Source organism: Bacillus rossius, chromosome 3, assembly GCF_032445375.1.
Source record: "Bacillus rossius redtenbacheri isolate Brsri chromosome 3, Brsri_v3, whole genome shotgun sequence".
Classification (NCBI taxonomy): Eukaryota; Metazoa; Arthropoda; class Insecta; order Phasmatodea; family Bacillidae; genus Bacillus; species Bacillus rossius.
The window spans coordinates 37590157-37734335 of record NC_086332.1 but is presented as its reverse complement, the minus strand read 5'-3'; the positions used below and the strand labels follow the sequence as shown (position 1 = coordinate 37734335).

Sequence of the window (144179 nt, the reverse complement as noted above, 5' to 3'; positions counted from 1 at the left end):
GCGTTGAAGGCCAGAATGACATGTCCCACGCAAGAGCAAAGAGAGGGGTGTTTTTATTCACTAGGCCATTCTCTTCAGAGAAGCGACCAATAAAACATATCAGAATACACCAATTTTGTGTGTATCAAGAAGATGTAGCCCCTATTATTTTGAATAAGGGAAGGAGGCACCATTAGAAATTGAACCAGGCTTAAGGCTGTTATCTACCTCAGTTTCCATAATATATGACCTCTCGAAATATTTCGGATTAAATTGCAAACAAACTGTAAAGTGAATTGTCTGTATTGTTCGACTGTGTAAATTATCCGATTAGACAGTGTTATCAAGCTAAGTATATCTACAATCCTGCAAGAATTAGGAACACAGTATGTTTAAAAAGAAGGAAAGAGAAAAAAAAGATTAATGCAAACAAATGTATCTTTCAGTAGTCCTTAGCCAACTACGGTTTAAGTTAAGTACCTAACTGTTTTGCACAAAATTAATAATAATAGTCTACCTAAGATTGCAACAATGTGCTGACCAAATTATAATATGTTTAAAACTACTTCCTATAGGTATCTCCCTGGGAAACAAGGAAAACCAAATGAAGTAAAAAGGGAAATCATTAAAGTAATTCAGAAAAAAAAAATGCCTAGAAAACAAACAATAAAAATTACAAGAAAGCGATTTTATTTTTATCTGCACTTCAATATTTACATATCCTTGTGCTGAAGTTGACAATGATGAGGTTTTATCTCAATAAATCTTCCACACGAGTTTTTACAATAGCTTTGAGAATATACAACTGTGCATAAATAAGACCGCCTTAAAATTTTATATCTTTTAGATAATTTTAATCAGCTTCTATACGGAGAAAAAAATTTCGAAACTAAAATAGGCTAGACTTAGTACCTAACGCCTACAAAATATATTATCTTTTACTACTTCAACTATTTACATAACAAAATGGACGAAATTCACGTACATTAAAGCGTAAAACCACACACGTGGTATCCTTATATGTTATTTTCATGAACAAAACAGAGTCTTGTCCGTGGTCATCTTCAAGTTAATCATGAATTATTAAGAATCAAGGTTGAAAACAATGCATTTATTGTTAACTAAACTAAATCGTTATTCTTGCCCTATGAAATAAAGCTACACATTTTAATCAATTTTTAAATTGATCATTTTGAATTTTCATCCATATTTTTTAGGTGGAGAAGGGGGGGGGGGGGGGAGGAAAAAGAGAAATGTGGTAGGTTGGGTTGACAGTGTGAGAACGAAAAACTAATTAAATGCTTCACACAGTTGATGCTATTCAGACTTTATATCGACTTTCAAAAGCAAAATGTCAATAAAAATTCAATTAGCCTGGTAATAAATATATGCACAGCAATTCATTATTTGTTTATGGCTTGCATGCGTTCGGTTAGCCCAGCAATTTAATTTTCATTGGGAATTGGAAAAAAACAAACAAAATTCTGTAAAAAGGCATTATTCGAAATGGGCACTGGTCATTTATAAATGTAATATTGTCAGGAGTGTTTACTTCCATTCTGAGGGCAAAAAATTTTAATTAACTATACAGAGAATTTATAAAACGTGAAAATATGTATATTAAAATTATCATTGAAATTTACTACCACCGTAAGTAGCCTTAGGGAATAGAGGCTCTGCTCAAAATTAAAAATATTAGCTGAAGTATGCATCGCAATGAGCCAATTTCGTTCGCGTGGAACATACGAAAGTGTATAACAACAAACAGATATTATTTGTTAAAATTTTAAATATATATTTGTTAATCTAGGAAAACTTATTGGGATAGGAGACGGAGGAGAAATATAAAAATTTGGAATTTAATATTTAGTTGCAGACTTTTAATTGGGTATCCGCAAAAGTTTGGTGATCCCCTTGAATTACTCCATAACTATCCCTAAAAATGTCATTATCCATGAAGAGATCGCAGAAAGCTTACGGTAGAGCAGAAACGGAACGTTCACAGGGCTATTGCGTCCATTCTGGGAAAGCCCATGTGAATGTCGACCGTACTAGATACGGGAAACTTATGGAATCCCTTTGAGAGGGTAAATTAACATTTCTGGGAAAGAAAAACAGCCATGTTTCAAAAGGCAAGAAGGAATGTTGTCAGCGGTGTTACCCTGCAATATCTAAATGCTATGAATTCAAGTTCTACGCCAAGTAAATGTTATAGTTATTTTTAAGGTAAATTTAGTTACGTTAGTGATATAAAAATTGATTTTATTGGAAAATTTAACTGTACATGAATTTTTACTTTTTTAGTATATATCCGTGGCTATTCCGCTCAGTGTAAATTCGGCTATTACACTCGGGTCAGTAAACTTTATTTATCTTCTTTTCTGATTGTGGGTCGTGTGCAGAAAATAAAAAAATATATAAAAAACATGAAGAAGTAGGAAGGTGTTTAGCAAAGCAGTGAGTCTTCGGTCTATTTTCCACGTTGAAGCATAGAATTAATGTGATAAAGAAATCAGAATCTTTAGTTAAAGAAATTAATTTTTCACATATTTTTTGCTTGGACATTACGTCATAAGAAGAAGAAAATCGGCCACCGAAAAAAAAAGCCCAAAAGGTGACATTCAAAAAAATCTTCCACATAACATTACACAGGAAATGAAAATGAAACTAATATTGAGCGTAATATAATTTTCTGCAGCAACCAAGTTACAATAATGGAAAAGGGTGAAAATACATCGGGTGTTTTCGGTGGACTTATGTAAGACCATTTTTTTTTTAGAAAAAACTACAACAAAATAATTTGAATTGGTAGGATTGCATGTCAAAAGTGACAAGTGTGGTTTCATTGAGTGTGCAGAGGAGCTACAGGGGAAAGTGTTTGTAAGTTTTGGAAGATTTTGTCAATGAACTGATAGCCACAATAAATGAGCGAAATCGCTCCGCAAGTGTGAATGTTTGTCAGTGTTTTCGTGTTTATTTTATTAGCTTGTTATCGAGCTGTCATTTATATTTAATGGTATTAATATTAATGAACGATTTTGTATTGCTAAAGTAACGCTATTCCCTATGTTTTAATAAACATTGTTCATCATAGTCATTTAATTTTGATAAGGTGTTGAAAAAGAAAGTGTTTGGAATAGCATCGCTATATGCTAGGGTAAGCAAATGGGAGTACTCCGAGAAAACTCCACGCCCACAGGAAAGACCCTGTTTCGGTGGGAGCTGCATGATGTGACCACTATACCACCTGGATCCGCCCCGATTTAAAAAAAAATCTTTAGAAATAAACTATAATATCATCATATTTCAGATCACAAACTCACTGGCACTCTCCCGATGTGGTGTGTTAGAAATATGCTTTGTTTGGTTGTAATTTGGTTTAGTTTTTTGAGATAGTTTGATATTTTGTGTGAGCTGTGGTAAGATAGGCCTATTTAGAATTTTTTGTGAGCCAAGTTTAGTGAAGCGAAATGCTTTATGATGTGGCCGAGTTTGGCTTAAACTAAACGTTAAAACTATATAGTTAACTTGTGGTTTATGTGTGTAAACTTGAAGGACATATTCTCCGCGGAAAACAGGTAGCACCGAATAAAAAAAAAGTAAATATCGTGAGAGGGCAAATAGGTTAGTGGTTAAATAATCTCTTTGAATGCCAAGTTTATCGTTTATCTACAGTAAAACGATCGTAATATATGAAACCATTTATCCTAAAGTGTTGTGAACTGGAACGGTCGTAGGCGTGGTTGCGTTTAAGTAAAATGTTTACTCGTTTCTGGCCAAGATCAGGATTCGAAACTTGATTTCAAATGCTCACATTCCCACGGATGATCTGTATTTGCAGTCTGAGCCGGCAAGGCGCCCATGCGTTCACAAGCGTGACCAACTTCGTACACAGAAACACTCTGTTGATTGGGATGAGACCCATGACGTCAAGTAAGTGCAATACACTCTAGAGCAGTAACAAATAACAATTATGAACAGTTCAGTCTTGAAAGCGTTTTTTTCATGTGACATTTCAAATAGTAAATTTACTAGGCTTTACAAGAAAAAAAAGGACTACTTAAAAAGTGATGCCAATTTTACCGGGTTTTACGACATTATTACTGATTAAGTCACCCATTACACGCAGATACGGAATGTTATCTATTTATTACGGAAATAGAGAAATTTAACGACACGTCTTAAATATCGTGTGTATCAGCGTTTCATGCAATAAATCTGGCTTATCTGAAATGAAAGACTTAAAATATGATAGACCAACATATAATTACTGTGAGGCAAATTGATTCACAAATAATATCACCAGCATTAGATATTGAAATTGGGTCACTAAAAGTAAAAATTACAAAGTGCTGCAGCACATATATACCAAACAATGTATAGAAAACCCCTGGTAGGCCAGGTTGATTAAAACCGTACATTTTATGATATGAAACGTTAGACGCATACTAGTAAATATAAAATTTTAGATTTACAATCAAGGCTAGAAGGCCCCAAAAAAGGTAAATACAAAAAAAACTTTAAAAGGCAAAGGAAACAAACGCAATGAAAGTCATTGAAGTCCATCTTACACGCGCAACTGTCCTTGCATATGTTAATTTAACCTACACACATTAGCAACAAGGCCTAAGATTACTAAAAATTAGAAATTTTTTAAATTACTTCTAAAGTAAGTCCATAATAATTCACTTTTTGCGTGCATCAAAACAAAACATTCATTTAGCAAGCCGATATGTCTATTTGGAACACGAGCGAACGCCTCCACACTCGTGTATTACTCCGTCGCAGAACACAACTATTGCGACCCAAAGTCGATATGATGTTCTTAAAATGTTCTCTGAGGCTAGGGATGAGCGAACGTAGCTATCTTAAGGCAAACTTTTTAGTCTGCTTTAACTGAAAATTTTTTAAAAGAGTCCAATCACAGCTAACGCCAAAACAAAACCTACTGATGTGCAAATAAATCCGCGTCCAACCATGGTATAGCCAAGTAAAATTTTTAGAAAATAAATTAAAAATGGCCGTCGAAACGAAAACCAGTTCAAAAGTAGCCCCAGTAACAGTCAAAAAGGCTCGATCCACAAAGTGAGGCACCACCTACATCATCAATTGCGCCGTAATTGCAGCAGCTTATAACGACAGGCTCAAATATCAGTTATCTGAAGCGGGCTGGCGAACATAAAGTTAACCACCACAGCCGATGCGTGTAGTAATTTCAAGTTATTTCCTACACACGCCAAACCCAGTCCGATGCCTGGCTGCAAGCGCATGATGACATTGCTTACTTGTTGTAATGCAGCGACTCTGCAGTCCTCCGAGTCGTGAGCGCGACCTCCGCTCGTGACGCTAACAGCTCAGCCACAGTCGAAGAACAACACAGCCGGAGGTCTCGCGTCCAAGTCCCGCGCGCGGCGAGCGCCGCAGCAACAGTTCAGGCTCCACGCGCCGGTGGCGCCGTGCAGTGGCACGGAAACGAAACACACACCAAGGCCGATGAGAAGCCCAAGATGTACATCAAGTTCTGTCCCTGCCCGAACACGCCCGAATATTCACCTTCGGCCAACCTCGGGATTGGTTTTATTTTTGCGCAGGAAAAATGAATTCAAATATTAAAAGTGGTCGGTTAGGTTAGCTACATTAAAACACTTTAAAACACTATGGACGGTTAGTTAGGTTAGTATAGCTACATTAAAATAAACAGATAAATATAAATATATATAAATAAACCCGAGGTTGGCCAAAGGTGAATATTCGGGCGTGTTTGGGCAGGGACAGAAATTGATGTAAGTACATCTTAGGCTTCCCAAGGCCGATAGTTTGGGTACGCTGACAGCTGAGTGACAAAATTTATCTGTAGACTCAGACACTACAAAAGTTCCGCTCCATACCAAAAATTTATTTAAATTTAAGAGTTTTAAATAACTAAATAATAAATATATAAAATGTGATAAATGAATTAATTAAATAGAACGTAGCGTGAGACACTGAGGCGTGGAGCATGCCTCAGTCTTTATCGCATTTGTCTGACTCGTGTTAATGGTTGTGCCAGTCAGCCGGCAGCACTGCTTAAAACAAAGAATGCAATCGCGACCCACGAACAGCAGGCAGAGGGCATGTCTCGTCCTCACGATGATCTACACACAAACCCCACCTGCCGCAACAAATCAATCGTTAACGCCGATAAGCAAGCATGTGATGACAAAACAAAGCGACTTACAATTAATGCGCCAGCATTGCATGGCAGCCCCATAAAAATTGCATACAGACGCTAACCAAGCTACGTAAAATATATCAAAACCAAAATTGAAAAAAAATTTCAAAGCAGTATTAAGGACTGCCGACAGAAGTGAAAACTTAAAACTATAAACAAACAGTTGTTATTTTTGGATAACTTATCCAAATTAATTATCACGCCAAAAATTTGTTTTATCTCGTTAGTAAAATAACTCCTAAATTACTATAAAATACGCATTGCATAGTAATTGTAGGTATTAACAAAATAAATAATGATGTTCTTAATTTTTAGGTTATATTGCTACAAAGACTCCGTTTTCTTCGTTATTCGAACTATATATCTATATGAGAATATTAATATATATTATACTCACTTTTTACTGCACAGTAATAGTATACTTAAGATTTAAAATTGATCAAAAACACAATTTGAACACTGTATGCACACATTCGATTCACATATGCACAGCACTGATGTACAGGGACTGAAGAGGCGTACTGGCTGCGCGCGCACCACTGAGTGTGTGTGTGTGTGTGTGTGTATATGTATATATTCACGTCACGTGACCCTGTCGATGACGACACATGAATTTACTCCCTATCCAAACCTCCCTATCCAAACCTTGAAGTTTTCACTTCAAAAATATGTTACCAAGTACTCAACTAACACGCGCCCCTCCGGCAAGCATGCAGCCAGGCTTATACAGGTTGAGTCACAATCAGACCGTTCAACTTCGGCTGCAGTTCACCAGTGTGTGAAGAGCTTCCCAATCTTTGAAGTTGTATTCGAAACACCGGTTTATTCCAAATAATAGAGACAGTACGTCAGGATAATGTTTAATTGAACAAAGTTTTACAACTACCAAAAAACGTATTGCTGCCATGAAACGATTTCTTGAAAAATTATTGGGGCAAAAACACATCAGGTAAGTGTATGGAAATTAATGGTGTTATCCCCAACTATACACATTTGATGACATCTTCAAGTTCTGAGTTGGAACCTTGTTTAATTAAACGACGTTCAGTGTTCCACCTTAAAAGATTTTCTATTATTTCCAATAAGCCAGTTGATAGTCTTCAACTTTAAAGACGTGTATCAGCCTTTAGACGCACTTAAGACCCGTCGTACACAGATAAGTCAAACCGAGAACAGACGATAGGCAAACTAATGACGGTTCTGAATAAAACAAAATGTAACTGAGTTTTTTCAGTGCTTGCCAGTGATATTTAAACATCTAACCTAGGTAACGAGCAAATTCATGTGTTCTCGTGTTGTTCATGTTGCAAATAAACTCATAGGACGAAACTGAGACACGAAATCAAACGTAAATATATATATATATATATATATATATGTATATTCTCCCTTTATAAAACCTTCATATAATTCTGTTTAACAAGTTGGTAATAACCTTACTGAACCCAACCTAACCCATGTTAGGTTAGGCTAATTTTTCTTTAGTTCCTACAATTTTTCTCAAAGTCGGTGCATTTTTTGCGCTTCGGGTAGTTTGGGAACAGTTACAATGCATTTAGTGCGCTGGTGTAGACAGGTCAATCCTTTATTAACATTGATCATTTCTTCTCTCGTGAAGTTTGTTGTAAACATAACCTAAAAATACTGTAAAAATGTGTATGCATAGTAGAATATTAATAATTTTTTTTTTTTTTAATGGGGGACCTCCCGCCAGGGGGTCCGCCCCGCCAAAAATTAGCTCTTTATTATAAAAAGGAGAATACAAATAGAAAAACATGGAAGAAAACATCTGATACACTTACATTAAGGTATTTACAATTAAAGATACATACATTTTTTGTCCCTTCCAACATTCAAGTCCTTGGGGGCAGGTGATTTGTGTGAGGTGAAGTGTCTATTTACATTTGGTGGTGAAGGTGGTGATGATGTGATGGTGTGGCCGGGTCCGTTGGCTCGGGCCCGGTCCTTGCGGCCGGCGTCGGGATCTGCGTTTTGGTGGGGTGGTCAGGTAGAGAGTGGTGCAGTACCGTGGTGTGATTGGTTCCGCAGTGCCTTCTCGTAGCTGTGCTGGTCCCCAGGGTTAGCCACCGGCCCCTCCCGCTGGGTCGATGTCGTCCTCGTCGGTGGAGTCCTCTGCCTGGAGATGATCCGTCGTGAAGAGCGGTCTTCTGGGGTGAGGTGAGTTGGGGGGAGGGTCAGCGATCTGTCTGATGAGGGGGTTGAGGTTGTGGGAGCATTTTTGGACGAATTTCTTGGTGGTTTTGGAGATGGTGTCGTGGATGTGGGGAAGACTGGTTTCATGTAAGAGTTCTTGCCGGGGGGTGGCACGGGGAAGCCCCAGGATCAGACGGGTGCCAAGGAAGTACGTCCTGGTGATAGGTCTTAGGTTGTAGAGGGATGAGTGAGACCAGGTGGGACAGGCGTACATGAGTTGGGAGATAATGTGGGTGCGATAGACAGTGATTCTGTTCTGGAGCGAAGTGCCGGAGGTGGGGCGGAGGTCTGGGGCTAGTTGTCCCATGACTGCTCTGGTTTTGGCACAGATACTGTTGAGATGTGGGAGGAATGTGAATGATGCGTCCAGTGTGACTCCCAGGTAGCGGATGGTTGGTGACCAAGGGATGGTGTGTTGGGTGATTCTGGGAGGATGGTCATGGCGAGGGTGGTATCTGGAGAACAGGATGGCGTTGGTTTTGGCGTGGTTGATCCCGATGCCGTGCGCTAGGAATTGGGTGTTCAGGGAAGTGAGTCCGCGACTGAGGCGATCCCTGAGCAACGGCTCAGAGACAGAGGAGGCGAGGAGGCATGTGTCATCAGCATATTGGACAAGGTAGGTGCCAGGTGGAGGGGTGAGGTCTGCAATGTGGAGGATGAACAGGATGGGGCTCAGGATGGCTCCTTGGGGGACACCAGCCTGGATGGGTCGGGGGTTAGAGAGGATGTTCTCCACTCTCACCTGGAAGGAGCGGTCCTCCAGGAAAGAGCAGAGAAGGCGGGTCAGGTGCGGGGGGATTGCGGTGGCGGATAGGCGGCGGATGAGTTGAGCATGTGGGACAGAGTCAAAGGCTCGTGCGAGGTCGAGGAGCACCATGCCCGTGTGTTGCCGCCTGGAGAAGCCCTGTACCACCAGCAGTTCCACCTGGGCGATGGCGTGGGATGTGGAGTGGTGGGGACGGAAGCCGAACTGGTGATTGGGGAGTAGGTTGTGGTCAGTGATGACAAGGAGGAGGCGTTGCAGGATGGTCCTCTCCGCGACCTTTGATAGGATTGGAAGGAGAGAGATTGGTCGGTAGGATGAGGGGAGGGTCGGTGGTTTGCCAGGTTTGGGGATGGGGCAGACGATGGCTGTCTTCCAAGAGGAGGGGAAGTGGCAGTGGATGAACATGGCATTGATGAGCTTGGTGAGGAAGACGATGGCTTTCCGGGGTAGGTGACGTAGGATTGGGGTGGGTATTGAGTCTGAGCCGGGGGCCGCAGAGAGGCGGAATTGAGAGATGATTTTTTGGAGTTCCCTGGGGGTGACCAGGGGGAAGTTGGGGGTGTCGGGGAGTAGGGGGAAGGTTACGTGGTGAGAGAGGGGGGAAGCCTCGTCATCGGAGGAGTCTGATGAAACGGAGGTGTTGGTGGCTGAGGCGAAGGTGGTTTGCAGGTAGGGCGGCCAATGCCTCGGATCTCTCCTTGGCAGTTTCTGCAACTCCTGTGGGAGTGGTGATGGGTGGGATGGTGGATGGGGTGGCTCTGAGTCGCCTGAGGTAGGACCAGAGGGAGCCGGTGGTTGTGGAGAGGGAGGCGAGACGCTTTGTTTCCTGCCGGGCCTTCCACTCCGTCGTCAGCCGGCGGCACAAGCCCCGCAGCAGGAGGAAGATCCTCCTGCTGAGCGGGGACCGGTTGGCCTGCCAGCGAGCACGACAGCGGTTCCGGAGGGACAGAGCGTCTCTGATGGTCTGCGGGAATGGGATGAGGCGGGAGCGGTGGGGGGCGAGAGGGACATGATCGTGAGCCGCATCCGATATTGCATGGGTGAGGGTGAGGGTGTTGGTGTCAATATCGGCCGGGGAGTTGAAGGGGATTGTGAGATCGAGGGAGTCGGAGAGGGAGTTCTGGAAAGCGAACCAGTTCGCCTTCGGGAAGTCGAAGCGGGGGAGGTGGGGGTTGGTATGGGGGAGGTAATGGAGTGAGCCGATGACGGGGATGTGGTCTGAGGTGCCGGTGGTGATGGTGCGGAGGTCTGTGATGAGGGGGAGAGCTGAGGAAAGGGCGAGGTCTATGATGCTAGGATGTCTGTTTTGTTGAGCTGGGTAGAATGTGGGTGTAGGGGGGGCATGGAGTGAGAGGTGGGAGGTGCGGAGGAGCTGACGAAGTGAACGGCCCCTTCTGTTGGCCGTCATGCAGCCCCAGAAAGGGTGTGTGGCATTGAGATCCCCCGCAAGCACGACGTGTGCATCCAGCCTACCGAGGGCCACAATTTCAGCTGTGGGGAAGAGGTGTTGTGGGGGGAGGTAGAGGGATACCAGGGTGAGGGCGTAGGGACCTCCGTGGAGTCGAACAGCGACCGCCTCAGTCGCGGGGGACGTTTGGGTGTTGCGGCGATGGTGGGAAATTCTGGAATGGAGGAGCAGTGCCACCCCCCCCCACCCCTCCCGTCGCGGTCGGAGCGGTGGGTGGCATAGCCGGGGATCAGGAGTTGGTCAGTGGGAGAGAGCCAGGTTTCTGAAAGGAATACGACATCGGGGGAGTGGCTCTGGATGAGGTGGAGGAGGTCTGGGAGCTTGGGGAGGAGGGAGAAGGTGTTCCAGATGAGGATCTTGAGGGGTGGCGTGGGATTCATTCGAAGAGTGAGAGCAGGGCTTGAAGGAGTACCTCAAACTTTTCGGTTTTGGTGGGGGCTTGGGAGAGGGCAGTCATGGTGTGGCGGATGATGGGCAGGTAGCTTTTTATCCAGGAGATGATGGTGTGAAAGGTTTCGGTGAGGGAGGTAGCTTCTGCGGAGGTGGTTGGGTTGTTCGTGGCCGGGGGAGTGGTGCTAGGTGGGGGGAGGGGTGGCGTGGCGATGGTTGGCGGTTTGGTCCAGGCGTTTCCCTTGAGGGGGGGAAATGTTCGGTGTGAGGTGGTGTTGGGTGGTGGTGGTGCAGAAGTGGGAGTGGGAGCATCTGTTGTGGGTCTGTGTGGGTGGCGTTTCGTGTAGGCGATGAGTGTGGGGCATTCCGGTGAAGTGGCGATGTGGGCACCATTGCAGAGGCAGCACTTCCTCTTCTCGGGGCCGGCGGTGCACTCCCGGGACCAGTGCTCCCCGGCGCACTTGAAGCACCGGAGGATGCGGTCGCACTTGTTGGAGCGGTGGCCAGGGGTCTGGCAGCGATAGCACTGCGGAACTCTGCCAGATCCACGGTACTTCTCCACCTTGACCACCCAGCCGCCAAGGTTCCTGATCTGGAGGAGTTGGGGGGCTTCCCCTGTCTGATTCGTGGACACCAAGAATGGCTTGGTGTCCGCGTCCGGGCCCATCCTCAGTGGGACCACCGTCGACACTGGGTAGCCATCTTGCTGGAGTTGTTCTCGGAGTTCGTCAGCAGTGGTTGCTAGGGGCAGTCGCTTTATGACCACCCTGTCGCATTTTTCATCGGGGCGTAGTCCAGTGAAGGGTTGGAACCCTTTCTGTCTCAGGGAGTCGTACAGTATGGTGTGGTCATGAGCATTTGATGTGTAGAAGGAGGTCTTGTCCTTTATGCTGGTGATGGTAAGGATGCCAGTCAGCTGTTTCTGGAGTCTTGCTGCTGTAAGAAATGGTTGGGTGTGAGCTGGGACGATACAAGAGATGGGTGGCATTTTGGGCTGTGATGAGGGGTTGTTCTGGGCTGGGGCAGAGGATGGGCCAGGGGCGGAGGAAGTGGAAGGCTGTTGGTGGTCTCTTCGTACAGTGCGTTTCTGTTGGTGCTGTCTTTGTGGTTTTGGTTTCGGTTGCGTCGTCGGGAGGGTGGGGGCGTCGTCGTTGTCGTCTGCATCCAGGTGCAGGTTGTCCGCGAAGCGGTTACTGGTGGTGATGGTGGAGGTGATAGATGAGACAGAGCCGATTGAGTCTGTCCTGGGGCGTTTGCATGTCTTTTTAGGCTTTACGAAGCCATCCTCCATGATAATGTCCTGGGGAGGCGGTGGTGCTTGGTGCACTGGTGGTGGTGGTCCAAGTGGTAGGTCAAGCAGGGCAGGAAGTTGTCGCTGTTGTTGCTGTAACTGGAGCTGTCGGAGTTGCTGGTTAATCTGTTCCTGCAGTTCTTGTTGATGCTGTTGGTGTTGTTGTTGGTGTTGTTGTTGGTGTTGTTGGTAGTCAGTGCTCGGAGCCGTACACATGTGGCTGAAGATTGGCGTGCTGCTTAATGTCGAGGTCGTGATCGTTGTTGTTGTCATGGTGCATGGGAGGCATGATGTGGGGATAGTCCATCAAGTCGGCGCTGTTCGGATACCTTTACACAAGCTGTTTGTGTTTTGTGTTTCTCGTTCGGAGTCACTGGGCGCGAGGATGGGTCGGTGTGGTCACTGTTTGACGGTGAAACAGTGCCATGAACGACACTAGTTTCGATGTTGTTATGGGCATTTATGTGCACTGGAGAGTTTCTTGGTGGTGTGGCAATCAAAATGGGAAGAGAGGGATACTCCTCGTCGTTCTGCATCTTAAAAAGTTGGTAAAGTCACTAATTTATCGCTAATCAGAGTGAAAACCAGAGTTGTTTTTGTTCTATGCGCACCAAGCAGCGCGCACTCTTTCTCCTTGGCGCGGTGCGCGCGCAGCGCTCCTGGGGGAACGCCTGCGAACTCGGTGTGTATATGTGCGGTAATTTGTTCACAACTAAAACCGAAAAACGACCAAACCGAGCACTGAACGATAATTAAAATTGAAAAACTGAACATGGGACTATTTTAAGATAATATAAGAGTACATTATACAAGTAAATGTCCGGAATAATGAAATAAATAAATAAACAATTTTTTCACAACTTCGATTATTATTAAAAAAAAGTATCTGGTCTCTAATAGTTCAAAAAACAATGATATAGGTAGAATAAGGAATAAAAATGAGTATTGTATTTATAAGAACAGTACCCTGTCAAAATCGCGCACAGTTTAAGCTGTGAAGTCAGTTTATTTAGGTTAGATAATTGCCTCAAGACTTCTTTATTGCGAGGATACCCGACGCAATTTCAGAACAAGGGCTTTTTTCCGTTATGGACTGTGTTATATGTGCTAATTCCCTTTTCTTCAGTTATTATAGAAAGAATCAGGTGGTAACATATTATCGTAAAAAAACACACTAAACATACAATAATATTAAATAATTATTATTATTTTTTGCTACAATTTATTATTTAATTCATACATTTCATTCCGCCATAAACATTTCAATTATTATAATATTTAATTATAAGCACTAACGTTATCTATGAAGTTAAAAAGAACTAGCTAGGTACAGTAGCGCTACCTGTCGTGTCGGTTTTAAACACTTCTTGGGTACATACAAGGCTGTTCTTGTTTCCGCCCGCCGCACAGTGTGATATTTTTATAATCTGGCTGGTCAAAAGTAATTTTTCATACATGCCTATTCAGACAAACCAGTTGCTTATTAAAAAAAAAAATACACAAACCATACTTCCACGTTGTATTATTTGTTTTCTAAGAAGTCGCGTCGAAATATAGAAAAAAATGTCTAAACGGCCGACTACCTGAGTTTCGCTGATCGGGTTTACCGAGCGACTCCGTCATTCGTCTGAGTTTGCTCGATGACTACGGTCGTATCTCTAGTTTGCTCGATGACTACGGTCGTATCTCTAGTTTGCTCGATGACTACGGTCGTATCTCTAGTTTGCTCGATGACTACGGTCGTATCTCTAGTTTGCTCGATGACTACGGTCGTATCTCTAGTTTGTTGGATAATTGTTTTTGAGAGTTTGGAGGTAAGTTTATAAACATTTTCTTATTTTCTACGTTATTAAATTCAACCGTGAGCAACATTAGACTAGATAGTGTTTAAATATGACTAAATAAATTTGTAAGTTAGCTTCTACTTGAGTTTAACCATATTACATCGCATTATACAGGCATTGTAATGTTTTATTTGGAAAGAGTTACTCATCAGCTATACAAAACACATCTGTTTGTTGCGAATTATTGCGATGTTCGTTTTTTTTCAGAATGACTTCGCATCTTTCGCGTCGAAAATTTTTCGACGTTTGGTTTGCTAACGTAAAAGAAACCACGACGGACGCTTTATTATTCCATAAATTGCAAGAGCTAGGAGACGGGTCTTTTTTGGAAGACATTTTAAAGACTTTGAAAGTTAGTATTCGAAGTGTTTGTCAAAAAATTGAACAAAAGTTGTCAAAGTCAGGAAGACATCGAGAACGTTTTTTGAACGCAAATTCATTGTGGTTGGAAGAAAATATATCACTTCCTGACGTTGTCACTAGCGCTATCGAAGATGTCGCACTTCCTTCAACGAATAATCGGACCGGAAGACTACGAAAAGACTTTGAAAGCTCCAGCAAAATAACAAAAAGAAAGCGAATCAAACATGTTCTTGAAACATCGAGTCAGGAAGAAATATCGATGGCAACCGAAGCCCAGCTTCAAAGAGAAAGAAAAAGAGATTCAGCAGCTATTGTTAAAGAGCTCTGTTTCTCATCATCTGAAAGAGGTAATTCCATAAAGAAAGCGCGTAAATGTTTTGAAAGCTCTAGAAATGTTGGCTTGTCAGGAGATCAAGCTCTATCATTAATGGTCGATGCATATTTGACGACACATCAATATATTGTAATACGCCAGCAAGCAAAAAATGTTGGCAGCAAGCGGTATTCGCCATATTACAAAGTTAAAGCGGCAAAACAGCTTTGCTACCCTAAGGACATTAATGTGACTGAAAGGCACGCCGAAATTAAGCTGCAGTCTTTAATGGACCACACTGTAAAAAGATTATGCAAAGCTCAAGAAGAGACCCTGAAAACAATTACTGATTTGGGAACATTAAATTGATTTATAAAATGGGATTATGATGGAGCGGAGCACAATCGGTACAAACAAAACTTTTCGGGAGAACAGTGCAGTGATGAAAATTTATTTAGCATATTAATGGTGCCTATTCAAATGGTTTCAGAAAATGACCAAAGCAATAAAAATGTTATGTGGCAGAACCCTTCGCCATCATCGACAAAATATTGTCGTCTATTCAAGTTCGTGTTTGCCAAGGAAACAGTGGATCCATATTAGAAGTGATGTTGATAAAATAGAACAAGTAGCTTCACTGACACCCACTAAAATAATAATAAATGACGTAGAAGTCTTAGTATAGGCAGCAGTGATTTTGTGTATGATCGATGGAAAAATTTGCAATGCCCTAGTTGCATGTGCGTCCACACATAAATGCTATTTATGTGGTGCCAAGCCCAGATAAATGAACAATGAAAGACTCATCTTAGGTAAAACTACAGATAGCAATTTTGTTTCTCTGGGCCTATCACCTCTGCATGCATGGATACGATTTTTTTGAATAGGTACATTTTGCATATTTCTTATCGTCTCAATATCAAATCAAGGCAGGTGCGAGGTGCTGAGAATAAAAAGAAACTAGCAGAAAATAAGAAACTAGAACAAGAAAAGATCAGAAGTGAGTTGGGTTTACTAGTAGATATGCCAAAACAACACACAGGAAACACTAATGACGGGAACACGGCCTGTACTATTTATTCGGAACCCTGAAAAGTCTGCAGAAATTACTGGTGTCAATCTTGAGCTTATTAAGCATGTCCGTGTGTGTATTAATAGCGGAATTCCCACCAACCTCGATAAATTCCAATAATACGCGAAGGCCACAAGATAATTGTACATTAAGGAGTATTCATGGTATTCGATGCCCGTAAGCGTTCATAAAATTCTTTTCCATGGGAAAGACATAATTACTTATTGTGTTATTCCAATTGGTCAGCATTCGGAAGAAGCACAAGAAGCTAGAAATAAGCACAATATAAAATTTAGAGAATTATTTACACGGAAGACGTCTAGGGTTGATACAAATGCAGATTTGATTAATAGACTGCTGATCACATCAGACACGTTCATTGCAAGCTTACGTGCTCCTCCGAAAACAAAACATAGCATAGCAAATTAAGTCATGAAGCTTCTAAAAGCTCCAGAAATTGAATATAGTGACATCCAATCTCTACAACCAGATATCGATTCCGAAGAATGTGACAGCAGCGATTTTAACTGAGTCGCTAAACTTTGTGTCGTGTTTAAATAGGTTAAAAAAACTTTTTATTTTGTTCATAGAATCTCAAAAATTTAATAATTGGTATGTAAGTGTATTTCATAATAGAATATATTATGTTTTATACAATGCCAGTTTAAATACAATAAATTATAAACATATTTCTGCACATTTCACTCAAATTGTTAATCTGCAATACTTTTGGCCAGCCAGATTATGAAAATATATTACACTGTGCGCCGGGGACAGCGGGGCGGCCCAAGAACGGACGTGAGTGGTCGCAGCCATAGAACAAGGAGGGGGTTATAGAAGTGCGACGCTTACAGCGGAAACTGAAACCATGTTTGGAGTGACACGTGTCGCTATATGTTCATTGGGTCCATAACTACTGGAAAAAACCACTCTGGCAGGAGGTTCTGATCCAAAGAATTTTTTTTTGGGCCGCCCGAAACGAGCAGCCCCGGGCCAAAAATTTATTTACAAGGGCCCATGACCACTTATTTACGTGGTACATACCTGGTCACTGAATGATGATGATGGCTGGCCTTCTCCGACGGAACTGGTCTTAGGTTTATGATGTTAAGTTAACTACTTGACGACTAATTGGCAATTGCAAAGTGAAATATGTTTAAACCGCGTAAAAATCACTTAATGTTATTTTATAATTAAAAATATCTATATAAATTAGTAGGTGATGAAAATTTCTGGTTTGTTACACCAAAACGTAGGTACATGGCAACTAAAATAAAGTGAATTAATTTTCACTGGTTTGTTTGCCTGATAATAGCTTATGCATTACCTCTCACACACAATCAATGTAGCTGTGTTACCCCCCCCCCCCCCCCACCGACACCCCCGGGCCAATGGTGTGCCAGAGGGAGCTCGCGGCGACAGTGTTGTCTGAAAAGCCCCAAGAGTCGTCGATGGAGGGGGGAACCTCGTTACGTCAGCACTGTGAGTTGCACCGAGCACGATGTGTGATTTCAGCCAGTTGTTCTGAAACGTTGCAGTGCATACATAATGGTAGCCTGTTTTGTTTTTGATACCAGTGGGAAGGAATACAATAACATATACAGAATCTCACATTAACGACATTAGGGTTGAAAACAGCATCCTATAAACAAAAAGCACCAGAGAGCGACATCTGCCATTTATAAAATAAAGCAGAAAAAAAAAACCTTTCATTATTTGAAGTGTTTTTAATTTCAAAGAAAAGCAGATATTTGAATGGCAGTACTCATAATATTTAATTTTAATAGCTCTCTTAGTTTATTTACACTGTTGTCACCAGTGAAAACATGTTTATTTCATAGGCTAATGATATTTTAGATGCTTCAGCGCATGGAACCAGTTGTAAAACACGATTTGCCAGAAGAACAATGAAAACAATAATACGTACGTTTGTTGACAAAAAAATGATATTTCACAAGATATTCGCTTTTGTTTACATTATTAAATGTTATGTTATAATTCAGTGGAATACGTGTTTTATTTTACGTTTCATGAAACACCTGGTCTTCAAAACTGACTCATTGAAATTACATTCTAGAGATTTGATAAACTCGAAAATGAGCGACCATATCATCCATTACACTCGTTTTTGGTATTCCTAGAATCAAATAAGCAAATCAATGTCCAAAAAAAAGGTTTTTTTTTTCCTGCGCATGCTTTGTCCCAGCCTGCAGCTTATCGTTAGTCTACAGTTCATTGTATCTGGATACAGAATAATGGTCAGGAAAGGGCCAAATTGAATTTTCTAATTAAATTTTAGTACAATTAAAACGGAAATATTTACTACATTTATATTTGTGGTTCAAAACATCCCTGTTATCTATATAACTGCAGTAAAATAATATTTAAGTTTGCTAAACTATGTTAAGGAATCAGGAGAAAATTAAAAAATTATTAAGGGTTTATGATTTGGGGGGAAGGGGGCATGCCGCTATGCCCCTCTCTGTATCCGCCAGTGATCTGAATTGTGTGATTTTTCTTTTTCTTCATGAAAGAGGATTAACTCGAACCCAGTCCTATTGTGTTGCAGTTTGTCAAACTAAAATCCTTGAAGAAAAAAATAAAGTAACTTGGTTGATGAAATAATTACAAGTTTTTTTACCACGTGATCTTTCGCAATCCGTCAAACTTTTCAGGATTTTGTGTGCATCTAATAGTGTGCTCAAGTCTAAGTTAGCTGAAAACAGGCAAGAGGAGCCGATGTTTTGTGATGGCGTTGTGAATTAGTAATGCAAGTGATTTATTTATTTTCCATAAAGAGGTTACTTTCAGATTACTGTTACATATTTATTTTATAACATATTTTTATTAATGACTGGCTAGAAAATTTAACTCTTAGAGTCTATATAAACAGCAACTTCATTGCAATAACATAATTCTGATGTTTTTTTTAAAATAAAAGTTGTATAGTTTATTTATTTTATTGACATTTGCTTTACCAATGTAGAGCTGAGGATATTCATCTGCGAGCAACTTTCCCGTTCGTGAATAAAGTCCCAAGCGAGATTTATTCCTTCAGCTCGATATTCCATCACCGTTGCACCCCCACACTATCCCACTGTCTAACATGTAATCTCCTCCCCCCAACCCCCCTCTCCGGCTGAGCCCTCTAAAACCCGGCGCTCTCGCAACATACTCCGTCAAATTAATAAGCCTGTCACTTCCTTGTAACAAGGCTAATCACGCCAAATAATAATAACGAAAAAAAGAAGCTCTCTCTCCTCCCCTCCCTGCCGAGTCCCGTCCCAGGAGACCGCCCACTTATAAAAAGGATTTAAAGCTTTCTTCGTCCCTCTTCCTCCGGACTCAATTAGTTTCCCCGTCGGAGAGAAGACGCGAGTTAAAGTGTTAGGCCAAGGGAAAAAGGGAGAGAGAGAGAGAGGAAGAAATAGTGGGGCACGTGAACTCGCCTGTTCAAGGATGTGTCTGCGTCGGTGAGGCGGGATGATAGGCGCGACGCTCGCTGGTGCTTCTAGCGCGGTGTCTCCTCTGGACTGGCGCGCAGTCTTCTCGTCGTGCACGGGGGCAACTAAAGAGCTGCGATCGGTGACCGTAACATCATACGGTGTTCCAAAACTCCCTCGAGGGCTTCCAAGAATCTGTACCGAAAGTATCATGTTAAAAAAATTATTCTGACAACGCGCGTTTTTAGCCCTTTTCAATCTCATAAAAAAAAATTAAAAACTAAATGCGGACACGTTAACTACTCATCCGCCATCATTCGTAAACAGGCGCCACTCTGAAATCTTGGGCAGTTCTCAAATCGCGCGGTTACTTCTGAAGCTCTCTGCACACTGTATGTGTTCCCCGGGTAGGCGGGGCCCTAAGGACAACCCTGGTGACGGAGAAAGAAGGTGTCATAATGGAGGGACGGGGTTAAAAGAAAAGAAGAGAGAGAGAGAATTCTGAGTGGTTGGGTGGACAAGGGTGGCGTGGTTAAGGAGAGAGCTGACAAACAAGCCCTGTCGGAGGACGCACTAGCGCCTCTCTCGCTCTCTTTCTCACACACACACTCACTCTCGTGGACGCAGTAACTTAATAACGGCGATGGAGTTTTTCGGGAAGTGGCAGGCGCGGTGCCAGTCCCGTACAGTCTGGTCCGGTGACTAACGAGGCGGTAGACCGGGTGCGCTAGATGTCCCGACACTGAATGTCTCACTGGCCACTGCACTCTAAATCTGAATAAATTTTATGTATAGGCTGAGTCAGAAGTCAACCGAAAAAAAAAAAAAAACAACTTCGGCTGCAGGTTCATCACAAAAAAAATTAGAAACTATTTATTTTTCCGACTTAAGTTCTTCAGTGCTTTCCAAAGTTGGTCTACACTTTTTGAAGTTGAGCTGTACAACTGGTTAATTTCAAATAATAGAGAAAATATTTACTGAGGAAAAATTGCCTGGGTAAATTTTATTTGAAATATTTCTTCAAACAACGCAAAACTTGTCACTGTCTTTAAATGATTTAATTGGTATAACATTTGCACAGAAAAACATTGTACTGTAACAGAAGATTCCTTTGGAAACATGTTACGAAAAAATTGTTTGTAATCTATTGTATCTTTGTACAACGCCTATGGTTATTTTTGTATAAACGAAACACGATTTTCGAGATAATACTAAGCATTCCTTAAGAAAATTGGCCCTTTAATTTTATATTTTAGTTAATGTTTCGTTCAAGCACTTTTTTTTAAAACAACGGAATAAATTGATAATAAATATTTAATAATTGGACTTCATGTTAATACTGCAGTTAATACTGGAAAGAGCTATTCAGGGAAGCGTTTACAAATAACTTTATAACTGTTGGAGGTGATGAGACAACACGAAGCATAGCGTGGATAAGAATCCGAAGCCAGTATTATTGCGAACACTATTTTGTAGCGATACAGTTCTTTTCATGTAAATGTAGAGATAGGTATATACAAATATCGGTAATTCTACATGAATATTTCTTTTCCATTTACAAAAAAAAAAAATTACAGTGAGGTAAAACCCCCAGTTACCTTACATTTATTTGATGTGCTGTTACTCCCAAGTCTTTGAATGAAATAATTTTACTGCAGCAACAAGTTTTGCCAAGTTTGTTGAACTATGTTTAGTTAAGCATCAGCCCGACACTCAAAGTTACGCCTTGAACACTTTCTCTATGTTGCAATAAGCCAGTTGGTCGGGTCAAACTCAAAGGCCTTGGAAAGCACTTTCGATCGTAAGTCGTACATATGTAGGCAAGGTTTCAAACTTATTTTTTCGTGATGAACCTACTACAGAAGTTTTTTGGTTGAATTCTGACTCAGTCTATACATGACAATTCAACTAAAGAGCTACTGCCTACTAGTAAACACGTAGGCCTCACTATTTATTTTGTTCGTAGTGGTATCTAATGGAAATACTTTTGAAAAACACATGTGGAGCCAATAACATTAGTCTCAGAAATAATCTCAAAGAATCAACTCATTCAATTGGAGTAATTTTAACACATTACTGTAGTCAAATTTAATTTAATTGGAGCAGTTTAAACTATTTAAAAATTAAAGACAGTAGAACTTTCGAAAAATATAGCCAGGACAAAAGCTGTTGTTACATGTTTGAGGTCATAAAGACACGCATCACTTTGTTTGTCCAAGTTTCACCGAGGAATTGTCTTTTAAGTTTGTAACTAATGTAATGCGTTTGATTATGTAATAGAGTTTGCAGTGCAAGAGCTTAATTTTATTAATCTTCTCTAGCTTTAGTGGTAAAATATTACGCCAACGTAGTTTCATTCAACACGCATGCAAAAAAATCTAAACCTGATTTTAAGGAGCTGCAGCTGGTATAGTTTAAGAAAATAGCGCGCACAATTTAATTTTTTTTTTGTTGAGATTAATGCTAGTTGAAAGAGATATCTATAACAACATTAGTTACAATCAAATTAAAATGTTAAAATTAATAAAAAATTAATATATATTTTCTCTGACCATGAAAATGTTTAGTATGTCGTATAACCTCAATATGCCAGATGAATATAGTACCGAAGGGAATATGAATTTCACATTTATTATTAAAACTATTAATTTAAGAAAGAAATTAATTAAGTGTTTTCTGTTGTAAACATTTTGTGTATGCTGCTAAACCTCAATATACTACGATTTAAAGATTCAATATCTAAGATGATTTTTTGAGTATTTATTTTAAGGAAGGAAAAAAATAATCAAAAGTAAAGAAATTGTATTTTCTGTAGGTGTAAATATGTTTGGTAACTCGTATAACTTTAATTTATGCTTTGAAGGGATTCAAAGGAAATTTAATCAATTGAAGTATGTATATTGTGGATTGAAGTAATTTGAAATAATTTTTTTAATGATTTTTAAATAATAAAGCTTTTTTATGAGTGGTTTTACCCTTAAAATAAAAATAAATACTTAATTTAAATATTGACTTACCTATAAGTATACCGGCAAATCTAAGTGACGTTGCACAAAATTGTTTCATTCACTGGTTTAGCAGTAGAAGGATGTAATGGACTGCATCAAGATATAAACTCCTGAGTCCTTGTTACCGCCATTGCTGTTCTGTTACGCTCGTAAGGAACTATGCTTTTCTCATCATAACAACTACTTACCAGACTTTATGTTATAAAAGGTCCTTTACTTCTTTGCTGTTAACTTGACGGGATATGCGTCAAGCGATGTTTACGTTTAAGTGTAATTTATGCATTATCAGACGGGGATATCTGTGACGACACATAACTATAAGTATAACATAATAATTGTCAATAAAAAATTCATTCAATGGATAAGTAGGGAAATGTTGTCTGAATTTAAGTAATCCATTTTTTATACGTGTAGGACGTTTTGAAAAGGACTACTAATAGAAATTTAAACTTTTCCAAATTTTACTGCAATCAAATTTGTTAAATATTTATTTCCAAAACCACGTAGAAATTTTAAAGAATTTCTAGATTATATTTAAAACATACAAGGAAACTAATACTGTTCTATTAAACCGAAGTTAGTTCTGAAACAAGGCTTTTTTTGTATTATGCATGGAAATCAACCACACTTAAGGGTTTTATATGTATTTTTGAGGCGGTTTGATAAGTGTGACGCTAGCTGCTAGCTGGTATTTCTAGTGCATTATCACCTGTAAGCACAAGGCACTGAATTGGCGCGAGGTGACAATAACATTATATGGCGAAGAAATGAAAATAAAGGTTTAATGCAAGTCCCTCTAATATAAGTAATGTAATCTAAGTAATGCAAGAATCTGTACCGGTTGTTATATACCTAAAAAAATACTCTGAAAAAAACTCCTTGACTCTTCTTAAAAATAAAGTTTAAAAACTTCATCCGGAAACCAAACTACTTATCGGCCCTCAGCGAACTCTTAAATGCTTTTTCGCGAGCAGACCCCAATCGGATATGTTGAGCAGTTTTGAAATCGCGTTGTTTCTTTTTTTCCTGAAGCTCATGCGCACCGCGTGCGTGTGTGCCCGGGTGGGCGGGGGGCCTTAAAAACCCCTCATGTGTTTGACGCGAGTGTTCTCAAACAGCCGTTATTGGTTAATTGCCGTTGCACGACTTCCCCGCCCAGTAGGTGCATTGTTCGCTCGGAAGACGTCCGGAGGCGCTCCGACGGCAACAAAACAAGGCGCTGAGAGCCTGCCGCAGCGCGGGACCGTGTATAAGCGCCCGCCCGGACTGTACCTGGGCAAGACAGCGGGCTAATTATGCCATTAGTGCAGATTAAATCCAACACAAAGCGTCAGCCCTGCTCCGCGGCGGTTGGGCGGTGGTGGTGAGGGGAGCAGGTTAGCGCCTGGGAGGACGGGCCGATGGTTGGGTGGAGTGAGCGAAGAAACTCGTGTCGGAACAGACGGCCGATCAAGATACCAGACCATCCGTCCCTCTGGAGAGAGGGAGAGAGCATTAAGGCTGTTACCGAACACATTAGAGACTTATACCCGGACAGCTCGAAGAATTTTACAAGAAAACTTGTTGTCACTTCAGTCCGATAGACGTGTGTTTAATACATGTGGTACCAACATTATGACAAAAAAATTCTTTTGTCTTTGGAAACTTTTTTATTAATCATTAAACAGGTCTATCAGAAATATAAACATCCATTTATTAAAGTTTTTAAAAATAAGTTAATACTGGATTACTTAAATTTTTTCAAGAACATTTCACCACTAATACATAGAATGAAATTTTTATTGACAATGATTCCGTTAAAATATAATGATGTATCTTCACAGATATCCCAGTGTGATAGTCCATAAATTACACTTAAACATAATCATCGCTTGACGCATATCCCATCAAGTTAACAGCAAAGCAGGAAAGGTCGTTTCGTAACATAAAAATCAGCTAAATTTGAGCGGTGACCGTAACATTACATGGTGGGAGAAATAAAGGTAAAGGAGTGCAATGCAAGTCCCTGAGGTGCTTTCAAGGATCTGTACCGGTTGTTTCAGGCCTAAAAAAATTAACTCAAGCCACACCTTTTAGCCATTTTTAACTCTTCTAAAAAAATACGGTTTAAAAACTTAATCTGAAATCAAAAGTACTTAATCGGCCCTCGGCGAAATCTTAAATGCTTTTCGTGAACGGATCTCGCTCGGATGTCTTGAGTAGTTTTGAAATCGTGTTTGTTTTTTCCTGGAGCTCTGCGCACCGTGTGTGTGTGAGTGTGCGTGTGTGTGTGAGTGTGCGTGTGTGTGTGAGTGTGCGTGTGAGTGTGTGAGTGTGCGTGTGAGCGTGTGAGCGTGCCCGGGTAGGCGGGGCGCTTAAGCTAACTCCAGGAGAGGATTTCCTCCGCCAGGGACCTTCTGCTTCGCCCGCGACACGCGGACACGTCAATTATCCCGGCATTACTCATGTCTGACGAAAAGCCTTAAGCCTCCATCTTCCCCCCTTTCCAACAACCTACATCGATCTCCTTCCCTGGACCAACATCTCCCTCCCGGCCCTTAATGCTATTAAAGATGGTCCCGCAAAAAAAAAAACTAAAAACGAAAGAATTTTTTTATCGTGTATGGCTTGATTCTATTAGCAGCGCCTCGCGTCCGCCCACCGTGTTTTTTTTACATCTAATTGCGACTCGGGTGTTGCGTGTGCTAACAAGCGGGCGGGGGTTACCTGCCGAGAGAGAGGCATCGGCAGCTGCTTGCAGCTGCTGCTGCAGCTGCGAGGGCGCCTCGGGTCGCGAACACGCCGAGAGCTTCTAGGGGACAGCTTTCTCCCGGGCACTGCCCGCGCTCGTCAGGGATTAAAATCAAATAACAGTGTCGTGTGACCCGATACACATTTCCATTCGTTCCATTTTAATATTAAATTTTGCTCATTAACCCACCAAGAAAAATTTTGAAATTTATAAAAAAATAATTAATCAAAAATTCAATAAAAACACTCCGCTATCTTGGATTATGAGTCACGGCCGCCATATTGAAAATCCGTATTTATTATCACATTTTAATGGGAAAAGATTTTAAAATTTATAAAAAATTATTCAATTTTTAATAAAATTTAAATTAAAAACGCACTTACATAATGGAGTACTCAGTTCAAACCGGGAGAGTATAAAAATAAAAATGACCACAGATCTCTCTCCACGGAAGCCACCAGCAGATTGACCTCCCACCACTAATGCCAAGGTATACCTATATCGCCAGCTAGTATGACACTATGACCGCCATCTTGTTTTCATCTGCTGGAGGCCGTCATATTGTTTTCGTCTCCTGCACGTCGCCATCTTGTTTTCTTCCGCTGGAGGCCGTCATCTTATTTTCGTCTGCTGGAGGCCGCTATCATGTTATCGTCCGCTGGAGGCCACCATCTTGTTTTCGTATGCTAGAGTGCACCGCCGCCATGTTAATTTAATTTTATCCACTACAGTGCAGTAATAATTATTACTGTGGCACCCGCCACCTTAAACTTTGATAAGAACAAATTTTTGATAAGACGAGAAAAACAGGGGCTGAGTAAAACATGGGTTGAAACAAAAAAATTAATAAAACTTTCGTACCATATACACTATTGAATCCGTTCATATTTATTTTAACTTCCTAAAATTGGTCTTAAACTTTTATTAAAGTTAATTTTTATTTTACCAACCAATATTGCAAAGGGATGGAAATAAAAAGGGGTAAAATACATGAAATATCATAAACCTTTTTATGTTGTATATTCTCTAATCCGTTAAAATTTATTGTAAAAATCACAAACGTTATCTTAAAATATTGGTTGTAACAATTGTTTATGCCAGTAACGGTGCCAATAACGCAGAGATGTGGAGACACTGTGATTATGCCGGGGGAGGGGGGGGGGGAGGGAAGTACCAAAATGGAAAATTACCATAACGACAGATTTACCCTTGGCCTCTTCGGAACAGGGGGAAAAATACCATAATGGAAAACGAGATTTTCCATAATTTTTTTTTTTTTACTTATCTTGGTCAAAATAACATATGTATTGCTGCTTCCTATAACAAAGTTTGGTAAACAATTTGTTTCTTAGAAGTGCTATGTGTAGTCTTTTAAATTAACCAAAGAAACTGCTGGAGTTGACCGACGTATTCTATACACTACTCTGAGAGTGATGTCGGCGTACTCATGCCGTGTAGTGTGTAAGAAACTGTGGCAGGATTCCCCCCTCGTCCTTGTAACCCATGGTGCCATGGCGCTCCAGTACGGCCGCGCGGAGCAGGCGACCCGCGGAGGGCAAGGGAGGGTATCGCTGCCGGAGGGTCGCCGATGACGCGGGGGGTGTCCGGGGGGCCGCAGGGCCGACGTGTGACGCAGGGTCGCACCCCTCGCGACCGGCGAACCGTGCATCCTGCCCTGCGAGGGCCAGGGCGCCACGGCGACTGTCTCCCCCTGCGTCTGCTTTCATTACCACATCTCCAGGTTTAAGCATGGGTTTAGATCCCAGGTGGAGCCACGAGCCCCCCTTCCCCTGTAATTAAGAAGCCCCTCACTGAGGCGACCTGCAAAACCGTGACTGTGAAACTTGGTTAGTAAATGTAAACGTCAAAACTATGATAGACTCCACAGTCCTTTAAATACTCGCGGAAATGACACCTGTTCATTGGCTACTGACGCGTGAGACGTCTCAACTAGGCTGTCCGTATTTCGGCACTTTCTTGGTTTAGTGTTTCCCATTGGCTCACAGTTCCCCGGATAAAATGTGGGCCAATCGCAGAAGCGGTACGAAGGTATAGTTGTTTTGATGCTAGCCTATCGCGAAATGAATCCGCGAACTTTGCATGTCTCTACGTCATACGAAATGCCGTACACTAAAAGATGAGAGGTCTACACGACAAAGTGGTTTGGTGATGACGGCTTGCAACGGGCGCAGATCTAGCCGTGGTTGGTGCGAGCGCTGTATTCTGTTCGCTGCGACACGGCGCCGTTTCGCGACGCCTATCGTCCCGACTAACAGTAGGACGGGGAGGGGGGGGGGGGAATAGCCGCGGCTAATTGTAACTAATCTAATAGCTCCCTCCCCCTGTCCCAGCCCCTCTCCACTAGCCCTGCCGCTTGCACGCGCGCGGATAATTACGGCCAATCAGGCGACCCGACGCGGGCATTATTATTATCATCACTACTACTACTACTGCGCTGCTGTTTACTCTCGTTAGCGCTGGAGCGCAACGACACCGGCAGAAACTACGTCGCGGCCACCGCAGTTTAATGGCGACCCTAATGGCGCCTTGGCTACTCGCGCAACAAGCCCGTAAGTAAGTGTGTGATTACATCGGGCGAGTTACTCGGTGAACTCATATTGTGACCCTACGAATAAATTATCTGAAGGAAAAACAAATGTTTCCATTATAATTTCCTTGCCTATCCACAAATAGAACAGCAGAAATTTTGCAAAAAAAAAAACTTCCTGTTCAATATAACTGTTACTCAGAACCAAATGAAACCATGACTTGATGTGAGCTTTTGGACATACTCCATTGCTAAGCAAAGATGTGAGCTTTTGGACATACTCCATTGCTAAGCAATGGCGTATGTCCAAAAGCTCACATCAAGTCATGCACTCCCATTGCACAAATCTTTCAAAGATAATAGGAAACAAATGAAACCATATCACAACAAGTGCAACTTAATATTAAAGAAAAAAAATGTTTATTTTAGCGATTCTGCGAATAGATTTTATATTAAATATTACCTATATATACATGTGGCCGGCGAAAAGTAACTTATGAAACTACGATTAAATTTTTTTGGGGGAATTTCCCAACAACATTGTAACTGCACTTACGTTAGTGTGGCTCAACTAAAGCTCTGGGCTTTGTATCTTAACAATGCTCGCTAAGTGCTATAGAATATATTTTTTTTGTGCGTTGCAACGATGTATAGTTCGATAGAAAACTAACTTTTAAAAAGTAATAATTAACGAAACGAAAATTAAAAAATTTGGACTTATACTTACTCTTTGGGCTATGAAGAGAATAATCACAAAGGTAATAATTTATCGCAACAAAAATGGATTTTAGTCCCTTGAACGATTAAAAAAAACGCACACCATACATTTATAATTTAGAGTATTTTACTACTAGCAGCATTAAAAATTTTTTTAAAAATTCGCACACTGGTTTCCTAAAGGTTTCCCTGTGCAACGAACAAGCATGTCGTGCGCAATCGAGCGCGTTGTTTGCTAGCTCAGCGAGTGTCGACTGCACGAGGAGAGTGAACTCGCTCACTCACTCGCACCGGTTAGCATGATGTTGCCTTTCCTGCATCGCACCATTCATTCCTACATTGTTTTCCTTAGAATTCTTGCAAAATCCACATCACTTTGAAGTGTCATAAGTAAGAACGGTCATAACTTAAAAACACCCAACTGAGAAACACACAGTTTATAATAGTCATAACTTAGAACAGGCATAGGTAACGTAGAATATTATACCTTGTGTGTTTCTTCGTTATGTGTTTCTAAGTTGTGCATTTTGACGTGACAACGTCTAATAAATCGATGAACGCCGGCTGCACGCACGAAAAAGTGTCCCGTTACGCACATTGTCCCGTACGCTGTGTCCCGTTACGCTCATTGTACGCTTGAACCGCATCTATCTCTCTTCCACTCGATTGGAACATCCATCGATTTGACTTTTTCGAGGCACATTAAACTTGAAACACTCCCATTCGTTTCCTACTTTTCCTATCATCGTCCTATCCTTAACAGAATAACACAGATTGGAAGAAGTTAAATAGCAAACATGTATAAAAGTTATAGTTAAAATAATCTCTTCGTTAAAGTAATAAACATATTTGAATCAATGAGTGCAAATAAAAGTAAATTTATCAATTAAATTGTATATTTCATTTCACTCCTTCTTTGTATCCATACAAAATAGTGATAATTCAATAAAAATGATTCAATTTTATTCATAAAAGTATGCAATCATTTCATCAATGTTTTGTTATGACATTGTCACGTTAAAATATCGTCCGTAAACCGAATTTACAGACAACCAAATTTTTAAGTTCTGTGTGTCGAAGTTGTGTGTTAATAAGTTATTAAGGCACCCCCTTTGGATTGATTTGATTTTAAATCATTTTTAATATAAATAAAATTGTTTTATTTTCCTTTGTTTTTGACCTTCAGCAGTTTCTTCTCGAGTCTTCAACGACCAATAAGTAGATGGTGATAAACTAGGAAGTAGCGAGAAAAGTATGTAGCTTAGTATTAAAAACTTAATTCGCTAGAGCTATGCGAGTGGCGAGTTAACTGGTAAGCGTGATTGAAACAAGCGCATTCCGTAGAAGAGATATAATTTAGAACTGAGTATCTATTAAAATCTTTTATTAAATTTTAAATACATTGATAAGGGTTTAGTGGCACACAGAAAAAATAAAGGTCCTGGCGTGTTTAGTAACAGTGAATATATTTTTAGTAATTTAAAAACATTATTAAGTGAACAAGCGAGAAGTTTTTAATTTTTACCACCCTTTGAAACGTATGTCTAAAGTGTCTAAGAAAGGCCAAATTTAATGTTTTTCTTTATTATTCCAGCACACCACCACATTAATAGGTGGAAAAAAGGGAATAAATTATTTGGTATAATTATAAGTTTTTTTTTCAAATAGTAGAAATGTTTACAGAAAACTATTCGGAACTTTCAACAAAGAGTTACAAATACTTAGATTATTGATTGACATGAATGTTAGGTACCACGAAATTGCAGCTGTAATGAAAATGAAAATATATATACATATATTTTTTCATTCTTCTTCTGGCTATGCGTTGAAAACGGAGGATTCAGGCGCGGCGCGGGACTAAAACGGAACGAATTTACAGGTCTCGTGTAATTTCCCCAACTCTCCAGCTGGGAATCTCGACAGGTTCTCGTCAGCCGATGCTTGTGCGAAAATAGAGAGTCTAACAGAGGCTGGGACGAGAGAACTGAGCGAACATCTACACCGAGTCGATTTGTTTGCGTTGATGGCTGGTAGCTTCCCCCCTCTCTAACCCCTGTACCACTTCAACACCCCCCCCCCCCCCCCCCCCAACCCGCAGTTTTGAAATAATTGACAGCTCCATTATTTGTTAATTGCGAGGGACAAGGAGCTAAGCGGCAGACGCGATCTGCAGATATGCTCGGGTCGACTATTTTAAGCGGGAGCTGAGTTTGGAAGGGGGAGAGAGAGGGGAACTCACTTACCGGACAATAACATCACCAGCGCGCCTGGGGGGGGGGGGGGGGAGGAAAGAAAAAAACTCGTGCGTCCCAGGACCGCTGCAGGTAGGCTACATTGCAAAACGGAATGAGGTTGCACCTGTCTGAGGTCCAGGAAAAAAAAACATAAAAGCCTCAAACACCTAAAAAAAAAAGTGACTAAAGCTGAATTTTTTGCACAGGTGTATAGTCGACTGCGCTTGATAACATATCTGCAGATCTTGTATATTTTTCTGTGTTAGAACCGATTGATGTAATTTAAAATATGAATTAGAAATGTTGTCCATGATGAAAAGTTTTTTTTTCCTAATATACATAACCACCGGATACACGTAGAAGACAACGCTAATTAGAGACACTATCATTTTATTCAGCGCGAGGACTTCTGAATCCATTATCTCTGGCAAGGTAGGAATGTGTCCGGCATTTCTAATTGCAAGATAAGAGTAAGTTTGTCCAGTGAGCCGCTTCCAAATTAGATTTCCGGCACGAAAAAAGGTGTACATTTAAATAATAGCATAATTTAAAACAAAAATCACGCAATATCTTACCAGTAAGCTATACTCAAAAACAAATAGGGCCTATAGTTTCTTTCAAAATTATTACTGGTTCATCGAAAGTTCAGCACGTCGCACATGACGTTCAGTCAATCAAATAGCAGCTGCTCTGAAACACACTTGGCCGTCTCCCATTAGTAGACATGATGGTTCAGTGTGGTCCAGCTTATCCAAACCCCACTAATCGAAAATTTTGCTGTTCCGAAAAAAAATTAGTGTGAATAGAACTCAAGGAATTATCAACATTTTTAGTGATGCCATGCTTTCAAAAGTGTTGTAGATTGTGTTACGTGATAACTTAATACTTAAAACGATGTATTTCACTACAATCTGTTGCATTACAACGATAATTTGGCTAATCCGAAAAATGTGGTAATACGAACAGGTCTCGGTCACGATTAGTTTGAATTAGCGGGACTCAACTGTATTTTATGTATTTGGTACGTTTTTGTAAAGTTTTATCTTTCAAGTAAATGATTGATTCTTTTCGTTTGTCGGACAAATTAACTATAGTATATCTTGTTTTATCGATCAAGTGAATAATGTAAGAGTGAAATTTCACTTCAAACGTGTGTGGCTGCCTTGCGTCCATTTTGTTTTACTGCGCAGCTTGCTTGCTGGGTCTACGTACAGCACTTCTACTCTATTAGCAACGGCCTCGGGTTATTTACCATTTTGTTAGGTAGTGTTATACATCTGGTTTAAATAAAAAGGAAAAAAAAGATAGTTATAACTATTTTATTATACTTCTTTGTCAGCACAGCGGTCGAAATTAGCTGACGTTAACAATGTGATTTGCGAGGCGACCTGTCTTTTGTTAGATGCATACAGCTCAGCCAATCAGAAGAGAAGAGACCACTGATTTGCCAGCACCCCCAGCCAATCACAGAAGCCCAGCTCCGATTGACTAACACCAACAGGCCAACTAGACGAAAAGGAAGGCTATGATTGGCCCACAGCTGTAGCCAAACGGGAAACACTCCTGTCAGGCGAGAGTATTAAAGGCAAAAGAACTTCTAATAACCTCAGTAGGTAACTCCACCCTGATGATGGCGACTGCAATGTCGACCGAAACGTCGGTGATACAAATATTAGCCTTGGACGCGGCTACAACCCAGAAGCCCAGCTACTTCGGACAATGGCCGCGAAAGCCTGCGATCTTTATTACGAGTCGAGGTTTGAATCGCCAAAGAAGTTCAGCTTATATCATGTGTACTGAGTTACACCTAATATTTTGTTTACGCCGCAGTTTGCGCGAGGGTTCCACATCCAGCATTACTCCATGGCAGTAGCTACGGTTCCGGATGGTTTCCTATTCGCCGCGCTCTACGCAGTTGTTCGTGTCCTCCCGGCGTCGACGCACCCCGACGCGACCGAGCCCAGCAGGCGCGTGTGAAACTCGCTCGCGTGCGCGCCTGCCAAACCCTTCCCCCTTTTTCTCCCAACCCTTCCCGGAAAACCCTTCCTGCTGCCCTTCGAAACTAGAACCACCCCCCTCCCCCCAGCCCAACATCTCCTCGTGCCCCGACAGGAACAAGACGAGCGCAAATTAATCGCTTCCTGAGCGTTAATTATTGATCGCCGTGCCTAATTACAGCGGGGGCCCCTTTCGAGTGAGCTGCGACCCCAGAAAGGATGGGGGGGGGGGACACGTCAAACACCTCCCCCCTGCCCCTTCCACCCTGCACCGGACACTCCCCTTTCCCCTCGCCAAGCACCGTCCATCGCGCTGGTCATCAGAAGCTGGACTCCACTACGATGCGCTGGGGCGGTTCCTCCCTTGGTCCATCTCTGATTGTATTATAAATGCGAAAGTGTGTTTGTCCGTTTGTCCTTCTTTCACGCAGCAACGGAACAACACATAGACGTGATTTTTTCCATATAGATGATTCATGGGCCGGAGAGTGACATAGACTACAAATAATTATGAAATTCCATCCCTAAGGGAGAGAAACGGGGGTAAATATATTTTTTAATAATAGGAAATCATAGGAGGTAGGTGAGTTTGAGTGATTTCTCTAAGTCCGCCACACGGTCATATAGTAAGGTCTGGCAACTTCCTATCCTTCTCCATAGTGGAACCCATCCGCGGAGTGAGCCTCGCGGCTGCAAGTTAACTGAAGGTGCTTATAACAGTTTAGTTTAGAACTTTGTCAATAGATGGCGTTGCCTTGAATCTTTAACACGCTATCGTTTGGTGCGTCCGTCACGTCTTGACTAGGGGTTACCTGCCTTCCCACAAAAATTAGCTGAAGATTGGCGTCCCGGTTTTGCTGATGCGTGGCCTTGATGCACCGAGCTTGTGCAATCAATGGGACTTTAAAATCAAAATTTTCCGTTTTTTAAATGTATGTTCCACAGACTCGAAACTCGGTAGTGATGTTCCTTATAATGTGATGTGTTTACTCCGGGTACTTTGGCTAGAAGCATATAATGCATCGATCACAGCAGCCTGGTTACCAGCCGCTGCTTTCTGCACCTTAGGCAGGTTTTCCGAGACACAAAAATAAGGGTTCAGGTGTTGAATATGCTACACCTGTACACTAACCGTATTCCTAGTGGACGATATGACACGGACAGTCCCTTTTTTTTAGGGAACGGATTTTGGTTTCCTATCCGTTTGCGGTTTGTGTCCCAAAGTCTGCGCATGAGCAGAGCTCACTTTTTCGCTGATTTCGAACAAATGGCGGACCCGCATCTGGCGCCATTAACTTGTATATAGTCATTTTTGTGATCATCGTGGGACGTACCAAGCGTGTTCGTGTGCCGAATGAAACTTTATGATAGAGAAACTATCCTTGGAAACATTCTGTATACTTTAATGGCCATAACAAGAAGTAATGGTTTCTTCAGAAGTACTTGAGAAAATTACTAAGGTAGTTATTTTCGTGCGATTGTGCTGCTATGGTTAGTATTTTTGCCATAAAAAATTGTATCAATGGTTTCGAAACGTCCGCTAGAATGCGTTGAAACCAAGTTTCTGGCTTTGCGCAGGGCACCATTTCTTAAAACGGTTGCTGGCACTGCAGCCCTGCAGGCAGTGTGTTGTTCAGGTTCCTTTTGCTAGCCGCCAGCTACATTGCTTCATTTCGCGATGACGGAGGCCAAGTTATAGTATTGAAGTGAAACTTTTTTGGGCACGATGGGAGTAAAATTTCAATTACAATCTCAAGGTTGAATTTTAATGTAAGAGATTTCGCGAAACATAGTTTTGAAATGCTACTGACGCCAAAGAGATAAAAAGAGAGCACTTACGTATCGACGTTTGAATTGCCACAGCAGTTTCTCTTCTGTCACTTTTACTGAGTTACACGCGTTTTGTTTTTTTACTAATACAGAATGTGTTAGAGCATAAGGGACATGTTGTCCAGTGAATATGTTAAAAGGAACGATAAGGACTCAGCTTTCGAGAAGATGATGGATGAATTGAACTCAGCAGATATAGCCAAATGTTTCTCTAGAAACTTTCTAAAAAAATTAATAAAAAAGTGTTCTTGACCCATTTGAAACTGTCTTTGCGGTCCTTAAGAAGGCACTCTTCACACCCCGCTTGGGACTGGTGCTGACTGCGATGTGAGCCCTTACCGCCCGCTGCGGGCTGCTGCTGCCTGAGACAATCTGACCGAGGCTTCGCTTCCCCAACAATCTCGATCGTGTCGTTGACTCGGAGTCAATTAGACGTTAAACTCAGTTGAATAAAATATAGCCCTCATTTTCAAACATACACACCAGTGTGGTACTTTCTGGGTCAATATTGTTGGCTGAAGAGTTTTGGATGGCTATTAACTTATGTAATTTTTTTTGTGCAATCATATAGTATTTTTGTGAACGAAAACAGATTATATATTTCAGAAATAATTATGAATTTTTTTTTTCATACATTGAACACATATGTATTTTTATGAGTCTTTTCAAAGACTTTTGCCGGAAATCCAAAAAAAAAAAAAAATTATTTACTTTTACTTTATGCATTATTATTTGCTGTGTTTTTTTTGTTCTTCCGAAAGTAAATTAATGCATTGGAAAAAAAATCCTATAGCCAATGCGGGTTGAATAAAGTGTGAAGATCATACAATAAATAAAAAAGGTAAGTAGCAACTAATCATAATTACCTGAGCGATTGTTAGCCATAGTAATTAAGACGTACAGGTATAGGGTAGAATTCCAAGTGAGAACGTAAGTGTTGATTAATTGTTGTACATGTCAGCCATCGTCATTAACATTTTGCTCCTAAGAACAGGAAGAAGCCAAAGTAATTAATTTATCTATGTAACATCTTCGTCTGCCTGCCTACGACTACCTGCAGAAAGGTCGTTTACTCATAGCTACCCTACATATTCTAAAATTTTATTCAATTTTTAATGCTAAAACGTTTTTAATTTCTTCTTGTAATTTTTAAGTCTACGTTTGAAATCTAAAGGGGGGAAATGCAAACATTTCTATATGCCAATTTTTTTAATATAGGCTACAGGTTTATGTACAACACCAAAATCTGAATGTGGATTTTAAAGTCATACTTTAATATAACTTAATTACCTTTATTATAATTGTTATGTTCCTTAAAATCCTAAATAACGATTGTCCAGGTGCCAAACTTTTATTTACCGGGAAGATAAGTGTTGTCTAGCACACCGAAATTACTACTGCACCGTATGTATAACGTTTACGATTAACTTTACAATTTTTAAAGGTTTGATATTTTTATAATTGAAATATAGAATAAAATTTTTTCATTTATAAATTCCGTATTCCTAGCTAAAGGTTTGGACAGTATTAAGAAAGTTAAATATAAACGGATTTGATAGTGAACATAGCACGGAAGTTTTATTTATTTATTTTACATTCCAAACCCTGTTTTTTTCCCAACCCCTTGCAGTAATGTTTAGTCTATCAAAAATTGTTTCGTACCAAAGTTTTAGATCAATTTTTGAAGATTTATAATTAATTGTTATATATTTTATATTTGCCTAATAACGGCGTTATGATTTTTTTTTTGGTCATTTAACCTATGTTTATTTCACACTTAAAAGGAATAGTCAGTTTCTCACCAAAGTTTTAGATAATATCTATACGGTTCACAAACAATTTGAACCGATTTAATATTGTACTTACTAAGGGAGTTAATATTATTTTTGTCTTTTAATCCCTGAATTTACCACCCCTTTCAGTAATGGTTGATCGTATAAAAATATTTTGGACGAAAGTTGTAGAAAATAATTTAAAGTTTTACAGTAAAATTAACAGATTAATAAGCATACATGCTAAGGAAATTATAAATTTATTTAAATTATATTCCAGTTTTTTCAACCTCTTGCAGCAATTGTTGATCGTACAAAAAATATTTCGGTAGAAAGTTGTAGTGGATATTTTACGGTTTTACAGTAACTAACAACGGATTTAATAGCGTACATGGTACGGATATTATGATATTTTTATTTATACTTGTGTTTTTCAACCCCTTGCAGGAATGGGTTGTCTTATGAAATATTATTTTCTACAGATTTTTGGATAAAAATTACAAGATTTACAAAGAACTTTAGCGGATCTTGTGGTGTGCTTACTGAGGGAGTAATGAATTTTCTTGTCCTACATGCCTATTTTTTTCCATGTCTTGTTGTTATGGTTAGTCGAATAAAAATTATTTAGAAAAAGGATTTTGGCATTACTCCTACGAGATATGATACGTTCAAATGGATGTAATATTTTTCATACTATTAGAGTATTAGGGATTTTTCTGTTTTTTTTTAAACCTTCCCCATTTCTAGAACTTTGGTGGGATAATGTACATTAACAAACTCAACTGAGATTTTACATTGCCATATTTTATGTATCCGATAGGAAGTGATCTGTGCAAAATTACTTCACATATCGTGTCCATAAAATGTTATATACTTATGTATATATACATATATACATATATACATATATACACACATACATACTGTGACATCTATAATATGTAGTATTTCTTCGCAATATACCTTATTTAAACGTTAAATCTTATTTACTTTCGAATTCGTTGGAATTTATTATAAAACATACTATAACAATTATCTTAAACCTTGGTACAAATCAAATTTTTATACGAACACTTATTAGTGTAAGGTGGGAAAAATAGTTTTTCGAAGGACCAAAACTCATAACTACCTAAGCAGGTATATTTGCAATTCGTTCTAAGCTATTTATGCTGGATGTATTAAGTTAAAAACTCAATACTTTTGCTGCATGGAATATGAAAAAAAAGGTTTAAAAGATAATTTTGGACAATTCGATAATATATAGGCTGTTGTGTACTTTAAGTTCTTAAAATGTTCCAGAAGTTTATAGAAGTTTTAAAACATTTCCATAAGAAATAGTAACTTTGAAATCTACCTACGCCTGTAGGCTGTGCCGAAAGGGATTTTTTTTTAATTTATGACAGCTCTTTTTAAAATGTATGGAGTTTACCTAAAATTATTTCACAAGTATTATAAAAGGAGTATTTATAGACCACGTTAATGAATAAATTGCGTAACTTGCAAAAGAAGGTGATTAAAATATATCTTCACGTTTAACTTTTCGTTCGAATCCTTTGAACTTCCTTTGTCCTCCAGCACTGTGTTAATTTTTTCTTTGCCGTGAAATCAGTTTTTTTTTACGGTTTATTTTCACCTCGTTATCACGTCACTTCGTACCCAGATTGCGTAAAATAATGTTGTTATAACCCAAAAAGCACATTTCAAGTAATCCATAAAATAATATGTTTTCATTCAGTAAAAAAAAAAAAAATAAAAAAAAATAATATTTGTAGTTGACAAGAATATTTATTCATCACAGCAAAATTAAAACGGACGTAAATTATTTTCCCAAAGAATTATCTAAAATTTTCAAAGAGATTTTCTGACTGTGCACTGGCGTAGCCAAACGAATCCCGTGCTTCGTTTCCAACCAAAAAGTTCATTCGTTGCATGAACAAACGTTATTAAATTATCTGGGGCAGAACGTGTTAGTGTGACGTCCTGCAGTGAATTCAGGAGAGGGATGTTATCAGGCTGGCTTGATTAATCGCCAGAGCTCACATTTTAAGGCGTCGCGTGCGCTCGCGCACGACGCCGGAGCGAGTAGGTAATCAGATATCTCCTGTGCCACCGCGGCGCCGCGGAACCATAGAGCGCACCTCCGTGTAGAGATGTGTTGCCTACACATCGCAGGGCACGAGTATAGTCCCGGTGTGAATTAGCCTTTTACTACCTCACGGAAAACTTTTTTCGTTATTGGTGATAAGCAAAACATTCGATGAATGTTGTTTTTCCTTCTTTGTAAACAACCCTACTGCCTCTTTCAAAGAATTATAAAACGGTTTTGTCAAAGCGAATTTAGCATATATTAAATAACTATTGTAAAATTTTTAAATTTATTTAAATAATTCGCTTGCTTCACCAAAAATCAAACATTTAGGTTTCAAAGTAACTCTAGTTTGGGTGTAACAGGTTATTAAAAAAAATTGTATGTTTTGGAGATAAAGATTATAAATTTTGAATTACAGGTATTCATTTAAAAGTTTGCAACACAATTTTATTTTTATGTGATAAACTATTGTACATGAAGTAAAATATTATACACTTTAGAAAATTTAAATATATATATCCCAATCATCAGACTTTTATAAACCATAAAAAAACACAATTTAAACTATTTCATTCAAATAGTTTATGTAGCCTACTTTATTTTCTAAAACTACTATTATTTTGAATATATATAATTATATAGTGTAACCCCGGCCTCCAGCAATCTCAAAAACCTTGATCGCTACCGGGGTCTACAAAAAACCTTCCACACACACCGCCACAGGGAAGCAAAGGAAAATAAAAAAAAAATCTTATATGTACCCTTCCCCTGTCTTGTGTGTATGGGATTCGAAAAAGATTCTATAAGCAACAAATTGAAGTGGGATCGATGGGACGTCACATATAAAGCAAACAGACGTACGGAGTATGAATTTAATGCAATACTGTAACTGCGAGTGATGACGCCGTACAATAATAATAATATACATTTAGCACTGACATGAAAAATTAATAAGTGATACAGGGAATATAATCGCAACAACACCATGCGCAAGGATTTACAAAAAAAAGGAATATTATTATGAACTATTATTATGAAAGTTCAAAAAAACGTTTGTATGGCCATTTTTACCGAACAGTATTTTCCACATTGTTTTTGAAGCAACATATCGAGCTATATCGAGCACGCTTCAGAAGTAGTTATAAGTTCTTGAGGGTATTAATCACATTAACGCCAGGCGTTAAACGCAGTCACGATCGTTTTCGTAGCATTAAGTCAAATTGCAATTTTCTTTTTCCACCTTCCGTGCAGGTGAACCATCACCAGAAAATAAATAAGGGTCTCTAGTCTTACTTTCAGAGTCGCAGCGAGTCCGCCGCTGCCGTGGCACTTGACCACCCCGGGGCACCAGCGATGTCCATCGCCTCGCGTCTCTCCACCGCGGCCCGGCCGTCGAAACCTCCACGCTCGTTCAGCGCAGGCACTCGTCCCTTGCGGTCCGTCCACACCGGCGTCACCTCGAGCAGTCCCACTTCTTCGCGGTCTTCACACGGAGCATTCCACTCGGAAATCTTCGGCTCGGCCCGAACATTACCGAAAGCGTGCAGTCTAGTGTACCAACTTAACTCTCGCTAGCTCGACAGTGCAAATTCATAAAAGTTGAAGTAATTAATTTTACCAATTAAATTACCAAAAAGTAAATAAAAGTAATTAAATATAACAAGAAATTGAATAAATATAAAACAATTAAATATAGTGACCAGCAAGTAATCACACACGGTCGAGGCAGTTACCAACATGGTAACAATAGGAATTATATTTTAATTTAGTTTTGTGCCCATTCAATATAAATAAAAATGTTGTTATAAAAATAATTAGTTTTATAAAATGGAACAGGTACAAAAATTGACTAAATAGTAACACATAAATATCTGTCATATCTGTATTTAATACAAACCACACCAGCAATAGCAACAGCACATTTTCGACAGCATTAAGCTGTTATTGTACATGAATCATTCATTAAACAAATTAAATTAAGTGATTTTTTCCATAGAACTAAGCTAGTCAACCAATTACTAGAATTTTTCTTAGAAATGAAAGAATATTCAATGGCAAAGTAGGACAGACAATACTATAGGAAAGGTTGAGGTTTTCCATAAATGACCATGATATCACAAGTTACTGCTTCTTCATAACAAGGGTGTTCTATTTTTAGCCATATTCTCTTGAAGTTGAACGAATACATTCTGAAGACTTAAAAAAATGTTTTTGAACCATCAAGAATAGTTCATACTACTAAGTTAGTTTTACTTCCATATGTCTCTAAGGTAAAAGTTATTGGTATTTAATTTGCAAGTGTCCAATAAGATACTTTGGGAAACACAATATATATTTTTTAACTTTGTATTTAATGAATTTAAAATAAGGTTAAATATTTATCAAAACATTCCTCATAATGTATGATTATGATATTATTTGTTACTTAAAATCTTTGAGAGAAAATAATAAAGTAAAAAAATGATATAGGCTAAATTAAAATTTTTAATAACAAACTATATTAAGCCCTCAACTGTGTAAATAAATGTTGCTACCACAAACAAACATTGCAGATTTAAACACAACAAATATTTTTCGAATTTTCTTTAGTAAAGCTGATAAGGTAATGCTACAAATTTGGTTAAAATAAAGGGGGAAAAATATATAGTTTTAGTTTGAAACGAAATCGAAACGAATCTTTTAGAAGTTAGTGAAACCTTGCGATTAATTTAAATGCCAAGGAAGTTTTTTTTTTTTTTTTTAATGTTTGCCTAGCGCGCAAGTTTCAAACAAGAAACAAACCTCAACACGATGAAATTTTTTTTCACATGCCACGGATTTGATGCTCACTTTTGGAAGATTGCCGGAAGAGGCAAGGCAAGCACTCAACATAAACGCTGGCCGCGTTCCGTTGCTTTTAGAAAGGAGAATGATTCGGACGCTATTATTGACCAACAGCTTTGCGTCATCATGTTCCATTTGCAGCGCTTGGCGTTCTGTGTCAGTAATGCATGAGTGTGTACGAGATGGTGATGAGCGGTCACAAGTTGAGTGCACATCGACGAAGCTACTTCGCTGCGAACATCGCAAACAGCGACTGGCGCGGGCGATTGTTCGAGAACCAACAGCCATTTGCACGACAGCTTAGAGAACGGGAGCGTGTTCATGTTCGAATTGCCGCAACTGGAAGAAAAATATAATAAACTAGATAATGCCCGGCATGCGTTGCAATGCCTCAATCAATTTTTTTTGTAATTTTTTAAACGTATACTAAGCATCTCTCTTCATATCTCTAATTCTCTATCTCTCTATGTATATCTCTATAACTCTCTCTATCTTTCTATTTATATCTCTATCTCTCTATATATCTTTCTAGCGGACCCGACAGACATTGTCCTGCCCAAATGTACTTTTTGTGAGATATGGATATGGCGGTAAGTATTTCTACGCTGGACATTTTGTATCTTCTTATTATACATACCCCTCCTCTTGGGCACGCCACTGCCGTTACCAAAAACCTTTCCCATGGTTACGCAGAAGGCAACAACAATGCAAAAGCCCATTGCCATGGAGGCTAATTATCAACAATGCTTAGTTTTTTTTTGCTTTTAAAGCGTGTATTTTTAGTTTTTCTTAACTCAGAATCGAGATAAAATATCCAATTGTGAATCTAAACCATCCTCGAATCCCCGTGAACCCACACACAAAATTTCATCAAAATCGCGTACAAACAGACAGACAGAAAAACTACTGTTTTATTATAGTAAGATAGATAAATTATTCTTACATGTTCGCATCCATGCAGTATATGAAAAATCAGCATGCATAGCCCCACACCTATAACTATACGTATCTGTTGCCCACGACTTTTTACGCATGGAATTTTGTATTATCTTGCACAATTTAGAAATTTAAACATTATAACATAACAGTTGATACAGTTGTAGTAGTTTTCTTATGTTCACAAATGATAATTTTTCTCACCTCTATTTCAGTCTTTGCAATAAAAATATGTTACTACCTAAATTTTGAGTAAATATGTTTCTACTTTCAAATGTAATGACGGGAAGACACTTCATAAAATGTCTTTGTAAACCACATTTACTGTTTTTTCCGTCTTGAGCTAGAATGTAAAGATTGTCTGCATTACTGACCCGCGAGCAAGCTACATACATTTCAGAGAGAGAGAGAGTGAGAGAAAGACACCTATTGAATGTCTATCTAACTAATTTTTTTATGAGAGCATATTTTCATTAAATAAATCATGAAATCATTCAACGATAAAAGCTGTTTATTTAATTAAGCGGATGGGTTCGCTCCAAGGAGAAAATTGACGCGGCGAGACCTCGTGGACATAGAGAAATGACACACACTCACTATTTGTGTGGCTATGAAACATGATTTTTTTCTGCAATTTAATTTGTAATATACAAAAAGGGTATTGAAAATTGAAACAAATATGGCGACACTATAAACTGTCAGGATCTTTATTTTTTTCTTACTCTCTACTTAGTTCCTTACAATAGCAAAACTTAATGGCTTCTAATAATGCGTTGCAATTTTTGCTTTTAAAGCGTGTTTTTTTAGTTTTCATTAACTCAGAATCGAGATAAAATATCCAATTGTGAATCTAAACCATCCTCACTATTTGTGTGGCTATGAAACATGATTTTTTTTCTGCAATTAAAATTGTAATATACAAAAAGGGTATTGAAAATTGAAACAAATATGGCGACGCTATAAACTGTCAGGAACTTTATTTTTTTCTTACTCTCTACTTAGTTCCTTACAATAGCAAAACTTAATGGCTTCTAATAATGCGTTGCAATTTTTGCTTTTAAAGCGTGTTTTTTTTAGTTTTTCTTAACTCAGAATCGAGATAAAATATCCAATTGTGAATCTAAACCATCCACGAATCCCCGTGAACTCACACACAAAATTTCATCAAAATCGGTCCAGCCGTCTAGGAGGAGTTCAGTGACATACACACGCACACAAGAAATATATATATAAAGATACACTGAACTTCATTTCCTTACGAAAGGAAAAAGATCCATCAACAACCCTTGCTGATTAAAATCTATAATTTAACCGATGACAAACACCTACCATATAAACGATAGAAAGTTACTGAAGCGTCTTTTTGAACGCTTCATTGTTTAACAGACTATTAAGACAGGTACCACTTTAGATAATAATGTTTTGGCTATACATTTCTAGTGAATTTATTTATTTTATTAATTATTAAAACTCTCATTTAATGGATAATTTTTAACTCAATTAATAATAAATGTTTTATTGTTATTTCTTAAACAAAACAATTTGAAATCCTCAAAACATTTTATAACAGTTCAGGTACAATTTTTTTAAGTTTTTCTAATTAATGGTGTTTATTATAGTTTTTGTTTATTTAGGCAAACTTCTATAGTGCAGAAAAAAACCCTTACAAGAATAAAGAAAATTGTAAATAATAAAAAGTTCGTAAATTAATAGCAGTGCATAGAAATATTTCTACTCGTCCTTATTTTGCTGATTAGAAAATTTGCTAACGAGGTATTACACGTCGTTAAGTGGCCATTCTTAAATATGCATTGTGGTTAGGAAGCAATTTCTTCCATAAGTCTAAGGGGAAAATATTATATTCAATTTTCTAATGGTATTAAACTTTTGGTGAAGTCTGTACAGTAAATAACACATCCCGCCCCCCTCCCTGGTTGTATTAAAGAAAGTAAGTATGAATAAATATTAGTATTCATTTACTAAGCACATCACACAGGCACAGAGGCGGATGGAAAATAGGTTATGAAGACCTTTCCCCTCCCCCTTCCAAAAACTTACACGGAATTGCGTTTTCGGGAATAACAATCTAGGAAGACCATTCCTACTTTACAGTCAACTGACAACTTTCTTTATACGAATTTATCCATCCGTTACTGCACACGCATATCATGCATGTAACTTGTCTCAAATTTGACAATTATTAAAAGACGAAAACGTGGTACCCTGTTACCAACTGTTACTGGCAAAACACCTGCTAATGTTTATTTACGAACATTGGAAACCACGTGGATGTTTTTACAAACACTGTTTACAGAGAAATAGTTGCAGAAAGATACTTAGACCTTTGGTACTACTTGTAAGATATGTGAGATTTGAGACGTGTTGTTTGGAACTAGCCTCGCTTTCTCCTGGACTAGCCGACAAAACCTTGCATTCGTGAAACGACGTGGTATTATGAAGCGTCGCAATGATTTCTCCCTAATGACCGGTTCCGTTGGTAGGAGTGTTGAGGGAGAGTGGCGTTTGTTTTCTCTTCCCTCCCCCCTCCTCACTCCCTTTCCCACACAACCCCGGCTGGGTTCCCCCTTAACCATCGACCAGGTATCGCTACCTTAAACCCAGGGCGGCCCGGTCACGTGATCGCATGCCGCCAGCAACCCGGCGATGAAGTGCTCCTACAGGCCGGGGCATTACGAGCCCCTGAGTTCGCCTTAAAATAAATACCCTCACCCTCGCACCTTACTTCCCACCCACCCTCGCCGGTGGCCAAATTGGTTAATGAATCAAATTAGCCCGACAAGGGGGGCTCGGGGGTAAAAATGCCCGTGGAATTAGGACCCGTGCGCCTTCCACCTTCATTTTCGCTGCCAGATATGGTAACGAGGTCCGGGCGCGGGCGAGGCACGCGATGTCGCTGTCCTCCCCTCGCCCCGTCTGCAAGCCCTGCTCCCGATCACTATCCTCGACATCCCACCCACTGGCCACCCACTGGCCACCCACTGGCCGGCTCCTGGCCACTTAATAACAGGATCGCGCAGGAGTCCGAGCGCAGGCGGGAGCAGCGACCCTCTCGCACGAACAGCAATGAGCGAGGCTCGCGCGGTGTCGCCGCTGGACTCTCGACGTGCATAGACCAGCCAAGAGCTTCAATCGGTGACCACAACTATGAGCTTCTATAGGTGACCAAAACTATGAGCTTCGATCGGTGACCATAAATATGAGCTTCGATAGATGACCAAAACTATGAGCTTCGATCGGTGACCACAACTATGATCTTTGACCTGTTGCCACCACTATGAGCTTCGATCGGTGACCACAACTGTGAGCTTCGATCGGTGACCACAACTAACAGCTCCGATAGGTGATCACAACAACTGTGTGCTTTGATCGGTGACCACAACTATGAGCTTTGATCGGTGACCACAACTATGAGCTTTGATCGGTGACCACAACTATGATCTTCGATTGGTGACCAAAACTATGATCTTTGATCTGTTGCCACAACTATGAGCTTCGATCGGGGACCACAACCATGAGCTTCGATCGGTGACCACAACTAACAGCTTCGATAGGTAATCACAACTATGTGCTTTGATCGGTGACCACAACTATGATCTTTGATCGGTGACCACAACTATGAGCTTTGATCGGTGACCACAACATTACACGGCGGATAAGTGAAGGTGAAGGTGTAATGCAAGTCATTTGAGTTCTCCAAATATTCTGTACCGGGTGTTTCATGTCTAAAAAAGCTATTCTTATAACACGGGTTTCAGCCATTTCCGCTCTTCTAAATGTACAGCTTGAAAACGAAATACGAAAACAGAACCACCCATCCACCCTCATCGCATTATTAAAATGCTTTTCGTAAACAGACCCGCACAAAATGTCTTGAGCAGTTTTCACAACGCGTGGTTTCTTGCACAGCTCTGCACGCCGTGTGTGCCCGGGTAGGCGAGGGTCTCTCGTGGCGAAGATGTTCGACTCGCAACTGCCGAGTTTGTTACACCGAAGGGGAAAACACTAATCAAAAATAAACCACGGCTTGTCCGCCGCCGTAAAATAATCAAACAAATAATTTTTGAGGTTACACTTTACAGTGACCAAAAAAAAAATTTCGTTTTGTTTTGTCTGGAAAGTACTTTCACACTGTCATGGTGACTCGTTCACACACGTGCACGGCGACCACTGGTGACGTAGCGGTGGTGGGAGCCGCCGTGCGCCTGTGGTCAAGGCAGGGTGATTGTGCAGTGGATTGTCATTTCCTTCCGCAGCCAGGGACCCGGGAAGGATATTTTACTCAAGTGGAAAATGGAAAGTCCCCGATGCAGCGAGGAAGAGAAGCTGGGACAGTTGGTTTAGTAACCATAGGATCTCCGACCACTGAGAAAACACTTCGAAGTTTCGAAGAACACTAGTTTTTTTACTCGCACGAGGGAAAATTCGTTACCACGTCTACAATAGTTTTCAAGCGATTCCAAAAAAAAAAGTTTATGTATTCATAAACCATTTTACACATCAAATATATTCCAGGGTAGTTTCACCATCATGAAGTTTCATTTGGCACACCAGTACGTTTTGTATGTCACCCAATGTTTACGAAAGTGACCGTATGAGGGGTTTTCTGTCACTACCACCATCTTTGTGTCACATTTCCGCTCATCGAATTCCGTTACATTTTCTCGAAGATACTCCTATAAGAAATGCCGCATACCGGGAGATAAGATGTTTACACGTAAAAAAAAAATGGGTTTTCTCACTCGCGGTCGGAATACAGAACACTCTTGTCGTGTCCACGCGACGAGTGAAGATACCGTTTCCGACATCCTCAGCCAGACACTTCCAACAACCTCTCTGTGAAGCAGGTGAGGAAATTAGATTAACACTTGGGCAGCTAAACTCGGGTGGAACTAAGACCGAGGAATATATATCTCTCTCTGTCTCCCAGAGGCATTATTCTTTCATCCCGAGACTCGTGACAGCTCCTCTCGCGGCCTAAGTGGACAGTGACAAATGCGTTTCCGAGCGGAGCCGGCGCCCGGGGTAATCAAGGGGCGCCTGGACTAACACCGACCCACGACCGCCGAGCTAGCCCTCGCTGGCAGCCGACACGTTCGCTTGTCGAGGCCCAGCGACGGGATTGAAGCTGGCTTTACTATTGGAAACTAAGACACTCGTGAACTTAACATGTGAACTCTGCGCCTAACAGTGTAACGGTTTATGATTTCACCGTGGATAAACATGTCACATTAAAAAAGAAAATAATTATGAGTCGACGACGATTACGAACAGAAATCCATTTTCAAAATGCAGATGATACCTGGGAAAATTACGAAAATTCATCATAAATATTACGGCTGCGGTCTCGCCCGTTTTTTTTTATCGGCTGGAATAAATGACCACATAACTCGATATTACTTAACCACGTGCTCGTAGGCGTATTGGCTAAGTTATAATTCTTAAGTTTTTCGATCGTAAACCCGCCTTAAAGCTTGTTTCACACACACACACACACACAAAACGAATGCACTGAAGGTCAAGCACACAACTTGTTCGAAACGGGTTCACAATTGAAGTCTCACTGTTAGTTTTAGCCAGTGGAATTTCGTGATGTAACTATCCGACAAATGTTGGTTTTGTTATTAAATAACTATATATTTACTACGAAATGATTATTCCGTGACATCTGACCAGTTTTTTTTAACAAAGTTTTTCAACATATAAATTAATTTGGGTAATGTAAAATTTTTAGTTAACTATTCTTACCGCGAAATATTTAAATTTTTGTTACAAACATTAACAGCTAGTGATTTTTTAAAAAAGTAAGTAATGCTATAAATTTAATGGCAGGAGTTTCCCCAATATGATTGATAATTATAAACAGTTATCTACTTCTCTACTCTGATTGGCTGGGGGGTTAGTTTGGTTTCACAATTAAACACATATCTCTGAATATAATCAAGCTGATGTAAAAAGATATGGTAGGGATAGTCACCTACAAACTTCTTTGTGCCATTTCCCGAAATTACCACAAGAAAAGGGGTGAAAACTGACTTGGTTAGTTTTATAATAAATATTTATATTACGAATCTGCTAAAGGCAAAGATAAGAAATTGACTATGAATTACACGCGCAAAATGTGCCGTTGTGTGCAATATTTATGTTTTTGAGATTCGACCGCTAAGGTGGTGAAAAAGGTGTAAGTTGTGTCATAAGAATTCATACCCCTAACGCTAATAGAGCAGTAAGTAATGTAATAGTGACACTGCATTAACACATAATACTAAAAATAAAAATAGGGATATTTAGATGCTCATTACTTAATTTATTGTAGAACTAAGGAATAGTTAACTGGTATATGCCTATTGGATTTAAACATAGATGATTTACATTCCATAAAAAAAATTTAATAGAAAAAGCCTTTATACTCTATTTACATACATAAATAAGGACTACATGAGCTGCAATAGCACGCGTGTGGGAGCGAGTATTAATTTATTTATGAATCAATTTGTAGATTACTGCTTATGTTTAAAATTTCAATAAATGTTCCACCTGCATAATCATTTATTAACTATGATAAAAAAAGAAATAAAAATTTTTTTATAACAACTATATAGTGATTATACAGTGGATAATAATAAATATATTTATGTAGCTGAGTTCATAAAAACGCTTTCTGAAAATTTAACACATCAACTATGAGTACCTACCCTAGCTATAAAAATATACAATACGCTTTTTAAATATATATATTTACGCAATAGAGTAATATATTTTCTTATTTAACGGAGTGAATTTAGTGAGTAATATAAAATACATTTTTTTTAAATTAAAAAATACAAGTCATGCAGCTCGTATATTTGTGGACTCTCTCCTAGTGTGTCTTCGAATGAATCCTTACTCTGAAATCCCTTTACTTTAAGCCTGGGCAGTTACGGCCAGGAATTATTTTAAACCGTGTTTCAAAAGTTCTCAGTCGATTGTAGATTAACTCCAGATTACTTTCCCCGCTCCCCCCCCCCCCCCAATTATCCTGCCCCTATCCACCCAGCAGCAACACCTCTATTGTTATGATTCCGTCAACCTCGTGAGGGATTGCCCTCCGCGCGTTGGTGGAACCGCCGGCGTCAATCCATCACCTCTCTGACCTCATTACATACCACCACCTCTCTGACCTCACCACACACCACCTCTCCTCCCAGACCGCAAGCAAAACAGCAAGTAATAAAAATTAAAGGCAGCCTAAGGCTTAAGGGGCACGCCTAGTCAGGGGTGTATCTGTGTTAGTGAGGCGGGACGATCGGTGTGACGCTCGCTGGTGCTTCTAGCACGGTGACGCCTCTAAGGCTTCCTCCCCCCCCCCCCCCCCATCACGATCTGTTCGAACTGACAGTTCGGTCCTATCAGTCGCAACTGAACAGTTGGAACTGCCCTTGTGTGTGCAAGGACGGTGGACTGTTCAGTCTGAACTGATGGACTGAAAAACTGATGTCTTCTCATCAAATCGGACTGTGGGTTCGAGAGCCCTCAGTCCGAACTGCCGTGTGTGCCAGTCCAAACTGTCAGTCCATCATTCCATAAGCTGAGTGTCGTGGTAGACATCTTTGTTTCTACTCTTCGGTTTTTTACCCTTTATCTAACTAAATTGTGCAACTGCAACTATAGCATTCAAAGATTCTCCCATATTCTACGATGAAACGATACATCAAACAGCAACAGCAACCACAAGACTCATCGTGTGTGGGGAGGCTTCAGTTCAGTCCAAACTGCCAGTTCGGACTGTTCGTTCCAAACTGTGCACCTTGACTGATCGTGTGTGCACAGGGTCGCAATACAATCCAAAATGTCTGGGAACAGGACTGATCGTGTGTGGGGGTCTTTAAGTCTCGACAAAACCGTAATGTTTTATTCATATTTTTTTACTTCAGATTGATATTAAGAAATAGTTAAAAATGATTTTGTATAAGATACTTTGTGGACGTCATACAGTTAAGGAAACCCAGATAAGGACATTCTGAGTGAGTGAACAAAACGCAATATTATTCAGGCAAAAACGTAAGTTAGGAATATCGGTCTGAACCTGGATCCGAGACTTTAGTGGTCTGTTAATAACTACTTCTGGGCTCTCTGGCTTTGAAGCTACATCTCAGGGAATGATGCTGTACCGAACGTTTTGGAACGCCTTGTTGAATCCATCTTGAGAGATTTAAGGGCGTATGTCCCGTTCCAGGTAATGATTTTAGATTTATATTAATCACTGATCAACTTTTAGACATTTTCAATCGTTTAACTTTCACGAAATGAAAAATATATATAGTTGCATACTTTTTGCATAATTAGCTGCCAAAGTTACATTTTTAACCTTATTGGGTTGTACAAATAAGGAGAATTTAATTTATTGCAGAACTGAAACTTTTTAGGATTAACTGCAATGCCACTGGCTACTTCAAGAAATGGTTTGTATTTCTTTCAGAAAATATTAATTAATTTTACCTGACATTTCAAAATTCTCAAAATTTTTATGATCTTGACAGCCAAGAAACATGAAATGAGTTTTTGTGATAGAAATGCAAACCATTTCTTGAAGTAGCCAGTGGCATTGCAGTTAATCCTAAAAAGTTTCAGCTCTGCAATAAATTAAATTCTCCTTATTTGTACAACCCAAAAAGGTTAAAAATGTAGCTTAGGCAGCTAATTATGCAAAAAGTATGCAACTATATATATTTTTCATTTCGTGAAAGTTAAACAATTGAAAATGTCTAAAATTTGATCAGTGATTAATATAAATCTAAAAGCATGACCTGGAATGGGACATACACCCTTAAAGGTCTCAACTCATAAGCAAAGAAATATACCTGGTATTTCCAAACTACAGATATCTTGAATCTGTCAACACGTATATCTGTGAAACACTCTTTGCGGATAAACACAAATCACAAAGCTTGTACAGTGGTATTATCGTAGATGAGGTCCTGGACGGCCTGAGGATGCCCTTGGGTGTGGTGACGAGTTGAGGGGGGCGTGTCCGCAGGCGAGAACAGCAACTCGGACGACGGACCCGCGCCGGAGTCCCGCTGCCAGGCGCATCTTGACAAGAGCTGCAGCGAGGAGGAGCCCTCCAGTCCTGGCGGCGGCGGCGGCGGGGGCGGGGGTCTGCCCCCGGACTCGGGCGGCGGGGACGCTGCCAAGAAGAAGCACCGCCGCAACCGCACCACCTTCACCACCTACCAGCTGCACGAGCTGGAGCGCGCCTTCGAGAAGTCGCACTACCCGGACGTGTACAGCCGCGAGGAGCTGGCCATGAAGGTCAACCTGCCCGAGGTGCGAGTCCAGGTAGGGGTCGCCCCAGGAGCTCTGCCCGCCTGTGCCTGACTGTGCCTGACTGTGCCACCCTCCGGCTAACCGCGACACTCTTCAACTGTGGCTGCAGTGCACTCCCGCTAACCGCGACAATCTTGTACTCTAGCTGCAGTGCACTCCCGCTAACCTCGACTCTCTTGAGCTCTTGCTGCATTGCAGTCTCAGATAACCTCCACACTATTGTACTCTTGCTGGAGCTCACTCCATCTATCCTCGATAATCTTGAACCTTTGCTGCAGGGCACTCCAACTAACCTCGACACTCTTGAACTGTTTCTGCAGGGAACATCAGCTAACCTCGAATCTCTTGAGCTCTTTCTGCATTGCAGTCTCAGATAACCTCCACACTCTTGTACTCTTGTTGGAGCTCACTCCATCTGTTCTCGACACTCTTGAAATATTGCTGCAGTGCAGTCTAAGATAACCTCCACACACTTGTAATCTTGCTGGAACGCACACCATCTAATCTCTACTCTCTTGAACTCTTGGTGCAGGTGCAACGTTGACTCTTGTATTATCGCTACAGTGCAGTCTCCGCTGAAAATAAAATTTTGGAACCCAACCTCTGGCAGGTTTTTCCGAAAAATATTTATCATGTCTCGCACCTGTTCCAAACTGATATTACTTGAGGACAAGTAGTTTCAAATTTTAAGGCTCTTGACTGACAAGCAAAACCTAGTAGGATTTATAAGTTTTCTGATTAGCTGAAACAAGCTATAAGTGCTTTCTTACAGTTAAGAAGGTTTTGAAATATGAATATACTGTTCCTGTGTAGCACTGGTGTAATACAGGTTGTGTTTAAGTTTACATTTGTTTGGTTCTTGACAGAAATGAATATCAGAAGACAATCCATAAACTATTAAGGTTACTGGATTGCACTTGAACATTATTTATTTTTTTGGTTAAATTACTGTGTGTGATCAAAGGCGAGGTTGTTAGAGATCAAAAACACTAATTAGGTACACTGGATAAAGAATAGTCTATGGAAACATGAAATTATTAACCAAGACTGGTTCAGGGAAACCTGGATGAAACTGAAACTAGTGTGTATGTAACAGGGTTAGAACCCAGCTCCTCAGGAAAACGAATCCAGTGCCATGCACCTGTACCACTTCGCTTGGTCTCTCTTGGCTCGTATTCTTTATGCATTCAGGAAGACTCAAAATCGCCAACGATGACCCTATTTTACATGCCGAGACCCAGTAGTCTGAAGTACAAGGACCATCAAGAGTTTGCAACATATCTAAACGTGGAAATATTTTGGAAAAACGTCTATAAAACTCTGGAACATTTTAAGAATTTTATGTACATAACATATTTAAGTTCTCCAATGCCTATTACAAAACGACCAATTAAATATTTTCTAATTTCCCATGCAGCGAAAATATTTTATGTTTTTTTAACTCAATGATACATATTATGCCAACTAAGGTAATTATTATTATTTTCACTAACCAAGGGGCCACTCACCTTCTTCACCTCGCTGCTGTTATCACTCATGATTCACTTGGCCCGCACTCTCGCCGGTATAGCCAGTTGCGTCTGACACTCACACTGCTCGCCTGCTGGCCTCCGTGTCAAACACCTGCCAAGTAACGAGCTGGAAAAGTCTCGTATGAATGCCCGGCTAAACACTCGAAGCTTCGAGAACAGCGACGTCCTAGTTACGCCACTTCGCGCAGACGGGGCTCTGGGAACGTGCCGAACCCTCGAGATACAGGGAGAGAGGCGCCGCTCCTAGTCGGATTACCGCAGAGGGACGGGCGCTGCCTGTCCGGGAGGTGGGGCTGGTCCGACTGGCCTGGCTCGTTGTTTCGCCTCTAGTATCCTCGCAACAATATTTAAAATATTCATGAGAATCTAGGAAATACAACGGTGGTGAATTTACAAAAGTTTACATTTACCGAAAAAAAGTTGCCTCAAAAAATGTAACAAAGCTGGAGGTTAGGCCCCATGCATCATACTTTATCTAGGTTTCCGAGGGCTACAATGCGTACAAAACAAGTTAATTTAAATCCATCTATTAATCGAAAGGGCTTTACTTGTTCTGGTGAAACTTTCTTCGGTTTGGCTGAATCTTGGCGGTTTCAACTCTGCGCAATAGATGGAGACACGGAGCAAATCCATTGCCGCCAGACGGGAGGAGAAAGGAAAATCGAAGACCTGGAGGAGGTCGGTGCACGAGGGGAGAAGGGGGAGCAAGGCGGAAGATGGAGGAAACGTCGCCGAAGGGGGAATAAGGGTGTCTCGGGACGCAGTCTCCCCCAATCCGACGCCGCCGTCGGAGGGCGCGCGGGCCGTGGAGTATGGCGAGGGGGTTGGTTAGACTTATTCCACGGGCAGGGGGAAGGGAGTTCACGACCGCCCAATCTCACAAAACACTTCCCCGACCCCCCCTCCCTTTCTCCCCGGGGCGATAGCCCCAGACGTCCCGGGGGCGTAGCGGTGTATCCGAACTCGGCGCGCAAATCGAATTTTCGCGCCTGAATCGACTTTAACAAGCCCGCCGCTCCCATTCAGGACCGCCATTCAAAGTAGCTGCGGTGCTTGTGATGTGGCGAATGACGTGGTTTGAAGGGGGAGGGGAGAAAGAAGAGTGAAAAAAAAATACACGTGACGAAGGGTGTTCGAGCAAAGGCAAGGGAATAAAAAATAACACACCACGTATGTGTCAGAGAATGTATTCCCCACCCCTCTTCCTCGAGTAGCTCCCCTCTCTCCCCTTTGGCCGAAGTAACTCGGTTTCCAAAATAACTTTTTTTAAATACCTTGCCCTTCTGCGTGCGGCGAGTCAAACTTTTCGGGGCGAATTTCATTTCCTTTTCCCCAGAGTCTGAATCGTGGCAATTTCAGGAATAAACTTGCGACCGTCTGTAGAGGATTTACATTTGGCACATGTTAAATAATACTGTAACCACGTTTAGAAAACAGAACCCGAAGAATTTATGCGCAAAATAAACTATGTATTTTATCAAGGTAATCATTTTGTCTGTTTAAATTTAAACTTTTTATCCCTGGTTCATTCAAATATTTAAATGAATATTATTTGGCAAATAAAAAATTCAGAATCTTCCGAAAACTAAAAATTCAACACTGAAATGAGCAGAGCATACGTTGTGACGTCAGTCCTGTGGCGTGGTGGTAATAATTATTCACAAAACCTTCTGAATTATTTGGATTTAAAATATCCAGACTCTACTTGTTAACTAACTTAACTTTGAAGACACTTTTTTTTCAGAAAGCGGTGAATTTCATCCAATTATACTTGAAGCTATTTTATATTTTAAAGTCAACGGTAAAACCCAATTCGTTAACACCCACCAATCAACTTCCTAATACCAGAAATCTGGGCAGGACGACAATAATTCTATCCGGCTTAAAACAAAAAGTTTGATTTTTGTATTTATTGGTCCACAGATGCGTCAGATGGAAGAGGGAAATGGATTAACCTGAAGGTAAACTGTCAGTTTTTTTAGGCTTAAGTTTTCCAACTTTATTTTTATTTCGTATCTAAGTGGTTGTGGAGGATTATAGGGGAGTAAAAAAACAACCCTGGTGTGTGAATCCGTGAGACGTGTAGCAGCGACGGCGTGTGTGTGTGTGAGAGAGAGAGAGAGAGATGGCGCATTCACTTGCTAGAAGCGAGGAAGAGAGAAGGGAGACAAGACCAGGCAACTGACGAGGAAGAGAGACGCAGTCCGCTGGGCGCGCGAGCGGGCTAATAGAGACGCTCGCTGGCGGGAATTCGGGACACTGCCACAACGATGGAGGAGGGTTGGGGGGCGAGTGGGGTGTGAGAGAGGGAAGGAGGCAGCTCGGTGCTAATGAGACAATCGGATTACAAGCTCTCTCTCTCACTCTCTCCAACTGTCTCCCTCTCTGCGTGGTCTTCCTCTCCTGAAGGAACTCCGCCGTGGAAGCAGAGCTATGCCCGAGGTGCTACAGTCTGAAACCGTTAGCACCACCAACACTCGTACGCTCACATTTAGCATTATCACAGTGCTCACAGATCAGATATACATATTTAAACGTCTTGAGTGGTTTACTTCTGGGTAAAACGCCATTTGACAATAATTAACAATTTATTTATTTTTAAATTTACGAGACCACATATTAATTCCGAGAAGATACTGAAAAAAATTTACATCTCAAATGGTCCTCGAAGTGGTCGATACTTGTACACAATAAGTAGTTGTTAAGGCTGAAACCAAAATTTACAGTATAGTGTCTACCGTACCAAGTATTTTTTTTCTTTAAAAAATAGAGAAATACAAATGAGATAGCTATTCAAATTATGTATAGTTATATATTTCTTGCGTGGAGTTTGTGTATTCGTTACAATTTTTTTTGGAAATAGCATAATGTCTTTATAATGGAAAACACGTCCAAATAAGAGAATTATGGCTGTTATTTCAGATTTGGTATAGGGCCCATGTCATGGGACGTGTCCCATAGTAGTAACATGTTTCTTGTGGCAGTAATATTACTCGAGGTGGTCAGTACCAACTTTTGAATATCATTGGAATATAAATTTTTAATTAGAATATTTCACCCATTAGAATGACGGAAATTGTTATTTTAGCTTACAGAGTCTGTCACAGTGCCACGCGATGTAAACACGAACACACTGTTTAAAATTGTTACTAATTCAACGAAGAAAATTGGTTTCAAACCGTCCATGTATATCGTAAACTTTAAGCACTAACTCACCAGAACAGCTTGGAGTACTAACGAAACCTTTAAAAACTTGTGTCGTCTACGGCAAACACACTTTTATTTCTGCCACGTGCAAGTTCGGAAGTTTTTATTCTGTTTCGAACAGAACACAGATCTCGTAATTCGGAGTTCAGTATAGTTTTACGAAAATCAAGTTATCAGGAACTATAAAGATTCCTTCGTTTATGTTAGGCACATTCCCCGATGAAACATCATAACATTTATTGCAGCTTATGACAGTGTAAATACCCATTAGGGTCCGGAAACACTAAAAAAATATGTATATAAAACATTTGGTGGTTTTATGTCAGTTGGACTGAGAAATCAAATGGAGAGATTTTGAAATCGTTCTTCGCAGTCTTTGCAGGAATTCACCAAAAGTCATAGACTACACCATGTGAAGTACATGATGTTTGTATACTATAGATATTGCACACACACACAATTTGTTTTCGTAAGAAATGAAAACACATTTCAGACAATATTGAGACACCACATTTGAAATGAAAAGGTACTGCCATAACTTCAACATACTATATATATTTGTACATATGTATGTATATATAAATGTATAAATGTATGATCGCTGTTGAAAGCCTCATAGAGGCGTTTCGATGACGATAAGACTTCACGATAGCTTACGTGATACTACATTTGATGCAGCGGTCACAGTCGCCTTTGAGCCATGTACATCATAATAACGAACCTTCCAGCAGTCAGAGCCCTTCAAGTGGATCTGTCTCGCTACGTGTTGGATTTTTATGTAACTTTATTTCTTAACCACTTAACTTTTAATTTTAGTGCTTAAAATTGGCTCTATAATGGCTTAACCACAATTTTAAAATTCACTATAAATTTAGCTTAAGTTAATTTTATCACATCTATACCATAATCAAGAAGTGATAATTTTTTTATATTGCACAGTGAATAACGGAGCCTTTAAGTCTGCAGCTGTGACATAATTCACGTCGAAGGATTTATTTTGCATATCAAGCAATTTTTCAGGTTCAGCTTTAAACACAATATATTTTGCTAAGTTCTGTTTAAGTAAAGAAACTATTTAAAAATGTGACTTTTGAAGTTATCCTGCTGTAAAATTCATGAAATTAACCTAAAGGGATATAATTGTGCCAAACAAACAAAAACTCGTCCAATATGACTAAAAATAGAAGCATAAAAAGCGTTTGACATACATATATCTGGCGTAAAATTTTAAAACAAAACGTGATTTGAAATGCTTATTTAGCGAAACGCCCTTAAGGAAATGTTCTTAAACAAAACTAATGACAGGAGGATGCAGTAACTCAAGTTGGGTGTGATCATGGTAATTTTCCGAAAGGATGAAAAAAAAAATCATCAGATGTGTAAGGGACTTCCTCCGCCCTTAACCAAACATGACAAGGATCACGCGGACGCGGATAATTCCATCGGGTATGTTTTTTTTTTTTTTTTTTAAAAGGCTGGGCCTTCCGTGACGGCGCCCGCCGTCCGTAGATCTCGCCATCCAACCCCTGCGAGGACGGGCAACCCACCCCCGGGTGTAGCATCGGCCGATTGTGATTGGTGCCGCTCGGGGGTCTCGTGACCTGTCGTCATACGTCGGCAGCATTCCCCCCTTTCCTCTGCAAGGGTGGGGGCAACCTGCCGGCCAAACATTTCCCTGTCCGGAGGGGCTCGCGATTGAAAACAGGATAGCGTTTTATACCACGTGCGCCCTTTCCCTTCGGGCGGCCTCGGAGCCTCACATGTGCACGCAGGCCGGGGGGCGCGAGCTCGTGCTGACACAGGAGGGATTCGCCCGGGAGATTGTGTGTGCTCTTCCACCCGCCGGGACATGGGCCTCCCCGCGTCTTCTGCCCGGTAACGACGAGCGGTATTAGGTTTACGGTCGAGGGCGTAACGCTTTATGACCCGCCGCCGGCCCTCCGAAGGGTCGTCGGTTGGGGGGGGGGGGGAGTATCGGTGAGATATCGACGGGGCCGAGTCGTGGATATGCTGATACGAGACTGTTGACAGTTGCAGAGGGTGGTCGCGGGGGTGGGGGGATGGGATATCACGTTGTCACGTGATGCATGTCTACGCAAACCGCGGAAGAGGTTGGTTTTGGGGAGAAGGATCTCTTGGTTTCTTAAAAACTAGAACTTTCCCCCCAGGTGACTTAATAACACGGCGAAACCCCTTCAAGAGTTGTCTGAAGAGACTGTACTGAAAAAAAAGAAAGGTAGTTGACAAAAGTTATTTCGTGAATGACGATTAATTAATTTTTTTCTTGTTTTAAAATTGTGTTCATCTAACATACAGTTTTATAGTCATTAAAAAAATTGCTGTAAATTAAAAGTAAATGGGGGGACCTAATTTTTGCGGCCAAATCTGAACATATATAATTTGAGAATTTCTCGAGCTAGGAAAAAAATTTAGGTATAGTTATGCTTACTTAAGAAGGAATATATTTGAAGTTTTAATTCGTCATGAAATATCACTTTTTTTTTTTAAGAATAGTGTTTGTGCACTGCACCCGTGGTAAGATATGCACGTATTTGTATGCAAGTATACTTCAACGTCGTATGCCGACTTCATCAGTGTTCTCCTTTGCTGCGAAGACAGACCTGGGCTCTCGACAGCCTCGTGGCCACCTGACTCGAAGACCCGGGTTCAATCACGGACTGTGCGCGGGTCTGTACCCGAGGAGTTTATTTGATCATATTTTCGAATTCCATTAATTATAGTCGTACTGTCTACCACAGTTAGATTTGTGATGTTTATTTAAAATGATTGCTTGAATTATTTATCAACACTTTATTAAACTCTACTTTTATTTGGACACGAATGGAAATAAATTTTTATTTAAATAACGTTACTGGTACAGTTCCATATTTTTAAATGTAACTTGAATATTACCGCGTACTCGTAAATACAATGGAGTTTGCCATGGAATCACCTCGCAATAAAAAATTAAGTATAAAGTAAACATTAAAATTTCATTCCATCATTACGTAACATTTCTCAGAGGAAAGTGTACCTATAAATTTTACTTGTGTAGCGTACTAAGTAAAGTGTCAGCAAAATATGTTTTATTTTGATTACGTACTTACTTACACCTTAGTTTTGAAGAATCGGAAACTACGGTAAACTTGCCATTCTGTAGCCATGCCAGTTTGTAAAAAAAATTCGTGGTTAAGAAAACGTTTTCTGGAAAAATAAAATACGTAAAAAATTTGCGTGCAACCTAGTTTTGAGTGAAACAAGCTTTCTAAGGCACGGGAATTTGCAACGTGTTTGTTTCTTTACGGGCGGTTCAGAGGGAGAAAACGAGATAGAAAAAATCCGAATTATTGGTTAGTTTAAAAGATTTGGAAAGCAAGGGAAAGGGGAGTTGAGAGTTTATGGTTTGGTTGCACGAGTTTCCCAATGCCAAGAAAATATCCGTAAAGGAAATGGGTTTCGTCTCGCAAAACCGGCGCAGAAACGACGTCCCTCGGATCAGAAAAAAAAAGAATAACGTATGAGGGGAGAGGAGATCCGGGGAAATTGATTCGATTCTATCGGGTGAAGGTTTCCCCCCCCCCCCATTTTATTTTCTTATTTCATTCTGTTGCGGAGAAACCCAACCGACGGAAAATTCTTTCCTCTCATGCCTCCTCGGGGGCGAACGGCAGACGTAGTGACAAGAACGAAGAGAGGTCGAGAGGAAGCGGATTGTCGAAGCACGAAGGGAGAAAGTGACGCTAGGTTTGTGGACTGTGGAAGGAGGAAGAAGGGAGGGAATCGTAGTGTAACGTTCAGCAAACTCAATTTTGGAAAAAATCTCTTTGCATTACCTCAATGTCAAGCGAGAGAGAGAGAGAGAGAGAGAGAGAGAGAGAGAGAGAGAGAGAGAGAGAGAGAGAGAGAGAAAGAGGTGCGAGGAGCAAGGAACGAGGGGGAAGAAAAGGGTGGGCAACTTTACGAGTCCCACCCTGTAAGGACATATACACGTATTTCTTCCCCTCTCCTTCTTTCTTCTGAAGCGACGCCAGCGGAAGTTGGCAATCGTGACTGCGCGGTATCACGGGATGAAGCATTCAGCAGGAGCAACGAAACGTTGTAATTCTCCGAGTCGTTCAACGTCGGACAAAAAAAAAAAAGACTGTGAAGGAACAGAAAACCAGGTGAGGTGAGAGTGAATTTGCTCCACTGAATCTTATTCACGAAAGCCCGTGATATACCAAGGAGAAAAATCTGAAAAATAGGCGGAATTGAAATTATACAGTCCCAATTCTAATTGATTTCAAAACAATTTAAGAAGACCTTAAAACAATATGACTTGTAAAGCACGTTGTTGTTTTTTTGTACCAACAACCAATGAATTTTTCTTATTTTTTCTTTTTATAAAGATGAGCAACGGGCGAAAGTAAAGCGTTATACCTATATCTACAAATCTGAATAAATACGAAAAATACGTGGTTAGTGTGTACGATTCCCTAGTTTCGTGTGATTGTCAAACAAATAATGACATTAATAGACGTCTTATTCAAGTTTTAAATTATTTTTTCAGACTCAAACCTCGGTACAGGAGGACAACAAAGCTGCAACTCAGAACTTTGATGGAAAACACAGAATCCCTTGTTCACGAGCCATGTTCGAAGCAACAGATACACAAAATATTATTTGAATATGAAGAGGGAAGATGAATATAAATTGAGCAGAATTTGGGCTACGCTCTTTAAACAGCTGCCAAATTTAAAAACAAAGATCCAGGACCATAGTATCCAAAGCCAACAGCTCAACCAACCATACAAACTAACCCCTGATTGGAAATACCACCCAGCCAATCAGGAGGATAGTGGCCGCGGATTGGCCGACCACTTATTGATTGGCTGGAGCTAACCATACATATTATCAGCATTAATTTAACTGTCAAAAGTAATGAAAAAGGTCGTCTATTTGTACTACACTATTCTCCAACGGTCTCACGAAAAACTAGTTAAATTTATAACCAAATACTTCGACTCCTGGCAGGCCTGTAACACACACAACACACTGTTTAAAACAGATGCCTAAAATCAGGGGCAATGACTGTCAGTGACTTACACGCCAAAGCAGATAGCTATTTCGAAAAAAAAAAAAAAAAAACATTGACTTAATAATGAAACTAAAACAAGTGCAGACGTATAGCGTAAGAGAAAAATTTGGTCACCTTTATTTATGAGGAAATATCTTATCATAACATATAACGTGTTACGTGTTTTACTTTAGTTACCTCATTTAAAAACATGTAGCGCTTAAAATCTGAATATTGCGTTTTAAATATGGAATTTTGGCAGTCCGCTCGTAGATCAACATTAACACATAGTTGGTTCCCGTTACTGCTATGATACATGTACGTATTTCGGTGGTAAACGGAACACCCAGTTTCCAGCCGTTTTGTCTTGTGGTGTAGTAACTTCCATAATTGGAATGCATTCTTTACATTTCACGTGCTAAATATTGTGAACCCTAGTACCTCAAGTAAAACATCCTTTAATTAAAAAGTTATGATTTATGACAAGATATATCATCACAAATGAAGGTACAGCCACATTTGATCTCTTGTGGTGTCTTATGGTACCTATTGCTTGTTCAGTATTCACATTAAGGTGCTGTAAGTTACGTCTCACACCTGTCAAGCGTCGAAGTATTACGTTATAATTTTTTTCCCCGAAAGAGGCGACCTTTTTCGTTACTTTTGACAGCTTAATTAATCATCAGCATTTAAAAGCCTTAATATACCTCCGTATCACAAAATTGCATAATAAATAATTCCGTTACCCTCAATTATGTCCATTAAATAATTTTACTTCAGTGACAAGTTTTGCAGTGTTTGGAGAACTTTGTTCAATCAGACATTGCCCAGACGCTTGGCGTTTCGTTATGAATTGTTTGTTTGTTATTTAATAAAAAAATAATGTTTTAGCTGGGCACCTTCAACGGCGTATACCAGATTTGTGAAGAACCTTATACCATATGTCGTGGATATGTTTTCACTTAAATTAGTGAACATGCAGCCAAAGTTTGTCGGTATAATTAGGATTCGCACATACACACACACACACACACATCTAAATAACTAGCTAATGCTCGACATGCGTTGCTTTGCCTCTTTGAATATTTTTTTGTAATTTGTTTGAAGTAGATACACATAGACAAAACATCTCTCTCTGTCTGTATATGTCTCTCAATAAATTTGACAATATCCTTCTATATATACAAAAATCTCTCTCTCTCTCTCTCTATATATATATATATATATATATATATATATATATATATATATATATATAGCCATACATCACCATATCACTCTCTCTATATATATATTTATATAGGTATATGTTTATATCGTTTTCTCAATCTATCTCCTTTCTATATCTTTCTACATTCATATATATCTCAATACATCCCTTGCTCTGTCTATCCCTCTATATCTTTATATCTATCTCCCTCTTTCTGCCTCTACTTCTATATTCCTCTGTCTATACCTCTATCTCGGTATGTCTATATATTCCTGCCTGTATCTTCATCTTTACAAAACAAAAGGCGAACACAGAAAAATTTATAAATATTTTATCCATCTTTTGCCTGTTTAAAGTGTGACATATGTATCGAAAAACATGCTCGTATTTGAATGCAACGTTGTATCAAAATTTCAAAGCAATCGGTGAATAACTTTTGGAGATTTAAGGTTTTGAAATAACTAATATTAATATTATTATTTATTTAGATATATTCACACATATAAATATACACACACTCTTTGCATAAAGCCAGGGAGCTATACATCTGAAGGCAACTGCTGCCCTGAAGGTGACAACTATCTCGACCAAACATCGGAGATTATATCTGTAAGCGTAACGTGGCGAACACTCGCAAGATAAGCCAATTCAGATAGTGACCATCAAAGCTTGCGGAATTTAAAACAATTCTTAAAACAACTCGGAGCCAGTTCCATACATGAGCGTCGTTGACAAAAAAAATCCAGTACGTCAGTGGTTCAGTGCTCTGCTCGTAAGGGCGTAGAGGCATGGAAATAGCGGAGTCAACGTCACCTTATCCAACCTCAACGTAGAACACGCGGGACATGTCTGGGTATAAAATGGCATTTGAAAGACGATGTATACTCAGTCGCAATATTCTTGAGTTTAGATGATACAACACCAAATTCCTTCTTGCGGCGTATTGCGGTATTTGCGTTCCCCAATGCAATTTGTAGTACTGTCGTGCTCCAAGTCTCACGGACAGTTTACTAATCGTGTATACTACTGTGAGGAGTTCTTTTGGAGATGATGTTATTCATTCTGTTTATGTAATAAGCGGTCACATAAACTTGCAGTTCAATACGACCCGGGCACAATACAAATCGCGCTTTATTAAAATCACTTCCGGTAAGAAATGAAAGTAGACAGTCACGAGCCCACACAAATACTTCTACGAAACTCTGCATAAGGATGAAAACATAGAACGTTGGCTTTTACGAATGAGTAAGAGTTGGCTTTGTAATATGTTGGCAGCCAGAAATACGAAACCTTCAAAACCTTTTTTAAAATAATATATTACAGCAAAAAAAGTTTTTTTTAATGTATGTGAGGGAAAAATTCTCAGATTTCATAAACCAGTAACATGAAATTCTATGTGTAAATTCATTTTTTAGAATGTTGTGTGACGACACAATAATTTTGTACCGCAAATCTGTGTGTAATCTTCAAACGATGTCCTTAACTATTTCACGTATCACTTAAATATGTTGCAGTAAAAAATGTGTTTAATGTGAATTTTACATTGTGTGCGGAGGCTACGAAACTAACCCAAATATGTGCTATACAAGTTGGAATCACAGTAGAACGACGGATGCGATGCGGAAGACGCGATGCGACAGCAAAATATCGCTTTACTGTGAAGTAATGGGAATTTAATAGTGTGACAAACAAATGTAAACGATGACATATATAATGTTTATGGTAATTACTAATGCACATACCTATGACATCCATTCCGTCAAATCATTGAAAGATCATTATCAAAAGATTTCACGAATGAATATAGTAAACAAACCCTTCAAAAATATATGAATAGTAATATTATCAATGCAACCGTCGAAACAAAATTCTGACATTTTAGTAACGTCGTACCCGTGACGGAATTAAAACATAACATATTTCTGACATGAAATACTGTCATACCCGCGAATTTTGTCGCGCTGACGTCACAGCTGTGACGAATGCGATTGGCTAAAACAGTGGTTGCCAACTGGTAACCAACGGGTGGCCCGTTTCGCACGGCCCGTCTCAGCAAACTTTCAACAAATTATTATTATCAGGTAAACTGTCCCGTGATAGCCATTTTTGTTTGGAAGCACGTCGAACATGTTGTCAGCAGAAAACAAAGGAGCCATGATATTCTTGCAGAAAAATATACCTTCCTTTTATGCAAACCATACAAAATATGTCCATAAAAGAAAGTCCCAGTTAATATATTTAATAGTATCAACTGTTAGCTTTGTAGTGCTTGATTCGAGGTCACAAAAAGTAACTCAAACCGTTTTAGAAGTGCATGTGTGAATACTTCTTCGTTGGCTCTTTCCCCAATTAGTAGAGAGTGAACCTGTAAACGTTATTTGGCAACAGTATGGATACCCTCCCCATTGGAATCTCTTTGCACGAGAGTGGTTCAACGTCGATGTCCCTTGACCGTTGGATTGGTCGTAATGGTCGAAACGACGGAGCACTTTTATCGCTGAACTCCCCGTTCATCTGACGTTACGCCAAGCGATGTTTGGGGCATTATAAAAAATCGTGTCTACACTCCGCCACTACCTAATTATTTTGCCAGAGTTAACGTGTTAACCAAAGTGTGGGAAGAATTGGAATTTAGGTTGGATGTGTGCCGTTATATCTAAAGGGGAACACATTGAACATTTGTAAGGAAAAACTAGATTAGTTTACATTCAGTTTGATGTATGATTTGTAGAGACCTGCGAAATTCGCGGATTCAGTGACCTCCAGGATAGACTCTACTACACTCTACAACACTGGGGCAAATGCCATCTGTTCATTGGCTGCTGACTTGTGAGTTGTCTCGACTGAGTGTCTGTGATTCGACACTTCTATGAGTGAGGGTCTCTAATTGGCCCTCATTACTCCAGATTAACAGTGAACCAGTGGTAGAAGCAGCGCTAAGGTAGGACCTATAATTATTTGAATTGTGGCATATCACGAAATGAATCTGCGAATTTTGCAGGTTTCTAATGATTTTTTTGTAAATGGTCTAAATTAAACTTTTATAATATGCCATTGAAACTGGGACATTTTCCCATCGACATCCTGGACAACTGACGGCCAGGCGCTCGGAACGAGCGACTGCAGAGCGGCCGTGTAGCCGCGGGGGCTGCTGGGAGCGGGGCGGTGGGCCGGGGAGGGGCAGGGGGTGTTACCCGGGCCGCGCTCCGGCCAATCCCGGCGCCGACATTAATTGAATTAATCGCCCCGCGGCGGTGACTTTTACGACGCGGCCCGCCTGCGCACGCGCGCACCTCGTGGTCGATCCCACACCCGGGGCAGGGGAGGTCACCCTCCGCGACAACAGCCTCTCGGAGCAGCCTTCCGCAGTGCTGCTGCTCCTCTTCTCTGCAGGAGGCAGGATAGGTCGGGAGCGTGACCAAGGGCGGTATAAGGTAGCGAATAAGCTCTCCCTGGTTTGGGATGCAACCGTAACCGTATTCCAGAACGTGTCCAATCCGAATGAATCCCGGTAAGGAAATAAATCGGCAACCGTTTTCAATATACGGCGCCCTGCGCGAGTCTAGAGAATGGTTTCAAAACATTCTAGCGGACGTTTCGCAACCATCGAAACTATTGTTACGGCAAACATACTGTAGATAGCAGTACCACCGCAAGAGAATATACAAACCTTTCTGATTCTCTCAGGTAATTTTTAAGTTGCGAATATTTCTTGTTATGGCCATTAAAGTGTACAGAATGTACACTCTATCATAAAGTTTGGTCTGCCATACGAACACCCTTGGTACGGCCCCCAGGTGATCTTAAAAAAAACGACTAATTACGAGTTAATGCCGCCAGACGCGGGTCCGCCATCTGGACGAAGCCAACGAAAAAATTAGCTCTGCGCATGCGCGGAATCGGAACAACAGATTGGCAACGGATCGGGCACCAGAAACAGAGTCTGGCCGTGTCCCATATTGCACTATAGGAATACGGCTAAGGTACCTACAGGTGTAGAACATTCAGCTACTAAAGCTTTTTTGACGCGACAACGTCTAATAAATCGATGAACGCCGGCCGCACGCACGAAAAAGTGTCCCGTAACGCACATTGTCCCACAGCGATGTGTCCCTTTGCGCTCATTGTACGCTTGCGCCACATCTCTCTTCCACTCGATTGGAACAACCATCGATTTGACTTTTCAATCATGTTTTCGTCGTTTGAATTATTAATATTATGTAATTTAACGATCGTCCACCGATTTTCAGCACAATCGGTACGGTTATTTAAAAGTAATGTTGAATTTTCAAATACGTTTTTGTACGAACAATGGTGTTTTACAGTTACACATAATAATTCAAATTACACCCGGGATCTTTTGCACAATGTTTTAAAAAATATTGTAACACATTATAAATAAGTTTTGTGTATTTGGGATGCGTATTTGTTATAAAATCGTATTATAAAAACGAAATAATATTATTCCCCTACGGTGCTGCTATCTACGGTGACGGACGCGAACCGAAAGAATCGCGCTATATACCCGCTTCCGCGGTAACCAGGCACTAGTTAATACATATTTTCCTTTGTTTATCGCGACGGGCGTTATTATTAATTAATTATAAATAAAATTTCGTGCCCGGGGTCACAATTGCATATCATTTTGAGCACTGGAAGACAAAAAACGTAAAATATTCTCGACAAATTTTAATCTGTGGTTTTCATTGCTTATTACAACAACAATTTCGGCAATAAAGGTAAATTATTCTTGCATTTTAAAAATCTGATTACTAGTATAATTTCAAGTATTTATTCTTTAATTATTAAAAATAGTAGCATCTGTCGGCGAGTGCAGTAATAATTGGTTATGTTACAATTGACTAAATAATTATGGTGATTCATATAATTGATGATAGATATTTGATTACACTTTATTTATATGAAAACTTGTTCATAATTATATTTAAACTTTATAGCTAAACGCCAGTTTTTAAAATTAATTACAAGTTATCTACACGTGAACTGTTTCGTCGACTGTTTATAAAGTGAAGTGAAAAGTTAATGTGGTTTTCATTGCTTATTACAACAACAATTTCGGCAATAAAGGTTAATTATTCTTGCATTTTAAAAGTCTGATTACTAGCATAATTTCAAGTAATTATTCTTTCATTATTAAAATAAAAATGATTCAATTTTATTCATAAAAGTATGCAATCATTTCATCAATGTTTTGTTATGACGTCACATTAAACTATCGTCCGTAAACCGATTTTAAAGACAACCAATTTTTTTGAATACAGGCTAAAGAATGGGGCGCTAGATGTTCGAGTGTGAAGTGACGCTACAGTGCTGCATTTTTCGTTACGTTCCCGACCCACTGAAACCCACTCGTCCTGCTGACCACTGCTCCTCCTGGAGTCAGCCCGCTGGGAAACACGGCGACAAACGCACTCGGGACGTCTCACATGCCAACTGGATGGTATTTTAGTACGATATTGTATTCCTTTTAACATTTATTAGCGAAAAACTGGTTACTAAAGCCAGCCCCACACGATGCTAATTCACTTAGCAGTTTTGATACCTTATTTTCTGTTAGCGCGCCTGCTCTCGTGAAGGTAACATTTCAGCGCCGTTCCAAGGGGTCTGGCCCACAGGTATGAAAGTTCTCGTACCTGAAGTCTTAGCCAAACCCGTAATAGAACGTGTTATATTTTTCTGCTGTGCCCACGAGCCGAATTCGTCAAGATGGCTGGCCCACGTTTAGCAATATAAACCCGTATATAGACCCTTTTGTAAAGATTAGGGGACGTAACAAATGTAATGGTATTTAAAATGAAACTATATGATAGTAACTACCCTGGAATATAGTAGGTCAACTGAAATAATCCTAGAAATAGGTAATCGAAAGTTTTAAAATACATAATAAAAATTGCATTAGAGTGTTAAAAAACTCAGTCTCCATTATGTAAGTACATATGCTTTGGTAGCACTGTGGCAGAGCGCGCGGTTGTGATGCTATTAGGGTAATTTTTGATGTAGTTCAACTCAACACTGCATTTTTTGTTTACTTTTTAAATAACAGGGAACTGTATTGTTCATGTTGCGCTTTAAGCAAATATGTATTAATACATTTTGTTTATCTCTTTGCTATATTATTATTAAATACATAGCTCAGTCCATTGGTTTTATTATTTAATACTAGGTAGGCCTATATCCTTTAATTATACTTAAATTAAAATTAAATTACACAAGTAATTTAAACAAAAAATAATTCTCTAATCAAATCTCTACGTTTATTAGGAAACGAATGTCCATAGGCTATAAATGAATAAAATATCACGTCATTGTATAAACCCACACCTATTAGCCTAAATGAAAATGCGAAATGGTTATCCTTCACTTTATTTTAAGTTTGTTATGCGAGATATGCGTGTTTTTTTTCTCACTGGTTTATACAAATTTTTACGTTCAATTTCTCAAAGTAAGTAGTGAAAAAGGAAATGAAATGAGCACAATTAATAATGTGAATTAGCTAGATGAACTGTCTGAATAATGTAATATTTTTAATATATATAATAAAAAAAACTACATTGAATCAAACCCAATTTCCCTTGTATCCTTCAAATTTTATGTTTCCAGATTTTGAAACTAACCTACCAATAAAAATATAATCTCGTTAATTTTAAAATTGCTTTGTATTTATTTTTAAATACTAAATTAAATTTGATGCTATTTTTTAAGTGAAGAGTAGAACATAAAATATTAAAAAAAAATCATTTACCATTTTACTAGATTTTAAAAGAAACATCTGGTTTTGATTTTTTTTCTTCAGTATTTGGTTAAATTGACATCAACATGTTTATCCTACCCCGATATACTTGCTTGGGTCGGCAACTGCGTTGAATGGTTTTCTGTTAGCATTCCAGGTATCGTGTGTATGGAGTCAAGAAATCTTCCATCTCTTCTGCCTCACAAAATATTATGCCCAATTTTATACCCATGGGTACAACAGAGGGTGTAGCAGAAAATGGGCATCGTGTGGAGTGGGATTAAGGTGTGAAGTTTCCCTGATAACGTGCGTGGTGGCCACGAACTCATTACGGACAGATACAAACGACGTCAAATTGGGGAGGCGAAACATTTTTATTAATTGTAAATTAACAACCATTTACAAATTAACAGAAGGAATGTTTCAATTAGGCCTATATATTGTACGAGTGTTCATCACGAAGATGTAAATTTACATACCACGGAGGAAAAATACACGAACAGTTATGGCATATTCCTCATGATAGCAGTTCTAGGCCTACTTTTACATGTTTTATAGATTTTGTACTAATAAAAACCTTGTTAAAAACACCAGCGTCTAGGGAGACACGGCTGCCTTATTTATTTATTATTTTTTTTTCATGTGGCGAAGTTAAAACGCTGATCGTCTTGTCTTACACTTAACCACAGATTTAGAAAAAAGTCTTATACCATCCATTAAATAAAATAAGTAAAGCTGGTGATCACTTAAGCAGATGACTAAACTAATAGAATTGCTCAAACTTAAGTCAATAAATTACACATGTATAATCAAATAATTTAAAATTCAATTTTTCAATCTATTTTGCGCAAAGTACGTGTGAAATAGTAAAACCAATTACAGTGTGATAAGCGATTAGCCTTCTTTTAATCGCCGCTTACCGATCACGCGAGAAACTTTTCCCGCCCGGGACTCTACTCGCGCACTCAGCCATAGTCGGTTTTATCTTCCGGCGCGAAGGGCTGTGGTTTAGGAGCGGGTGTTGAACTCGATGCTTCTTCCTAGGGGAGGGGGGGGGGAGGGGATTATGGCACCCTCCCTCCAGCCCGCCGACTTGAATTGAAATGAGTCGCGATGAACGCGATAAGGATGGCGGGAGATAGAGGGTCGGGTGGCGTGGGAGTAGGGTCGGATAGGGAGACACACACACAGAGAGAGAGAAGACTAACAACACGCGCAAGGACACAAACACACACACACACACTATCGCCTTGATTAGCCTGGAGCATCGCGTGACCCGGGGCGAGCTGTTCCCGAACCCCCCGTTTCCCACTACTTACTCGCGGCAGGCATTATTTTTATGGAGTCGTTATATTTGTCGTCTATCGTTCCATTAGCAGACCCTCGGCTCGCTCGACCTGCGCACTGCTCCCATAACGATTGCGTAGACCCCGCGATATCTACCAATTGCGCCGAGCACTTTGCCGACCCCCCACCCCCCACCCCCCACCCCCTCCCTCATTTTCTTACGCCCCTCCGCGCGCGACGGCTTGAATTATTGAAATGTTCTCCGAGGGCCGGCGCCCGAGATCGCCCGACACGGAATCACGCACGCGCTCCGCCGAGCTTCTCGTCGCTGATTGCCCGGAGGAGGCCGAGGCCTGGGCCTCGTTTACGTGGGACGCCCTGGCGTTTACGTTCGCGCTGACTACGAGCACTCGCGGAGACTCGCGGTATTCTCCACGTTACACCGTAACACGTACCTCATTCCGTCATCAGGAACCAACGCGTGCTGTGTGTTCCGTTATGATCCGCGAGACACGTGAGCCACGGCATAGATCAGTGAAGTCAAAGGCCCAGTAACCACTGAATAGTTAACGTGTGCGTTAAATAAACTAACTTGTTAGTGAAATATGAAATATTTGTTTCACTTATAAATTAAAAATATTTTTTTTAGTTTAATGTTTATTCCGGCTATTTAAACTAATGATACTTTGTTTGATAATTATTAAATTTAACAATATAGTAAAATAAATTAGTGTAGTCAATGTTGCAACACCTGTGTATTTCCATAGCAAACATAAAACCATAGATTAACATACTACTGTCACAGTTCCTAACCTAAAATATTGTTCACGTTAAACTTCATTGTAAACAGGTTCGGCTCCTTAACAGTTACATCTATGATAAAAAGAAAATCGTGTCATTATAATGTCTGATTATTTTATGCCTACTACAGTTAAATTAGGTACATCGCTAACCTCTTATTCGTTTCACATCACCAAGTGATACACACGTAGCACCGATGTGATAAATGCCATCCGAAATGTGTGTTCGTGCTCAAAGGTTACGGTATGTACCGCCAGAACGTCATCAATGGTCGGAGTTTAAAGGAAAATGTGTTCGCAATCACGCAGCTTGGTAAATATGTAGTGTAGCGGTATTTGCGCAATAAAATGTTAAAAATCCGAAAATACTTTTATTATATGCTCTTTCACTTCCTCTTTTCATTAAACCCGGTAGAGATAAGAAATTCCAAATAAGTTAGGAGATATCGCCGTTTTTATTTTGCAATACAAGACCTGTGCTATCATTTTAATTTTTTTTAACAAATATCGCCCAACTATGAAAATTAAAAAATTCGATATCTCCTAAAGTATTTGGAATTTCTTCTCTCCGCCGGGTTTAATGAAATGAGGAAGTGAAAGAGCATATAATTAAAGTATTTTTAGATTTAAAAAAAATTTTTTCACAAATACCGCTACTCTACATATTTACCCACAGCTTCTTCCCATGGGAATCTCTGTGACCTGCGATGGTTGCCGCGTCTTGTTTAGCGGAACGTGTGTTCGCCGCGGTGGGGCGAGTGATCTGCAGAGCTCCGTGGCGCAGTTGTGCCAGGGTTCTGGGTTCAAATCCCAGTCCCAGTAATAGCATTGGTGTAAACTCGCAGGTGACTGCTGCCATGAAGATGGCGACCGCAAGGTCGACCGAGGCCAGAAGCCACGAGCCAAGCAACTTTATTAGTTTTTTTTTAAATTTCGTATTCACGTTCAAACACCAGGAAGTACAATTACTGGCACTCACGGTCGACCCGGAGATTACGTCGATTCCTCGTGATACGGCTCGTGCGGCGAACATGTCGGCAGTAGCTCGCGCCGTGTCTTTGTCCGCTCTGCGGTCGAGTCGTGCTGTCTGCCGGGAGGGACGAGAGAGAGAGAGAGAGAGAGAGAGAGAAGCGCTACCACAGCTTGATCTCGACGACCTCCGCAGCCGCGTTGTTTCAAATCACGCGCGAGTTTAATTAATTGTAACTTCTTGACGGCAGGTCCGGAAATAAATAATGCCCCAAGGACTTTGCGTTTTCTCCCCCCAAACCCCACCCCTCTTACAAGCTGTCATAAAGCCACGGAAGACGCCATATTTATTACAAAAATTTGTTGTCTGTAAAGTCGGTTTACGGACGATAGTTTAACGTGACGTCATAACAAAACATTGATGAAATGATTACGTACTTTTATGAATAAAATTGAATCATTTTTATTGAATTATCACTATTTTGTATGGATACAAAGGAGTAAAATGAAATCTACAATTTAATTGATAAATTTACTTTTATTTGCACTCATTAATTCAAATATGTTTATTACTTTAACGAAGAGATTATTTTAACTATAACTTTTATACATGTTTGCTATTTAACTTCTTCCAATCTGTGTTATTCTGTTAGGGATAGGAAGATGATAAGAAAAGTAGGAAACGAATGGGAGTGTTTAAAGTTTAATGTGTCTCGAAAAAGTCAAATCGACCGTTGTTCCAATCGAGTGGAAGAGAGATAGATGCGGCGCAAGCGTACAATGACCGTAACGGGACACAGCGAAACGGAACAATGTGCGTTATGGGACACTTTTTCGTGCATGCAGCCGGCGTTCATCGATTTATTTGACGTTGTCACGTCAAAAAATTAGAATGTTACAATTTCCAAAATTTTGTTTGGTAAAACATGGACGATAATTAAGTGGAATACCCGAAGTAATAATGACTGGCTATTCTAAATATGTTTCACTGTAGAGTCATTAGCGTCCAGTATATTATTAATAGGATTTCAGTAGGCTTTGCAAAAATAAATTGTTCCCAATGTTACTGTCAATTGACCACCTCGTGTATTATCTGCCTCAACAGAAAAATATTTTTAATTTTAAACGTTAAATTAAATTGATGGTATAAAATCTGTTGAACCCAATATCTCGTCTTTATGTTCCTATCTCCCACACATTATGAATTGTGTTAGTGACAACAGATCATAGTTTGGGCCGTTAAATTTAATTTTTTTTTCACGTATTGTCAATGAGGGCATCTGAGGTCACTTTACCTCCAACACAATGCAGGGAGTGCGGTAAGGAACCAACCACAGCTTTGTTTAGAAGGAGGAGGGGAGGCTGTACCCATGAAGTACGCCAACGAAAATTCATTAGCCTACGGCATGGGCGTAGATCCCGGGGGGGCCAGGGGGGCCCGGGCCCCCCCTGGAATTCATGGGGCCCCTCCTTGGGGAGGCCCACTTCGTGATTTTAAAGTTAATGGTGTACACAACATATATATCAGATTATTATTTACAACGATGACAGACACTTTGACATGCTTTACATTCCTACCTTCGAGTTCCGTAGTTATTTTCCCCTACCCCTTCTGCGAAAGCCATGGTATGGAGTTTTCCAGTGAGAACTTTGAAACCCTTAATTCCTAGAAACCGTTCATTCCAAAGGACGAAGCTAGGGTAGGGTTCCGTTAGCATTTCCTCCCCATTGTTACCCACACTACCTTGTCCTCTGAAACGACAGTATTATAGGTTTCAGGTAGTCTGTTTTTAAAGTGGTTTTGCTCTCGTGTGCGCCAGTCTTCTGCTTTCTTGGCAAACATCAACATGGATAATTTCGTGACGCGGAAGAAACGGAAAACAGAATCTGATTCTCACCTGGTAAGCTTGATTGTTTTATAAGTAGTGACTATTATTTAGGTAATATATTTTATTTAAGTGATTATGTAACGTTATTTTTTCCAGTAAATAAACAACTTAATACTTTAACAGTAATTATAGCAGAATTTAGTTTATTTACGAACTTAAACTTATATACCATTTTCTGGAATTTTTTTAGCTCATCTCCATTCTGTAAGGCTAGCTGCTCTGTACGTTACATGTGAATACACAGGGAATAATTTTTTTCCTCGTCAATATGGAATTTAAAATCACTCCCCTTTTATTATCAAACGATAATTTTCACAATTCATGGCCGATAATCACTTTATAACATTTGTTATTTGATAACTGTAACACTGCACGAGTAAACAGAAGTAAGATTGAGAAAGAAGTATTTAAACGTTACACATCCGTATTTAAGTTAATAAGGAAGCAAACGCGTCTCTTTAATAACTAATCAAGCGGTATATTTTAACTAAATAATATTCACTGCCAAAATACTGATTATACTAAAAATAAGCCGAGAAATGTATGTGGTTCAATTAGCTGTAGGATAAATTTCATAGTTCTATCACCGAGATTTTTCATTTGTGTCATTAAGTTTTTTTCTTTTTTACCTGGTTGATGCCTTTACTAAATAAAATAGTCTTTAAGTGTTTTAATATGATTCGTTCATTTGATGTTTATCCGTTTATTAGCTTTGGAGCTATGGGTTTTTAGGGCGCATCAAAAACTGTGAACAAAGAATTTCACGAACAGCATTTGAATCGCAGTAATTATGTGATGCGAGTCAAACTCGCGCACAAAGGGTTCTGTACCATTATCTATAAAAACGGCAAAAAAAATCATGTCTGTTGTATGGGATTGGTAGCCCCACTTAAATATTTATTTTATTCTGTTTTAGAATTTCTTGTTATAGCGGCAACAGAAATACATCATTTGTGAAATTTTATTCTGTTTTCACGTTTGTTGTATGGGAGCGCCCTTAAATATTTGTTTTATTTTAATTTAATCATTTATTTTAAAGTGAATATATAAATAAATATTCTGTGAATATTTCAAGAGTCTACCTGTTGCCGTTTTCAATATCGAGCAAAAACGAACAAAAAAATCACGTTGGTTGCATGGGAACCTCCTTAAATATTTATTTTACTATGTTTTTAGTATTTGTGTCTAACTATCACGGTTCATGAGATACAGCCTGGTGGCAGACGGACATACAGACGGAAGGACAGCGTTATATTCACGTATATTATTTTAATAGATTTTTTCATGGATATTTTTATGTATTTAGGTTAGCAAATTATTCAAACATGTTTGAGAGATCATTTCTTATAGTCATTAATTAATAATTACTAAAACATATGTTGCTCTGCTTTATTGTTAATATCACTTACGTAAAAATTAAGTGTATAACATACGAGCTTATCATCCAGAGAAGACTTGTTTCGGTTGACCTCTAGCGCAAAATTTTTAAACCACAGAATTCACGGGCCCCCCCTGGAAATCCTACAGATTTGCGCCCATGGCCTACGGAAACGTCTAATTCGTTTCCTAACTACGAACATTCCAGTTCGCCACGGCGGGAGGGGTTGCAACTACAACACAGTGACGACTTAAGATATTAACCTTTAAACATGTTTTATCAAAGAGTCCAAATGTTAAATGAACTGGTTTGATGTCTCAACAGAAACTTAAAAGAACTAAGTTAAAGTTCCCATTAAGTCAAACGATTTGAAAATACATAACTCTGAATAACATAAAATGTATTTTAATGTCTCCAGAGCCAAGAGGTACATATTAACATTGATACTGTAACTAGTAGGAAAACAGATTCGAAAATAATTGCCTAATTTCTTAATAACAGTTTTATTTACTATTAATATTCACACGTATTTAAATTAAAACACTTAAAATGTCCGTCCATAAATTAATCATTATTTCGTTCAGTCAACAGATCCCTCTGTGCACTGGAACTCGGCTTGAATGTGGCTTGTCTCTTACCTCGCACCACAGTCCCAACACACTGCCTCGCGCTACTCACTCACCCGTCGCACACAGCACAGTCCCGATGCACCCGTCTCCGCGCACGAGGCCCGTCGCTTTTAGTCCGGTTATCGCTCGCCAAGAGGTCACTGCCTCGGATGCTGGCTTCATCACTTTTATACCCCTCAGCCCTGCTTCTGAAACATCCTTGCGCCCCTTTGTCGTGTCGCGTCATCAGAGTGCACTAGATGCCCGAAACTCCCAGAAGAATGGCGTCCTAATTACGCCTCTCCACGCGGTGGCCTCAGGGAGCTCGCAGAACCCTCCAGAAGGCTGAGTAATCAAAGAGAAAGCGCAGAGGAAGACGCTAATCCGGAAAGGTATGCGCTGCGACACCGGGCAGCGCCTCACCCGGGGGCCCACGGGACATATATTAGCTAGAAGGTATCACACATCCGTGCTCCCAGTACGCTCGTAACAATACTTATTTTCGCAAGTTCTGATCGGAAACCTACCGGCGGTTACTTAACGCCAGTGTTATTTTCATTTGTCACGAGATGCTTTGCGCGAGTTACGTTCCAAAGCCGCGGTGCCTCGGAATCTCCTTCTTCGCTCGAGCGCGCGGACACACACACATGTACACACACGTCACCGGGGAGAGCGATGAAAAATGAAGGGAAAGGGAATGTGAAGATTTCACGGTGCAAACGAACTGAGCGCAGGAGTTTATTGTGTGGAAAAAAAAATGTTGGGGAGGGGGGAGAAGCGCTAGGGAGAAAATCCTTGGCTCAGTTCGCCGCGCCGCTGATGTGACGTGGGAACGGCGGCAAGGGGTGTCTTCAGCCCCACGCCCCGGGAACACACACACCCTCCCTCGCAGGGGTTATTACACGCATTCTCGTAACATTAGACACCATTAGCCGGCGGCGAGGGGGAGTGTTGTCGCGGATCAACCGGCCGTCGGGGGTGTGAAAGGACAGCGGAGGAGCACTTGTTTTCGTTACGGCCACAGCCCCTGCGGGCGCGTGGACGGCCTCACGACTCACCCCTCGGGGAGGGGGGTGAGGCGGGAGCAGAGAAGCATCTCCTTGGAGGGGGGGGGGGGGGGAGGACGCCTGGTTAACCTGTCGCCATTCCCACAACCACCGGCGTCCTCTTCAGCCCTGCCTCGTCTTAGCTTCGCTTCGTATTTTCTTTTCTTTGAAGTTATACTTCTTTAGGCGCGTTATGAAAATACTACGACAGTGAATTTTTACGATGCGCGCTCACCACATAACGTAATTTTCACAGAGGAAAAAAAAGGTACAGGGAAATAAAATTTATATATGTGCCCTTAAATATTATAATTTAGTGATTGATATGGAATACTGGTCCATTTCATTTAAAAAAATATTGTGAATAGATATTAGTGATATATATTGGGTAGCCTACATAAACTTTTTCAAGTATATTTACGTTAGTGGGGTTATGTTCCCGTATATATATATATATATAAAATTGATTTACATTGTAAATTATAAAGTTTTACATTATCATATACCAAATAATTAAAATTAAAAAATTATAATAAACATTCAGCCTTTTATTGATTTCCATTAGTAATTAAAATTTATTTAGATTATGAAATGATAATGAAATAATTAACACATGTTTATATGAAAATTGGATACCGATTATTGATTTATATTTTTTGATTTGATTGAAATTATATTTTATCAACTGCTTTTATAATATCACCCTAGTACTTTATTATTTTATTTATATTAATTATATACATGAAAAACTATAATAAATATAACTTTTAACACACGTACGTAGGTACACGTACTCATTATTATTTTTCACCCTTCATCTTCTTTTTTTTAATTTCATAAAACATTTTATCCACATAAATCTGTACAAGAATTTCCTTTGCTTTTCCATGTATTTCAGTTACCAAAATTACAAATTTCCCAGGCGAATTTTTTTTCCAAATAATTTGCCTATTTCGCAATGACAATCCAGCCTCCACCATCCCTATAGCAGTTCTACTTCAAACAGTACCATGCATACGCCATCTTACAGTGTATGAAAAAAAAAAGTGTTCTAAATACGGATAATGGCATACTGGAACATTACATTTCCTCCTCAAATTACTATCACTGAGGAATTTACATGACTTCCTCAGATTATAAAGAAAATTCCTTGAGTTTCCCTGACCGACATTCCAGAATGTGGACAGCCTGTGTAACTTTCGCGCGTAGGTGAATCACAATAAGAATGCACTGGAGTGAGCATCATGCCACAGCCCGGTTAATAAGTTAGTTTGACGAGGTCTGACACTTGCGCACGGTTCTGCTCGGAGGCTCGAGGAGTTGCGATCTGCCGGATCAGGGCGGGCTCCGAACCACTTGGCCACATGAAATGAGTCATGCCGCGAGGTCTGGATCGAGGCGGTGACCCCACGCCACGTGAGCGAGGGACCCGGTGACAAAGCAGAGAGCACAGAACCAAAATCCGATCAGAAACTACAGAAATCTGTGCGGGACCGAGACCAGCAAGGATGATATGATCATAAAATACCCCCCTCCTACACCCGCCCTCTGAAACCACACCGAATACAGGTACTTATTGAAGTTATACTTCTTTAGATGCGTTATGAATAAATGATGAGAGTGAATTTTTACGATGCGCGCGCAGCATGCAATAAAAGTTTGACAGGATGAAAAAAAAACTACATAAAACATTATAATTATGCTTTAAAATCATATACTATAGTGATTGATATTTAATACCAGTGGATATGATTAAAAAATTATTTATTGTGAACATTATTAATAGAAATTGTGTTTATACTATGTTTCCAAGTGTTTTTATATAAGTGAGGTTATTTTCCCGTATGTATAATTTATTTTCATTATAAAATATGACATTATTTTATGAGTATTTAATATTAATAAATTATAATAAACACTTAGCATATATATTAATTTTCATTATTAATTAAAATTTATTTTGCATATTTTAACTAAATTAAATAATTAATTGTACAAATATTTATATTTGTATTGAATACTAAGTATCTATTTAAAAAAACTTTATTTGATTGACTTTTTAATTTACTAACCCTATTTTTAATATCATTCCAGTTCTTTTATCATTTTAATTCTCATAATTATTTGCATGCAAAGTTAAATTTAGTTGCTTGTTAAGCCAAATATGTACAACTTCTAACGCGCGTACATAAGTACACGCATCCATATATATAAATACATATATATTAGTTTTGATATGCACTACACTGTGTACCGAAAAATGAAGTCCAAGCAAATATTTATGTCACCTTTCTTAACCCCACTCGGTCTCCTTCAGCACATGAAGGGAGTTGAGTTTTGTATAAGAACCGTGCTCATGGAAAATAAATCTCCCTGAGTCCTTATTAGTACACGCCAAATGGTGGATCCAAAATGATGTTCAGGGGAGGGCCAAATACAATCTTTCATACAATAATTCTAGTACTTTCAGAATCGCAATATTTAGTACATTTTATTTGTGGTTCAAAAAGTCCTGGTGTCTATAGCGCTGCAGTCAAGTATTTAATACTTAAGTAAGTTTGGTAAACTATGATTAGGAATTTAGAGAAAATCTGAAAATTATTCAAGTTGGGGGGGGGGGGGATATCGCTATGCCACTTCACCCCCCCCCCCCCCCCTCATGGATCAGCCAATGATTCACGCACGCACTACGAGAGTGTTGTTTGAGTCAACCAAAACATACTATTTTCAAATACCGTGTCAAACCAAATTATTGTTTGACAAAACCATAATTTATGCACAGCAAAGGAAATTTAATTCTAATAAAAATTTTAAATGTTGATGCAGTTAAATAATTTACTTGGCGTGAAAGTATGCACTCAATCTGTATGCGGGATGATTATAAATACACTTTGCATCTTAACGGCACTGTGATTAGTGACTTTGATTACATTCCAATGTTCTGTGAAGCAATGCTAGCTGACATAGAGCTACCTCTCACGGTTTATATTTGAAACTCTATCATGAAAGGGCAGATAACAATTTAGGGTGGTATTTAAAGAAGTTCTGTTAAGGAAGCGAATAAGCAATGGCATGTTCGGACACACAAGTAACCTCACTCGCGGGTAATATTCCAGAAACTGTCCAAATAAAATCCTAATAAGGTAACCGACAGATCAGCAGCCGTTTTAATAAACGGTGCCTTGCGCGAGGCTAGAAAGAGTTGCATATCGCAGAACGAGCACACCACTTGAAGTTGCACAACATTTGTTTGTTTACGTCTAGGTACGTGAGATAATGAAAAACAATAAAAATCAGCGTTTCTGGTTAACACCTGATGAAAAGTCTTTTTTAATTCTTATCAAAATTTGGTAACATAATTTTTGGAACCGGAAAATGTTTCACGGCATAGAGGATACAGGTAGACAGATTATTGATGGAGGAAATAGAGGGTAGAGTTAAAGGGGACATATTTGTATTGACACTATCACTTTCTATTGTATCTTTGTGATCATTTATTTTTATTATTAGTAAAAAATAAGCGTCATAGGCTACCTTATATGAAATAACAAAACAAATGGACTGAGCTATGTATAATAAGTTTATGTAGCAAATTACTCTATAAAATAACAATTATAAATGTATTGTACATAAATTTTAATAATATTTATAATGCAATTATAAGTTTTATAAAAATGTTGAAAATTTTCCGTGTGACGGTTTTTTATGTGGATACCAAGCACTTTACCACTCTGCTACAGAGACAATACAGTAATGCAGCAGAAACTGTAAGTTTTTATGGCTATTATTCTAATTTGCTCAAGTATTTATTATTTTGCGATTATTTTCTTGTTGTGAGCATTAGAGTCTTACAAATGTATTCCAGGATATTTTAGCTATAAGAATGTTTCATTTGGCCACTGACACGCTTAGTACGTCCCCCGACGTTCACGAGTTAATGGCGTCAGACGTGGGTCCGCCATCCGAACGATATCGCCTAAAAAGTGAGCTTTGCGCATGCGTAGTAAATTGGGCACAGATCAGTCACGAATGTGGGAAGCCTTCATTTCACAGACGAGAGAGCCACAACGGAAGTTCCCCGAAGGTTGCTTAGCAAATAACGTTTTAATATGTAGCCTATCCAGGGCTAGGAAACCGTTTACATGATTTCACAGTATCTTTAATGTAGCTATCCTAACCAAATAAACGGTCCACAATGTTTTAAAGTATTTATAATGTAGCTAACCTAACCTAATTGACCATTAGTTATCATGAGTTGTCCAAAATAAAAATAAAAACCCGAAGATGCACGATCGGACGTTTGGCTCTCTCGTCTGTGAAAAAAAGGCTTCCCACGAATGTGACAACGAAATCCGTTCCCTGAATTTCAGGGACTGGCCGTGACCTATCTAAAGGGTTCAGTGAGGTAATTTTCACTACGAATACGGTTAGTTTACAAGTGCAGCACATTCAAATCCCAACCATTGTTTTTGTGCGCGGCCCTGACGAGAAGAAAGCTTGCCGGTCGACTACTTGTTCGCTAGCGCGCCGTGCTTACGAGGTCGAGGGTCGTGGGATCGATCCCAACACCCCGTAATGACTGAATCTCCCGAGCACCGGGTCTTACTCAAGTGTAATCTGTGTGGTCCCGTCGCCTTCAACCTCTGAGCAAGCCCGTGCGACGTCAAGACCCCAACGCAGATGCGATGATCTGGTAGAAGTGCGAGCCAAAGTTGCTCCAGCTTCTAGGAATCAGGACAATTCAAGCCAGATAATTAACGCATTCGCCGAGAACTAATTTCCTGGCAAAGCTAGGTAAAACTCAATACCAGCGTGTGTCCACTTTCGCAGAACCCCCCCCCTTTTTTTTTTTTTTGCGTGCGGTCCCTTTTTGAAGATCAGCGACCCCTTTTAACTTGCCTTTTTTCGCCCCTGCCGCAAGACCGCGTCTTTGTTCGATAGCTAACGTTCTCTTTTCACCACCTCTTCTTCATATTCTCGTCCCTTTCTTTTTCTCTCAGCGTCCCTTTCTCAAACATCCATCCCTTTCCTTCACGCGTTCACTCTTCTCTTCCTGCACCGCAGACCCTCCTTCGCCGCATCATCAGCGAAGTCCATTCTCTGCCGCCCTTCGGCGCCAAACACACATACACACACACCCCCTCCCACACCCTCCCCATCAGCTGCAAGCACTTCGATAAACGACCCGACGCCCCTGCCCAATTGAAATTTAACGCTAAATGCCCATCATTTTCAGCCAAGTGGTTGGGGGGGCAGCACCGCTGATGGGGGGGGGGCGACCGTGGGGTGGGGGGGAGAAAGGGGAGAAGAGGAACGAGCGAGACAGAACACCAGAACACCGAGCTCTCCCCTCGGCAATCCTCGTGTCTCTAAGGAAAAACACTCGGAGAGTGTTTCAAAAGAGAACAAAACAGTTTTTCCTCGCCTTTCTACCGTCTCTTTTTTTGTCTTCTTTTTATTGGCCCACCATTTGCAGGGCTGATGATGGGTTTTCCTCATGCCTCGGGGCATTTCGTGCGAGGGTGGGTGGGGTGGGGCGTGGGGGTCTGTTTCCTGGGTGGGGGGGGGGGGGGGTAGGAGGCTGGTCATTCAGAGGTCTTTACTGGAGATCACCCTCCTCTAGGGTGTTTGCAAGCACGTGCCAAGACGGGCTGCGCGCCAACTGGGACTATATAACACGCGTTGAAAACTTTCACATCACCACGTGATCTACTTACAATCTACATGTGAGCTTTCGTACACACTGGAGTGAAATACCAGGCTTCAACTGTTTTCAAATGTTTTTTGCAAAATTTTTGCGTAAAAGACCTTTTGTATGTTTTACTGCAAGGTATAAATTTTAGGTAATCAGCTGTATTATGTTTTTGTGGTTAAAGATATTGTTAGAGCAATCAGGATGTTTTTTAAATTCTGAAAAATATATCTAGAAATATATAATTACACAAAAGTAAGTAGCAAGGCTCAGAAAATTAACAAATAAATATTGGATAGGTTGTGAGAGAAATATCGTATGAGTAGCTCTTCCATAGAAGCGTTTATAAACTCTTCACATGAAAATTGTATCATAGCTCGCACCAAACCTTACATTATGGCCTATAGGTTTAGATTGCACGGCTTTAGAGATTGTTGTTTTTACTTAGTGAAAGGTTAACTAACATTGAAACTGAAGTATTTTTGGCCCGCTCAAAAAGGTGTTCTAAGCCAATGCAAAAAATATGACAAACTAAACTTCGAATCGCATGCATAATACTGAAAAAGAAAAATTGTGTTTAGAAGCCAATTATTTTTATGTGTTTGTCCAACCATCCCATCATAAAGGTAACAATGCATATTTATTTGTTTTTTAATTCGGCTGTAAGTCTTATCGAACGCTAGGTCATTAGGAACGGTACATAACACGCAGCAACGCCAATCAGGAATACCGTAGAAGGAATCGACCTATAGCAAAGAACAATCCCAGGATTTACTGGGACTGATCAAAGGAGGCCGTGGAAGATAGAAATGAGGGCTGCCGGACCAATGTAACAGCACAAGTGTACCGGAACGCAAGACAAGTGTGATAGCACTGCATCACTTCGCTCCTCGACGGTTAAACATCAGCAGTGGTTCAGCTTTCGGAAACGAAACGTTTTACCTACTGCCCTTTTCACGTTCTTGCCCTTCGATGCTGTTCCTCCCACTCATCAGCCCCTCCTACGCAGCTAGGAGCTGAGCCGGGTGACCGTCCTAAGCGACAGTTCTCTTCCAGCGAGCTGTTCTTCCGGCAAGTGCGCTACCTTCTTAAGTCATTCCTTCGACCCCGGCATTACTCCGATCACTGTTTCTACCCCCTCTCCCGCGACACAGTAGCTCTCCCTCCCCCCTCCAGCGACGCGGTCCGCTCATTCCCCGAAAACGAGGCGTCGGACATTCCCTCCTCCTCCATCCAGCCCCCTCCCGCGTGTCCTATCCCGGACTTTACCCGTCCATCCCTCTTCGCATTAATTGCGTTTGCGAAGTGCTTTTCCGTCCTCAAATGCAAATTTTAACCTTGTTAAAGCGGCGGGATGGCAGGCGCATGGTTGCCAAACCCCTCTCCCCACACTCCCAAAAGACGCACCCTTCCTCGTGAAGCCCCTTTTCATCTAGGGCCCGGCCGCACCCAAGTTTAGATTATCAATGGTTAATTAATCTTCAATTTATTCACTTTGTGTAATGAATTTAACACTCAATTTAGCGGTTATTAATCAAAGTTTTGATTAAGGTTGTTACGGGAGTGTAGGGGGGGGGGAGGGTGGAGGGGAGGTAGGTTGACGAGTGAGGAGTGGGGGAGGGCTGGAGGCCTGGGCGCACTAATCACAGGGCTCTTTGCCAGGCCTGATTCAGTTTGAGGGGTCGGGCGGTCTGTCTCTCTCTCTCTCTCTCCCTCCTTCGGCGCCCGCGCTCTCTGTCGCTCCCGGCCTCGTGTCGTCGTCGCGGGGACCGCAAACAAGTCATAATCAGCGAGGCTTGTCGCCGACAACAAAGACTCCCACCCTCGGCGGGCCCCGCGCCGCGCAGTCGGGAGTTAACAGCTACCGCTCCGAGCGGCAGCGGCAGCGCAATTAGCTCCCGCCAAACACGTTTAATGACTAAAGTTAACTGTTTTCCGTTCGGCGCGCCAGCTCCGCGTGATTAAAAACCGACCCGGCGCGGTGGCGCGGGCGGGCGGGCCTTTTTTTCGGCCGAAACAAGTTTCATCAACGCCGCGCAGTTTGAACTGAACTATAAAAATAATACGGTGATGCGTACAGACCGTAAAAAAAATCGCGGTTTCATTTCGCGATAGGCTAGAATAAAAATGCGTTTAGCTTTTTGCTGATTCACTAATAGGACCTCATAAGCAGGTGTACTTTTCCAGAATGAATAGAGTATTGTGGAGTTATTGAAAACGCGAATTTTGCAGTCCCTAGTGATGCGTCATTAGTTATTTAGTGGTTTCAATGTATGGGTCATTGTCGACATTTATACTACCCTGCTATTGGTAATTCTTTTTTTACAGCACTTCTATCTGTGCGTTTTCCACATAAATTTTGTGACACTTCTACATCCGTTCGCTTTATTTCGATCAGCAATAATTTTACTACGACTTTATTTCGACACTTGTAGAGTCCATAATAATTAAATTCCTAAATAATCTGACATTCTGTAACAAGGAATAGCTAAGGCTAATACCATTTGTTTGATTTTTGAAAAATACATACTTACTTTTCGAAACAATGGAAATTTTGATTTGAACATTAGATACCCCACCAAATGTGTTTCGAACCAAATGTTTTTCGTAAAGTATAGCTACGCAATAATTATTCATCGAGGTAATTTACTAACTTCTTTACCACTTTAGTCGTTATTTGAGGTAGGTAATTTACGCTTTTAAGCTGATACAGTAGATTCGTGCTTGAATTATTGTAAATACAATATTGCCACATGTGAGAGCCTGCTGAGCATACAACCAGTCCATTCAATGTCAGAGTCGATGTCTACATATTCCGCTATGTAGTAGAGCAACCTATTAAACACCATATCCTCTTTGTTTATCGTCTGTATGTTGTACTATAATCACTTATCGGGTTTAAAAACAGACAAAATTTTTTTTCAAATACAAATTGAAAGTCTCTTTTAAATAAAATGAAAGTGAAGGGACCAAATTAAAATGTTTTAAAATTTATATATCATTCAAAATCACGTTCAAGACGAAATTATATTTTCTAAACGATCCGATTACTAGATATGCTTTACATTGAATGGCATACAGTGACGACCAACACGTCTATTTGAGTTACACGAGTAGTATGTTTTGGTATGTCCGGGGACAGGGTTCAGGGTCTGGTGTTGTGGTGTTATCCACCATCTTGGATTGTGACGTCACGGCGGCCATATTGGATGACATTGACGTTGAACTATGACCTTGACCTTTGACCTGCAAAATTAACCAAAATTAAGCCAAAAATCGTCAAAAATAGCAAAAATCACCAAAATTTCAATTTTAAAAAACCAAATCACGCCAAAAATTATCAAAAAATTCCATAATTATAAAAATTAGGATTTCGAATAACCTCAAAATACTTTTTGCCTTAGAAAGAACACAATGTCCTAAAAACGGCTTAAGCATCCATGTCTAAAGCCTCCGATAAGCCATTTCTAGGAATAAGTATACCATGACCGCCATCTTGGATTATGATGTCACCGTTGCAATTTCCGTTACGGTCATCATCTTGAAAATTCGTAATTTTTATGTTAGAAAATCGGGAAAAATTTTAAAATGTATAAAAAAATTAAATAATCGAATTTATTAATAAAAATTTAATAAAAAATTATTTTAACAAATTAAATGTATACTTACGCCATGGAGCTTAGAGTCCTCGGTTAGAACCCGACGAGGTCAAAAATAAAAAAAATTACATCAGGTACTTTTTTCACGGAAGCTGCCGGCAGACTGACCTCCCACCACGTATGTCAAGGTATATAATCGTCATCTAGCATGACGTCATGTCCTCCATCTTAAAAATCCATAATTGTTATGTTAGAACCACAGAAAAAAATTTTAAAAAATATAAAAAATATAAATTAAAATATAATAAAATATTACTTAAAAACCACCATTGCACGTATAGATCGGTCACCATATTGGATTCTATTAATGTTGCATGTTTCGTTTAGGCCCCAATCTTGAAAATCCACATTTTTAATACTAGAAATTCCGAAAAAATTCTAAAAAATATTTTAAAAATTGCCAACTTCAAATGTTTAGTTACTTAAACGATTTTCACCTCGGTTCGATTCCCGGCGAGAGTAAACCAGTAATTTATAAATATATATATTAAAAAAATTCTCAATAAAATGTAATAAAATTATCTTGCGCCACACCCGACATTTTGAATTATGTCACCACTTGTATCAATTATCGTTAAAAGCACCATCTTGAAACACTTTATTTATTATTTTAATGAAAAAAGTTCAAAATTCACCAAAAAAACTTATTAATTTACTGATTGATTAGTCTGATTCCCGTCCTTGGTTCGAAACCGGTAAGAGCAAATATAAAAAAATAAACTACTGATCCTCCACAGAAGACACCTACAGACTGACCTACCAACACCAATAACAAGGTATATGTCGTCAGCTGGTGTGACGTCATGTCCGCCATCTTGTCTTCGTCCGCTGGAGGCCGACATTTTGTTTTCGTCTGCTAGAGTGTGCTGATGCCATGTTAGTAAAATTTTCTGTTCACCATACCTATGACCTCGACTGTTGGCATTGAATTTTGACCTTGACCTTGAACTTTGACCTTGAACATTGACCTTGACCTTGAAATTTGATCTTGACCTTGAAATTTGACCTTGACGAACATCATGGATCCGATATTTTGTGTTCGGTACATGCTACCAGGAGCTACCACTTGCTAGAGTACATTGCCACCATCTTGTTTTCGTCTGCTGGAGGACATCATCTTGTGTGTGTACTCGTCTTATAGAGTGCATTACCATCGTGCTAGTTTTATTCTTACCCGCTAGAGTGCAGTAATAATTTATTATTACTGAGGTGCCCGCCATCTGGAAATTTGGGTGCCATCTTGGAATCGTGTAATTATTTAGCTAGAGATTCGGGAAAAAAATCCGAAATTCATCAATAAATTCACTCATTAAAGTAATGATTGATTCGAAATTTGGTTCGATCCCTGGACGATATAAAATTAATTTAATATATCATCAATTAAGCCTAATAGTGGTAGGTTCGAGAAATTAAACACAGCAATTTCTTTTACAAAGATAATATTTATTACTTAATTTCTATTCTACTACAGGATCACCTGCGAAGGTTAGCAATCTTACAAACATTTAGGTCTACATAGGCGTGAAATGACTAATTCTTATCTCCAATCGGTTTATACTAGACAGAGACCAGCCAGAACCTTTACTGACATAGTTCTCCTCTTCGTGACAGAGTTTCTGGACACCGTGTCTAACAGTTTGCTTTACATCGTTAGAACTGTAAATTACTGCAGCCGATGTCTTGAATTCACACTTCTTCACTTTGTCATCGAACGGATATGGCTTTCCATATTTACAGACCAACCACAAGTTATATTTTTATGGACCGTTTGTTGCTACGTCATCAGTAAGCTGATTGGCTATGTCCTGTCTGACATAATCTAGAAAAGTACAAATGTCCTTCGACTCACTTATCGTATTTAGATAATAGTAGTCTTTCAATGTTCCGCGAAATGCAGACTGCGCCAAGTAGAAGCCATTTTCATTCACCTGTAATGCACCGAACACAGTCTCAGGTTTAGTTCCATGCCCAGACGCCATAGCAATCGGTTGCTGCAAATCGGTTTTCTTGCTTGTACGCTAACGAGTCTCCAATCTAAAGCTAGGAGTCGAAATTTCTGCAGCTAGTTCAGCATTTACATTATTTCGCATGATGTTGCAAACTATCAATTTGAGTAAACCAATTATGGCACTCATCACAGCGAAACTTCATGCGAGGATTCTTCTTGCATTGGATCCGCTCATGTCTTCGTGCATCATGGGAAAATGCGAACGACGTATCACAGTAGCTGCAAGGATACCGTGGTTCAGACCTGATCCAGATACTGGCGTTGCCATAGTTGTGCCATTTCCAGGCATACTCTTATGAACATCAATGAATCGTTGTTGTATAGAAACCTTTACTTTCTGCCGCACAGCAAAACCTTTGCATGTCTTCATGTGCGTTTTCATATTATCTTTTCTGGCAAACTGCTTATCACATCTCTCACAACCAAACATGTTGCGAGGAGGATTTTTAGCACATTCTCTCTGCTCGTGTCGACGAGCATTGCTGATGTTTGAGAAAATCATGTCGCAGTAACGACATCGATTTTCGTTAGTTGTTGACGATTCGTCATCTATTGAAGTCTCCATCGAGGGCGAAACAGCGTTCGTCGAGGTTTCGTGTACAGCCAGCACTACCGGCATTAAAGTCTCTTCTGCTGGTGGTACCACGACTGTTGAAGTCTCCTCCAGTGTTAACGTCACCGTTGCCAACGGAATCTGCTCCACCATCGTCGTCACTGACGTCATGGTTCCCGTAGTCGATGGTACAACCTCCATCGAGTTCGACGTTAAAAACGGTAAAGATAAGAAACTGACGCCATTTTTTTTTGACTTCGTCGGGTTTGTACCGAGGACTTCAAGCTCAATGGTGTAAGTGTACATTTAATTTTTTAAATAATGTTTTATTTAATTTTTATTATTTAATTCGATTATTTAATTTTTTTATGCATTATAAATTTTTCCCGATTTTCTAACATAAATATTACGGATTTTCAAGATGGCGACCGTAACGGAAATTTCAACGGTCACGTCATAATCCAATATGGCGGTCATGGTATCCTTATTCCTAGAAATGGCTTATCGGGGGCTTTATAAATGGATGCTTAAGCCGTTTTAAGGACATTGTGTTCGTTTAAAGTCAAAAGGTATTTTGAGGTCTTTCGAAATACTAATTTTTGAATTGTAGAATTTTTTGAGAATTTTTGGCGGTTTTTTTCTTCAAAGAATGGAAATTTTGGCGATTTTTGGCTAAATTGTGGCTAATTTTGAAGGTCAAAGGTCAAAGTTTAAGGTCAAGGACATCCAAGATAGCCGCCGTGACTTCACAATCCAAGATGGTGGACAACACCACACACCCTGAACACTGTCCCCGGACATACCAAAACACACTTCTCACACGCATTTCATTATAAATGATTTTACGAATTCTTTATTAGCTCAGAATCTTTCAGCACATTTTATGTAAATCGCAATACAGCAGCTGAAATAATTCAAATGAAGGAGTTACAATCTTACTCATTCACAAAATAGATGCTACAAGTTGTTCCTGTTACCATAAGTAGTATAATAACCCTCTGTCAAGTAAATCAGGTTATGTCTTCACCGTCCTAAATCAGGTAAAATCAGGTTATGTCCTAACGCTAATAAGTAAAAATGCTTTGGGTTGTTGGTCTAATAACCAACTTTTGGGATAAGATGCAGATTGTACTAAGCTAAAATCACCAATGTTTCACTAGCCTAACCATTTATTACCATATTATTAACAACCAACTATATGTACACACATCACATTCAAACAACTGAATGGACTTCTCATAAATAAGAAGATCGCGCAGGTACATACATATCAGTGAACACACAAAAAATTACAATTAATCGTATGACTAGTTAATAATAAAACACTTATTGCGAGTCTGTGTTGCGTTACGGGTACAATGTAAACTCGCTACAAGCCCAAAGCCCGACGACGTGTTACCAATAAAATCCCTATAAGGTAAACAACTACAGTTCTCCTTTTGTAGTCATACATCGGTAGTTAGCTCACACGTTCAGCTCAGCGAGTTACTACTCATTCAAAATTATATCTTGAGCATCGGATAGTGACAGTGAGGTCTTCGACTCGCGCTACAAAGTGTCGACACGCCCCACCGACTGCACGGGCTCAAAGCCAGTCGTGTGCTCGCCTTGACACTCGTTGCTCTACCGCAGTTCCGCATCTCCTGGTGTAGAGGCCACTAGCTCCAGGATTCCTCCGGCTAGGTCCCTGGTCAGAGTCGCTGTTCGGTGTTGCTCAGGCCTCGACATGGTGCCCCTTCCTCGGAAAGTATGATGTTAAAGACCTGGTTGTTTAAATTATCCCTGTAAGGTGGAATTTTGAACTTATACAATTTCTTGGACATACGCAATTGCAATTTTGCACTGTTTATAATTTTTATTTATTATTTCGCATTTATGAATTTTTCCTATTTTCACCAGTCTGTTTGTGCCTGCCTGATGAAGGGAACGGGTGCCAATTCCCGAAACGTCGCAACTGTTTTTTCTATAGGAAACCTGCTGTGTTTGTTGGTGTTGTCGTCGCTGTGTGTCCATAATATCTGTTTTTCTTCATCGTTGAGTACGTTTATTTTCTGCGTTTTCGAAGTTTTGTTGTTCGTCTGAATTTACCAGTATTGTTGAAACTGTCCCGTCGTTGTTAGCCCACTGTGTTCGTCCGTGCTGTTATTATTTTTTTAATGACTAAATTCTTTCCACGGAATTCATGTGCTGTCCTGATATTTAAGTTTGATTGTGTTCGTTTGTGCTGTCGTCTTTGTGTTGTTCATAATATTTATTTATGTTCATCGTTGGTTTTATCTGCTTGAAATCAGCTTATTTAGGATTGTTTTCTGTGGGTTTATGTTTTCGTTTTTATTTCTTATTTTGCATTTATGAATTTTCCCACGACAAACAGTGAAATACTGAAATAGAGTATGACCAAGAAATTTTATTAATCAGTTTGTTTTAGTCTGTTTTAATTATAAACATTTTGTGGCTCGTTATTAAAGTCCTTCCTCCTCCAAGCTCGCACACCCTCGTCACGCGAAACTGACGAGGACTGCAGTTTCTGAAGTGTCGACTCAACATCTTCAGGCAGGGTAGTACCCAGGCGGCTCGCCTCTGTGAGCGAGGCCTCTTGTCTGCGGGGACGATGTTCCCGACGAGAGCACAAGAGGCCGGGTCGGCGTGTCACGGGCAGGCTAGTGTTACGCCGCCCTCGGTAATAACCTGCACTGGAAACACTTCTCATTGAGCTGTCGAGAGGCCCCGCCCGCCAAACATCGCCGTGTACACTCAAGCGAGTTCGTCACGATCCCGCGGGTCGTGTACAGTCGAACAAATTTCTCACGTCGTTTGCCTCTGGGTGTGATTGCACTTTTACATTAAATATAGTAGTTTGTACGTAGTTTCCTAGAAATAACCAGTACTTTGCAAATATAATATACACACTTGCTTTGTGTTATCCTGTAAACCAATTTTAAGGAACCGAATTAGATAATTAGGCCTACGACTCGATTAGCTGGTGTCTCATCCCTGTAGCTCAGGCGTAATACTACTATAATTGTTATGGAACAAGATTTTTATAGGCTTAAAATAATTATAATTGCTTTTTACACTTTGCATTAAATTGAGAAGGAAATTGTATATATTTTTTAGCTGGTTGTTTTAAATGCGTTCGGCTTATTTATATTAAATGCCAAAAACGCTAAATATTGAAGTTAATGGTTGTTACTATTATTTGAGTAAAGAACTCGGATTAGTAATTAAACTAAATTTAAATGAAATGTATCATGAAAATACGTTTCCTGGAGACCTACCCTTTGTAAAAACTAGTTAAATACTAACATATGAAAAAAATAAAGATCATGCATCAACACAGAACATAAGTTGCACTGAAAGTTATCTTATTTACGGTAGATGAATACTAATTTGTTGGAATAACTTTTTTTTTTAATGTTTTACAATAAATGATTGTGTTCATTTTTAGTAATTTTAAAAGTATGTTCTTACGTCATTCAGCCATGTAAAGAGGCTAAAGGCAACGGTACCTCCAGAACTATAATGGGTGCTACATTTCAACTTGTAGTTCAAGAAATGTGAATCATGCATAGTGTTGTTGCATAAGAGTGACGTGCTAGCGATTACTGCCATCAAGATACATTTATTAGAAGGGAGGAAAATGGTTATGAAACAACATGTACTAATTTTATCACACGAGAATGATTGATGTGAAGTTAGGTAGTAGCCTACATAGAAAAAAAAATCAACGACGGGTAAGTATTCATAGCACTCGCAGGCTGAATTCCAGAATGTGTACGAACTGAACCGCAGTAAGGTATAAGATTTAAAGTCAATAGCATCAGTAGTTTTGAATTAAATAGTTTAGTACAGACAGGTGAAATTATTATATACGTTTTTTTAGGTATATGTAATTCGCCAACAAGACATTAATGTAATGTATAATAATTCGGAAATCACAGACACTACGATTTTATGTATTTGTATGGATTAGATTAAATCCGGCTCGTGAGCAGCTCCGTTGTAGGCCTTCCGTGCCAATAGAACAACCTAACAGTAGGCCTAAACAAGGCCAGTCAAGTATAGTAGTCGCGGGGCAGCGGGACGCAACGTGAAGTGGCGCAGAGCAAGGCATGTTGCCTGGTGCGCAGGCGCAGCCTCGCGCAGCTGTCCGCACGGGCGATAGTTTGGTGATTAATTACTGGGCTGAGCGCCGCGCGGAGTCATTAGCGGCGCGGCTGCGCTGTTTGCTCCGCGCGCCAACAGGAACTATTAGTTATACCCTCCCCGCGGGCCCCTGTCCGTAGCCATGCGTTGCAGATGTTCCACGTCAAGGCGGCGAAGGGGAGAGGCACTAACCCTCATTTTTAAATTACGGCCGCGGGCAGTTTCCCACAATCGAGGACCCTCGGGGTCCTGAGGGGGGAGTCTCAGCAGGACAGGAGGGAAGGGGGGAGCTAAACGTCAGTCATTAGTCGCTAATGAGACGCCCGGCCGACGAATCCGCGCGCGTGTTTGGCGGCGACAGCCAGGCCAAGGCACGTGCCGGCTCCAGATATTGGACAGATCGCTACACCCCTTCCTCTCTCCCCGCTGTTTCCACCCTTCAGGGATGGATTTTGGTCTCTCTCTCACCCCCTCCACCACCGAACCTCGCCCGTCGCAGAGGGGTGGGAGGGTCCGTTGTTCACTCCCCCCCCCCCTTTTCAGGAAACCCTCGAGTGTTTGTGTCATTGCGCGGATACACTGGGGCTATCTCCCGCCCCGCTGCGCAATTTGGTACAGCCTTGGACACGAATAAGAGCCCACCCCGGCCAAACTGTAATAAAGTGTTTTCCTACAATCTCACTTCGAGATAAAACAAAAATATCCGTTGCGTAACCCTTTCAGTTCACTCTAAGTCTGATCGAGCAATTTTCCGCGTTATGACGGATTGATACAACCTTGGACATGGAATTCGAGCCGTTCCTCTGCCACACTGTGCTGATTTGTATCCTGCAAGTTCACTTTGACCACCTTTTTTGGTTTCACTTGGTCACTCCAAGAGCTTGCCCTCTTAGGATTTTTGTTATGATTTCACGGATGTACCATTTAACTAACATTCAAGGTTTTATGTTGTCGCGAGGACACACTCAATGGACCTACTGCCACATTGCGTGCGCTGGTACAGCACTAGATATCGAATTGGAGCATATCTAATGCAAAAAAAAGAGAGACCTCTTGCACGTTAAACAATACAACTTTATTGTCCAGATAAAAAAATACAAAAAATTAACTAGCCAATAATTTTGGAGTGGAAGCTTTATTATTCATTTACCCAAATTCACTAAGCATTCATGGTCTTGAAGGAGTAAAAGTTTGTGGTTATATTCCAGGCACATTACCGACTCATGTGAATTTACGATCAGCAAAGCGTAACAAAATGATAAGGTTTCTGTTATTATCACGAAAGACTCTTCGTTTTGCAGTAGTATATGAGCATGCGACGAACAAAATTACGTTTCCGTTTATTTATCAATGAGTAACACAAATAATTTCTGTCCCTGGGGGTATGTATTGTCGTCCATCTTATCTATACGCTCAAAACAAACTTCTGACAGCAATCCATTACCAACACGAAATGCAGAATCAGAAAATGTTTTATGTTTGATCCTTTCATTGATGAAGAACACAAAAACTATTTAAAGTATTCAGTTTAGATGGATTGCAGTATAAGTGGTTAATATATCTGTCTTATATTCGTGGAATTAAAATACTCTTGTAAACACTACCGTATAAGATGTTGTGGCAGCAAAACAGGCATTTTATTCAACTGTAGATAGTCTAGGTTAACAAATTTATTTTTAAATTCTTACTCAGGTTTACAGTTATATTTTACACACACACAATAACATTTCAACTCGTGTAAAATGTAACAATACTGAGAAGGAAATGAATGGCATACATGCTTCTTTTAAAACTTTGATACCACTTCGGCCGTACGAAAAATCCTACCTGGCTATACAGTTCTTACCCGACGGAAAAATTGCCTTCATGGATTTCAAAATTATTATTTTTTAACGTGAACGCTTGGTATATTCGTGACTAGTTGACTGAAAAAAATTATATTACTGCTTGTCAGACTGTATTGTTTCAACTAAATATTCTATTATATCCCGAAAGAAAAACAATTGAGGCATTTAAAACTTAGTTTTTTTAGTTTTATAGATGAAAGCTGAAACATTTGGTGAATACATTAACTAATGGGACATGTTTTGAGGCATTCTGGTTTCATTAGCTACACAATTGCTTTGGTAATTTTATTTAACATGAAATGGAAGTATTAACATATAAGCCCTACTTTGTATGAGAATTTGGCCATGCAAATATGGTAAATTTTGTCTGAATTTATTATTGTCCTAAACAAATATGAGAGCGATACCATAAATTAATTTTAAAAAATTACGCCCGCACACAGTTATGGTTAGTATCCGTTTTCTCGCAGTGCCAGTGCTGGATGGTAAGGTCAAAGGCAAGATCTGCAGAGGGAAGCAGAGGCTGGGATATGTGAAGCCAGTTGTAACAGATGTAGGGTGTAGGAAAATGCAGAGTTTAACGCTAGTTAGGATTTCAAAAACACTTTTGTTAATGTTTTTTAACGTGAAATGAAATTTACCAACTTGTTCTTTGTGTGAGAAATTTAATGCGTAAGTATGATAATTTCCTATGAATATTAATTCCCTATATATATGAAAAATGCCATGAATTTATTGGACTATCTTTACCGTTCGTAATATTTTAACACACCAATACATTAGTAAGGTGAATTCCGGAGAACAAGTCCGTACGGCAAAGACGTTTGAAGGGTTGCATCAAACCATTCTGAACATTGAAGACTCGAACGCCAGAGAAATTAAGTTGTAAACTATTTTAACAAGCAATCGTTTGACGCAAACAACTGCTCCTCTTCTAGACGTGCTGGGTTCGCATCCTGGGCGAGTCCTGTCGGCGCGACTGTCCCCGGCCCCCGGGAACCAGTTCACCCCTCGCCAACCCTCGGCGGGCAACCGCGCGGGCATATCCCCGCATGCCCCAGTCCCCGTCAGGGCATTGTGCGTGAAACCATACGCTATCTGGTCCGGGCAAGGAATGGTTATGGAAGTTCTTGATGCCTTGAAAAGGAGAAAAAGGGAGGGGGGGGTGAAGCGGGGTTTGGAAGGGGCCCGCTCGAGTTAATTCTTCCGCTGCGAGGAGTCTCGGGTTACATCCCTTATTTATTAACAACACACGTCGCTAATGCGAGCTTCAATGCGCTGTGCTCCGCTCCAGGGGTGCACAAGACTAGCCACGAGCGCATCTAGGACCAGGGGTACACAGGACTAACCACGGTCGCATCTAGGACCAGGGGTGCACAAGACTAGCCACGAGCGCATCTAGGACCAGGGGTACACAGGACTAACCACGGTCGCATCTAGGACCAGGGGTGCACAGGACTAACCACGGTCGCATCTAGGACCAGGGGTGCACAGGACTAACCACGGTCGCATCTAGGACCAGGGGTGCACAGGACTAACCACGGTCGCATCTAGGACCAGGGGTGCAGTAAGTTCGCATATAAATCTCTCTCTCTGTTTTATTACAAAGTTTACGCGAAGAGAAGCTCAGTTTCACAGATCAATGAAGGTGTTTACAAATCGGCCAGTTCTTAAGAAGTTATAGCGCAATTGCAGAAATAATGCAAGTGGGAATCCTCTCTCAAACATTACACTTGAGAATAATAGCTTTTATTTGAAGATCTTAGATATTTATGAAATAATTGGTGATAAAATGTTGTAGTGTTTCGTCCATCATAGTTCTCATCATCATAATAGATAACAAGTGTTTTTTTTTTTAGTTTTGGAAACTATTTTAACAAATACAACAACAAAATTCGACCCTACCGTATACAAGGTACAGTTTATCAACTGACTGGACTATAATATGTTTTTTAAAATAACTAGGTCGGTCTCGGACAGTGTTTCGTTATTTAAACGAAATTTTAATGTAATAATAAGGCTGCTAAACCTATTTCGGCAGAATTAAGAAAAAGCTAAATAAATACATAAATGAATACATGTGAAACTCGTATTCGAGCTGAAAAAGATGTTTCGATATGTAAACTAAATCTTACCTCGACACAAAATATTTAATTGAATCATTTTAAGAAATTGATAAGTCGAGGAGGCACGTACGAATTATGTGGCACATAGATGCAAGCAAGTAAAATAACCCGCAATCCAGATATAGCTTATTTAATCCATAAATGTTTTTGCTTGCTGTTGTGGTTGTTCCTTTACCCGTGTTTCTAGAATGATGTCTTGTCCTGAGATATGTCAGTAGCGATCGTTGCAAGGTGTACACCAAACTACGCCATATTATCAGTTATATTTGCACGTAGCAGTAGAAGCGTTTAGTTTTAACAATAAAGCGAAATGATTCATAATGCTGCACTTAACCGGCATATAGGTATCAGAATATTTTATTGTAAAATTCTAACAATTATTTCCTCTTATTTGTGTAGCCTACGTCTTTGCATCTCTTGAACAGCAATCTGTTTCGCAATGGCAAGACGGAATGCTCTCTAACCTGAGTCAAACTCACTAAATATAAAATTAGTCTAATAATTACTGGACATCAGAGTTGTCTTGTTTCTGATCAGATAACTAGCAATATTCACTGTACATTGTACCTTGTAAATAAAGGTTTCCAGTCAACGATTGCAAACATTTTCCTCCGAACAGCTTCAGTGGTTTGCAAGTGACATGTTAAATGCTTATAGGGAAGCAAGGCTGACAAAATTTATTTTCCTAGAAGTAATATTTTTGATCCTTGATTTCGATCATTAAAGTGTCTTTAAGGGTATAATAAATTATTTTGATCCTAATAATTCGTGTTTTGACACATTATTTATAATTGATACATTAAAGAAACATTTTCAATTGTTTATAAAATGATTTTTCTCCTAAATTAGTCCTTATTTAATGGGTTTTTTGAACTCAAAAGGAAAATTTTTGTGTCAGTCCTAGCATGTTATGAAATCATAAAACCTAGCGGTAATTATACAGTTTTGGTTTAACCATTAATATTTAGTCTTAGTCTTAAACTCCTTATTTTTCAGTAAATCATAAATCTGATTACCTAATAAAAATTAGGTATTCATAAAATCCTTACAAACCTTTCATAAACCATAATATGCTTATATTAGTCTATGTAATTATTTAAAATCAAGTTCAAAAACACAAAAAGTTTGAACAAAAATTATTTAGAATACTTCTTCCTTAAGCCATTATTTTTTACTGGCGTTCAAAGCCATTCATTTTTCTAACGTTCTAAGCCATTTTTTTTCCTTCGAACAATCACCTATTGATAGTGTGTTTATTCTCAAAGTGACTTTCCAAAGGACGAATTTTATGTCAATATATAGACATAATTTGATAGTTTGATAAGTAGGTACTGGTGTAGTTAACAGCGTGGAAAGCGCGGGTCCGTTGTCATTCTTTAGCCCGGAGCTGTACCGAGAACCAGGCGAAACGTGAACCCTGTCTCTAATTGAGTCGATCTATTACTTTAGATTCTCCCCGACCGCCTCCCCCCCCCCTCCTTGAGGCCTCTCGGCGTGCTTCAGAAGTGTAGTTTATTTAAAGCTCACACGCCGCCCCTCGTCGAAGGGGTTGCCGCCCCATCGCTCCGCTATTAATAAAAAAACCCAGACGGACATGCTCGACAATAACACTGCGCCGCCCGCCAAACAAACTTGTCGACAAAAGCGTCGCGGAAACACCGGGTCTCCCCCCCCCCCCCCCCCCCCCCCCGGTTTTCCACACCCAAACCCCGGCACCAGTACCCTTGTCGGCTCGCATTCAAGTCCCCGCGGGCGACCCTTTTAGAGCGCCTCGCAGCTCGACTGTAATATTCCTGTCTCGCCTGCGTCGTTTATCTTGTCGATCTGTCGAACGGCCATCTGGTATCGAGATGCTGGTTCAGCGCTCGCTAACTTGCTTCTTTTAGAAAATGAAAATAAAAAAAAAGTGCGGCTGAATCTTATACTTTCAGCCCTTTAATGGTCCATTGTGAACTTCCGTTATATATATAAAAAAAAGGAAATCTTTTGAAAGTAATGGCAGCGTGAAGTGGATTCGGTGTCGTGCTGCGCGAACTGAAAAACGCCATCTGATCTGAAATGGATTTTTGAATTAGAATTGCCCTCCAGGCCAATTAAGCCCCGTTACCGACAAACGTAGCGAGCCAAGTCCTCGTTATCCTCTTCATACGCCAATTTAAAGCCATCATTAAATTATCGAAAACAAGCAGACCTTCTGGGGGTAGGTTACAAAATGTTCTCTTATAGTGGGCATGCCAGAGAAACGGTGACTCAAATTGAATAAGTACTAACGAAAAAAATTCAATTCTTTACGGGTCAGAATTTTTTTCATCATTTAGTCTCTCGTATGTAACGAATTATTTTTATTTGCTAGAAACAATAACGGATTTGTTTTGAAAGTTAATAGAATTTTATCATTTAATGGTGACATAGTGTTCATTAGAATCTTCTAGCTATTCGCCAGTATGTTATTAGCGTGAGTCAGCTGTGTAAGGCAATAATAATTTATATAGTTCAAACGGAAAGAATTATAACGTGTACCTATGTATTATAATATGCCTCTTTTCTTTTTTTTTTACAAACTTTAACTTTGTCTGATTATAAAACCAGTTCCGATTTTAAAAATCATCACTATGTAACAAAAAAATTGTGCATGTTCCTTTTTTTAGTGTTTATTGAATAAAATAAACCAGCTGAAAACGAATATACCATTATTTTTTAATGTCAATACTTAACAAAAAAATGTATAGGGGTATTTTAATAATTTAGTAATACTTTTGAATTTAACGCTTTTTCCTGAAAGTCATAGTAGTTCCAAGCGATCAGCATAGAGTTTCTAATTTGTAAAATCAGTATACAAGACACCTGTAACAATCCTATACACTAATATCGATATATATCGATATTTTGAAAAACAGTCTTCATTTTGTTTGTGAAGTACTATTGCATTTTTGAGGTTCCAAAAATTATGGTTGTTGTCTTTAAATTAAACATTTCAATATCCAGACATTTTAAATTGCCTGCAGACACATTTTGTTATGTTTGTGGACAATATATCTGATCTAAACAAGTGAAACATAAAAATTGTGCTTGGGACAAAATTCTGTGATGCTTACAAAGCTTATTTAGTTGTACCATGTTGCATGGGCTCCTCATGTGTCTTGCGGTAGCTGCAGATATACCTTAGAAGGTTGGTTACGTGGAACAAGAAAATGTATGCCTTTTGTAGTTCCTCGAATATGGAGAGCGCCAAACAACCATCACGAAAACTGTTACTTTTGTATGGTTAACATTGCACATTACAAAAGTACCAAGAATAGAAAACATTCCATATCCTAGCATACCATCATCTACTGCTCCAGTACCGTACTCTGAGGATCTGCCAGTTCCATTGCCACCAGATCATTCTAATACTGAAGATGAAGTACAAAAATGTAGTGATGGCAGTGATTTCTCCAATCGTGTTGAGAGCAGTGGAAAGGAACCACAGCTCTTCACTCAAAAACGTTGGCTGAGCTAATAAGAAAGTTGGAACCAACCAAATCAAATGTCGAACTCCTTACATCCCGGCTTAAGGAAAATAACTTGCTTGCCGAAGGATGCAAAATAACAAAATACACAGTATGGCACAAGGTATTTCGCCTGCTTCTATGAAATGTCAGAACATCTATGTCTTTGCAGCAATGTTAATGCTCTCTTTCAACACAAATAATTTGCTTTTGAACCAACCATAGGCGCCTTTTTATAGATAGCTCGAGTACAAGTCTTAAATCTGTCCTACTACAGAATGGGGACAAATTTCCTTTCACCCCGGTAGCTCATTCTCGTTACATGAAAGAAACTATGAAAATGTCAAGTGGTCTTGGAAAATCTCAACTATAGTTGCCACAAGTAGGATATTAGTGGTGATTTCAAGATGGGATTTCTTCTGGGGCTTCAAGGTGGCTACACCAAGTATTCTTGTTTCCTCTGCATATGGGATACCAGGGCAGATGATCAGCATTACACCAGGAGAGAATGGCCAATCAGAAAAGAATTGCTTCCAGGCACACACAACGTAAAACATGAACCTTAGTGTCTACTGAGAAGATTCTGTTACCCCCACTCCATATTAAATTTGGACTAATCTAACAATTCATCAAATGTTTTAACAGCAACTCTGAGGCTCTAACTCTCAACAGGCAAATGTTCCCCAAGTTATCTAAAGCAAAAATAAAAGGTGGAAATTTTACCGGACCTCAGATGCATACGATGTCACAATCTAAAGATCTTGTAGATGTAATGACTCTTGTTGTATGTAATGCTTTTGAAACTTTTCGAAAGGTAGAGCAATGTTTTTTGGGTAACAAAAGAAGTGAAAATTTGATACAGAGTTACCGTGTGCTTGGGTGCAGTATTCCTGTCAAAATGTAGGTACTATTTGTTTTCCCATATTGATTTATTTAGATCAAATTTAGGAGAGGTGAGTGAGGAACACGGAGAACGGGTCAACAGGAAATTCAGCTCATGGAAAGAAGGTATCAGGGACGTTGGGACTGTGCAATGATGGTAGACTATGTATGGGAAATAGTACGTGCAGAGGGATACAAAGAACATAAAAGGAAAAGCCATTCTCGTTTACATTTTTAAACGAGGACATTGTTGTATTGAAAATGAGATATAATTCAGTATTATGTGAACAATTTTAGAACCAATATAGAATGTACCTATGTTAGTTCTCTCTTATGTTCCTAGTTACATTAAATAATCATGTTATTTTGGTTGTTCTTAAGAATACTGAAAGATGGATTATTACATCCGAAATATCGGCATTGGGGAAAAACCACTCAAATATCCATGATCAGCAGCATCAAATTAAGCAATAAAGACTATAAAAATAAGATAAACAAAAACTTGGTAAAATTTTGTTACCTAGTGAATCTGTGTCCGATTAATTTCAGATATAGTTTTATACCCACAAGCCTGATCAATAAATAATGTTGAAAAACGGTAGGAATGATTGTTCTTTCACATCAGAAATTTTAAATAATATTTACAAATGTTTAAAAAATTTACTTTTTGACGTCTTAATAATAAAAAGAATTGCTGTTTACATAAGTTGACTGATTTTCTTCTAGATATGTATTTATAGGGACTTTCAAACCTCAGATTAAGTACATGGGTGTTTAGGCATGCATTCTCATCTACAACATAAACAGTATTAACTTACAAATTTTGGATTATATGAGACTAAATAAAAACTAAAAATTAAATTAAAAAATCGGTTTTTTAAATTTTTGACCAAAATAACATTATAATTACTTAATTTTGTAATGGGAATTAAAAGTAATGGACTTAAAATCTCAAATAGGCTATCAGTTTTTAACAATTCGGATTTTCTCAGGAAACATAAAAAACTATTAAAAACCATCGAATAGTAACTACATATCGTTTATCAATGTGGAAAGGCTATTAAATATGGATGGAAACTTTAATTTAAATAATTATCATTTATTTAATTTAGTAGAAAATGCAAACAAGCAGTTGTCGTTAAATTAGTTACTTTATAACAGAATAAAAAATGTAATTTCTGTAATAAAAATTACATAGCCGATATATATTTTATTTTATTTCTTTATATTATAAAAGAAAAAAAGAAAAATACTAGTGACGTTATTAATTTAACTTCGAAAATTGATAAATAGTTTCGTACAGAAGTTGAAATTAATTTCTAATAAAACTAGCAAAAAAAAAAGGAAAAAAATGTACAGGTCGAAATTGAGAAATATGATCGCAAGTGACAAACCTTAAAGTAGGCCCTACAAATAAGGTTATAGACTATATATAAGCACATTTAACTTGTGAACATGAAACTGTGTAAAAATGTTAATTATATTAAAACCAACACTCCATGTGCACTGAAAGAGACACATGCATACTGGGGTCACTCGTCACTGTGAGTGATGGCTGCGCCCAGAAAGGGCGACACACGAGTGTCTTAGAGCAGCCGGGAGTGGGTTGCGGAGGGGAGGTGGAGAGAGCGCATCTACAGCAGTTTAGAAATTTCCCGGCAAACAACGCCCTCGTTGCCAGGGTTAATCTCAACTAACAGCTCATTATGAGAACCAGGAACAAAAGCAGCTCTTTAATGAGTTCGCCTCGCAGTTTCCTCTACGACGCGCCCGAGGAAAATGGTAGGGCCATGGCTGCTGCAAAAAGGGGGAGGGGGAGGGGGAGGGGTAGCAGAGCCGTCTTTAATAGGACTGTTAATTCGCGCTTGTAAACTGCCAGCGCCCTCGCGCGCTCCCTCTTTCCCTCGTGGTAATTCCAATTTCAATTAAGGCGACGTCCCAGGGAAAGCTCCGCTGCGGCTGAACGCACTTAAGAGAGCGCGCTGCCGGCGGGTGAGGTAGGGGCGGCTCCGCGCGCGGGAGGGGGTTAACGGCGGGAGGGGAGGGAGCGCGGTGGTGGGGATGGCAAACCTCCCCTCCTCTCCCCACCACTCTTGGAGAGCGTTTACTTTTGCGACGGGGGAAGGGGGGAGAGAGAAGCAGACAAAGGAAGGCGCACGCGCGGAGGCTGACAAAGATGGCGACGTAATCGCGCGTGACGCGTCTCCTTGCGACGCAACGATGAAATGACTGTCGACAAATTAATTAGCTCTAGGGGGCCGGGGGGAGGTTTTGCGCCTGTTTGCAAAGACTGTGGCGAGGGGGAGCGAGAGCAAAAGGGAGAGAAGAAGGGGTCGTGAAATGAAGTTCAGTGTCGAACGGGGAGGCGGGGGTGGGTATTAAGAGAGCGCTGTATTGAAACAGGACGACGTTGCCGCAAGGCGAGCGAGAGATTATAGGAGCACCGGGTTTAGTTGTGCGAATAAACATGGAAAGTCGCAGTATTCTGAGTATCTAGTTAATTTCTTCAGGTTAAAGGAAGGGCATAGTGGCGAATTCCTATGAGCACGTTTCACCAATATGATGAACAAGATGATTAGTGGTCACTGTACGCTTACCGAAAATGTCCCTACTTTATGGAGCGTACACTTTTCTCAGAAAAAGTTACGGTAAAAAGTGCACTGGTTAAGGAAAAAACCACTATATGATGTTTTCACATTACATTATGAGTAGGCTGCACCACCTGAAAAGCAACACATTAAAATTAGAACCCTTATATTATCAGGATTTTACACGGATTTTCGGGAGAAATTTTCTGGACGACCTCGGGGCTCCCATAAACGAGGTAACTGTAGCTCAGCCATTTATAACCTGTCTTTATGGACACCACAATGAGTTAAGTCATACAATGACAATGCATCAAAATAATGTAAACATATGCGCCATAGGAACTAATGTTTTTAAGTGTTGAGGCCGGTCCCATCTGAACCCAACACTTACTACAATCCCAACTTTATTTGCCAAGTAGTAACTCACACAAGGTAAACACTTGCTTGCCCAGATGGGGCCTAATCTGCATTTTAAATTCAAAACACCAGGGAAAAATAACCTAAGTGCAGTCAGTAATCTTTAAAAGTGTGACAGAAGTTGACAAGGCGATGAAATCATATTTAAATACTTAAATTTAATTTTTATGTAAATATGTGTATTAGTTGTAAAATATATTTCAGCAAATAAAAACTATATTAAAAGTATATATATAATTTATTCAGGTACGTAAGACATGATTTTACTTTATCTCGTCTTGTAGTACATCTGTTTTATTTAGCTCATAAGTTACTTTATAACAGACTTCTAAAAACTGTGATAAATATTCAAGTAATTATGTAGCCAGTCTTAAAACGACACAAATGGTAAGAGTTATTAACTATAAGTATAAATATTGATGTTAAGTTCAGTTATTTGGAGAGCTAAGTTCTTATTTTTCTGAAACAAATATGGCAACCAAACTCTAACATTTACTAGCACACAAGGTGCAGAAAAGTGCAAACAAGTGCAACGAGAAAACCTATTAACAATATGACCACACATAAAAAAACTTAATACAAAGACTCATACAATACTTATACAAATACAATTCCATAAAAGTATCATATAGGTACTTATTTGTAGCATTACACAAAAGCAGAAAATTAGACCCAGATAAAACTTACTGGCCATTACAGAAAATTAACAGAACAGTTACCATACTTATCTCTCCAAACCACCCCCTACACCCCTCCCGGCATTCTTTCTTGCCCCCCTTCCCACTCTCTCTGAGCGATGTGTTGGAATAGTGGTTCTTCTCACTGTGTCTTCCCTTACTGCCTACAAACCCGAGTATATATACCTTAATATCCTTCCCCTTAACCTCTTATTTCCCATCAATCGCCTGAGTATTCAGAAAATCAGAGAAGCTTCTAGATAATTCTAGCACAGTCTATAGTCCAACCAGTTGATACATAGACGGGGTTTTCGCTGTTATTCTTCTTCTTCTAAGCTCGCGACCTGCCCGGTTGGTATCCCTGAGTGAGTTTGGTTAGTCTATGGTTTTTGCTGAATGTTTACCGTTGTTTCAGCACACAACACTAAGTACCCTATCCATGACTTGATGACGACACATGTTTTGTTTTCCCTACACAGGTAAGGTTAGTAAAACTTTTATCACATCCTTAAATGTTTTCAGTTTAGATAAAAAAAACAAAGCGTCTTATGACCTTGCAGACGGTCACAGTGTTGCAAAACATTAAAAATATTAAGGTCAAGTGATACTGAAGTTTGTAGAGGACTAGAAGTAGGCTACATATCGGTTGAACAGTTTGGAACAATGTAGTGTAAAAAATTTTTTTTAATAAATTTCACACACCTGACCATGTGGCAAAACAGCTCTTAAGATGAACGAACATTAGTAGATAAAAATAGGAAGGAAAACAACAGCTGGGGCAGATCACAAGAGATACAAAAGATCTGATTCCCTAGTACGATATGTGGATAGTCATCTATGAGGTGGAGTCATAACTTGACAAACACACGACTTAGAAACAAGTAACTTAAAAAAACTAAATAATGATTTTTAAGTTATGCGAGCTTCAAGCAAGTGGTTATTTCTTGTGAGGATCATGACGGCTTTGAGTTGTTGGATTATAAGTTATGATAGTTGTAATTTGTGTAGTTTCTGTGGGTTTCTGAGCTGTGTGGTTTTTAGGTAATTTTGGTTATATTTTATGTGTCTTGGGGTATAATCGAGAATTGTATGATACTGCTGTAGAGTTTTTGGTATTCTAAGTAACGTGCGGATCTCGGTGGTAGCGACTCAGTGGCTTGTCTACCGAGCGATACCTGGGCGCCTCGCCGTCGTGTCTTCCCCTCGACACCCGGATGTCTTCCTGCTCGCTGGTTCTGATGGCGCGGGGCCTCATTTCCGCCGGGATCCACCCTGCCACCCCCTCGACCCGGCACCAACGACTGCCTTCGCTCTGCATAAACAAGGCGACTCCCCCCCCCCCCCACCCCCTTCCATCAACCCTCGCTGCTCCGGAGATACTTCCATACCAACGGCATCCGTACAGATGCGCCGCTGCAAACAACCTGCTCTACCATTCCCTTCAGTCTGTGGCCCACAGCGCGTCCGTGGTGGCCTCGAGAACCTTCTTAGAACCAGTCTTCTCTCTACACTATTGTACAACTTTAAGCATAGGCTTTTATGTCCGTTTGTTTGTTAGACCGGACCGATTTTGTTGAAACCTTTCTTTTGATTTAATACAATTCTTTGGACATAAACCATTGTATTTTTTGCACTGTTTTTCATAGGGAAAAAAATTGATAAACGCAAAATAAAAAAATTAAAACATAAACCCGAAGAAAGCAAGCCTACATCAGCTGATGTCGAACAGATAAACCCAACGATGAACCTAAACAGGTATTATGGACAACGCAATGACGACAGCAATGACGAACACATTTAAACTTAAATAATCAGACAGCACAAGGATTCTGTGGAAGTAATTTAGTCATGGAAAAATAATAATAACAGCACAGACGAAAACGTTGGGCTAAAAACTACGAGACCGTTTTAACAATAACAGAAAATGTAGACAGACAACAAAACCTGGACGATGTAGCAAATATACGAACACAACGATGGAGATGAACATATGTTATGGATACGACGACAACACCAACTAATATTATAGGTTCCCTATGACAAAACAGTTGCGACGTTTCGGGATCTGGCATCTGTTCCCGTCATCAAGCACAAACAGACTTTATTTTATTTGAAAGCATATGATAAGACGTAAAAACTGGCATGTATAATATCTCGCTGCGATGACGGGAGCCGGAGATATAACAATAAAACCACTTTTTTTTTACAACTAAGTGCAACCAATATGAGGTGAGCTCCCATTCCAAGTTCATTCATATTCAAGGGAGGGCAGCGTGACCCTTTCACTAGATGCCAAGCAGTTGTAATATACTTACCATAAGAGATGAAAAGATAAAAAAAAAGATTTGAAAGAATTTAAAAAAATGTTCCATTAGTTTCCGTTTATTTGTTCCTTAAACAAATCTCCAGTTTTGCTCTGATCTCGATGTAATTTTGCACACTTGACCTTCGAAACACGAGGCCGGTAATTCACTGTAGAGGTGATATTTTAAGAAAATAAAAACCACCACTAAAGAAAAATATAATTATTCTTGATGAAATTTCGCCATTTCGTTGATAATGTCTTCTGCGTATCCATGGCAACGGCTTTTGCAACGGCAGTGGCATACCCACGAGGAGGGGCATGTACAGTGAGCAGTGCGAGTGTGTTCTGCCTGCAGACTGCCTTAGCGAAGCACTTCGGCTAGTATCTGATAAAATCATCCACTATAGCTGCTAGTACAGTAGTTTAAAGATGTAATTTCGGTTCAAACAGTTTTTATGACATGCTTAACGATTTTTCATCGATAATTACTAGAAATGTGCTTTCGTTAAAACCAGAGGAAACATTGTAACCAAAAGACGCCTTATTGGTTATTACAGTTTTTACGAAATAATATTTTTTTCCGTTTTATTCTGAAATTTTTTTCTTCTTTTAAGCAGAAATTTTACATTAACAGCATAGTGTAGGCCTACCTATCTTGATCCGTAATTATTCTCAAAAGATTAATTGAATGCTAATTATTTCACGTAGTAAACAATTTTTAGTAGCCATTAATTTTTAACTTCAAGCATTTGATGAACAAAAATTCGAATATCAAACGATAAAATATTATTATACCGAAAATCTGTTGAAAAAGTAATGGCGTTTTTCAGTTACCTACTAAACTTAATCGTCACTCAAATAAATTGTACATTTACCATTATATAATTAATTATATGTGAAATTAACATTATATCTACATATTTTAGTATCTGTGAGACAATTACGAGGGCTATTCGTAAAGTAAGCTCAGTTTGGTCATTAAAAAAAAACTCGTGACAAAACATATTTATAATTGGCAGTTTTAGTTTACTACATATCTACTTCACATTTTAATTTAATCGCCATCCAGATCCAAAAACTTTTTGTAACGCTGCACCAGTTTCTTTATTTAACCCTCTTCATAGAAGTATGCCGCCTGGGAAAGGAACTGACGTCTCGGCTATAGGCATCATGGACTGCAAATACGCAGTGCGTGTAGCCTAAGTACAGACGCTCAATAAACATCTCAAAACATTTAAGCAATCTCCGTACTTAGTCCAAAATTGACGGCTATCAATTTTTGGAACGTAAAGTGCGTCATTGATTAAATGAAATGTGAGTCAACAATTACAGTAAAAATTATAAAATTATTATTGTCAACTGGTGTAATTTCCAGACGGCGAGCTTCGATGCAAAGTGTTTAAAGAAACTGGTGCACCGTTTCCAAAAGTGCTTCCAACTGAATGGCAATTATGTGAAAAAGTAAAGTAGGTCTGCAGTAAACTAAAACTTCTGTCAATAAAAACTTTTTCACGAGTTTATTTTTTTGAAGAACCAAACGGAGCTTACTTTACGAATAGCCCTCGTAGATTCAAACATTGATTTTATTTAAGGTTAACCATAGAAATGGTGATGTTGTTTGCCGGAATACCTCTAAACTGGATCTTTGTAGGCAATACGAAGGATTCAGAACTTCTGGATTATGTTTGTCGTTCGATGCAAATACGTGGAAATTACTATTAAATTAAAGATTTATAAAAACGTTGTAGTTGGTACTTTTCCTATAATTACAGTATGATATTTTATGGTTAACTTAAATCCAGAGCTTAAATCTAGAGTTAATTAGTTTTAAATAAATAGCCGTTAAGGTATTACTTATTTGCTATAAAAAAGTTTTTTTAGAATACGCAATATCGACGCGCGATTATTTTGAATCATTGCCTCGTGTTAACTTGACAGCCTTCAAACGTTTGTCCACACCCGGCGTATGAATGCGATAGTCAGTACATTACTGATTGTAATGCCAAAACAAAACAATAAATTACATATGTATATACTTCACACTATATCTCATAAAAGGTGTCCATCAAGTCATAAAAGCTTCTTTCCTTTCAACGCTTGGTACTCAGCCATATTGTACCGACTCGAGGGGGAAACGTTCCTACAATAATGTGATTTCGTCACATCTGTGTTATGCTTCACATGCTGCGCGCCGTTGATTTAATTACATGAGTGATTTCCACCCCCCTTCCCACCACCTAACAATCAATTTTCCCATTTACTCTTTGCCTTTTGACACAATAACGTTCTTTTTCATGCGTGGTTTCCCTCGTGTTTTCACATAGTTGGGGTGCGCTGGCTGGAAATTGACAGTGATTTAATTACGCTGCGGCATACTCGAAACAATTATTGTCCTTTAAATTGAATTTCTGAAATATTCAGAGCCAAATATTGTCGGCTTACCTTCACACATGGACGCGGCAAACGAAGTTCACAACTATTATTAAAACTCAGAGATCTATATAAAGAAATCGGTTATTCCTTCTTTTTTCAAGAAAATATTATGGTTACGTTAAGTTCATAAACGCAGATTAAAAAAGTTGGCAAAAATTATTTCGGTTCGGTCCATTAAAAATGATATAGCCTACTTGTGCTTGAAGCTAAAGCCAATGAAATTGGCCGTGCATTGTTTACAAATAATAATTGGCAAGTAGGCCTAATTAATAATTCATTTTTAAAACATATTAAATTTCATGTGATAAGAATCCTGGACACAAGTGCATACAAATATTAATTTTTATACGCAAAGAAAACATGAACTTCGACGTGACGATATATATTAAACAAAGCTTCAAAAACGTCAATTCCACCACACAGATTTTTTTCTGTAACGTTTTTAGAGTGACGCACAGATTCACAAGATATTTTTTTGTGTTGTTCATGAGCTCGGATATGCGTTATTTTATTACAAGCGGGAGAAATTTTCTTTGTTCTTTTAACAACTAATAATAAACCAGGTATTTCTAAAGAAAGGTGTACGAAGCTCAGATTTTATTTCCAATTAACATTATGCAGTCGCCATCTAACAAATTAGATTCGCGAGAAAACAGGATGGAGTTTCCTCGGACGCAGGTTTATGGGGAAAGGGGAGTTTACTTATGCCTCTCCTGCAATTCGGACTCCAAATTGGGAGGGAAACTGACGATATAAAAAATGAAAAGACACAAAAAAGAGGGCGGTAATGATCTCAAAGGCAAAGTTTAATGTTAATTAAGTTTGGAGAAAGACAATTTCTCAACTTTTTAATTTGAGTGCTTTCTTTGCCGTCGCAAACTTATTAATAAATCTCGTGTTTCTCCTTCTCTCTTTACCTCTCCCCTCCCCCATTCACAACCTTAATTTTAGGGATTCTCTGTCCACCTTCCTACACCCTCAAATTCAATTTTCTTTCTTCCTTGCCCATTTTCCATGTTTAATCCCCAGCATTTTCTGCCTCATTATTCTTTTTTTTTCGTTACCGTCGTTCATGGAACATTATAAAGATATAATATGCAGAAAATGTTGTTTTCTGAAGCAATCACGCCAAGCTTTCATAGCAGGCGGTAATCCCATGGTTGCTAGTTTTCTCAGTTTTCTTCGCTCTTGGGTCCCGTTCTTTTATGCGCACATACATTTTTGCCGAGTTAACCGAATTTTCTGCGAAGCGGTGACGAGAAAAATGGGGGAGGAAGTACGGAAATAAAAAAAAAGATGAGGAGCATGGTTCAAGGGGGAAAAAGAGCAGGGGAAAAATTCGGTGGAAGGCTTTATTAAATCTTCGTCAATCCTCATATGAAACTCATTTTCAGACAAGTTTATGTTTTTAAAAGGCTGCCAGGGGGCAGGGTTTACAGCAAGGAGATTAAAGAAAATTGAAACGAGACTGAAATTTTCCGCGTTTTTTTTTCTAAAGGAAATCTTAACGGTTGTAGACGTAAAGGGTGGCTGTCAGCCAAGGAAAGGCTTGGATAGGGTAGAAGGAAATTTCATATCGGTAACTTGGTTACGATTCTCTTTTAGGGTTTTTAAGAAAGAGGGGAAATAAATAATAAAAGATATGTTTTGACAGCGGAGAATAAAATGGAAGGCAATTAATAAATAAAAAAAAGAATTGTTACAGGCATGTTCGTTTTCTTCAGAAAACTTAACAATATTCTACTACCGTGACCAACATTTAGTCGGTCAATATTTTTTATAATGTTCGTAATACATAGATGAAGTAGTGAATTAACTTTCAATTAAATGTAAATCGCAGTACGTTAAATTAATACTTTTATTTGAATTTACTCCCTGACATGTCGGTTAAGAACGCTTTAATTTTTTCAGTTATGTTTTTTATGTCAATCAGATTTAACGTGTCCTTTTAAATCTCAGCTAACAAGTATAGGCCTAATATTGATATTGTATGCACATAATGAGTAAATCAGTGCCTGCAGGTACATAACTAATTACAAAGTAGAAAAGATTCGTTTCAAAAAGCAGTTCAATACAAAATAAACATGGCATTGTACTACACTTAAATGTTATGTTTTAATGGGGCAAACCTGAATGATAATGCGTTAATTTATTCGCACACGGTTGCTTAGCAATCATCCACCAAAACGCGCGTTGAAGAAAAAAACCCTCGAAGAATTGTTCTGAAGGCAACTGGAAGTGACGACTCGCAATGCCGCCTTAACCGACGCAAACACCTGCGTGGCGGCGATATTTAAGGCGCCTGCCTTACGCAGGAGAGCTAGGCTGATTGGCGAGATCCCAATCGTTGGCACAACGAGCACCGCGCTAGCACCGAAGTCATTTAGAGTCCCTTCATATTATGGAATGTCTCGTGTTAAATCTTTCTGCGCCTAGCAATGCGACGTAACACCCCTTTCATATTTTGGACAGATTTCGCACGATAAAGAATAGGTGAGGTATTTCAGCGAGACCAACGACTTGTTGTTCGATGACCTGTACGTAGTTATTCAACACCGAAATTGTTCGTAACCTGTAACATTTACCGATGTTTAAAAAAAAAATGTAATAATGTTCACGGTTGCCCCCAAAGATTGGTTTGTAAATTTTTTTTCCATTCATACTTCTCATTTAATGTCGGATAAGCAGGTTGGAACAGCTTCAAAGGTAACTCACCAGACAGCTGAGTATCCCTAGCACGAAGCGCCGAGACTTGGTGGACCACAGGAAAGACTACCTAACGACACACTGAATACCACGTGTGCTCATGTAACGTCAGTGGTACGAAAATGAGAACTAATTAGCATGGAAGTAATTTATTTGTGTCTTTTACTTCGTCCTTGTAGGGATAAATGTACAACACTTGGGGACAGAAACAAGACTTCGGTGTTTGTCGTCTATTTAAAACGCGAAATTTCACTTTCTTTCATCATTATCATAATCATTCTTGCAATAAGATTAATTCATCGGTTGACAATGTACATGTTGGTAACCCTTACTTAGGGGCCTGGTGGCCTAGAATTGTTACTGTTATTACTAGTGTGGAAGCAAAAGAAGCGCTAAGGGAGGCACCAGCATGCATTTTAAGTTACCAGTCACCTCTATGCGAATTGCAATGAGCGGGCGTGCATAATTCTAGTCGGAGAGAAAGCACCTGTGGGACTTAAAGACGTGACCTCTTAATGTAAGCGTCGTGAATTGTGTAACCAATTTCACTGAACGTGCTTTGGGTGTATTCAGTCGTAAGATTCAGCTCTGCAGCTGCAAATATAGGTTGTCCAAAAAAGAATGTCCCATCTTTAATGGTATACTATAACAGTTTAATTTAGACTGTTTACAACAAATTATACGTCAAAGTAAAGGTAAACTAACCTAGTTTTTCTTCCAAATGTTCAATATGTGTACCTCTAGTTACACGGCACACATCCAACCTAAAGTCCAATTCTTCCCACATTTTGGTTAACACTTCCGGAGTAATGGAAGCAATAGCCTCTTCAATTCTGTGACTCAACTATGGTAAATCATTAGGTAGCGGCGGAAGTTCGAAATTATATTTTATAAATCCCCAAAGGAAAACATTCCTGATCTATGGATACAAAACAATACAATATCAAGGTAGTGTGAAACAAAAATTCTCATTAATCGTAAGTTTTTAGACGTTTAATTTTAACATTAATGAAAAGAAATTTCCTTTCGTTAACTTAAAAATTAAAATTGATCACCAAGTTATGACATCTTATTAACAATACTATAAACATGTTCTTACACAGATTAAGAAATAACTTTAAGCAACTAGATGGAGGTGACATTTGGTTAAAACCTAATTTTAAAACGAAGTATTTTCTTAGCAATTGTGCATTTGTTGAAACTAGATTCTCTTGTGTCCTAAAGTTTCATAAAAACGTTTTACAACAAAACCAAATTATTTACAGAAAGAAAACAATTTATATAGGACACGACAATCTTACGGTAGCAACGTAGACTTGAAGCAAATATAGCCTATATCAGACCTAGCTATAAAAGTTTGTTTACAGTTATTTGACTTGCACTGGACGTCCTTGAACGAGTTATTGATATCGGCCAGCATGCTAAAGTTTTATGCTAATGCAGGACAGTTGATTCTAGACTGGAGTGAAAAGATTACGAAAAATAATCCTGGATCTAGATATAACAACAATAAAATTAATTTTTCGTTGTAATGTTGTACTGGCTCAGCATTGATTACAATATTTTTTATGGCAAATTTTAACCATAAATATGTATAAAATAGGTTTTAGCAACATTTTGTTTTAATATTTTAAACATGATTTAAATATTTTTTCATAAACCTAAACAATAATTGTTTGTAATTTATAATTATTCAATGTGAGAAAAGCACAAAAAGAGAGCTCTTGCGGCAATACCTACTTTAAATTACATTCCTCGTGTTTCAAACGCCTTTTGTCCGATCTTAAACAATAGCATAAGCAATGGTGCGAACCACCGTATCTTTACCATTTAGCTGTCAACTTCTCTATTGGAGTAGGTCTTCCGATCGTAACAAATTTGAATCGACATGCCAGTTAAGTTCCACTTGAAAGTATCTCAGCGAACTGAATCGACTAACAAACAACGCGTGAGACTCTCTGCTTATATGACCTGTTAATGCATTTACTGAAGCGCTTGATGCCTCGAGGTTAATTCAGTTTGGAGGGGATGGAAATAAAGCTTCATTGGATCGCCGAGAGAGGGCTGCCGTGTTCACCGGAGCTTTTGCTCGAGTTTCGAAAGGAGGGGTTTGAAAAGAAGGGCGAGGGGAAAAGGGAGGGAGATATTGAGCAGACGGGGAAACATTGCAAATGAGAAAGCTTGACTGGTAAGATTTGTTGAAGCACAAAAATTTTTAATATCATAAATAAAAAGCTATAATAGTACATTAAAACTGTTTTTCCGTTTAGTTTTAATATAAATATTTTTATTAGGTTTTATTAACACATAATACCAAAAGATAAAACATGTTACTTAACTTCACTTGTAACTAATTAACGAACTATGTAAACAAATATTGGAAGTTGATTTTAACCTACCTACTTCTTATTGTCGTTTGTCGTAAACTGTAGATGTTTTGTACAATGTAACAATAAATGAGTAATAAATAAATGCGTATTTTTTTTTTAAATTGTAATATTTTATATATCCTCCATTGCTAAATAAATATTATTATTTGACTCACTAGAAAGTTAGAAGATATCAAGGTATGTAAATACGTAACCAATTCCATGGTTGCTACCAGTTTCTACTCTCTCATCCTCCAACCCTAATGGTTCGAAATCGTAGAAACAGTGTTATTGCCAGCGTGCATGAATTGTCAAAGACTATGTGCTACATTAAGCTTTCTGAATCTGACACAATATGTGATTTTGGAACCAAATTTTGAACTTATAGCCCCGAAGCAATATTCTGCGACTGTTGAGTCATGAAAGAACAAAAATATTATAACCAAGTGTTCACAGACGTAATATGAACATGAACTGAAAGTTGGTAGTCAAAATGTCGAGAGACATTTATTTCCAGTACTGGGATTACTAACTACAGAATAATACAGCACAGTCGGCCCAAATGCAAAAATTTACCCAGAAATAATTTTATGTAAAAATATTTGAAAAACCGTATTCACAAATTACTGGTCAGAATTCACGGGATAAACGTTTCTTTTGTTAATATAGTTGTTAACTGGCACTAACCACAGATGTCGGCTACATCACCTGAAATTGCCAGTGATAGTGATGTTGTAAAGTGCTTGGCCTGCGGGGCAGAGCGGAGAGGGTTGTCGCTGAGGGAGCGCGTGCGCAGGTGTGGTTCCAGAACCGGCGCGCCAAGTGGCGGCGGCAGGAGAAGATGGAGGCGGCGCGCCTCGGCCTGAGCGAGTACCACGCGGCGGGCTCCCTAGGGCGGGCGGCCGGCTCCAGCCTCGCGCTGCCCGTCGACCCCTGGCTGGCGCCGCCGCTGCTCAGCGCGCTGCCGGGCTTCCTGTCGCACCCGCAGACCGGCTACCCCTCCTACCTGACGCCGCCCATCGTGGCCGACACGCGCCACGCCGCCGCCAGCCCGCCCGGCAAGGCGTCCGGCCCCGCCGCCTCCGCGCCGCCGCCCGACCCGCGCACCAACTCCATCGCCGCGCTGCGCCTCAAGGCCAAGGAGCACGTCGAGTCCATCACCAAGGGCCTGCAGATGGTCTAACCGCGCCCCTCGACTCCCGACAGCTCGTCGAGTCCATCACCAAGGGCCTGCAGATGGTCTAACGCGCCCCTCGACTTCCGACAGCTCGTCGAGTCCATCACCCAGGGCCTGCAGATGGTCTAACCGCGCCCCTCGACTCCCGACAGCTCGTCGAGTCCATCACCAAGGGCCTGCAGATGGTCTAACGCGCCCCTCGACTTCCGACAGCTCGTCGAGTCCATCACCCAGGGCCTGCAGATGGTCTAACCGCGCCCCTCGACTCCCGACAGCTCGTCGAGTCCATCACCAAGGGCCTGCAGATGGTCTAACGCGCCCCTCGACTTTCGACAGCTCTTCGACTTCATCACCTAGGGCCTGCAGATGGTCTAACGCGTCCCTCGACTCCCGACAGCTCGTCGAGTCCATCTCCCAGGGCCTGCAGATGGTCTAACCGCGCCCCTCGACTCCCTACAGCTCGTCGAGTCCATCACCAAGGGCCTGCAGATGGTCTAACGCGCCCCTCGACTTCCGACAGCTCGTCGAGTCCATCACCAAGGGCCTGCAGATGGTCTAACGCGCCCCTCGACTTCCGACAGCTCGTCGAGTCCATCACCAAGGGCCTGCAGATGGTCTAACGCGCCCCTCGACTTCCGACAGCTCGTCGAGTCCATCACCAAGGGCCTGCAGATGGTCTAACGCGCCCCTCGACTCCCTACAGCTCGTCGAGTCCATCACCAAGGGCCTGCAGATGGTCTAACGCGCCCCTCGACTTCCGACAGCTCGTCGAGTCCATCACCCAGGGCCTGCAGATGGTCTAACGCGCCCCTCGACTTCCGACAGCTCGTCGAGTCCATCACCCAGGGCCTGCAGATGGTCTAATGCGCCCCTCGACTTCCGACAGCTCGTCGAGTCCATCACCAAGGGCCTGCAGATGGTCTAACCACGCCCCTCTAATCCCGACAGCTCGTCGAGTCCATCACCCAGGGCCTGCAGATGGTCTAACCACGCCCCTCTAATCCCGACAGCTCGTCGAGTCCATCACCCAGGGCCTGCAGATGGTCTAACGCGCCCCTCGACTCCCGACAGCTCGTCGAGTCCATCACCAAGGAGGGCCTGCAGATGGTCTAACGCGTCCCTCGACTCCCGACAGCTCATCGAGTCCATCACCAAGGGCCTGCAGATGGTCTAACGCGCCCCTCGACTTCCGACAGCTCGTCGAGTCCATCACCAAGGGCCTGCAGATGGTCTAACCACGCCCCTCTAATCCCGACAGCTCGTCGAGTCCATCACCCAGGGCCTGCAGATGGTCTAACGCGCCCCTCGACTCCCGACAGCTCGTCGAGTCCATCACCAAGGAGGGCCTGCAGATGGTCTAACGCGTCCCTCGACTCCCGACAGCTCGTCGAGTCCATCACCAAGGAGGGCCTGCAGATGGTCTAACGCGCCCCTAGACTCCCGACAGCTCGTCGAGTCCATCACCCAGGGCCTGCAGATGGTCTAACGCGCCCCTCGACTCCCGACAGCTCGTCGAGTCCATCACCAAGGGCCTGCAGATGGTCTAACGCGCCCCTCGACTCCCGACAGCTCGTCGAGTCCATCACCAAGGAGGGCCTGCAGATGGTCTAACGCGCCCCTCGACTCCCGACAGCTCGTCGAGTCCATCACCAAGGAGGGCCTGCAGATGGTCTAACGCGTCCCTCGACTCCCGACAGCTCGTCGAGTCCATCACCAAGGGCCTGCAGATGGTCTAACGCGTCCCTCGACTCCCGACAGCTCGCCGAGTCCATCACCAAGGAGGGCCTGCAGATGGTCTAACGCGTCCCTCGACTCCCGACAGCTCGTCGAGTCCATCACCAAGGGCCTGCAGATGGTCTAACGCGTCCCTCGACTCCCGACAGCTCGTCGAGTCCATCACCAAGGAGGGCCTGCAGATGGTCTAACGCGCCCCTCGACTCCCGACAGCTCGTCGAGTCCATCACCAAGGGCCTGCAGATGGTCTAACGCGTCCCTCGACTCCCGACAGCTCGTCGAGTCCATCACCAAGGGCCTGCAGATGGTCTAACGCGTCCCTCGACTCCCGACAGCTCGTCGAGTCCATCACCAAGGGCCTGCAGATGGTCTAACGCGTCCCTCGACTCCCGACAGCTCGTCGAGTCCATCACCAAGGAGGGCCTGCAGATGGTCTAACGCGTCCCTCGACTCCCGACAGCTCGTCGAGTCCATCACCAAGGAGGGCCTGCAGATGGTCTAACGCGTCCCTCGACTCCCGACAGCTCGTCGAGTCCATCACCAAGGGCCTGCAGATGGTCTAACGCGTCCCTCGACTCCCGACAGCTCGTCGAGTCCATCACCAAGGGCCTGCAGATGGTCTAACGCGCCCCTCGACTCCCGACAGCTCGTCGAGTCCATCACCCAGGGCCTGCAGATGGTCTAACGCGTCCCTCGACTCCCGACAGCTCGTCGAGTCCATCACCAAGGGCCTGCAGATGGTCTAACGCGCCCCTCGACTCCCGACAGCTCGTCGAGTCCATCACCAAGGGCCTGCAGATGGTCTAACGCGTCCCTCGACTCCCGACAGCTCGTCGAGTCCATCACCCAGGGCCTGCAGATGGTCTAACGCGTCCCTCGACTCCCGACAGCTCGTCGAGTCCATCACCAAGGAGGGCCTGCAGATGGTCTAACGCGTCCCTCGACTCCCGACAGCTCGTCGAGTCCATCACCAAGGGCCTGCAGATGGTCTAACGCGTCCCTCGACTCCCGACAGCTCGTCGAGTCCATCACCAAGGAGGGCCTGCAGATGGTCTAACGCGCCCCTCGACTCCCGACAGCTCGTCGAGTCCATCACCAAGGGCCTGCAGATGGTCTAACGCGTCCCTCGACTCCCGACAGCTCGTCGAGTCCATCACCAAGGGCCTGCAGATGGTCTAACGCGTCCCTCGACTCCCGACAGCTCGTCGAGTCCATCACCAAGGAGGGCCTGCAGATGGTCTAACGCGTCCCTCGACTCCCGACAGCTCGTCGAGTCCATCACCAAGGAGGGCCTGCAGATGGTCTAACGCGTCCCTCGACTCCCGACAGCTCGTCGAGTCCATCACCAAGGAGGGCCTGCAGATGGTCTAACGCGTCCCTCGACTCCCGACAGCTCGTCGAGTCCATCACCCAGGGCCTGCAGATGGTCTAACGCGTCCCTCGACTCCCGACAGCTCGTCGAGTCCATCACCAAGGAGGGCCTGCAGATGGTCTAACGCGTCCCTCGACTCCCGACAGCTCGTCGAGTCCATCACCAAGGGCCTGCAGATGGTCTAACGCGTCCCTCGACTCCCGACAGCTCGTCGAGTCCATCACCAAGGAGGGCCTGCAGATGGTCTAACGCGTCCCTCGACTCCCGACAGCTCGTCGAGTCCATCACCAAGGGCCTGCAGATGGTCTAACGCGTCCCTCGACTCCCGACAGCTCGTCGAGTCCATCACCAAGGAGGGCCTGCAGATGGTCTAACGCGTCCCTCGACTCCCGACAGCTCGTCGAGTCCATCACCAAGGAGGGCCTGCAGATGGTCTAACGCGTCCCTCGACTCCCGACAGCTCGTCGAGTCCATCACCAAGGAGGGCCTGCAGATGGTCTAATGCGCCCCTCGACTCCCGACAGCTCGTTTGTAATGTTTGGTCAGATCACAGTAACATGATTATACTTGTTATATTCTTTCAGCGATGATGGTAAGTAACTGAACGTGACGTTGCGAACGAACTCAATTACATATCATTCGTCCGTCGTAGAAAATAACAAAACCAACAAACCAACTAAACGCACAAAAAAAAATCAAGGTTAGTCATCAATTTTTTTAAAGCATGTAGTTGAACATTATAATCCTTGCCTGATTTATTCTTGACAACAGCTAACTTCTTCTTCTTTTATTCATTTTGTTAATGAACAATAATCCGATTGTAAACCTTTATTTCTGCAACGGACGAATACTCTGAAATTGCTTATTTGCATAACTATCTCCTTTCTGCAAGTGTCACGCAGCAGAAGCATGGGTTTTATGTTAAGTTTGCTAAATATCTCCCGATATATGCAACATATACAACTTCGAGGAAACACAAAAAAAAAAAACCTTTTTATGTTAACTGCGCCACCGACGCCTGGATGTAGTTTATTTTCTGTGGTCTCACAGCCTGTTAATACCCACAATTTCTGTTCTATAGCTTTAGACCCAGAATACAAAAATAAAACCTGGAGATCGAGCCTTGTGCAGGTACTGCGGCGTGAGCTGAACTGAGTGCCTTCGTGCGAGCTCGCTGGCACTTTGGCTCAGTTCGGGTCTTCACCGCCAGTTGCCTACCTTCTTTACGGGAACGGGTTCTAATAAGAATTCAGCAGTCCAAATATACGTTCAAGTCTTACAGCAGCGAAGAATAATTGATATATATAGCTTATTTAAATATTTGATTAATCGATTATCTTAGCAATGAAATTTGACAATAGCAAATATTTTCCCACTAGGATACGTTAAGAAATGTAGGAAACCCAAGGCATGCTTAAAATCAGTTAATTTTTTTTTGGACACAACATAGGCAACATTAAAATCATTATAATTACGCTGTAAAATAATGCAAGAAAATTTTAGTTGCGTTTTGTAACACAGTTATATTTCTGTTTTGCTGCATTGGTACAAAATATATACTGTCTTTACAAACGAAGAACATATTAGGTTATGTTTTATACATTCTAAAAGTTGTAAAATATTAATAAACCTTAGGTTAAGAGGTCAATAAAATTATTCATAGCATCATACAGACTTAATAAGCTTCAAACTAGTAATTAAATTCAGGATGGATTGTATTTAATAGTCAACTTCTGCTCTTGTGTAAACTGGTCTTTCAGTGACGAGGATATTTTATTTTATTGTATGGTATTTTGGAATTAATTATATTTTAAGCAATCAGTATAGTACATAAAACAGTTTAGGCAACGTCTAAGAACGAAAACAATAATCACGACTCATGTTAAAACATTAAACTTAAAATCACGAAACAGAGGGAGTTTAATAGGTAACACATATAGATTATAATGGAATTTTTTTCAATCTTATTTTTTTATGTTCTAGTTTTTTTGTACCCGTTTTAAACTCTGGGCAAATTTATATTTTCCATACATTATAAAGCTATGAAACAATCAAGAAAAAACAATAGCTTACATAGTTAATCATGGCAGCAGCTGAAAACATTTTAGTTGGTTTAAGTGCACTGAAATAAATCAACATCTATTTTTTTTATGAAAATTCTGATGTAAGTTACAAGGGTTGGCGTTGTCTGTATCGTTGCAAAGTAATTGGTAAGCTCCCGTAAAATAATCGAGGCCAAGTTCTGGCTGTACCCAGAGGTGGCTAGCTTATAAAACCTCCGAGGATTAGTTACTTGTTTTCAAAGAGCAGTGGAACAACATGTATTTGTACTCAAGTATCGGGACGGTAGCTGAGAGGCTTCGCTTCACTTGCCTACTGGGTCACGTGTGGGGTTAAGTTGTGCTATTGTGCCCACGTGCGGTTGACGAGAAGACAGGGTGCAAGCGCTGCTGTCGAAAGACGTCGACATGTAGTAAGCGCAAAGACGCTACCAACAATTTTAAGTGTCATACAAGGTGTGCGAGAATGGCTTCGTTCCTCACCTGGATCTCTGTATTAAAATATTGTAGCTATGATTATTGTATATTGTGTGTTTGTATGTACAGAGTTTGAAATTTAATTGGTGCTTTGTAAAAAAAAAAATACTATAGACTAAGTGTTCCATCTACGCTCTGTATAATGTTTCTGCAATATGTGTGTAAACTTTCTTTGACAAAAAAAAATGTTAAAATAAAATTTTCACACAAAAGTTTTAGTTTAATGGATGTTGAAATCACGTATCATCTGTAGCCTATTAAAGTGAACTCACTTTCAATATATGTTTCAATGGACAGTTCTAATTGTGTGTAAAGGCTGCTTAAATTCTGGATTTTTTTTTACAATTTTAAAACTGTATGAAATATATTGATAGGTTTACCCACATAATGGTGACTTAAATAAAAAAAAATATTTCTAAATGTTTTTCAAAAGAGTTTAGTATAATTACATTCATGTGATATTTTTTCTGCTAAATTTGAGAAGATGCATTTAATAGAAATCTGGTTTTCGTTTTCTTAGCAAAATAAATATTTGTTTGGAACACGTATAGTTCATTACTGTAAGATAACACCAAATTTATATATAGAACACCTTTGAAATGGAGTTGTAATGCCGTTATTAAATTTCATAGAGGTTTTAACAATGTGCAATGGCTCAATGAATTGGTACAATTTTTTTAAAAACGAATATATTTGTTGTGGGGCCTACATGTAAAATTAAGGCAGTGAACTTTGTGTTTATAATTTATTATATAAGTAGGTACTCGTTTCAAATATCGATTTAATCGCATACAAACAAATACATGTTCATGTAAGTCACCACTGAATTATTAAATTTTTGTTGTTTGGTTCAACAGTGAAATGTACGCTTTACATAATTAAAGCAAATATATCAATAATGGTAAAATTAAATGCAATTCTTTATTTTGTTTTTCCTGCGAGTGGTTATGAGCTGAAAGAAAATTTGTAACATAATTTGTACAGAAAATATATTAAAAAATTGGAGATTATAAAGTGTTTTGTTTGTCCTTAAATGCATGACTGATTTATTATTGCGTTTAGATATGAACCTTTCGGCATGCCTTTGTAGAGTAACTGACTGATACTTCAGGAAACCAAGCAACGTTGTAACTTGTAACCAGATAAACTGTGTAGCCATCGGCCACTTTTTTATATTGTTATGAGCCAATTAGGGTAATAATAATATTAAAAATAATAATAGTATTTTATTATGTGGTGGTGAGATTAAGAAAATGAAAATAAATATTTTCAATATTATGCTAAATGAAATCAGACTCTTATTTTATGGCTCTTGTAAGAATAAATAACAATGAAAGTTAGTAAAAAAATTAAATAAATATATTTTGAAACTAGTAAAACATCGTGGAAAAGTAATATTTTACACAAAATCTGTAAAATAATATTGAATTTCGTATACATTTACGCATTCTTCAATAAAAAACCTGAAAGTCTACAGAATTTCAAGAAAATCTTTAACGCACTCTACAAGGTGTATTTACTGGCTTTTTTTTCTACGAATATTATTATTATTTTTTGAAAACGCATTTCGTACGTAAGTATGGTGAACGGCAACGTAACAGTTTGGAAAAAGTCACTAACACTGAACAGACCAGTGGTACACCACCAGTGGCCCGCGGGCTATGCTGTTCGCCAGACATGGACATCGGCTCTTCATCCGGACAGGAAGCCACTACTCAACTGTCAATCAAAAATGATACTACAGTCACCGTTAAATGCGGGAGAGAAGGTTCAATAGCTATTAACGCCCAAGTCTTGCACTGTTTTAAAACTATTCTGTTGCATAACTTAATACATCGTAACGTGTTCTCTGAATAAAAGGTGAATTCATACACTAGAACATACTATAGAAAACACCAGAAGTGGTCATTTAAATCTCAAAAGGATCATTAAGCAGAATTAGCAGACATTATACCTTAAATAACTTAAAATACAGGTCAAGGATTATATTTACTTATAAATATATTCATAGTGAACTAAAATAGTTATGAAATGATTCCATTAGGTATAACCACACGAAATTGTCTTCAACACTATTATAATATTCTTGGCAGATTTAATATGCTTTAAAATTATATCACCATCTTTGATAGTTTAACATGATGTCTTTCAATAACTTGTTTCCAAACATCTAGAGTCCTCTCTAATACTTATACAAATAGTAAAAGTATGACTACAAATATAGAATAATTTGAAACACTAAGAGACCATTAATATAGGTACTTGAATAAAATATTGTTTACTTATAACAGGCTCACTCGCTACACACATTCTTGAATAATTTAAAGTTGTAAAAATCATAATTTTTAATATCTGCCTATCAGATGTGTGGTGATGTGGTATACATTATTCTCAATTGCTTGCACTTACTACTATCTCAAACAAAAATGGCTTGAAAAAAGGTGAAGAGGGGGGAGAAATTTTTCGTTGGTGCTTAGAAGACCACACCAAATACAATTTGGCTCACTACATTTTTGTAATGGGCTTCTCAAACAACAAAAATTGGAAAACGCTGACCATTGGATGCGTCCTAATTTCATTCACAGCACTTGAATAAAATCTAAATGTAAATATGCAACTTTGAGCACTAGGTAAGTACACATACGAGTATTTACGACAGCATATTAAGTGTTTCCATAAGTTATAACTTACTACCCAAAAAACTTAAACGAGCTTTATATAGAGGGCGATTTGATTAAAATAAGCAAAATTCACTGGTGTAGAGGATACGTTTTGTTGTGTGAGTGTGGAGATATGGTGAAAAACAGTCATTCAGCTGGTTTTAATCTTGCTTAATGTCTGGAAGACAGCGAGGTGTTCAGAAGGGAGCACAGGATAGAAACCACGGATGTTGAGGACAGGATCGCCCCAGGTCAGTAGCAAGGAACGAGTCCGGCATTTGAGTTTCTCATTATTTCCCAAAATCCGACCGCGCAAATGCTGGAGTGGCTCCTTGCTGTATAAAGAGTGAATATGAATTGCACCTACAATATTCGGCTGAATTTTCATCACGACTAAATAAGTTGAAAACATTTTTTCGAGTTACGGTCTACAAAAAGTGCCTCCCAAAGCTGGTATACTTCTTTGGAGCTGAACAATATTTTTCTTGTAAAAAAAATAGAGTCTGGGTTATGTTAAATTGAATACAGTTTTACAATCACCGCGAATATTATTGCTGTCGAAAGTTTATTTCATTGGGGGTAACTAATTTATTTTTCACATACAATTGTGACGTTTTAATATCCTCCAATTATTTCAATGAAATAATTTTGTGACATTGACAATGTTTTTGCTGGTTGTAGGACTTCATTCAATGAAACTAAATCCAGACATTGAGTGTTCAGTCTTAAATATTTTTTTTTCTATTTTTTTAAATAAAAAAAAATTCAGAGCCATCTTAAAAAGTGTATATCAGCCCTGGGAAGCACTTTAGACCATAAGTCGTAAAATGTTTTCAACTTATTTTGTCATGACTAGAGACCGGAAAAATACGCGGATTCATTTCGCAATATGCTAGAATGCAAATGATAGTACTTTTATGCAACTTCTGCTATTGGTTCAATGTTAACCTGGAGGACTGTAGGCCAATTATAGACCCTCAGTCAGAGCAATATTGAATCACGAGTTCCCCAATTGAGACGCCTCACAAGTCAGCAGCCAATGAACAGGTGACGTTTGCCCGAGTATGTACAGGATCGTGGAGTCTATTCTGAAGGTCATTGAATCCGCGAATTTTTCTAGTCCCTAGTCATGATTTACCTACAGGTAAGGTTTGTTGGTGGAATTCAGACATTCTGTATAATGACCGATTCCTTGCTCACTAACTCCGCGCTGTATTGTTATACTTTGCTGTTAACGAGACGCAAGACATAATCAAACGAAAATTAAAACATATGACAAAGAAAACTGTTATCTCCCCTTAAAAAAAGGCATAAGTACTAAATTATAATTGTTTTGAATACACATTTTGAGAGTATAACACTGCATTTTAGTGTCAGAGTGTGATAAGGTTTGAATGCTGCTTACTCATTTATAACAGTTTCCGTGTTTCGCCCCAACGTTGGTGATAAAGCCGGCAAAAAACCTTTAAATCGTGGATTTGATTTCCATTCATGATATAGATGTTCTTAAGAAATGATTAGTTTTTTCAACTTTTTTAATATTGATTTTAATTATATAGTTAAAAATGTAATATTAATAACCTGTCTAAAAAGCATATTAATCAATTATTACTTTTGTTAGTTTTGTACAAGGAGCTACATGTTTTGTATAAAATAATAATAGGCCTACACCTACATTATAATCAGACTACAAAAAAATATATATATAACTGCATCTAATTATGAATCATGAAGACGCGTATAAAAAAAATCATATTTGAGTTTTCAGTTAGTTATAACCAAGATATATATATATATATATATATATATATATATATATATATATATGTGTGTGTGTGTGTGACAACAAAAAAAAATGTTCTTCCATGTTCTTTTCTTTTATATTTACACCACTGGTATCAGTTTCTTATCAAGACTGGTCCTGAAAATTGGGCTAGGGATATCTCTAAGCCTAGGGGTCTATCAACCTTGCTAAATAAACCTGTGGCCAGAAAATATGCTGCCCTACTGTGGAGCCGAATACAGGGACATGCCGTTTGCCGATCGATTACTTTATACTGATGAGTCGATGTAAACTCCACACGTAAGTATTTGGCAGGTAAGCACAGAGTTGTAAAAATTAGAAGACTAATGTCGACAACACAACAGCCAATGTGGCTTCAAAAATAATCTTAACTAAATTTGCAAGCTAACATTTAAGACTTTTTATCACACTTTTAAATACATAAACAGTAATAGGGCAACCAATCAACCATTACATACACCTACAGGTATCAAACCCAAATAATAGATGAGGGAATTCGTTCACAGTAACATTTATGCATATAAACTACCTAACAACTTACAGACATAGCAAAACTTGTATTTTACTTCTACGAACTTCATATTTTCAACCTAGTCTTCTAAAAGCTAAATTCTTTGCAGCCACACTGGTAATATTAATAAAATATTGTCATCGTTTTTTATTAATTTCATTGACAGGATTGACACAATATTCATGCATATTTAAAACCGGTGATTGAGTTGTGTGTGCGCGTGCATTTTGCACAGGAAAGCATAACACGGTATATCGAACTTTTTAAATGTTTCTTTTTAAATAGTTAAACAGTAAGAAACTTTGTTATATGAAAACCACACAAAATTTTATTTTATACAAACTTAATGATAATTTAAACAACAGCTTTTATATATGTTTTATATATGTTAAAGCCCATTAGTTTTAGACAAAATTCCTGCTATTTATTTATTTTGTTTCGAAAAAGGACAATATAAACAACAACAAAAAGACAAAGCAATTTTTTAAAATTGCTTTTATTAAGTATATATATATAACTTTATGTATTCATGTCATTTTTACTATCTCGGTTGTATTTATGTAATGTTAACCTATATGGCTTATCTTAGCTACTTAAGTGTAGGCGCCGAACATACTGAGTGACTTGAGAAATAATTCCTAACATATTTTACTAATACAGAGATGTGAATGTTTGCTACTCAAGGCCATGATTAAAACTGAACGTATTTTGAGAAAACGGAAACGACATATACATTATTAAGAAATAAGATTAGATCAATTCTGTTTACTTACAAAAATCACAGAAGATATATTGGGCATGAATTATAAACATACAAAAGTGGGTGCCATTTCTCTATGTCCGTCAAGCAAAACAAGTGTAGCCTTGGAGGTGTGCTGTTGTTGCTCCAAAGGCCAGACATGTAGTCGATATAGGTATGTACAAAACATTGGGATTTCCATATTGACTACAGGCTAAGATAGTGTAACTTTCTAAGGTTCATGTTTATTTTTTTACCTACTATACTAGTAAATTCTTAAGCATTAATTTTTCTTCACATATAGGTACTACTTATAAAAACCGTATATCTTATGTTCTATTTGATAAGCTTCAAAGTTACATTTTTTATTATAAATATTATCTATTTTTACCACTTTAAGGGTAAAATTTCATATAATGATAAAAAGGAGTTGGCAGTTTTTAGTGTCTATTATTCTTACCTAATATCTTTCTTTATGCGAAATAAGATACAGATATATGCATTATTTACTATAAAATCATATTCAAGCCTTTTTCACGCTTTAGTTGTAGAATTACAAAAATATATTATAAACGTTGATGGGCAATGTTGGTGGTTTGTTATTCCTTAAACTCTGTTCTACCCTTTGCAGCAATAGTTTGCTGAATCAAAAATTGATTCAGACAAAAGTTTTAGATAAAATTTATAAAGTTGACATACAATTCTAATGGATTTAATAGTGTGCATACTTAAGTATTTATGAATTATTTTGTCTTTCAGCCCTTGCTTCTATTTTACTCTTTGCAGAAAAAATTGGTCGCATAAAAATTATTTCACACGAAAGCTGTAGATAATATTTTAATTTTTTTAATAAATAAAATGGTTTAATAGTGTAGATGGGACGAAAATTATGATTTTTTAAAATTATACCCTTGTTTTATTCAACTCATTGTAGATATGGTTGGTTGCATCAACAATTTATTTAGTAAAAGGTTTCTTGGAATTACTCTTCTAGGTTCAAACGGATGTGATATTCGTTTTATTATGGAAGTTATAACGATTGTTCAGCTTTTCAAAATAAAACCTTCCCCATTTATACCTCTTTGCCTATTTACTCGACCGATATTTTCCATTACTATATTTTATGGATCAGTTCGGAAATGATTTGTGCAAAATTACGGCACTTTAAAATCCACAAAAATGATTTATATATATATATATATATATATATATAAATTTTGAGTTGACGATCGATGTTTTTGGGGTCAATGGACCATGAAACGAAAAACTATATAATAAAATGATTTTTGGACGTTGCGCCGTGGTAACGGCAATAGGTAATATTTCTTTAAAATCTACCTAAAATATGGTTTCATTGAAATACGTTCAGCAGTTTTAAAATCATCCTGGAAAAATGTTAAAACCTGTAAATAATTTTAAAAATATTTACTCTTCTAATAATGTAAATAGGAGTTTCCTACAATTTCGTTTCGTGAAAAATACAGACTTCTTGCCCAAAACTGATTTAATATTCTTATATAGAAGTAGATAAAACGCATATCTGGACAAATAGAGACAGCATTCACTTGTATGTGGACCAATAAAATAACAGCATCAGAATCTCAGGTTTCACTTGCCAGTTATCTATGTAAATAGTTCATATATAGTAATTTTAATTTACTTGTACCGTTATTGGAAGTGATCTATGACAATTCATCATTATCAGTCTCTACGCTGGCACCTCTTGGAATCCTATAATCTCCTAATATCAAACTGACACAAACAGCAAAATTTGGGGTAAATAAATTTAAAAAAAAAACAGAGAGCTCAGATATTTTACTGACAAGTAAAAAAATCATTTATAAATAAGATGAGATATTTTAAATTATATCTTTGCCGTGTTTGTTTTTTATTTACATTTTCATAACAATATTTATTTGTTCAAGGGACGTTAGGCCTAATACCGTTTTTTAAATACACTAAGGACTGAAAAAATAAATTTTCTGCAATTATCATTGCTGTGAAATCACGTTTTGATCAAGCCGTCTGTATCAGGCTATCAGTAGCAGAGAGGTGCTGTACTTTACCAACTATGATTATCAACCATGGTGCCATCTCTCTTGAGTCTTATACTTTCCTGGTATCAAAGTGAGCAGTTTTTAACAATTTATGTTTGCAAATAAATAATATAATAAGGCTATTTAGAACCACAAAGCAGGTATAGTAAAATTATTTAGTTAATATGTCAACCCAATACCACACGTGTCTATAAAAAAAATCCAACAGTACATATGTAGCCTATTTGTTAATTTTTTTTTGTTTATACCTGCATCACGCAAAAATTACGAAAACGTATTTAAATTAAACTTTTAAGTCAGTAAGGTTTTTGGCTAAATCAAACCTAAAACAATAAAAATCATTACAAAATTCCACCCCTGTGAGAGTAAAAAAGAGGTAAACATAATTTTGATAACAATAAGATACATTTCCTAAGTTAACTAAGCGGAATCTAAGATACTGATTATGATTAAGAACAAAACATCCAATCACTTTTAATATTTTCTGGAATTGAACCCCTTAGGAGGATAAAAAGGGTGATTTTGGTTGAACAAAACTATTAGAACCCGAGTTAAGAAATTCGACACAAATAACGTACGTGTGATTTTTTCCGTTTTGCGAGACTTGACTGCTGTGGTGGTGAAAATACGTTAAGTTTGTTTCTGTAATAAAATATATCTCCGAAACAAATAAAGCATGAGGTTAGACACTCCGAATAAATATTGTACCTAAAGAGTAACGTATTCATTTTATCTTTTTTTCGAATTTGAATCGTTAAGGGTATGAGAATGTAATAAATTTAGATTAATTAAAAATATACATACTCTGGAGTGAATTGAATTAAGTGGGGTGTTAAAACTTAAAGAAAAATTAATTACATAAAAAACCAAGCTGTGTTTTTTATTTTCCATAAGCATACCACTAACGGGATGGAAAACGTGTGGGCCTAAAGATGAATTTTATGAAAACAAAATCTTATCTCCGGAAATAACTAAGCTTATGTTAAAGAACTAAGTTGAATAACTAAGTATTATAAAACTACCAAAGTTTTTACATTAGGTATTACTTAAAATTCCACCCCTAAAGGATTGAAAATGGGTTAGGTCGGTTGTTATAACCAAAAAATCATACTTTTCAAAGCTAGCCAATCGAGAATAAAGGAACTGAAAAAAATATATATACCTACATAAAGAGTAGCACAAAGTAACTTTTTTTTAATTTTAAAAATATTTTAAGGAATCATATCTTTGAAGAAAAGATTTGAGATATTAAATCATGGGAATTAAAAACAATTACAATAACCAACGAAGGTTTGCTAGTTTTTGAAGTTCCACACCTAATTGTGAGAAAAGAGGTTTGACTGGTTTTATAATAAAACCCGTATCCCTTTTTCGAACTAAGCTAATGTTAAAATAATTCTATATTGAATTTATGATGTAGTACACACTAAAAATATAAACTTCCTTTTTTAACATTTTCTGCAATTTTCGCCTCTAAGGGTGTGTACATGCAGTTGCTTTGTCTTATAATGACATATTTACAACACAAGTCTACTGAAGGGAAGATTGACATTAAAAATAAGAACACTATTATACACATCTGATTTTCACAAACAATTATTTGACTACATGAGATTTTGAAACTACTTTCCTCCAGCTCTGCCAATTTTCTTCCACATTCTCCCCTGAAATCAAAATTCTGGCAACTATTGATGAAATTTTCACACTGGAAGTTCAAATTAAAACACAACTGCTGTCAACATAGGCCAGATATTTCAGCTAGTAGTGTCATAAAGCATACATAGCTGACCACATCAGAATAAAACACTTGCTTTGCGACTAAAAGGAAATTTAATCCGTCATGATGGGCACCACAGAGTATTATATAAAAATAAAGCCTATATTTTATGTATTTGTCTAACGGCTATAAGCTTTTAGAATTTTAATTTAATAAATAATTCTGAATAAAGAATTGAAGCATTCATTAAATAATATGCTTAAAACAAATATTACAAAACAAAAGAAAGCAAGAATAACAGTTAAATATACAATTTAAACCAAACAAGAGTCTTGACAGTACGTCAAGAATCATTCAGGACTCGACACTAATGTGTATACATTAAACAACGGTACCGAGAAAATTATTGTGTTCTCATTTTGGAAATAAACTTATAATATCAATCTCGGACATCATATTTTACGTAGAATGCTTTAGAACAATCCGAGCACGATAATATATGAAAAGTATTCATTTTAAGGAAAAAAAAGTAAAAATTTATCCCCTTTTTAAAACCTAATTATAATTTTGTTTAACAAGATGGTACTATCGTTTTTGAGGTTTTAGTTCTTTAGGCACGTTGAGGGTGAAATTTTAGTATGCACCAGAAAGGCAATGAAATAAGCGCGCATTACACAACGGAAATCTGACAAGTTGAAAGATTAATGCGCATGCATGCAGAAACTGCTTTAGCCACGAGCTGAAGTCGTCAAGATGGTGGATCCACGGGGGATGTTCTAATTGTGTTGGTGTGCCAAAGTAAACTTTATGATAGTGAAACGATCCTGGAATACTTTTTTGTAAACTTGAACAGTCACAACAAAATATAATAGCAACTTAAATATATCTATAATTTATTAGCCTGAAAATTGTGTTGGGACGAACATGGGGTCAAAGATATTTTATATTTTGTTGGTTCTCTAAAGCATTACGAATGTGGTGATATCTTAGAAGTATTTTCCTAACTAAAAGTGGCAGTCCGAAATCTCCCAGTTTTGGACTTGATTTACAACAAGGAATTATATTAAAATACTGCCAATTTTGTTAAAATTCATTAAACATTTAATACTATGATTTTTCTTCACTAAATATGAAACTGAAACATTTTAAATAACACTAAGTATATGTGTGTTTTGGTTTTTGCTTAAACGACTGAAATCAGTCTGTAAATAATTCCTACAAACAAACCTTAACCTTATTGAGCTGATTCAACATTATTATATAGTAATATGATATTAAAATGTTATCAATAATATTGAAAGAAAATGTCTTCTACCGACGAGATTTTAACCACAGACCACATGCTTACGAAGCTCATATCTTACCATGATGCTACCAAGATAGTTGGGAAAAAATGAGGATACATGTAAAACCAGTTATTTTTTAGGTCATTTCAAACTTGGGATTATTTTTTTAGTATGACTATTTTAGTTTACCAAATATACTCCAGGGTAGTTTCACTATTAAAAAGTTTCATTGGGCACACTACTATACCTATGTATTGGTATGTACCCTAATATTTACCAAATTGACGATATACGGGTTTAAGTTGCTACACGTGAGTCCGCCATCTTTTTTCGACGTTTCTGAGACTTCTGCGCAGACGCAGCGCAGATTTTTCACATTTCCGTTCCATTTACACGAAAATACTCCTACCAAATACCATATACCTAGGGGCATGCAGATTTTGCGAAAAGATTTCGAGACTAGATGAAAGTTAACACTGTAGCACCGTCTGTGTTTCGTGATTGGGTGAGTTTCTCCCAGGTACACATCGATTGTAACAACACCAATCACAGTGATTCATTGCGGAAGTAAACGCGTCCTGAGTGGCTCGGTCAAATAATGCAACGACTTTTCTCGCAGACGGCCGCCAATCACAAGGAAGAATCCACAGTTGCGGATATACCTTGTTGCAGTCTAATAAGTGTTCAGATCTTTTCGCGAAAAATACCTGCCCCTACATATACCGAAAGCTTATATGTTTACACATAAAAAAATACTTGTTTACAGTAAGTGATTGGGGTCAACATGCAAAAAAAAAATCTAATGCTCCACGATAATTCGACAGCTAAAGTACTTTTCTTAGTGGTCCAGTTCGTCCACAACTCCATGCATGAAGTTGCAAATATCAACGTGGAAAATACGAGCAGTCTAATCCTCGCACGAAGCAGAGCGACAGCACGTGAAATAAACGCGTTGCGCTGGACGCTGCGGCTGGCCCCGGGCGGCAGACGTCCGCCCATCACCGGCGCAGCCGCAGAAGAGACGCCGGAGACGGCGGCGAGTGACCTCCGACCTCGGGCCGACCTCCGACAGACCCGCGGCTGTGCAAACAGCAGCCCCGCTGATGTTATTACATGTCCAGAGCGACGCGAACAAGACTATCCCCGAGATCGCTTTCAGACAGTCCAAACAAGACCTCGGCGCATTCGGTGTCAGTGCCTGCTAATAAACAGTATTTCATATGTCAAAAGCCACCCTCCACCCCCCGGCCCGCGCGGGGAGTGAGTTCGGAGTCCCTAGCGCCCTCCCACCACCCCGTCTTAATAAACTGTTATGAAACATGGCTGAGGCTTTGCATGAGTGAGCGCGCCCTGGGGGGGTCCGGCACACGCCCTCCCCTTCCGCCGATGTTTCTCCTGGATTTATCATCCCCTCCGTGCTTTTTTTTACCATCCCTCGTCGCAAATTCTCCCCCTTCCCTTCCTCCGTGGTTCTCCCCTGGTTCCTCTCCCGTCTGTTCCCCCGTGCCTGCTCCGCGCTCATCAAACAACGAGCGAGGCCGACTCCCACAAGCACGGGATGGGCTTCGCAGTAATGGGAGTTTGGCTAATATGCTCTACTGATTGTGGAGTCGGAGCAAGACGGCGCAAGACGAGGCGACGCGCGCTCTCCCTCTGGGGCCAATCCTCGATATTATGACATCAAAGGCAGTCCCGTTTTAATTCCACTTTGTCTCGAAGGCAAGAGCCACCCCCTTCATCCCCTTTACCCGCGCGAAGTGGCCCCGGCTAAGGCAATAAAATGGTAATTCGTGTTTGTCGTGGCTAATCAGCCGAACAGGAGGGCTTCCAAGGGAACCGATGAGAAGGAGGGGGCAGTGGGCGGCAACCCCCCGGCGTGGCCCGAACATGGCTCCAATAAAATTTTCCGGGCCATCGAACGACAAATATACTGGGAGTTCCCCCTCCCACCCCGCTTCCCTCGACCATCCACCAGCGCCTACCCGGTCCTACCTTTCTGTCGGAGGTATATTAGGAATCCATTTAGTTCTGCCCAGGGGGAGGGGGAAAGAGGGGGGAGCTTTGAGGGAGGTCGCTGCCAGACAGAGAGACCGGCCGAGCTACTCCACAGTTAAACTGTGATGAAATTTGTTAATGCAGGATAGTGTCGGGGATGGGGAAGGAGTCCTCAGAGACACACGCGCGCTCTCTCTCTCTCTCTCACCAACACACACACACGCGCGCGCACGACGTGTCTCTGGGTGGGAAGAGAGCGACGGAGATAAAGGAAGATTACGGGAGGAGCGCAGCTTCCCTGCAGCTAATGAAAGAGGCGAGGCAGATGAGAGAATTGGAGGTTTTTACCGGCCAAAGAGATTCCCTCACTTCGGGGCAGGACAAAAAAAAAAGACGGGTTAGTTTCATTAACCATCTTCCACTACCTTTTCTTTCCCCCTTTTTTTTACTCCCTACTCTGCTCGGAGCTGTAGAGTTCGGACCACGTTCGCAAAAAAAAAAAAAAAAAAAAAAAGAGGAAGATGGAGGCGCGAAGAAGGGTGAGTGGAAGAGAATAACCCCGCACTGAGGTCTGCTTGGTGAACGGTAAATTAAGAACTCTTTTTTTCTCTCTCCCTCTATCTCTCTTTCTCTTGTGTTACGCCCTTCCCCCACGGTTCGGGAGAGAAGACTGGTTTATGAAGACGAGGATAGGGTAGGGGATGGGGGTCAGAAGGAGTGGGGAGCTCTGACCGGCAGAAAACGTTTCGCGATCAAGTCAAGAGGTGGGGGGAAAAATGGTCGGGAAAGGGGAATCGTTGAAGAGCAGGAGAAGTGAGCAGAAAAAAAGGGAGGGTGATTGGAGAGCGCGGTGGAAAAACAAACACTCGACAATTGTACAGGGGTGGCAATTTGGTGCAGGGTCGAGGAGTTCCAGCACCCTTGCCACCCCCTAGCCGCCTTGGGAGGGGGAGGGGGTTATCAGCCCCTGACGCTACAGCACGCTGCCCGTGAAGGAAGGATCTATTCCTTCCCTGCGTCTTGTTTGCGCAACTTCCTGGATATACCCCAGGACATCCAGACCCAAAGGAAAAGGACGCTTCAGTCAAATATAACTTCTGATTCCAAACCATATTTCACAAACAAAAAATATTTATTTTAAGCTATACAGGACACAGTTGACGTATTTCCTACATTTGAATGCAGTTATAATTTACTAGCTAAAGTGCCCGGCGTTGCCGGGGCTAAATACAGGATGAAATGAACTTTTATCAAAATCAGATGTAGACAGTACCTAAAAGCCTTCTTAATTTCCTTAGAGATCGGTTGAGTGTTATAGAAGTTGCTACGCTGCAGCGCCATCTAGTGGCGGTTTATAGCAAAATTAATATCGCAAAAATATTCTCCGTGTTCAAATATCTACGTATATAAATTTCCATGGCGATCGGTTGAATGGTGTAAATTTGGTGCGAAACAGCACCATCTAGTGGCGAGTTAAACTTGCTAGACTATGGTGTTAATACGTTCAATAAAAATCATAATTCTAGACTTTGTAAGTATAAATTATTAAACCTGTTTTTTTTTCTAGGCTTAAGCATAACAATCCCAAATTATTTTTAACGTGATAACCTCCTAAATGTCTATGTGCATGTACATTTTTTCTGATTCATTCTGAAACTTATATGACGCCTACGTCAAAATCGTTACATGAAAAAATTTGCCTTATTATCAGCACCTAAAGATTCAAAATTTCAAATGGAATTAGTTAACGAAAAGTAGGTGCATCCTGAATAATGCCTTTTATTAATACAACAAAGCTTCAATACAACAGCTAAAAAGATTCTACATACAAAATTTAGAACTGTTACAATGGCAATAGTAAAGTTATAATATTAGGTTTATATATAGGCCAACTAACAATTTATCTTGGGTTATGTCGGCTCGTGCTGACATAGTTAAAGACGAGGATCCCAAAGGTTGCCAGCTCACGCCACCAAAACGATGTATCGCGTGCAGAGCCTAGTGAAAAGTAACTCGCAGTTAGAGAATTACATAATACGTTACTTGGTAATCGGTTTTATAATTACTTATTTCAATAAAGTAACATTTTTTAGTGAATATTTTTTACTGCTGGTAGGGTAAGTGGAGGGAACGTCAAAAGACTTACCGAAATGTAGTGTAACGAAAAATGTGAAACACTCAGAGCATTGCGACAAGTGTAACGATCAGGAATAGAGAACTAGTGTGACTGCATTGATATTTGGCGCCATGTTTGTTCCACTTGCACTTCTATGGAGAAACCGACCAATAGGGTGTGGCGAGGCGAGGTCTTGTGGCTGCCGATACAATTGCGCATTAACCACGCTATTTTGAAGCCTCTTAACACCTTAGAAACTGAATTTTCATATATTGGACAAAAACAAAACATACACATATCCTGTAATTGTACTAAAGTTCCTCGAATCGCACATTTATGTATCATATTTTAGCTGTCAAGTTACTTGCCGTAAACACAGCCCCTTTATCGAGCTGACGTAAAACCACAACAAGTCGTCTGTGAAATTGCACTTCTAACGCGCTAGGCAGCCCCGCATCCAGTAATTTTTAAGTTTTGAAGTCCCGGCCTTTTGCCGTAAGGCTTACAAAATGAACTCATTAAAAAAAAAACACTCATTTCGGGGTTGGTCTCGAATCCAGGACCTAAGAATCACAATGAAAAAGATCTGAGCATTTTCCCGCCAAGGTCAGAGAAAACCGCCTTGTGATCCCCTCAAAGTGTATGTATGATTTTCAGCCTGGAGATATCTACTATTGTCTGTCTCAAGCTTAGATTGCAATACAGAGTAAATAGCGAACACTGTTGCCATATTGATACTACCTGGCTTCTTAACATTAAATCTCAGTATTAATATCTTTGTTGCTTAAAATTATTTTTTTAATATATTTTAATTATAGGCATACTATATGTTAATATTTAGAGACCATTAATGTTTGTACTTTGACTGTATTATTTCAGTTGTAATCGTTCTTAAAGTAAATAATTAAGTTGTGAACACCAATTATTATTTCGCAGTAGAAACGATTTGTATCAGTTAGTCACAATTAATATCAACGCATTCCATTAAATTATGTGATATGCTCAGAACAGAATTGAAAAACATTAATGATATAATTTTTTTCAAATACCTACAGTTGAAACCAAGATGGCTTTTTTAAATTGCATCTCCTTAGAAATAAAAAAAATGAATATATCAGATGTTTCTCTTGGTGAAATACAGAAAGAAATTGTATTCTCAAAATTCCTAAAAAATAAATTTGTGTCTAAATAGTGTGTGCTCTATGGCATACGTCTGACAACCACGCACCGAAACAAGGATAGCGCTAATATCAGAAATAGTGTAGGCCTATCGGAAAGAAATAGTAAATGCCCATTTCAATGCACACTGTAATCTAAAGATGAGACACGATGTGTGCGCTGGTGTCAGTGTGTGTTAACTGAAGCCTTAATGACCATGACTCCTGACATGCCAATGCCACGTGTTCAGTTACAAGATCATAGTTCACGCAGCACTGACAAGGTGTACTGAGCCATCATTCTGGAAAAAATAATTATTTACAACCCTAGTGGCACGTTTAATTTCATACAAAAATAGGAATACGGTAACGACATAAAAACTATGTAATATTTGAGAGATTTTAAAGGCTTGCAGGATGAATGCTGATTGGTTACCAGCAGGGGCGCAAATCTGTAAGATACGCAAGGAGCGCCCGCGAAAAATACGCAATTGTGGGGAAGGGGGATGCCTCGAGGATTTTGCACATGGGCTTTAACCGACAAAAGTTATCTCTGGATATTGTGCTTGCATGTTATATACTGCACATATGTTGGCCTGTATGCATGCAATAAGCAGAAACATAGTTTTGACATCAAACTCGTTCCACATCACGCTTTAGCAAGCGATAGCAACCCCCCACCCCCACCCGATCTACGCTCAAGGTCCACGGTGTCAGCCGCTATTGAATTTTTTTTTTTGCTAATAACAGGTGTGTACGAAGAAATATTTTAAATATTATTGATACATAGCAGTTACTCAAGCATAATTGACTGAAAGTAAGCCTAGATAACAATTACTTAATTTTTAAAAAGAAGTTTTAAGTATGAATATATCCTTGGTTATTTTTCAGGTGACAGATAAGGTTTAGCGAGCGTTCAAAGTCAAAATTTGCATCAAAACATTATATGCAATGCTTATGTAGGCGAATATCCGTAGAATTACTCTGAAGGAAAAATCAACAACGACGTACGTAGGATCGTCTAGCAGGGGAGGTTCGCGGGTGGAGAAAAAAAAACGCCATCCCGAGAGATTAGAGATCATTCGACACGGCAGTCATCGCTGTGCAAGCAATCGCAACGGAGAGTGTGGGTGAGAAGGGCGGGGGGTGGTTCCAGGTTAGAATCCATCATCGCACGTCACTCGCTACTGAGGGATAATGAGGACATGGGCAGCACTAATTTCAGGCCGGAAGCTCTGGAGGGGATAAGTGGAGAAGGAAGGGGGGGGGGCAGCGGGGGTGCGCCTCAAATTGTGGAGCAAACAAGGGGTGGCATGCGATGCGATACCAGGCAGGGTTGTAGGCGGCGATGTGGGGGTTGGGGGTGGGGCTCTGCCTAGACCAAGCACGCTATGTCCGGTCATGCCAGGGGCCTACCACCCCCTCCCCCTCCACCACACCTGCCGCCTACACGCGCGGCCGAATCAACCAGTGCGTCACGCACTGGATAAAAGGCGAATCCACACTGAGGCGATTTCACCAAACAAAAATTTGTGGGCGAACATTCAGTCGGCGACCTCGTACGCAATTTTGCGTCTGGGGGAAAAAAAAAAGGGTACAGTGAGAAAAAATGATCTAAGAAATGACAACATGGCGGATTTGTGACAGGTTTACTAACGTATCGATCACCAGACATCGGCGCCGGTAACTGATTGATTCATCGGATAAACTTTACGGTTTAACTTGCGCTACGCCCAAATACAAATACGTTTACTTTAATGATGATTTTGCTTCTGGCTCGTACATAATGCGGAGAAAAGTGTGGCGATGAGGGATTTCTAAACAAAAAATTATTGCATCAAAGACTACTCTGAAGAGAAGTTTCACGAGTCACCATTAGACTTTGGAGTCTATCCTAGAGGTGATTCAATCCACGAGATTCTCCAGTCCTTGATTATTGGTACAAAAAACTATCTAAACCATAGTATTTACATACTGTATTGTACATACTGTAGGATCAGCTAACCCAGCTTATAGTTGTATGTTAACAGTATGCAAGGGCTGTAGGTACTGATTAATGGTTCCTGTAGTATATTTTTGTTAGTGTAAATGTGAATTCAGGGTTGAACGTCAGTCACACTGTTGTGTAGATAGGCCTGTGGTGACTGACGAGACATCAAAAGTTATAGTTAGGCTCCGAACCCCCTGATTTCCAATTCGGAGTGAGCCGGGGTGGGACTCGAACCCACGACCCTCGCTACATGAGCGTCACACACTTCGGCCTCGATGTCACGTGTGGCCAGCTGTTCACGACGACGCCGAACACGTCGGGCTAGCGTCTCAGCCGTAAGTTTTGACTGCGCTAATACGCAGCCACGTGAACACTAACTTGAGTGGAACCGCGCACGCAACGTTTGATCGCGGTGGAGATAGGTGGTGACGTCATCCATTCTGATATTGCTCGCTCCACGGAACTTTGCAAGTATCCCCCCCCCCCCCCGGGCCAATCGATGTCCGGCGGCCGAGTAGCAAACAGCTGTAGATAATCACGCACGTAGGGCCTACATGTTACGCACTACAGCAGGGGTTATTGACGTCTTCTGTGACTGCAACAGTTCTGCGACCACTCGATAGTTTTTGCATCATGCTTAAACTTAATTACGATACAGTGGTGTCATGTAAGTTGCTTCCGGATTCAATTGCAAAAAAAAAGTATAGCTAGACCTAAGCTTGGTTTTGCTTAGTAAGATAGCATGATGTGATTACGAATTCCTTTATTTTAACTGTAAGTTCAGCCATTTTACTCTGACAAGCATTCTAATTTCCACTTTGTTGATTTGTTTTGTGGTTTTACTTGTGTGTGGTGTCCTGGTGTTTCTTTTGTGAGAAAGCTTGTTAGCTATACGTTGCAAACTAATTTAAATAATAGTTTACTATTTATATGTATTGTTAAAACTTCTCTCTACCCAATGTTTAATATATAAAGTACTGGTAATGAATGAACTTGTTGGCCAACAAATTTCTGACGTACATAACCTGCAAGATTAAATTTAAGCGCCTTAAAAGTGATCGTGAATAAGTCTAACGACTATTGAATGATGTTGGTTTAACAAGTATGTAGGTATACACTCTGTTTTCGTAAGTACGTAATCTCGGAGCCACTTGCGGTATTCGAGTCCTTATCTACTGCGTAAACACTCGCATGAAAGGCATTACTGGCCATGAACTGGCTAATTGAGCTATTAAGAGACATTTAAATTGTATTTCTAGTTCGATACATTTGAGATAACTGGATAGTCATAAACTACACTGGATGCAGCTACTAAATAAATACAACCAGAAGCATTCATCTATAATAATCACCCTTATTATTATTTTTAAAACTGTTTTAAAAACAGACACCCAAATAATTTGTATTGATAATGTCATATCATTAGTTATTGTTCTATTAAAATTATTTTGTCCCAAAAACTTTTATAATTTTAAGGAAAATATTTTTTTCAACGCCATGATTTACCTTCATACCGAGAATCCCACATTTAGTGATGTCATATATGAAAACGTAAACATACCTTTCTGGCGTACAAAAGTTCTCATTTAATTTGTGGGAAAAGTCAAGTGTTTCTCTAAAATATTCATGACATAATAGCCGTTGGGGAAAACCACCAAAATTGCTTTGAGGTGAACTATATGTGTTTCAATCGATAGTTTCCACTTATGAATGTGTTTAAAAACAGGGTGTAATTATGTACTCTCTATTTTTAATTACGTCCTTAACAAAACAATTTTACAGTTTTTCATGGAAATAATTTAGTTACTAATATTTGGTTTCCTCAGTAATGACAAAAGCAACTTTATTTTCAGTAAAATTTACATAGATCTTTTTCTCTTCTCAATATCCACACAAAACCGTGTAGCAAATTTGAAATTTAATTTTCATCAAAATTTTCAAAAACATTTTAGATTATTTTAAGATATTTGGGTAGTAAATATTTTTTTTCATCTTGAGATTAAACATTTAACAGATACTATAAAAATGTTCTGGTTTATTTTATTGTTGAAACGTTTGCGTATAGTTTTCAAAACCTCCTTAAATAATAAGTACTTCAGAAGCGGCGGATATTGTTTTATGGAAATTTTATCAATTTTTGGACAAGACTTGGCTTTCCTTTTCACGGATAGCGTGATTGGCTGGAAACCCCTCTACTTTCTTTTGGTTGTAACTAATACCTACTGTATTCACATCCATCATGATTAGGCTACGTTCATACAATAACAGATTTCGCAACATTTGTAGAACGCCGATGTAAATTATTTTGCAAAAGCTGATATACTTATATTGGTAAACGATACCCAAACTCGAAAATAAATATTTTATGAACGACAACGCAACAATTTCTTGTCGAGAGACAGGATGTTTGATAAAAGACCAAAAGACCATTTTCTAAACACTTTCGATTTTTTATTTCGTAGTTCAAGTTATGGACGTTGAGTTTTTAATTTCTGAGTGCACGCGGTCTCCAGAAAGCTTATCGGCAACACAATGGTGAGGCACACGCCATTCAACTATGACATTGTGATTTTTATTCTCGTGCAAGGCAGCATTTTTTAAGTTGTAAGATACTTCTTGCCGTTCGAAGATCGCACGGCAAACAATTTGTGTTTAATTATAAGGGTGAATAATCTTTCGGCACTGCCTTCTGATTGTAAAGCTCTGTAATCTAATACGAGGAAAATAATATATTCCCATTGCTTTTTAAATCGCGCTACCCATTCCACAGTTAAAAAAAATTCACCTTAAATTTACGAAGAACACTTGTTACAAATTATCCATGGATCTTCGTTAGTTTACGTTTATCTTCCTAAGTTTACATAAATGTAATTTAGAACATGAATCTATAAGAGTAACCTTACTATGCCAACCAAAACATTCAAAAACCTTTTTGAGTCAACGCACTTGACTGTTTAGCACGGAACTAGGAACTCGAAATAGCCCTAGTTTTACGAAGGTTCAGTTATCTGAAATTACGAAGAACTCAAAGAATTGTAATTTCTTAGTTTTAAAAAATCCGAAAATTTACTGATATTTGAAACTTTGTGGTACCCTCCAATATAACGCAGGCGTTCGGGAAAGCACGATGGGGCAACGCTTTAAGGATTACCTCATCTTAGTGCGGGTTGTTTGGATCTAACCATGCGAGGAAAAAACGTCATGTCAAATCAAAACACGCCAGGGGATCGTAACATCACCACAAACATTACCTACTCTCCGTTGATGCCTTGCAGATAAAAAAAAGGGACAGAACCCGAACCAAGTCAGCCGATATCGAAATGATAACTTAATTTTTAAGAACTTACGATTATTTTTTTTTTTTTCAAATTTAAAACTGTGGGAAGCTCACGTGAACTCCGCAACCCCGCCAGGCAGACATCGTCGGCCAGATCGGCTCGAGCGATAGTGCAGATGGTAAGTAGCGATGTAAATGAACCCCGCTTTGTATATTCATAAAGCCCGCGCGGTCGGAGGGTGGTTAAGTGATAAATAAAGCCTTGTGTGGTCAGACTCTCTCTCTCTCTCCCTCTCCCTCCCCTTCATCAAGCGCCCCAACACTCCATTACTCGCACGAAACTCTCAGGACCTGAGATTACTCGTTACATAAACACGGCAAGAGGGAGTCTTATCAGGAACTGGTAGCCTTAATTCAATAAGCGGCCCCCTGGGAGGAAGCGTGGGTTTCTGGGGAAGGGGTTAAGCCCCCGACAACGCTTCGGATTGCAGTTCAGAGTCACTTGCGGACGATAAACCGAGGGCTTAGCTCCAACGCGTTGGGTTGGAAATGGAGAGAAGTAGGAGTCCCAGAACTACCCTGTGGTAGTAATAAAGTCTTAGTTGTCGAAAGAGTTTCGGGCCCAGTGATCAAGCTTAAGCTACGCAAGGTTGGTTAGCGTCAGGTGGGAGTTTGGGGATGTTTCTCTACACGATGGTCTCTAAAGGAACACTAAAAAACCAAAATGATTTCTTTCTAAGCTAAAGATTTATATGTATTAATACTTGAACACAAAAAAAAACTATCGTATCAGAATTATTATGTTATTTTTAATGAATCACTATTTTCAGAGTGAGAACATCTATTTCAAATTAAAAAAAATATTATGTTCATGTTATTTTTTCTACTGAAGTTTCAAAATTCAGACTCAAGCATTAATAACTGTTTATATAAACAACAAAAATATCAACAGTACTGTGTTTCACTGTTAATTCGTATGTATTTCTTTGGTGTGTTGACGGCAAAACAAATAATCAACCCACACGTTTGCCGGTCCTCTAGTTGTGTGAATTATGCAT

The 144179-nt window shown here is 39.6% G+C and overlaps 1 protein-coding gene across 1 annotated transcript; it reads left to right on the top strand.

Annotated features, from left to right (window-relative positions):
• The first annotated feature begins 46193 nt into the window (after positions 1-46193).
• Positions 46194-116175, top strand: LOC134531273 (retinal homeobox protein Rx1-like). Its single transcript, XM_063366966.1, has 3 exons — positions 46194-46278; positions 51074-51375; positions 115789-116175. Exons 1-3 carry the CDS (start codon positions 46194-46196, stop codon positions 116173-116175), a joined length of 774 nt encoding a protein of 257 aa, XP_063223036.1.
• The last annotated feature ends 28004 nt before the right edge of the window (positions 116176-144179 follow it).

Excerpts from the sequence above, each read along its gene's own strand:
- LOC134531273 (XM_063366966.1), top strand. The coding sequence starts at position 46,194 with ATGGTGACTCGTTCACACACGTGCACGGCGACCACTGGTGACGTAGCG. Across the intron at positions 46,279-51,073 it reads GCGCCTGTGGTCAAGGCAGG|GCGAGAACAGCAACTCGGAC; the intron begins GTGATTGTGCAG and ends GCGTGTCCGCAG. Across the intron at positions 51,376-115,788 it reads TGCCCGAGGTGCGAGTCCAG|GTGTGGTTCCAGAACCGGCG; the intron begins GTAGGGGTCGCC and ends GCGCGTGCGCAG.